This window comes from Protomyctophum parallelum (assembly GCF_964188405.1).
Source record: "Protomyctophum parallelum genome assembly, chromosome: 19".
NCBI lineage: Eukaryota > Metazoa > Chordata > Actinopteri > Myctophiformes > Myctophidae > Protomyctophum > Protomyctophum parallelum.
In genome coordinates, this window is record NC_139717.1 from 43,540,166 (window position 1) to 43,684,344 (window position 144,179).

Below are 144,179 nucleotides of genomic sequence, written 5' to 3' on the forward strand. Positions count from 1 at the left end.
AGATATTGTGAGACTGCTGGGTAAAAAATATGAATCTGTCAATCTTCTAATTCTATGATAATTCTTATAGGATTAACCCTATTATGCCAGGGTTGCCTTAGATTAGAATACTTGGTAATATTTGGAATTGATCAACATCACAATCACTTAGGGCTTAGGCCCTCTAGATTTAACATTGAGTTACTGCAGTTTCTTCCAGCGGTGAAATGTCCTTTTAAATTTAGTGGGGAAATTTGTATATTTACGTACCGTGATATGCCATAAAATAATAACAATTATGAGTAATGTAGACGTGCCGTGGATGAGAAAGTTATTATTTTTATGTTTTAACTGTACGTATGGAACCAAATGTACCCTTGCAGTTCGGTTTGTACACAAGGGTCTACCCATGGGGGTCCTTGGACTAGATGTGGAATTGGTAGCCTACTTAAGACTAAAAGTAACATGTTGAGTTAAATTTACAGAAGGACCTGCAGTATTAACAAATGAACAGCAGGGGGAGCCTGAGTGTTTTACATTGGAAATGATTGGAAATGGGTAAAGTAATGTAATGTTACAATTTTCTTTTAGTGGTTCAGCCACTATTGCCCAGCAATGTGTGTCCCTGGCTGGCTGGGTCCCTGGTTCTGTCAGAGCACGGAAATAGCATATTTTCCACCAAGTGTCAATGTTGTGCAACACATACGTACAGTACAGCGGGAACCGGTCTGATTTTGGTAGTTATATGGCGGTTGCGATGTGTGCTCATGCTTTTCAATGGGGAAAGTTGGGAAGCCATTTCAATTATATAGTATGTTTACTGTTGATCAAAATCGCACAGCATCATGGGTCAAATATTTGGCTGCACCTGTGTGATTGGATTCTAGCTGTGTGAATGAATGAATATATCACTGAATGAATAGCACCCATATCACTGATAAATAGTATAGTATATATTTGCAGCCCTAAGCCAATCGGATGCATGCACAAGAACTGAACATTCCAGTATCACATGCATCAGTTAAAGTAATGCAGGTAATTCACCCATATTCAACCTTGTGCTCTTCAAATAATTAGTCCCCTCCTCCTCACTAATGCTCATTTTAAGATGGCACCTTTTCTGTCTACTCACTCTTGTGTGTCATTGGTGGGTGGTGGAGTGTGGACTGTTCAGAAACCTGCCTACCAGTACCAGTGACATTGATGGGGATTTCCGAATAGAAACTACATTTCTTCTCTTATAGCTCTTCCTGGAAAGTCAGCATGCTGAAACAATAGGCGTTCTTGCATTTAAAAAATAAAATAATCACTAAACCTGCCAGCCTGTTTTTAAGTGGCATTTCTTTCTCGGCCTAGAGGGAATGTGCATGAAAACTTTCACAGAAATCGCACACTGTGTTCATGAGGCAAAACGGACGAATCCTACAAACCTTGGAAGGCAATCTTAGCCAATCGGCATGGACGGATGGACGGACGGGACAGGGTGCAAAACTAACATACTCTCTCCCCATGCCTTTGGCCTGGTGGAGACAAAGATGATGATGGCTTTCCTGGTCCTACTAACTTCAACTTAAGAAAAGAGAAAATAAACTAATTAGAAAAAGCCTAGGAAGGATATCGTTGCCATTCCAACATCAACCGACATCACAAAACTACTTACATTTTAAAATGTAAGACACCATTAAGCACATAAGCAAGGGATGTGCTCATGCTTTTCAATGTTGCTCACAATTGCACAGATTGAGCATCATGGGTCAAATACTTTTACTTTAGGCTGTGTCTGTATGAAATAATTCTGTGTGAATGAATGAATTACATACCCTGCTATCACTGATAAAAAACACCTCAACTACATAGCCTAGTACAGTGGTTTTCAACCCTTTTCATATCAAGGTCCATTATTTATTCAGCTGCATAACCACCACCGTTTGATGAGATTTTGCCTCTCAGACCCAAAACTAAGAATATTTTGTTGTTGGATAAGATTTTGTCCACAATTCCATGCTGTATTGATGTGGTACCATATAGGTCTCTCCTATATGGATAACAGGCAAACGATCAAAATAACAATTCTTATAAATTCTCTAGCCAAATTGTGTAGATTTCTTATGAGTTATGAGTCCATTTGGTTTCATTTTACGCTCTCAAGAGTGAGGACAACTTTAGTTTTTTTCAACCAAGGTTTTAGGTTGTCATTAGAGAAACTAAAAGGTGAGTGTTAATTTTCTTTCATTTGCTGCTTTCTTTCGTTTTAGGGATTTTAGCAGTTTTTGACAGGGGGGTGGGGGCATTCGAGCATGGGGCTAAATATGTATTTCTTTACAAAATGTGATAGCGATTTATTATTTTATTATTTACTATAGTCCTAATAAACCCCAAGAAATTACATCTGGCCACAGAAGATCACAGGATCTACTCAAACTGACATATTGAGCCTATTACACACAGTGTGGCTTCCCCCCAGTAGGCTACCTTCACATTCAGTAGATCCTGTGATCTTTTGTGGCCAGATGTAATTACAGTAATTCTTGCGGTCTAGTAGATATATAGTAAATAATAAAAAAATAAATCGCTATAAAGTTTTGTAAAAATAAATACATATTTTGCCCCATGTTCGAATGCCCCCGCCTCCCTGTCAAAAACAGCTACGATCCCTAAAACGAAAGAAAGCAGCAAATGAAAAAAGTTTAACACTCATATTTTACTTTCTCTAATAACAAACTAAAACATGAACCTTGGTTGGAAAGAACTACAGTTGTCCTTTAAACGATGCAATAAGGTTCTTGGTTACCAACTCTCCATCATTTAGCTGGGGGCCACCTGGAACACCCTCAAGCAGCCGCGTCACGTTCCTATAACGGCGGTGGGTGCCAAAAAAATAATAATAAAAAAAAGCCCAAACTGGTACACCCGATAGGCTACTATTTAATATTTCCCTTATTTTTGATACATTTTCTTATCACGTCTATGGTATGAAAACAATGCTAAGGAGTTGCTTCAATTAAATATAATTGCTTTAAGCTGAAAACGATATGTTTAATGATGTTTTTTAGCGTTGTTACATTTATCATGCATGCCAATTAATCCGACATGCGCAGCAATTGTAACACTGGAACAGCGTCCACGTTCGGTTTAATAACTCCCGACCTGTTTTATAAAAAAAATAACTTGAAGTGGTTTATGGTAGCTGACATGTGTAGGTCCGTTGCCTGAAAATATTACATGTGTAGATAAACGGATCTCTGAGTAAAAAAATGAAACGTGCAAAGTGTTACATCGTTGGCGGCTCTCCCCTACTTTATTTACAATTTGCTAATGAACACAGTGTTTCAGTTCACAACGAACACATTCAATTGTTTCAGTATTTTGTTTCAACATTTCAGCATGATCAATGATAAACAGCTAGCAGTCGCTTTCTGGCGGTCGCTTATTGACGTACCATTTAATGTACGTGATCCAGGTAAATGTCTCTTTCCAGTAGGGTTGATATTTTCGGGCATATTTTGCGGCTTTTGCTCGGCGGCTGGCTATTAGCTGCTCTTAAAAGAGCCGTTGTGTTGGCGCTGAAGATAGTGCTGTCAGCCTCGGCAGCTACTTGTAGAGTCGGTGTTCATCATCGTAGATTCGTAGTCAAATGGAAATGCATCCTGTACTGTAATGTATGTATGCGACATACTCTCTACCTGGCAGCAGAACAAAAGCCACCTTATTAGCATTTGAATGCCCATGGCGGCGACTCAACACCTATCTGGCCCGCGCCCGACGCTGCACAAGGTATGTGACTACGTGACATTTCATTCAGGACAGTCACGACAGTGGGTGCATATTCTGCTATTAAAACAGAATGCCAGTGGGTGCAGCTGCGCTTCTGCACCCCCGTAGATGACGCCGGTGCCCTCAAGGACCACTGGTTGAAAACCACTGACAGGGCCTACAGTATATCCTATGAACTGTAGCTTAGATGGTTTTATCGGTGACGTGTTGGACATAATGCATGCATTTAGATGGCTTTCTCACTATAGTGAATATCGTATGTCGAAAATACTGGTTATCATTCAGACTAGCAGATAGATGATCAGTTACACTTCTGGTCCATAAGTTATTACATTATTGATCCAGCAGTTCTGGATCAATAATCCAGACACTTCCCATTTGATTAAATAATTAAGATACCACCCTAAATACCACAATTTCAAAATTGAACACAATGAAGATACCGGTATGTGTGAATACATACTTGATTAAAGGGGAATACCACTCATTTTCAACATTGAACCCATATGTCATTACCTCCATTCTGTGTAGCCTAAGAACTGGAGGTTTAGAACTTGGGGTCATAGTGACATCACAATGGTGTACTCTTTGGCCTGCGACTGCGTGCACGCCTGGACTGGCCACTTAACGTACGAGACATACAGTATGTTCGGTGGGCTGACCCGTAGTGGATGGGCCTAGTTGTCTGTTTCGGTGTAGTTTGTAGTCTGTTGGTTGTGTATCATTTATGTTGTTCTGTAAAAGTGGTGGTATTAAAGGTATATTCAGTGATTTCACTTTATTCAAATATCACTTATTTTTTTGTTTTGTTGTGATAATCCTCCCTACTATAGAGTGTGCTGACCATATAAGGAGTTCCTCCCTGTCCCCAGTTAACCCCTGGGGGTCAAAAAACCTTAGGTTTCGTTTTTGACTCTCTATCCTGATTGGACGAAAGGCTGGGTCCCACAGCCAAAAACGAAACCTAAGGTTTTTTGAGTGAAATCACTGAATCTACCTTTAATTAAGGGCTTATGTATTTAAAGTACTAGAGCGGTGCCCGTTGGAGCCTCTACAACGGTGCCTGTTGGGCACTGGCCTACTTGGAACGATGTAAGTTGGAAATACATGCCCTACCCAGATATTATGTCTGTGTCCCTTTTATGCCCATATATGGAGTTCTTTGTCAGGCATGCCCAAATATGGAGTCTATGCTGACATCAGAATGACGTCAGAACAGGCCAGCTCCATATATGGACATATATGGACTGGGCAGGGGCCCTGTCGAGAGCGCGGGGAGAGGGACTTTTTGGATTACAGACGTACTGTACAGACTTACAGAGACTTGGTGCATTTATAGTTTTAGATTTGCATGTGCCTCGACCCAAAAAGTCGGTAGAATATAGGCTGTGTGCTGGTTGTGGTGGGCCAAATTCCACGAAAATGTCAGGGCCGGATTTTTGTCTCAGTCCAGCCCTGCCTGCGTGGCTGCGTACAATATATGTGTGTCAGACATTCTAGGGACGAGGCAGTAAGCAATGGGCAGGGACCCGGCGCCCATGGATCCATACCTGAGCTCTGCCTGGTCTCTGTGCACACAGGATGACTGACACACCCAGTATGCTGCCCCCTCCCACCCCTGTACCTCTGGTAAGTAGCCTGGTACTGTGGTTCCCAAACGGCATGGGGGTCAGGAGTCAGGACATATCATTTCGGGGTGTCCCCAGATGATTAATCAATGTGCAACATTGTTTTAATGTTTTCTCACTCAACAGTTAACAAACCTACAAACAGTACAGTACAAGTGTATAGGGTATGCACACATTTGTAAGGCTATAATGACCTTCAAGACCTTTTTAATAACGAATGGGCCAAATATTGCGTGAAAGAGGCAAACATTGTGGCCGATCTACAAGCTCACAACACCTCGCAGTGTGTGTGAGGCGTTGTGAGCTGTAGTAAGGTTATTTTTACTGTATTTATCTGTGGAACCGAGTCAAAGTAAATGTAATGCTCACTATAGCGGGTATGTGCGGGAACGCCTACTGAGTGGCAAAAAACTATTTTCTGGCCTGGACAGCCCATACATCCAAACAGAAAAGTCCTATCTGATTGCATTAAACAACATTAAACTCACTTTGCACTCACTTTAAGCATGACAGCGCTTCAGTTCAAATTTGATTATATTATTTTGGAGGGTCATGGCCTGAAAAGTGTGAGAACCCTTAGTACACCCTCCCTCCTAGCCCCTTAGGGCTGTATTTTGCGTGTCTTAAGTACCAGGTCTTATTCCCTAACTTGAGTAAACTAAAGACCTGGAGGCGTGGTCAATGCTCGCTGGCCACTCAGAATAGCCAAATGGCATTGATCACGCCTCCAGGTCTTTAGTTTACTCAAGTTAGGGAATAAGACCTGGTACTTAAGACACGCAAAATACAGCCCTATAATGTCTTACACCCTATACCTATGCCCAGCCCCTCATCTTCCCTTATTACACCATTCTCATCCTTGAGGGTGCGGAGAGTGAGACCCTCAAGGGTCCTTAAGCGGGTTCCAGGGAGTCCCTAGCTAAATTGACAATTTATAGGAACCAAACAGACACTTTGTCTGGGTTTGTAACCCAGAGGGTGTGAAATGGAAGGCCTGAGTCGGGTATGCCTAATTTATATCAAACTGGTCCAAACTGGAATCACCACGCCACCCTATACTTACCTCAAATCTCCATTCTGCTCGCACCCTGTCCATTGTCCAACCTCGCCCATATCTGTCCAGCCCGCCACCCTGTCCCTCTCTCACCTTAGCCAACCCCACCCCCACCCCACGACAGACCCCTCCAACCCTCAACCCCCTCCTGTCATATTCGCCCCCAGTGCCCACTTGGCCAGCCGGTGTCTGTCCGCATCTGTCACGCATGGACTGCACTCATGGCAGTGATACGTGTTCACTTCACACACACACACAAAATATGCTGTTCCTTCTAGGCACACCATAGTCCTGATGATTGTGGATCCAATCAAATTATAAAGGGTTAACAGTTAAAATACAGAAAGCCAGTAGGCCTATTGTGATTTTCCTTTCTTTTTTAATATATTTTATTTTTTAGACCAATGAGTAATGAAGGTGAGAAATGTACTTGTTTAGGCTGGTTTTGATTAATATAGACATTTCTCATGTATACATGATGTAGGCCGTAGAAACACGACTAGTCGTGTGAAAAGGTACACAAGTGTGTAAGACAATGATAATTATTTGCCTCCAATCATGCCCCAAACACAGCCTGCATGATGCTTATTAAAAGTATTAATGTATTGGTAACACCTATTTTTACCATTGCAGAGGACAGGTCTGTCAGATCTATTTGAGTGTATTATGTATAGAGCACCTGCTGTCATTACCATTATGGCAAGAGGCTATTATGTTTATTCAATATATATTATTTTGCCAGTTGCAACACAGTAAAATCCTCAGTGCTAATTTAACTCTGAAAGTTTGAAAATGTAATGGACACCACGTCCATTACATTTCCAAACTTTCCGAGTTACATTTCCCTGAGTGTGATACTGTGAATGACAGTCGAGTAAACAGAGCAGAGGCCAGTGGTGGAATAAGTGCTCACATTTAATACCGTTACAAGTGAAAGTCTGGAATTCCAAATGTACTTGAATAAAAGTACTAAAGTGTTGGCACCTAAATATACTTAGGCCTACCAAAAGTAAAAGTATAGGCCTAGTCATTGTGCAGAATTCATCTAACCTCCTTTTAATTTGAATGGTGTGCTCATTCTTGATAGTGCCTGGTAGGTCTGCGGACCCCAAGGGTTGCTTGAGGGTGTTCCAGGGGGGTTCTTTTCTGTGTTTACTGAAGAGCTGGAGAGACTGTTACTGAACAAACACTATAGCAATGATTACTATCACAACATAGTGCTATTTAAAGATGGGTGAAGTGTGATCTACATAGGTATTGCCATCCAGTGCCCTTTCCTGTTGTGCTGTGAGGGTCCATGTCTCGGCCCCATACAGCAGTACTGACTCCACTGTGAGGGTCCATGTCTCGGCCCCATACAGCAGTACTGACTCCACTGTGAGGGTCCATGTCTCGGCCCCATACAGCAGTACTGACTCCACTGTGAGGGTCCATGTCTCGGCCCCATACAGCAGTACTGACTCCACTGTGAGGGTCCATGTCTCTGCGCCATACAGCAGTACTGACTCCACTGTGAGGGTCCATGTCTCGGCCCCATACAGCAGTACTGACTCCACTGTGAGGGTCCATGTCTCGGCCCCATACAGCAGTACTGACTCCACTGTGAGCGTCCATGTCTCGGCCCCATACAGCAGTACTGACTCCACTGTGAGGGTCCATGTCTCGGCCCCATACAGCAGTACTGACTCCACTGTGAGGGTCCATGTCTCGGCGCCATACAGCAGTACTGACTCCACTGTAGCTACAAACAGCCGCCTCTCGAGGTCTCCTACCATGTCTGATTTCCACACTCCCCTCATCCCATGCAAGGCATCCCAGGAAAGTGCCCTCCGGACATTGGTCCTGTTCTGTTAAACCTTAATCAAACAGAGTAGCAGCACTTTAAACAAACATAGAGTACAATGTTGGTTTAAAGAAGTAAGGCACCTCTCACTTCAGACGAGTGATCTTTGAGGGCCGCTAGCCCCTCCAATGCAATGAATGGCTTTCATAGGCCAGCCAAGTCCATGGACTTTTAATGTTTGTCAAGAGCCTAATTATACATTTCCCGTCCCAGCCAAAGATTATGGACTTAATTTTGTTTGTATAGAGTAAATTATGATGTAATCTGTGCCAGCCAAGTCTATGGACTTTAATGAATGTTTAGGGTAAATCTAGTAATAAATGTATTTAATAAAATAAAATTGACATGACAACAACAACATGGCCCCCAAAATCTGGGCGCCCCTCACTTCACACGAGTGTGATTTCCCCTCCTATATCCAGCTTTTAGTGTATGTTCACAAACTTTCCTACACAAACATTAAATTCCCATTGACAATGATTGGAGAATTTTACGTCAGTGTCTGAGCAAATCGACAGTGTCTATTTTTGAGGATACAGGTTTAATGTTTGTCTTTGAAGGGAAATTTTACGTCATAATTTTTTGATTGATTGAAATATTTATTAACAGTTTGTAGAATTTACAGTACATTTTATGCACAAACTCAATACAAAGACTGTCAACTGTGAGTGGACGACCCAATTAAGCATTACACTTGTTTACAACAGGGTCCACATTGTTCAATTCATCAAAACATTTAAAGACATTCAAACATTTAGAGACATACAAATAGACATTTCTATGTAGCTAAAGAACAGAACAGGAATTCATCATATGGGAAGCAAAAAAGGGAAAAGATACAATATACAGTGAGGGAAAATGGGGTGGGGGGGTGGGGGGGATTCAGATTTTACAGAGGCCAGTTTCGAATTGCAGCCATCCGTAGGTGCCCTTTGAGAGCGGTTTTGAAGGAGTCAAGGGATTCACATGTCTTAATGACTGTTGGTAGGGCGTTCCACATTTTGGTGGCATAGGAGCGAAAATAATTTAGTCCCTTGTTTGTGCCGAATCTGGGTTGTACATGGTTTGTTGCACTCCCTCTGGTGTTGTGGGTGTGGACTTCGTTTACATTAAGGAAGTATTTAGACAGGTACATGGGTATCTTGGTGGTGTATCGAATCTTGTGGACCAGACCCATTGCAAGATGCTGTACTCTGTCGACGACCCTAAGCCATCCCAGCCTGTCAAAGTGGGCAGGGGTGAGGTGGGTTCGGGGGGTGAGGCCAAGTAGGAGCCTGACCAGTTTGTTTTGGGAGGTCTGGAGCCTTGTTTTAAGGGCCTTTGAGGTGCTGTGGTACCAAGAGGTGGATGCATAGTCAAAGAAACCTTGTACGAGGGCTCCTGTTAAGGTCTTCAAGGTGTTTTTGCTGACCAGTGAGGAGATCCTGTAAAGGAATCTTGTTCTTTGATTGACTTTTTTGATTACGTTGGTGGCCATTTTATCACCGGAAGGATTGGCCTCCAGGATGGAACCTAGGTAGGTAATTTGATCTTTTCGTGTGATAATATTGTCACCCACTCTAACCAAGAAGCCATCTGCCTTGCTGAGTTTACTATTTGATCCGAAGAGGATGGATTCAGTTTTTCCCAGGTGTAAGGATAGTTTGTTATCAGCGAGCCAGGTGCAGATTCTACCGAGTTCAGAGCTGAGGGTCTTTTCAACCTGCAGTTTGTTCCTGTCCGAGACCAGCAGTGCTGAGTCATCTGCGAACAGGAACAAGTTGCAGTCACAAGCTGAAGTCATGTCGTTAACATAAATTAGGAACAGTAAAGGCCCTAGTATGCTTCCTTGTGGGACGCCACAGCTCACTGGGAGGGGAGGGGACAGTGTTCCGTTCACCTCCACCATCTGTTCTCTCCCCTCCAGGTAGGATTGCATCCAGCTCACTGATGTGCTATCAAAACCAATAGCTTTAAGCTTGTTAACCCGTATGGAGTGGTTCACAGTGTCAAAAGCCTTTTGGAGGTCCAGCATGACCATGCCGCAGTATTTTCCAGCATCCACCTCGTTTTTGATGTGATCGCTCAAATAGAGGAGGCATGTGTCAGTGGAGTGGGATGTTCTGAAACCAGATTGGAACTCCTCTTTTTCCATCACTTTCGAGATGGAGCTTAGAATAGAAATAGGGCGGTAGTTGCCGGGTTCTAATTTACTCTCTTTTTTGTACAAGGGGGTTACTTTGGCCAGTTTAAAATCTTGGGGGACCTGTCCCTGTTTGATGGAGAGGTTAACTATGTGGGTGATGACTGGAGCTATGGAAAAGGCTCATTAATGTGCCTCATTACGTCATATTGTCTCTTTATTGTTAATGGCGTTTAACTTAAAATCATCTCAAACGGCCCGCGGGCCGTATGTTTGACATCACTTGTCCCCTCATGTCTCATGTTTGCCATTGACAATGAAAGGAGAAATTAGGTCATATGTAGACAAGCAAATTGGCTAACCAATCACATAAATTCAGTTTTTCATGAGATGATGTATAATGATAAGAGCGCCCCTCACTTCACACGGGTGTGATGTTGTTGTACTTTACTCACAATACCTACTCTTTCATACTTTCACAATTATGAACTTAATAAAGTAATTAAAACTTTAGAATGTTGAATGTAGGTGTAGTATAGTTTGTGAGTTTAGCCAGGGAGTAGGGACACAACCCTCTAGGTCAGTGGTTCCCAAACTGTGGTGCGTGCACCCCTTGTGGTGCGTGAGCGCCTTCTAGGGGGACATGCAAAGTCTAATGGTGGTGCTATGGTTTTATTTTAAATATATTAACATATTATGCCAATATATGGCAAGTAATGCAGAATATAGCCTATGCTGCATATACTGTATATTATGCCATATTCAGGTTCATATATGTGCATATATGTGGATAAAAAGGAAATATATCTCTATATAGCTTATGCAATTTATATTTCCATGTGGGAGGTGCGTCAGCTAGGTCGGGAGGTAAAAGGGGGTGCATGGCCAAAAAGGTTTGGGAACCGCTGCTATAGGTTATGACAAAACTGTCATTGGGCTCCTATGACGTAACTACTCAAAACCATACAGCATATAAGACACAGAGACAGAGAGATACCTCTTAGACAAGACTGAGAGCCCTGTCGGTTCTTCTACGTCCTTTCTGGTAAGCAACAGAGAAGCGTGGGTGCAGCACCCGGGGGACACAAAGACGTAACGGCGAACATGGAGGACTCTCTCACCGACTATGGTGGTTCGATAGAGCAAAACATGGAGCTAGGCGATATGGAAGAGAACGCGAGGGAGCGACAGAGGACGACGCAGCAGGAAAGGAAGGTGAAGGTTCCTCGTAGAATCATCCATTTTGTCAGTGGGGAGACGATGGAGGAGTACAGCACAGATGAGGAGGAGGAGTACCTGGAGCAGCCCGAGATCAAAGCGCCCCCGCCAAAGAACGTGGGCCCCTACGTCTGGTTCCACCTCTCCAAGGCCGCCTATTCCACGCTCTCTGCCTGCGACTACCTGGGAGAGAAGTTTGCCGACCTCCTCGGCATATCGTCGGCCAAGTATCAGTATGCCATCGATCAACATGACAGGCAGAAGAAGGAGGAGGAGGAGAGGAAGAAGAAGGAAGGCCAGTTGCCAGAGGAGTCGGAACGATACGTCATCGACCAATTGCGGCCCGAGGAGTATTGGGAGGAGCGAATCACTATCCCGGATGTGTCGGATGGCCCCGCTGCCCATGGTGATTTGACCTGTGATATTGCGAGTGAAGAACAGCTCCCGCCTGTCACCTTTGGAAGCCCTGCCACTGTCACGACAATCTAAAGCACTGGTTCTCAATGTCGGGTCTGGCGGCCACCAGCGGTCCAACTGGACCTTTACGGATCCGTAAGATCCCGTAAATGTAGACTGAATTCTACAGTGTAAGGGTCCATCCTGGTGGTTGCCAGACCCACATGTTGAGCACCAAGTGACCTATAAAAGCACAAAAAAGAATACATCATTCTTATGGATTCGGTGTCAAATCACTACCACGTGGGATCCTCCTGCGTGTTGCTGTATGCATTTGTATACAGACAGGGGGTACAAAAGAATGATGTGTAGAGAATACCAGAGGGGATTTTTTTTTTGTTGCTGTGGAGTGAGTTAATTAATTATTAAGGATGAAAAGACGTTGGCGGAAGAGAAATGAGGGGAACGTTTGCCTGTTTACCTGTGGTACCAACATCAATACAGCATGGAGATGTGGACATACTTTAGTTTTGGGTCTGCAAGGCTTAATGCATTTTTTTACAGCGTGGCATGACGGTTCAGCCGTTCAGTAGGCCTGAGCGATATGACTTCAAATCAATAGCCTAATTATTTCAAACTTCTGCCTCTATTACAATTAACTAATGATTCTACCACAGGTCGTTTCGAGGAAGCAATCTGATTGGTTGAAACAGCCGGTGGTTAAACCAGCACTGTTCACCACCTAATCAAAACAAAGAATTCAGCCGCTCTGTTCTCCCAGAGCGCTACCAAATTCGGTGGCTAGGCTAGCTAGTTTATTGGGACATTTGTGGTCGTAGTGACTACATCTGTCATTAAAAATATATATTCTTTCAGCGATTTTCTTAGTTTTAAGGGTAACTGTGGTAGAATTGCAATATTACACTTGAGGGTGTGGGTTAACGTGATTATTGCCACGACAGGGATGCGGTCAGGAATGAGACGGAGTCGAGTTCCGCAAGCATCACTGAATAACTCTTGTGTAATATTGCTTAATTATAGCCCTTATAGTTCTCTGACAATATCTGTACTTTACAGGCCCATAATATTTAGTATTGTATAAAGTACAATAGGCTAATAATATTAAGTGGTTAATCAATTTCACCAATTATTAGATTAAATAAAATATATGTCGTCGTGTTCATTCATTGATATTTATGGTAATAAATTAAAACTATATTTCAGTCAGATAACTTCTTGAATAGATTGAACAAATATTTATTATAGAATGAGAAATACAAGTGTGCATGTAAGATACATCTTTTCTCCCTGCTCGGCGCAATTATACAACAATCATTAACCATTAATATAAGAGCAGGGAGATTGATATCCAATAACAACCTGGGGAATAGAAATAGCAGCGCCCACTGGTGGCGGTGGGAGCAACCAACACTCACACTCGGTCACTGCATGGTGGTGAAATTGGTGACCTGCTGAAATAAATCACATAATGTCAGTGTCTGAATGTAAATCGTTGCAGTTTGTTTATTAGCAGAGTTAACTAGTAGTATTCAGGCGACATATTTAAATACTTCCATTTAAGTTGTCTGAAGTCCACAACTTCCACAAGATGGTCACATATTTCAGTAGGTCACCAGTTTCACCGCCATGCTGGAGTGAGATTGTGGTGCTGGATGCGTGAGATTTGTAAACTTTACATTTGCTTCTACAATACCAGTTAATTAACTCAGATTGACCATTAACCATTTATTGCAAAGCTATTGCAATAAATAAGCTATTCGCTCATATGATTGATATATCATACTACCTGTGTACCGAGACACAGCTCTGATATCAACAACAACCCCCAGAGCAGAGCATATGATAATAATACAACCCATAAAACCTGTTATAATCACTGATACCCATAACAGAACTAGATACCACATATCATCACATTATAATCACAGAATCACCCATTTCAGAACAAAATGCCACAGAGAGGAGGCCAGAGAGTTGGAGGTAATTTGAACGCTGACATCTGAACAAGCACCGAGTCAGCTTGGCATGTAGAGTGAACACAAAGTAGTGACTGCTTAAAAGGACCGCCTGATTCAATTGTGGCCATGAGTGAGGTAGCTTGCAGTGAAGGGAGTTGACATGGAGAGACAGCTGATTAAAGGGAGCAGAATTAATTACTGTTAGAGAATGAACCTTCTGACCATGTCTCAACTATCACTGCGCTGGATGTGTCGCAACATAACAATCAGAAAAGTATTGGCACAAAAATAAGTTTCAAAGAAAATCAGCAGCAAATTTGAACTGAACACACAATAGCCTACCTTATTATGCATTTGCGGTTGAAATCTGCTGCTGAGCCAATCAAATTATGTTGAGAAACTGAACCAGAAAAGGAAACGGGAATGCCACCTTCTGGAAACGGGAAACACAGAACGCTCATAAGCATGCAAACACATGCAAACGCATTAACTATTGCACTCTCACGCACCCACATTACTCCCTCTATCGTGCACACAGTCTAACAATCAGAACAGTTTTTGAGATGCAGGTAAACAAAACTATCAAAGAACAAAGGCATTGGTGTGTGTGTGTGTGTGTGTGTGTGTGTGTGTGTGTGTGTGTGTGTGTGTGTGTGTGTGTGTGTGTGTGCGTGTGCGTGTGCATGTGCGTGTGCGTGTGCGTGCGCTCGCTCAGGGGTCAGGGGTCAGGTCCCCCGAGGTGTCTGGTCCTTGCTTCCTTGCTTCCTCCAACTTAGCAAGAAACCACTTTGCTATCTCTGGAGTTTGGAAATGAATAATCTTGCCAAATCCATCCTCTTCGCGACCGATGACATCCTTATGATATTTGACTCTCTCTGCAGCCTCGATGCGAAGGAGTTGGCCATCGATTATATGAGGGTCTTTGGTGAACTCATCGAACAGATACTGCCACATACAGGTCATTTGGCCATATGGACGCTTCGTCACAAATAAGAGCCCGCTATTGGTAATGATGAGGAAGTTGTTGTCATTGATCTTGGCATGAGCAAAGTATCTACACTTTGCAAAACGTCTGTTCTCAATTACCTGAAGAATCTGCCTGCCGACAACCTCCGTACCCTTATATGGTTGTATGACCCCATTATCGTGGATGAAGCGAGGAGGACGCAGGGACTCAAGGTCCTGTGAGGTCTCTACCATCCTCTTTATCCCTTGGAAGGTACTTCTGAAAACATCGACAACGCCTCCTGTAGGTTTGGCCACCAATCCTACTAGACCCTTCACACAACCCTTACAGAAGCCTGTCACGCCACCTTTCTGAGCACCTTCTATGGGTTTGGTGAAAACACCTGTGACTCCACCAACAACACTTGACATCAGTGCGTTTCCGGTTCTGGATATCTGCTCTGCCCGGCTGATACGCTGTTGATCATTGATGTTCTCTTGTCTCTCCTGCTGGTACTCATCATCCATCGTTATGGCAGCAAGACCCTTTGCCACGGTACCCGTGACGCTGGTGAGTGACCCGGTGACGCCCACTACAGTACTGGTCAGTACTGCTTTTGTTCCAATAGCAATGCCTCCCGCAAGTTCCCCCTGGGTGGCTCCATGATAGGTCTCAAGGATGAAAGTCTCCACTCCTTCAGCCACAACCCTGATCAACCCAAAGGGATTTCCCAGCACATCAAGACCAAACACCAACACATACATTTGTTTAAGGGCCTGCTTGAAATAATGATTCTGAACTTCTACATTGAGCTGTTGAGTTGTGTACAACTGGGAGGTAAACTCCAGTTTGGCCAGTCTGAAGACAACGTCCTGTATGTCAGTGAGTGTAGCTCCTATACTCTTCAGAAGCAGTTTGAGGGACTCGATGGGAATGAGTTCTGTATTGCTCTTATCCTCTCCAAGTGCACTAAGAGTGAAACTCAGGCGCACCTTTATGTCTGAGATGTGGAAGTACTCATAGAGGCTGACAGGAGAGGTGTCAGTAGCCGAGATGTGGTCGAGTTCTGCCAATGTATACTGTATGTCATTGTCAAACTGCTGCACCTCCTGTTCTGAGGTTGTTATACTGGCGTTCTCAGGTGTGAACAGATCTACGATGGCATTGAGGAACCCCAGATCAAGCTTCAAACACATCTCCTGGATCAACACCTTGAAGAACTTGATGCGATGTCCTGCCGCTCTGGTAACAATGTAGATATCTGCCAGGGGTTTCGGCGTAGAATGCCCTGTGATGGACTTGGCCAGTTTGATGGGATAGAACACGTAGGGGAAGATGGCTCCTATCAGCTGATTCTGGATTTGTACACGGTTGATTCGGATGCGGTATGAGGTCTGTTGTGGGGAGGCACTGTACTGCACCTTAACCCCAGGCAAGAATTTCCTTCTGAGCCGAGCCTTGAATGGTTTAAGCACTTCCATATTGTGACCATTGGGAGTCAGAGAAACCTTGTATTTCTTCCCCAAACCAACTATGGTGTTATTTATGGGTTCACACTCTGTATACTCTCTGAAGGTTTTTTCCAGCAACTCGGCCGTTTTCCCAGTCAGTGACTTCCATCTTGACTTCGATCTCTCCATCTTGAACTCCCACACCACATCAGAACTTGTAATCCCGATGAAACAGACTTCCTGGCTGGTAGTGTTGTTTACCAGAGACACGCCTACATATTGCAGGGATATAACTATTTCTGTCTCGGCCAGCTGAGCTATCTCGGTCTTGCATAGTAACTCGTAGTGTTTCTCTGTTTCTGTAAAGAGCAACACCCGTTGGAGGCCTTCATAGAAGGAGATCACAAAAAGTTCCCCCTCATTTTCCATATTCTTACGTAGATCTCCCTCACTCTTCAGAGTGTCATGGTACTGGCCACATATCCAGTGTAGCTCTCTAGACCCAGTGGGCTCTGTCCACGTGTAATACACAGCTTTACCTGGCTCTAACTCTTCCTTCTTCCTCTCCTCCAGTGAGCTCTGGTAGAACTGTAGAACCTGGTCCTTGGTATGGTTGATGATGAGGAAGGGAGCAGCACCATCATGGTAGTCAGAGAAACAAATCACAGTCGAGTGCTCTGATAGGTTCACGTCGACCGTGATCCCACCCAGTGTCTTGTCCAGATGCAGCAATAAGCAGTTCTCTGGCCGTGTGAAGTCAATTGTCCGAGGAGGAGATTCACAACCTTCAACTTTGATCTTCAGGTACTTGCTGTCTCTCTCAGGCCAGAATGGAATGGCTGACTGTTCAGGCTGTACCTGGGTCCACTTATGCTGTCCCTGCTCACTGATGCAGATGGTGTGTTTGGTTCTGTTGACCAGAAGGTAGTATGGCATGATGGTCACGATGCATGTCAAACTGAAGCTACTGGTGTCGATCTTCACCCCAAGATGGTAATCCTTATATGTGCCTTTACATTGTATGTCTCCATAGCTACCGACAGTATCCAGAGAGAATTCCTTTGAAGGCTCACTGTCTGAGATCATCACACGCACCTTTTTGTTTTGCAGGAACATCCGTGGCTTGAAGGAGAAGAGCAGTGGTGTGCCATAGTCCAGTGGGTGTTTGAAATTTATATCATCGCCAGCCTTGTACTGCAGCAGCTGGCCTGTCTTGTTCTCCATCCAGTAAGGTGAATAGATGGACACTATGGTTTGTTTTGGGTCATATTTGACATGCATCGCTATGTTGAGTGATGCCCTCGTCCTCTTGTCATCCCTGTTGAACACAGTATAGGTGATCTCTTCCTGTTCACTGAGGATACTGTACTCAGCAGACCAATCCTGAGCCAAGTAGTTGAGGAGGCGGAGATTGAGAATGGACTGGTTGATAACGGCAGTTTGCAGTTGTGCAGAGTTGCCTGGTTTCAGAGTGGCCTCTGGGGCGATATTTCCCCTGTCCTGTAGTCTGTAGGTGATCATGTATGGCAGCAGATTACGCAGCAAGATGGATGGCCACAGGTGGAGGATGTAGGGCTCATCATAATTATCCTCGATGCTTCCTGCGTGTTTGGATGTTGTCACTGTGTCCTTCAGCGGTACAATATTGACAATCAGCATGCCGGCTTTTTCTCCACAGTGGTAACAGGTCTGCTGAAGACGTGTGTCAGGTTCCTGTCCAATGACGTCCTTGTAGTTGAAACCCTCTGAGCACTCAAACTCTATCTGACCACTTTCGCCTGCCTCTATTACTGGCTGCAGACTCAGCTCAGACCTGTAGTATTTCAGAGGCACACAGAATTCCTCATTCGGGAGAGACATACCCAGACATTGATGTGTTGATCCTTCAAACACGTTGAATGGGATAGAAAAGTGATTGATGATCAGAACAGGAGAGCGGATTTTTATGTACTTGTTGCCCTTCACATTGTAGATCTGACACACCAGGAAGCGAGTGAGTCCTGAAGCAATATGCTTCACACTGTACATCCCTTGGCCCACCTTGACCAGCTGCATGATACTGGACGACATGTGGCCCACTGGAGTGGACCTTATGTAGTAATTATTTCCACTTAGGGGGATTATAGTGGAGAATTCATCAGAGTCTGTGGTGGTTCTTGAATAGTCCATATTGAGGATCTCTCCATCCTGCAACTCCACTATACGGTTGTCACACTCTCCATCGGTGGGGCTGAACATCTCACTGTAGAGGACAGACACCGGCAGGCCTAGACAATTCTTCACTACAAATGGATGCTTTTGGAAGTACTCGTTTGTCTGCTCGCCTTCCTCTGCAAATGTCATCTGCAATTTACTGAGAATGCCCAGTCCACATTTTGAGAGGGTGATGTTGAGATAGTCTTTGCTGCTTATGCTGATAACTGTCTGATATTCTGGGGTTTTTCCTGTACGTTCCTTCTTCACCTTCAGGTCTAGAGCCCAGGGTCTTGAATCCTGCAATGGTTCCTCTAGTGGTTCCAGAAATGGCTCCCACACTTCCATCATCTCATTGTAGTAGTGAACTTCTAGACTAAGCTGACCTTTGAAGTTAATTAACGTGTTCCAGTTCTTGACATCTGCATGGAAGGAGGACTTTGCCAGAAGCATGGGGACAGTGTCATGCCCGATACCTCCCTCCACTGTCAGGCAGATAGAGTTGATGGCTACCTGTAGTGCCTCTCCCTGTGGTATCTTGATGGGTACCTGTAGTGTCTCTCCTTGTGGTATCAGTGGGGCCTTATCCACTTCCACTTCCAGGAACCACAACTTTAACTCCTTCCAGCTCTGCCGCTCCCATAACTTGGGGGGTATGGAGCTGCCTAGCTCATGTGGAGCTTCTGCAGCAGCCTTTGGCAAAGACTGGACGATGGTGCTCACTGTGTTAATGACTATAGGTGATACCATCATTGAGAGGTCACTGATGCTGAACTCCATAGCTTCAGGGAAGGTGGGCTTCTGGGTGCTTTTGAAGGAGACCTCACAGGGCTGTAGCACCATGGTTATGTTTCTCCTATTGCCCCTCAGGAAGGGGCATGCCACAACCTTGAGGTCCTTGATGATGGCAGTCGTCAGTGATTCCTCTGCATCATTCTTCATCACCAGGTCACACTGCATGACTTGCATCACCAGGGTGGGAGCGTCGGCACGTGTTAGGTCTGCCACAAAGACAATCTCTGGGTTCTTCAACAGAATGTTGTACTTGAATCCACTCGTTGGAGCCGGAGCTGGAGCCAGAACTGGAGCTGCAGCCGGAGCTGGAGCTGGAGCCGGAGCCGAAACTGGAGCTGGATCATAAATGGCATAGGCTTCCTGGCTGCCCTTGAGGAAGATGTTTGCAACATTGAGCAGGAACTCCACGTTGGCACACAGGTAGAAGTCCATATCTATGTCCATAGTGGTGAAATCGCGGCCCTCACAAAAGGCCACCTCCCTCATGAGGTTCAGTTCAGCAATCCGCATCATTCTGGGATGACAACTGGGATTCTTGTCATCCAGCAGGCAGTTGTTAAGTTTAACTAAGATCTTCATGGACCAGTCCGAGTACTGGAGGAGAGAGGTCGTGATGGTTTCCAGGGTAAACTTTGCCAGTTTCTGCTCCTCTTCCTGCACCTCGTTACCACTAGGGTTGTACAGGGTTAGAGTAATAGAGTCAAACTTTACGTCCAGTTTGAGTGTGTTTTTCACATTAGAGGGGGAGGGGGGAGAGGGGGGTGGCACAACTTCAGCTACATCCTCAGCTACCTCCCCCTCACTCATGGACAACAGTGTACACAGTAACGCCGTCACGTCAGTCTGCCTCTGCATCAGAGTCATGGGTTTGATGTGAGCTGCAATCTCCATGTCAGGTATTTCATAGTACCAGGTGGATGACATGTTTCTCGAGATAGACACCTCCATGTTAACTGGTTTGAGCAGCTGAGTTTCTCCTTGAAACTGATCTGCCTCAAATGTGGTTCTGTAAAGCCTGAGGTCACTCAGCTCCACTTCCATCATATCCACTATGGGGGGGATCTCTGTGTGGGTTGTGCTTGGCATCTTGACATAGTGGTTCTTAATGGATATCCGGCCCATGTGGGCTACGATGACATTCCTCCCCCAATCAGAAGATTGGGGAAGGAAGAAGAAAGGCATATTTATGTGGATGTCGAGAGCCATCCGTGCACTGCGTTCCGCCAGCTCCACTACACCAGCCTCCACTACGGCAGCCTTCTCTGCAGGCTGGACACCCGTGGCATCCTTCACTGCAGGTTGGTCATTTTGGAGGTTGTTTATGAAAGCCATTATGGAAGAGACAAACTTCTTGAGATACATGACTTGGATGCCTCCCACAGTCAGTGAGATGGAACTGTCAACTTTAGACATATCCAGATAGGAATCTCCCTCTGTGGCATCTGTATAGTTCACCATGTGGAATGCGATTGCCTCGTCTGCTGATGTATGGCCTGATGCTATGGACACCACTTTCTTGTAAACGGCATCTTTGTCACAGTCCAGGATGGAAATGTTCTTTATCTTGGCTCGAACCTCCATCTTCTTTTGCATCATCAGAACATCTGACACCAGACTTTCAATACTAATCTCAGAGATTCTGGCTTTCTCTCCTCTAAGGAAAATCTTCAGATTATTGAGCTCTGCTCCGATGTTCAGATTTACCACATCTTCAAACTTAGATGTCTTTGAAGTCTGTCTCTCGGCAATCACAGGTTCCACCTTATTATTCCTCATGCTATTGTCCTCCTCCGCCTCCTGCCCTCTCTCCTTTGACTTAGAAGGAGGGATGAGGTTGTTGAAGAAGTTCACGACATTGAGTAGAGCCTCAGTGTAGAGGTGCATGTCTAGTGATGAGAGGTTCACTTTAATTAGCTGTTCTGTATTTTTGTGTTGATACTTGAACTCAGGACCATACCTATCAGCCGAAATGTACTCCACAATGAGAAATACATCATTCTTTGTGTTGTCTAGAGTGGTGATGAGATGAACCTCCTTTCCATCGGAATCAATGTACTCAGGGCACTTGAGGCAGATGTTGTGGATTGAAATGGATGATAACATGTCAAAGGTGCACACTTTGAGTTCAGTTTTCAGTCCTTCCATGTCCAGTTGAAGGATGGTGACCGCCTGACTCTCTGATAGATGACACACTTGTATGGACACCTTAGTTATCCCAAAGTTTATAATGAAATCTGTCATGTTCTTCTGGTGAGGTTTCTTGGTGGGTTCTGTATTTATGGGTGTGTGGGAAGCAGTGCTTTGTGGGGCAGATCTGCTCTTAGGCAGGGGGATGCTGTCTATCAGCTCCATAATGCCACGAATCTTCTTGTCAAAGATCTGAAGGGATAGCAAAGGTATATCTCCGGATATTATAAACTTGGCCATGCGTGAGTCTGTGGCGACCATGGCCCTGCTGAACACCACCTTCAGATCCACCGGCTCTAGAATGTGCTGTGCCGACTTTTTCTGTTTACGAGCTTTCTTCCAATCCTCATCTGGTTTGCTGAAGATAAACTGCAGTCCGTTGAGCTGTATGTCAAAGATGTCGTACGCTCTGGACATGATGTCCCCAATTGTGCTGCTTTCCACTGACAGCTGGGGAAGGCCCTTCTTGCTCTGACTCGTCATCTTCAAGTCTCCCAAGTCCAGCACCATGATTTTCTGAGCAGAATGATAGAAGCCAGTCTGGGGAATGATGACATAGGACGCCAACAGTTTCACTTCCAGGTCTAGAGTGGTCTGTGTCTCAATTACATACATCAGACCCGAGGATGTACGGTCCCTGAACTGCTCCAGTTTCATCAGGGTAACATTGGTCAGCTGGTCTAACTGCTGGTTGTCAGGGGGCCTGAAGAACTCTAACATTCTGTTCACTGTTACAGCATCATATATGATTTCCAGGGGTTGTGACTCAATGTAAATCTTCTGGTCAACAGTTTCGTCCAGCGGGTTGGTCTCGAAGTTAATGCTTAGCAGCTGAGTTCCTTTTTCCATGGCAGCCTTCCTTGACGACACTAGGGTGGGGGTGACCCGTTTATCGGCCAAGCCTGTGACTTCAAACATATTGAGCTCAACTTCAAGTTTGATGGCTTTTGCTCCTGGTCTCTGTGTAAATTTGGCCCTGAGCTCTCCAACTGTAATCTTGATAATCTCATTCTGATCTGTGGTGTTGTCTTTAAAGGAAACAGAGAGCTTCTCCATGTGGAAATCAACCTTCATATCCACAAAGGCCTTTGGCATGTCATTGACAGCAACCTCACTGTATCCAATGGCAGTGTACAGCTTGGCTTTCTCAGCAGGGGTCATAACTTCATTAAAAGCTTCAGTTGTGACATCTTTATCAGGATCACCTGTGTTGGTAAACACCCATCCAAACCAACCTTTTTCCGTCTTCACTCCAGGACGATTGACATTGCTCGCCTCCATCTCAGCCTGCTGCCGGGCCAACGTGATGTTAAATATATCCAGCATCCTCTCAGTCTCATCCAGATCATTGAGTAGTTCCCCAACAGGTTTATTGCCAGTGATCTTATCCTTGTAGAGCTCCCGGTAGCGTTTCACCGACTCCCGGTGTCGGTGGATGTGCTGCCACGACCACATGTGGACACGGGGCTTCACATCCACCTCCAGTATTCCTGTGATCACATAACGCCACCATATGGGGGCATTGGTTTGAACATGAACCTCTGGTCTGTACTTTCTATAGGGCAGGTTCAGTGTCATCATAGACACTGAGTCCATCAGCTCCAGAATGCTGATATACTGTGGTCTATTGAGCTCAATGGCCACCACGGCTGGGAGCTCCACATCCAGGTCCACTTTAGGAGAGGAGAAGTCCACATCTGACCTTGGATTCATCCGGAGCTTAGCTTCCACTGTCATCAGACGAAATAAGTACAAGTTGTTGATCTCCATGTCGGCCTCTAGATGTTGCAAAATCTTATTTGGACTGTAATTAGAATAGATCTTGGAGTTAACATTCCAGTAGGCAAACAGGTTCTTAATCTGCACAAGCTTAAAGAAAAGCTTGGCATTCTCATCCAGAATGCAGGGTTCCCAATTCTCATCAGCAGTGTGGAAGCTAAGGTCTTTCAGCGTCACACCAAATGACAAAGGACAGCGGGGATTCGTCATGTCATCCTCATACCGGACATGGATGTTAGAAATTGTGACCTGTAGGTTCTTGATGATCTGAGTGATCAGCTTCTCCATAAACGTGTCCTGCTTCTCTATCTCAGGGTTATTTTGTTCGGCGGCCTTCTGCCTGTTCTCCTCTATCCTCTTCAGCTCACTCTGGCGAGCCTCTTGCAATTGTTTTTCTTCCTTCTCGGCATCATACTTTATACGGGCTGTCGGGACTATGAGCAGACTGATACCACTCAGTGTTACCTCCACTGACTGGGTGTAGAGTTGGGACCATGGGATCTTCAGCTCTAGATGTCCTATCTGTCCCGCTATAACTTTAAAAGGAATGTCAAGTTGACTCAATGCATTTTCCTTTATTTCAAGCTTTCGGAGAACAGCATTACCTCCCCATATGCCAAGCTGAACTTCTGAGCTGTCGAGCTGAACGTAATCCCCTAAAAATCTATTCAGGAGTTGTACAACCAGCGATTCTAACACCATTTTCACATCACTGGAGGTTGTAAGAGTCTCTCATTTCGTCCCTTTCCACCACTGTAAGAGCTTATATAAGTCTCTGGTCTGATGTCGTACACAGGACATACCTTTGCTCTTAACACGGCCAATTTGCGCAGCTATAAATTGTAAGTCATTCATGATTGTCCTGACATTGTTTGCACATGGCTTGCTCGCCGGCACAATTGGAAAATAATCTTTGCTTTTGTACATCACAAATGAAGAGTTTCATGTAATCCTCCTTCTACCCTCCTTAAAAGGAAAGGAAATAATGAGAAACAATGCTGGCAGTGAGTGGATTATGTATGTATTTAATCTGGTAATTAATGAGTTTATAAACTGACAGGTACATGTGACATCTGTGATTTAAGCTGGTGTTTATCTACTTGAACCCTAGGGAAATCACCGAAAATTACAAATCTTAAAGTGACATACGGTATTGTGAGCTTGTAGATTAGCTATTTTTCTTCAAACCAAGCCTGGTCAAATCACCTGGAATTTTTGATCCTGCACCATTTATATAAACTTGAATTGCCCCGATCCGATCACGTGATCCGAAATCGGGGCTGATCACGTCATTTTCAAATGATCGGAATTGGATCGGGATCAAGAAAACGTGATCGGGACATCGCCATTATCAATATTATATCCATATCATGATATTAGACTGGAAATGGTCTGTGATTTCAGATTTTGTACTATTGTGATATGGCACAAGTGTTCTATAATATATCATATCGGGAATAATCAGTATTGGCAGATACTCAAAATTAAATGATCGGAATCGGATCGGGAGCAAATAAACGTGAACGGGACAAACTAACCATTTGGACAGAACGAGAGCAGTGGAAACATACGAACAAAGGATAAGCAGACAGTTACTTTGTCAGTTTCGTACAAAACAAAAAATTAAATTTAAAATGGTGTGATGTCTCCTTTAGGTTTAACCTTGCATTAAAGTAAAGATTTGGGTATTGCATTATGTTTGAGCTTCTAGGTTTTTGTCAGGTTGATTTAGGTGGCTATAGGGGAAGTAGGATTTACCACCATGCCATGGGGCACAGAAAGTTCTTTCATTGGGTTTTGTTGAATATATTATCCCAGGTTGAATAATGGGAATGCATTATGAGATTATGTTGTGGGCGTCTAATGTAGTGTCATGGTGTTCAAGTTAATTTGGTAATCAATGTTGCTGTAGTAGGTTTTTTTTTGTAGTAGGGGGGGGGGGGGGGTCGTTTCTGGAGGCAGGGTCATTCTTTTTTAATTTTAGATTCATTTATTTTTTAATTTGGATCTATCAAGTAGTTTAGTTATTAGAGACAGGGGAGCTTTTTACCCCAGCAGTATGAAGTGAAATGTCTTCCCCCACTTTTTATACTAGAAATAGCATGTGTTACAACAATCTGACAAGCTTACTAGTTTGAATCGTGGCACAAAAAAGGTTCCATTGTAAATGAAAGGTAAATAGGTTTAATTGTAAATGTGTGTGTGTGGGTTTGTGTGTGTGTGTGTGTGTGTGTGTGTGTGTGTGTTTGTGCACACTTTTATTTTTCCATTCTGGTTTGTTGCTCATTTCTGTTACAGTCTGGATCTTGCTTCCTTGCCTCCTCCAATTTAGCAAGAACCCACTTTCCTATATCTGGAGTTTTTAATGTAATGATTTTGCAAGATCCACCCACTTTGGAATGTAAGCCTTTCTCCTCAGCCTCTATGCAAAGGCATTGGTCGTTGACTATACAAGGGTCCTTGGTGAACTCATCAAACCGATACTGCCACTCACAGGTAGGTTTATCACATGTGCCCTTTGTCACAAATAAGATACCCCTCTTGGTAATGATAAGGAAGTTGGAGTCGTCAATGTTGGCGTGAGCAAAGTATCTATAGTTTGCAAAACGTCCATTCACAATTTCCCGAAGCATTTGTCTGCCGATAGCCTCCCTCTCTTTGTATGGTCGTATGACCCCATCGTCATGGATAAAGCGAGGAGGACGCAGAGACTCAATGTCCTGTGCGGTCTCTGCCACCCTCTTGATCCCTTGGAAGGTACTTCCAAACATATCGATAATGCCTCCCGCGGGTTTGGCCACTGCTCCCACCAAACCCTTCACTACACCCTTAAAGAAGCCTGTTGCACCATTCTTCTGAGCACCTTCTATGGGTTTGCTGACAATCCCTGTCACCCCACTGACAATCCCTGTCACCCCAGACAACAGGGCATCGCCACCTCTGGACTGTCTCTCCTGCTGGTACTTTTCATCCATTGTCATGGCAGCAAGACCCTTTGCCGCGGCACCCGTGATCCTGGAGGCTGTCCCGGCTATCCTGGAGGCTGTCCCGGCTAGGCCCTCTACAGCACTGCCGACCAGTGCTTTTACTCCGAGAGCCATGCCTTCCACAAACTCTTCAGGCCCCTGAATGGCTCCCTGATATGGCTCATAGAATAAGGTCTTCACTCCTTTAGACAGCCCTCTGATTAGCCCAAAGGGATTTCCCAGCACATCAAGACCGAACACCAACACATACATTTGTTTAATGGCCTGCTTTTTATAATGACTTTGAACCTCCCTTTGGAGCTGTTGAGTTGTGCAGAACTGGAAGGTCATCTCAAAGGAGGCCAGTTTGAAGACAACGTCCTGTACATCAGTGAGTGTGGCTCCTATACTCTTCAGCAGCAGGTTGAGGGACTCAATAGGGAAGAGTTCTGTATTTCTCTTATTCAGACCGTCTTCTCCACCCGTACTCAGAGAGAAACTCAAGTGTAGCTTGATGGGGGAGATGTGAAAGTACTCATAGAGGCTGATAGGAGACGTGTCTGCAGCAGAGACATGGTTGAGTTCTGATAGTATATACTCTATGTCTTTTTCAAACAGCTCCACCTCCTGTTCTGATGTTGCAATGCTGCCGTTTTCTGGTGTGAGAAGATCTCGAATGGCATTTAGGAAACCCAGGTCCAGCTTCAAATCCATCTCCTGAATCAACACCTTGAAGTACTTGATGCGAGAGATATTAGAGTGTCCTGCCGCTCTGGTAACAATGCAGATGTCTGTTATGGGTTTAGGCCTAGAATCCTCTGTGACAGACTTGGGCAGTTTGACGGGTGAGAAGACATATGGGAATATGGCTCCTGGAAGTTGATTCTGGATCTGTATGCGGTTGATTTGGATGCGGTAGGAGCACTGTCGTGAGGAGACACTGTACTCCACTCTCACCCCAGGCAGAAAGGTCCTCCTGAGGTGAGCCTTGAATGGTTGAAGCAGCTTCATATCACTGCCATTGGGAGTCAGATAAACCTGGAAGTTTTTTCCCAATTCAACGATGGCATTTTCTAAGGGCTCACGGTCTATATAGTCTCTGTAGGTATTTTCCAGCATCTCTGCCGCTTTACCACCCAGGGCCTTCCATCTGGACTTATCCACCTCTTCATACTCCCACACCACATCAGAACTTGTGATCCCGATGAAACAGACCTCCTGGCTGGTAGTGTTGTTTACCAGAGACAGCCCTACATCTTGGAGGGACAGAATTATTTCCTTATCAGCCAACTTAGCTTTCTCACACTTGCAAATGTACTTGTAGATCTGACGCTCTTCTGTAAATAGCACCACCCGCTGGAGACCTTCATAGAAGGATATCAAGAAAAGTTTTCCCTCATCATTCATATTCTTACATAAGTCCCCCTCACTCTTAAGTGTGTGATGGTAACTGCCACATTTCCATCGTAGCTCTCTAGACCCACTGGGTTCAGTCCAGGTGTAGTACACAGCTTTACCTGGCTCCAACTCCTCCTTCTTCTTCTGCGAGCTCTGGTAGAACTGTAGAACCTGGTCCTTGGTATGGTTGATGATGAGGAAGGGAGCAGCACCATCATGGTAGTCAGAGAAACAAATCACAGTCGAGTGCTCTGATAGGTTCACATCGACTGTGATCCCACCCAGTGTCCTGTCCAGATGCAGCAATAAGCAGTTCTCTGCCCGTGTGAAGTCAATGGTCCGAGGAGGAGATTCACAACCTTCAACTTTGATCTTCAGGTACCTGCTGTCTCTCTCTGGCCAGAATGGAACGGCTGACTGTTCAGGCTGTACCTGGGTCCACTTATCCTGTCCTTGCTCACTGATGCAGATGGTGTGTTTGGTTCTGTTGACCAGCATGTAAAATGGCAGGAAAGTCACAAAGCGTGTAAGGCCGAAGCTACTCGCATCGATCTTCACCCCAACATGGTAATCTTTGTGTCTGCCTTTACATTTCATGTCTCCATAGCTACCAACAGTATCCAGAGAGAATTCTTGCGAGAGCTCACTGTCTGAGATCATCAGACGGACTTTGTTCTTTTCCATAAAGTGTTGGGGATTGAAGGAGAAGAGCAGTGGCATGTCATAGTCCAGTGGGTGTTTGAAAAATATATCATCAGCCTTGTACTGCAGCAGCCGGCCTGTCTTGTTCTCCATCCAATAAGGTGAATAGATGGTCACCACGGTTTGTCCCGGGTCATATTTGATGTGCACCGCTATGTTGAGCTCTGCCCTCTTGCTATTCGTCCCACCACTCTCTCCATTCTTATTGTCCTTGCCAAGAGACTTGAACACAGCGAAGGTAAACTCTTCCTGTTCACTGAGGAGACTGTATTCAGCAGACCAATCCCGAACCAAGTAGTCAAGGAGGCGGAGAGTGAGACTTGACTGATTGATGACAGCAGTGTGTAGCTGTGTAGAATGGCCTGGTTCCAGAGTGGCCTCAGGGGCGATGTCTCCACTGTTCTGCAGTTTGTAGGTGACCGTGTATGGCAGCAGATTACGCAGCAGAATAGAGGGCCACAGGTGGAGTATGTAGGGCTCGTCAAAATTCTCCCCTAGACATCCTGTGTGTTTGGATGTCACTGCATCCCTCAATGACACAATATTGATCATCAGAAAGCCTGCCTTTTCTCTACAACGGCAGCAAATCTGCTGAAGGTGTGTGCCAGGTTCCTGTTTGCTGACATCCTCGTAGCTGAAACCCTTGGAACACTCAAACCTTATCGCCTGACTGCCATCCCCTTCCTCTGTTAATGGCTGCAGGCTCAGCTCAGACCTATAAGAATCCAGAGGCACACAGAATTCCTCATTGGGGAGAGATATACCCAGACATGTTGACCCTTCAAACACTTTGAAAGGGATAGAAAAGTGATTGATAATCTGAAAGGGAGAGCGAATCTTAATGTACTTGTTTCCCTCCACAGAGTAGATTTGACACACCACAAAGCGAGTGACGCCCGACTTGCTGTGCATCACACTGTACATCCGCCGGCCTACCTTGATCAGTGGCATGACACTGGCTGATGTGTGGCCCAATGGAGTGGGCTGTATGTAATAATCCTTTTCGCTTAGGGAAATTATAGCAGACTTGTTGGCAGTACTTGAGTAGTCCATATTGAGGCTCTCTCCATCCTGCAACTCTACCTTACGGTTGTCGTGCTGTCCATTGGTGGGGCTGAACATCTCACTGTAGACGACAGACACCGGCAGGCCTAGACAGTTCTTCACCACAAATGGAGCCTCATCCTTTTTGAAGCATTCGGTTGTCTGCTTCGCAGCCTCCACAAATGCCATGTGCAAGTTACTGAGCATGCCCAGTCCACATTTTGAGAGGGTGATGTTGAGATGGTCCTTGCTGCTGATGTTGATGATTGTTTTATAATCTGGAACACTGAAATCAACCTCAGATGATATTCCTGTGTATTTCACTGGCATCTTATTCATCTTCAGTTGTAGAGTCCAGGGTCTTTCATCCTCTAATTGTTCCTCCAATGGTTCCAGGAATGGCTCCCACACTCCCATTATCTCATTGTAATAGTGAACTTCCAGATTGAGCTGACCGTGGAAGTTAATGAACGTGCTCCAGTTCCTGACATCTGCATGGAAGGAGGACTTGGCCAGAAGCATGGGAATGGTCCCATGCCCAACCCCTCCCTCCAGAGTCAGGCAGATAGAGTTTATGGCTACCTGTAGTGACTCTCCCTGTGGCATCAGTGGGGCCAGTGACTGTGCATCCTCATCCACTTCATCCTCCAGGAACCACAATTTAAGATCCTTCCAGCTTCGTTGCTCCCATAAGTCATGGGGTACAGGGCTATTTAGCTCCTGTGGAGTCTCTGCATTAAGTGTCAGCACTGAATGGACAATGGTGATCAATGTGTTGATGATGGTGGGAGATACTTTCACTGAGAGGGCATTGATGCAGACCTCCATAGCTGGAGGGGAGGTGGATGCTTGGTTCCCTTGGTAGAACACCTGACATGGCTGGAGCACCGTAGTTATGTTGTTTTTCCTCTTGTCCCATAGGAAGGGACATGCCACAACATTGAGGTCCTTGATGACAGCAGTCTGCAGCAATCCCTGTGCATCATTCTTCTGCACCAGTTCACATTGCGTCACTCGCACCACTAGGGCAGGGGAGTTGGCATGTGTTAAGTCTGCCACAAAGACAATCTCTGGGTTCCGCACAAGAATGTTGATGTTGGATGCTTTCACTATATCTGCAGAATTGCTTGAAGTGGGATTGTTTGTGGCCATGGGCTGTGAGGCTGGAGCAAAGCCTTGCTCGATGGCCTTGAGGAAGATGTCTGCAACTTTAAGCAGGAACTCCATGCTGGCACACAGGTAGAGGTCCTGAATAACTGAGTCCAGAGTGAAGCCATCGTGGCCCTCACTGTAGTTCACCTCCATCAACATGTTCTGCTCAGCACTGGTACGCATAGCCATCATCGTAGGAGTAGCCATCCTGGGATTTTTGTCATCCAGTAGGCAGTTGGCCAGTTTAAATGAGACCTTCGAGGAACTGTCAGAATACATGTGGAGGGAGGACGAGATGGTTTCTAAGGTAAACTCTGCCAGCTTCTGCTGCTCATCGTGGCACCCCAGGAGCTGCACTTCGTTTGCAATGGGGCTGTACAGGATCAGGGTCATGGAGTCAAACTTGAAGTCCAGCTTGAGTGTGCTTTTAAATGTATTGGGAGGAGTGGGCACTGTGTCCGATGTCCGCAAAAGGACTTCTCTAAGCGTAATTAGTAACAATGTCATGTCGGCCTGACTCTGCATCACAGTCATGGATTTGAGGTGACCTGTGATCTCTATGTCAGGTATGTCATGGTACCAGGTGGATGACAGGTTTCTCCATATTGACAAATCCATACTAACTGGTTTCAGCAGCTGAGTCTCCCCTTGAAACCGACCTGCCTCATGTGTGGTTCTGTACACCCTGAGGTCACTTAGTCCCACTGTCATCATATCAACTACTGGGGGGATTTTGGCATGGGTTTTGGATGTCATCTTGGCAAAGTGGTTCTTGACAGAGATCAGGCCCAGGTGAGCTACGATGACATTAGATGAGGAGGACCCGGGGAGGAAGATGACGGGTGTGTTGAACTGGACATTGAGAGCAATCCGTTTGATGTGCTCCGCAAGCTCCAACATACCTATGGCAGCCTTCTTTGCAGGCTTTACTTGTTGGAAATTGTTGATGAAAGCCAGTATGGAAGATATAAACTTGTTGAGGATGATGACTTGGATAGATCCCACCGTCAGTGTGATTGAAGTGTCTACTTTTGACATATCCAGATATGCATCTCCCACTGTGGCATCTGTATAGTTCACCATGTGGAAGGCAAACACCTCCTTATCTGCTATGGACACCACCTTCTTGTAAATAGCATCTTTGTCACAGTCCAGGACAACAATATTCTTCAGGTTGGCAAGAACCTCCATCTTATTGTCCCTCAGCAGAACCTCTGAACCCAAGCCTTCAATGCTGATGTCGGAGATCCTTGCTTTGTCTCCTTCGATGAAAACCTTCAGACAGTTGAGTTCTGTTCTGATATGCAGATGCACCACATCCTCAAACGTTGATTTATTTGAACTATGTCTATTGGCAACCACATATTCCTCATTCTTCCTCCCCCTGTCTTCCTCCTGTCCTCCTCCTTCCATCCCCCAAGAAAAAGGGGGGAGGTTCTTGAAGATGTTCATGATGTTGAGGAGAGGCTCAGTGTAAAGGTGCATGTCCAGTGATGAGAGGTTCACCTTTATTAGCTGTTCTGTGTTGTTGTGTCGAGACCTGAATTCAGGACCATTCCTATCAGCCTTGATGTACTCCAGAGTGAGCAAGTCATCCTCCGTGTTGTCTAGAGTGGTGATGAGATGAACCTCCTGTCCTTGAGAATCCATATACTCCGGGCACTTTAGGCAGATCTCACGCACAAACGTGTATGAGGACGTGTCGAAGGTTTGCAATTTAAATTCAGTTCCCACTCCTTCTATGTCCAGGTGTAGGATGGTGACCTCCCGACCCATTGATAGATGACATAGCTTTATGGACATCTCGTTGATCTCAAATGTCACAAGGAAATCGGTCATGTTCTTCTGAGGATCCTTCTTGACCAGATCTTCTCTTTTACTTGCAGGCCTGCATGGGGAAGGTTTTCTATTAGACCATGGGATGCTGTCTATCAGATCAAGAACACCTCGAACCCTATCATCAGAGATACAAAGAGATAGCAAAGGTAGCTCCCCAGAGATCTTAAACTTGGCCATGCGCGAGTCTGTGGTGACCATGGCCCTGCTGAACACCACCTTAAGATCCACCGGCTCTAGGATGTGGAGCACTGACTGCTTCTGCTTACGAGCCTTCTTCCAGTCCCCATCTGGTTTGCTGTAGAGAAACTGCAAACTGTTGAGCTGTACATCAAAGCTGTCGTATGCTCTGGACATGATGTCCACAATGGCACTGCTGCCCACTGACAGCTGGGGAAGGCCCTTCTTGCTCTGACTTGACACTTTTAAGTCTCCTAGGTCCAACACCATGATATTTTGAGTGGAGTCATAGAAGCCGGTCTGGGGAATGATGACATAGGATGCCAACAGTTTCACTTCCAGGTCTAGAGTGGTCTGTGTCTCAATTACATACATCAGACCTGAGGATGTACGGTCTCTGAACTGCTCCAGTTTCATCAGGGTAACATTGGTCAGTTGGTCTAACTGCTGGTTGTCAGGGGGCCTGAAGAACTCTAACATGCTGTTCACTGTTACAGCATCATATATGATTTCCAGGGGTTGTGACTCAACGTAAATCTTCTGGTCAACAGTCTCGTCCAGCGGGTTGGTCTCGAAGTTAATGCTTAGCAGCTGAGTTCCTTTTTCCATCGCAGCCTTCCTTGACGACACTAGGGTGGGGGTGACCCGTTTATCGGCCAAGCCTGTGACCTCAAACATATTGAGCTCAACTTCAAGTTTGATGGCTTTTGCTCCTGGTCTCTGTGTAAGAATGGCCCTGAGCTCTCCAACTGTAATCTTGATAATCTCATTCTGATCTGTGGTGTTATTTTTAAAGGACACAGAGAGATTCTCCATGTGGAAATCAACCTTCATATCCACAAAGGTCTTTGGCATGTTGTCATTGACAGCAATCTCACTGTATCCAATGGCGGTGTAAAGCTTGGCCTTCTCGGCCTGGGTCATCAAGTCATCCAAAGCTCCAGTTTTCACTTGTGCAACATGTTTATCTGGCTCTCCTCCCCATTTCCACACCCATCCAAACCATCCCTGTGACTGCTCTGCTTCCATCTTCATACCAGGACGATAGATACGCAGGCCTGCCTTGCTCACCTCCATCTCAGCCTGCTGCCTGGCCAACGTGATGTTAAATACATCCAGTGTCCTTTCAGTCCCCTCCAGCTCTTTCAGCAATTCCCAGACAGGTTTATTACTGGTGATCTTATCCTTGTAGAGCTCCCGGTAGCGTTTCACTGTCTTCCGGTGTCGGCGGATGTGCTGCCACGACCACATGTGGAAGCGGTGCTTCACATCCACCTCCAGGATGCTCGTGATCACATAGCGCCACCATATTGGGGCATTGGTGTGAATGTGGACCTCAGGCCGGTATTTCCTATACGGCAGTTTCTGTGCCATCATATACACAGAGTCCATAAACTCCAGAATGCTTATATACTGTGGTCTATTGAGCTCAATGGCCACAGATGGCAGATTTACTGCCAGGTCCACTTTCGGAGAGGAGAAGTCCACACCTGACCTTGGATTCATCCGGAGTTTGGCATCAGCTGTCATCAGATGAAATATGAAGTCATGACTGGAGTGAACGGAGTTGTGGAGACGTTGTATAGCTTCATCTGGACTGTGATTAGAGTAGAGCAACGAGTTGACATTCCAGTAGGCAAACACGTTGTTAAGCTGCACAAGCTTAAAGAAATGTTTGGTATTCTCATCCAGAAGGCAAGGTTCCCAGTTCTCATCAGCGGTGTGGAAGCTAAGGTCTTTCAGCGACACACCAAATGACAATGGACGACTGGGATTTGTCATGTCATCCTCATAGCGTACATGGATGTTGGAAATCTTGACCTGTAGGTTCTTGATGACCTGAGTGATCAGCTTCTCAATAAAGGTGTTTTGCTTCTCTAGCGTAGGATTGTCTTTTTCGGAGGCCTTCCGCTTTGTCTCCTCTATCCTCTTCAGTTCCCTCTGGCGAGTGTCTTGCAATTGTTTTTCTTCCTTCTCAGCATCATACTTTATATGGGTTGTCGGTACTAACAGCAGATAGACACCATCCAGTGTTGCCTCCACTGACTGGGTGTAGAGGTTTTTCCATGGGATCTTCAGCTCGAGACGTTTTATCTGTCCCACTTTAACTTTAAAGGGAATGCCAAGTTCACTCAAGCAACTTTCCTTGATTTCAAGCTCTCTGAGAACAGCATCACCTCCCCATATGCCAAGCTTCAGTTTAGAGCTGTCAAGGTTAATAACGTAGTCCCCTAAAAATGCATTGAGGAGTTCTACCACAACACTTTCAAAGACCATGCCGTTGATTCTAAAAAAACATCAATTGTCACTGTCTTTCTCAGTCTGTCTCTGTCACTTTCAGCAGTCTCTTTCTAGTTCTCTAGCTCTGTACAATCAAATTGTTTGATTCACTCTGACTCCATCCTTCCCTCTTTATAACACCTTATATAGGCCTGTGATGCGATGACACAAGCCGTTGCCAGACTTATCTAACCATGTCGATTTATGCAGACACAGGTTTCAGTTCGTCCATCAGTGACTAGAATTTGCCATCGTATGCCAAAAGCTTGCTGCATAGCACAGTGTTAAAAATCAACCAAGTTTCACGTAACCCTCCCACCAGTTTGTTATTTTAGCTGGTGTTTAAAACTGCTAACGGCAAGCTGAAATCCTTAAAAGTCATCCCATGTTCCATGCCTACCTGTAGTATTCCCCCCAATGTTTTCCATTGAAATGTGAGCAATAGTAAATGGTGCATTCATATAGCGCCTTTATCCAAGGCACTTTACATAGATTGTGCAGTACATTCACCCATTCAAACACACATTCATACACTGATGGCGGTGGAAACCATCCAAGGCACCAACCAGCACATCAGGAGCAATTAGGGGTTCAGAGTCTTGCTCAAGGACACTTCGACACTAACTCTGGGGGAGCCCAGGTTCGAACTGGCAACCTTGCGGTTACCATCCAGCCACTCTACCCCTGAACCACCGCGACATGAGAACATGTGTTCTGCAGCAGACCAATTGGCCGAGCTTTGCATAACGTTTGTGCTGCTGTACCTGTACAATTGAACTATATATGCTCTTGTACGTCATCAGCATGATGTCTGCAGTTCTTGACAGCATCAGGGATCCTCGTATCTCCATATTTAGCCCATCGGTCTTCTTGCGATATTGAGTTGCGATATTTAGGGGGCAGAAAACCCGGTCACGTGGGTCATGTACTCGCGCGAGCCCATATAGACCCCAATGCATTCCGTAAACTTCCGGTTATCCCCATGCTCAATATAAGTCTATGTAGAAGAGCCATCATTGGACTGGCCCCATGAAGTGAACGGATGGCCACGCATTCCCAACTTGCATCGCTCCCGACCTGTATCGTTTAGTAGGCCGGTGCGAGTGGTTACCAGCAAGTACCCCGACTACTGTAGGTACAACAGGTATTGTATAATTGGGTGGGGAATGAATTCCCAATGTGCATATTCCCCGATTTACATTATTCCTGACTTGCGTGGTCCCAGAGTAGGCCGGTGCCCTAGTTTTTAAATATAATTGATAACTACAGAGTTTGACTGCTTTTGGATTTTCTTTTCAGTCATATAGTAATGTGGTCATGTGACTATTTTTAGTAATGGGTAGCTATTTGTATTATGCAAGATAACATGAGTGTGACTCATGAAATGGTGTTGTTGTAGTCTTCTCACGGTTCTCATCTTCGTCACGGTGAAGCACAAAGAATAGATTTAGGAGTCACACCCAAGGACAAGGGAATACACACTAGACACGTGTCGTGCATAGTGGGCCTTTATGTTATATAGTATATATACAGTTAAGTATACAGTATTTATGGGGGACCTCTGACATAAAATACATACAGGAGTATGAGTATAACAATTACAGTATAGTTCCACCGTTCACTTCTTCACACAGGTGTGATTTCTTTCATATGAAGGCTCAGTGTTCTTGAACTAGCTATTGTTAAAATGTTAAAATCTTCAATGTTATTGCATTTAAAGTAAAGACAATACACTCTGTGGAGTTAAAATGTAATCACTGTGTTCATTTATTACATTTTTCATCCATTTTTATTTCATTCAAAACATTAGAGAGATCCACTGTTTGGCAAGACATATTATAGGCTACATATCTGCTGATTATATGACTTATTAGATACAGACAAGAGAAAATGCATACTGTATGAATAGCTGTAGTCTCTCCATCACAACGTAAGTTTAACCAGAATGCATAGCGTCACACCTTCGATAATAGGCCTAATTTTAATCCAAACCACTCCTTACACACACAGAAATCTGTGTTGATGTCAATTCTTATGAAGAACCAAAAACGCTATTTTAACATATAATAGACTAACATTTGTTTTATCCCCATTTTAATTGATACTTTCATTTGTCTACAACACTTCTGTCTCATACACACTTAATATTCAAATCAATTCTGATTTATTATACTTACTTAGACGTTTCATAATGATGCATACATTTGCCATTCCATCTTCATGTCCTATGCAATTTTCAACTCTCCTTACTGTAACTTTTCATCTCAACAGTATTCGCGATCAAGCATAATCTTAACCCATTCTGACCGGGCACCCATTTTGGTGTCAGCATCATGTTATGCTTTAGCTATTTAAAAATAGCAGATCTACAAGCTCATATCGCGCCACCGAGTGGCGCGATACGAGCTTGTAGGTCTGCTATTTTTGAAAAATCGAAGAGCGACTGACATTTTTAGAATCTGATCTCAGGTCAGAATGGGTTCATCAGACCCAGTGTTTGTCCGGCGGAAACCTCGTATGAATCTGATCTCAGGTCAGAATGTGTTAAAGCTTTGATACACATCTTTTAAAATGAGGCAATGAATACGTTTTTTTTTTCTTAGCCAGATGCCTCTAAATGTCTAGAAATCATACATATAAATAAATAATTGTATGCAACCTCTAAATGTGGAGTGAATTGATGGCCCTGCTGCTGTTATCTCTCGCCAACTAACCTTGCGTCACCAGACTTTCCACCTCAGAGGAAAGAAAGTCTTACAAAATTGCCATGTGATCTGGTCGGGAGTGGATGATATCGTTACGTCATGTTGTAGTCATTGTTTTGTAGTCATCAGGCCGGAACCATCAATCTGAAACTTTCTTTTCCTCAAACCAGAAGAATAACAATAAAAGCATGCCTGCTTCATTGAAGAGTAGGCTATATAGATTCAAGAATTCCAGTATGTGTGTAGAACAGGGTTTCTCAAAGTGGGTGCTGAGGCACCCTACGGTGCCGTGATGCGAGTCCAGGGGTGCAAGTCCAGAATGTCACTTCTGTTTTACCACTAATTACACCCCCTATATGCCTTAGTCAAATGGACCTGAGTTGCACTGTAGCCTACTTTTTTTTTTACAATAAATACATTTCCTGTGGGCGCTACGAAACAGTGTGCGGACAACTTCTCAGTATACACAGTATATGTATACAAATTTACTGGTATCACTATGAAACCACAATACAATACAATTTCTTAAGGTTATTCTTTTATGATAATGTTATAATTATCATTAAAATCTCATTGATTTCACCAATCATCATCATCATTTTTCGACCACGTTCAAGATCATGGATTTCACAACGCCACGCCAGACTTTCCGGTCCTTCATTGCCATCCCCAGTTCCTGCTAACTGATGCATGTGTCCCTAGCGATGACATCAGGGAACGACAGTTTTCTACCTCTGGTCTGCTTTTAGGCAGGACTCCAGAGAAGAAGGGAAGATATAACCTCATTGTCAGCTCTGTAGCAGTGGCAGGCAAACTGTGTTCTTCTGAATCGGACTAGTGAAGAAACACGGGGAAGGTTGCCGTATATTAGATTAGTCGATGGGTGGCTCTTCCAAGACAGATTTTGCGCTCTCATTATAAGGCAGGTGTAAGTGCCATCTAACCGTTTCTCTATTCTTTTTATGAAAGTGTCCATGTCTCCGAGCCACAGAGTAGAATCGGCTCAACGGTCGTCCTAAATATTTTTACTTAGATCTTATGCATGTCATTGCAGGCTGACCAGGCAATACCCTTCCTAGTTTGAAAGTCCTTTTGGGAAGAAGATATATATGAACCCAAATACTTGTAGTCATCAACCTGTTTCAGATGAGTGTTGTTAAGTGTTTTTATAATGTGGTTATTGTTGGATTTGCATATATTTACGTATTCAGTTTTCATCTCGTTGAGATAAAGACCAACACAGTTGGAGGCCTGCTCAAGAGACTGAAGGAGAGCCTGAGCGTATTCCAATGATTGACTGATAAGCGCGATGTCATCAGCGAAGTCAGTGTTGGTTAGGTATTTAGCAGGATGAGGAGAGCTTCTCCTAGGGTTTAGTTGGTAGCCCTCATATCATCATTATTATTATTATTATTATTATTTCGCCAATAATTTGGGGGCCCACTTGCAGTATCCTCCTCACGACTCACAGGTTGAGAATGGCTGCCGTAGACAGGCTGTTCTCGAAGGCCACTGACCACAGAGGACTAGTAGGGACCTCCATGTTGAGCTATCATCTTCACATAGTGCATAACGTTTCCTGGAAGATAAAGAGAATTCTTAATAGACAGTGAATGACAGTAAGGTTGCTGCTCATGCACACGCACGCACGCACACCAGGGGTCGACACTAAAAAAATGTTTTGATATTACTGCTCCAGATTCTGTCCAAAAATCCCACAAATCGTTACACACTATCTCTATAGTCATGTGTTCAAGACGGATCTGTCCGATATTTCATATTCCATCCTATTTGGCTAACATTGGCTTTCAAAGTTTGCAGGATTGGCCCGTTTTGAACAAAAAGCCTCAAATCAGGAACGCAGCCTGCAATTCACGTGAACTCTTTCACACACTTTCCTACTAGGCTGAGGAATATATCCCACCCTTTTCACATTAGCCTGTTATAGCGCCACCAACAGGTGGATTTTTGCAAAACACATTTTAGGAACAAAGTGCCTCAAATCATCCAATTCATCCTTCGTCAAGTCCCGCCCGTGGTTCTGCCCCTCTTTGCACCCATTGGTTGCCGTTTCGTGGTTGGACAAAAATCCTCTCTTTCCATCCACTACCACATTGAAATAACGTATGTGTTTTTCAGTTGCTTCGTATTGATATTCTGTGCATTCAATTCTTATTTTAAACCTGGAGTCAGTAAAAAGGAACATCACAGGTGCAGTATGGTGACGCGGAACCAGGGCGGAACAAGGCAGAAGAGCCTGCTGGTTAGTCAATCTGGGACCAATCAGAAGGCTGACAAAGGGTGAATTGCCATCAAAGGCATAAGAACAAATGGCACCCTTTTCACATTGGCCTATTATAGCGCCACCAGGAGGCCACAACCTGACCTGCCCTGGTGGAGACCTGTGGAGACACTTTTTCTAGTTACCGTTCATTTTAACTTGTATAATATATTAGTGTTTTTATTTATTTAAAAATGTATTAATAAAAACAGCACTATAACATGAAAGTAGCCTTACTACTGCATGCCGCATGGTAGGGAAACTTTGTCATGGCAAGGACCCCATAATGTACATTAGCCCATAGACCCTCATTTGAAAAGATAAGATGATTTCAAGGACCCCCAGTTTGACATGCACCACAGAAATTATGGACAGGTGCTCCCAAATTTATTTTTAAGTAGCACAGATTACATTTTAGGTGCATTTGCGACCAAAAATGTCGAAATTTTGAGCCCTAGTTTGAGAAAACTCATGGCTCTTGCAACCTGGTGATGTGAGCTTGTAGATTAGCTGTTTTCGCCGAAGCACGTGCCATAGCCACTTCACGCTCAGTGTGTGTGTGCGGGGGGGGGGGGGGGGGGGGGGAGGAGAACAACTTGGATAGGGAGGGATGCAGAGAGCTCTGACCACGTTCAACACTTATATCTCGTGTTGTGTTTATAGCGAACTAAAGACATTCGTAGCAAACTTCACCTGCCCGACCATTTTATTTTCCTGCCCCAGGAAACACACACGGAGTGCAAAACATACTCTCTCCCCATGCCTTAGACACTGACACCATGAACTGTGAGTGTTTGCACTGAGTCCAGTTTTATAGAGCGTCGCAGTCCCGCCCCCTTTCATGACGACGCCAGGCTCAGGAAATAATTCCCAATGCATTTTCCCCATATAATAGACATTTCAAAAAGTAATTATTTAAAGACCTTTTAAGCATCGTACAAAGCCAACTCGAGTTGTCACAAAGGGAACTGCCCAGATCCAAGATTAAGGTTGGCGAACATGCACTGGTCCCGTGCTTGCGGTTATATTTAGGTTAGGGTTAGAGATAGGGATAGTCATTTCGGAACAATTAACCTTCTGACTAATGACATGGCACCGTGACAAATCATGACAACTAACACAATATTTTGGACCAAAATAAATATTACAAAGAAGAAAAACAACAAAAAAACTTTCTAATTATTTGTTGTAAATGTCTTTAAATAAATACTTTTTGAAATGTCTATGAGGAAAATGAACGGGGAATAATTTCCTGGGCCCTGGCTGTGTTTCGACTGCACCCCTCCCCCTCATACAACAAAAATGTTGTGTCAAACCATGTGACTCCCATTGGAAATAAATTGCGAGCTTGCATCAGTCAACAAGTCTCATGCATCAGCTATACATCAATCTGTTGTGCACGTGTGAGTCAGGCCTAAGGCTTCACTCACACCTTTACATCTAGCATACAACATTGTTGGATGCTAGATGTAAACAAAGGGATGGGATATGGGAGTGGCCAGGGTGGAGTCACAGACTGAGGGAGAGACAAATTGTGACAGAAGGCTTCAACCATAGTGCCACGGAAATACTTATGTGATCCAACATACAATCATTGGCAGTTCAGTCAGTGGTTATGGCCTTGTTGCTTCACAGCAAGAAGGTATGATGGGTGTGTGGGGATCGGCCTCCCATGGGTGTGTGACTGTGAACCCCCTCTGTGTGGAGTTTGCATTGTTCTCCCATGTGTTTGTGTTGTGTTCGCAACAACACCATGCACCACACATGCACACGCACCACACATGCTAGCTAGTTATGTACTACTCAGTCAGTACTCACTGCTCCACGACCTGGTAGTTCTCACACTCAACGATAGTAGTGGGGTTCCGTCTCCATGTTAAATTTAGTTGTCATTTACAACTCATGTAAAAGTTTCACTTTCAGTACTAGTTTGAAGGTGAGGGTCTATAGAACCATTTTGGTTCGAGTGGCAATCACCAAAATAAAATAATTGGCCTATAGGGGGCGTAGTCACGTGCCAACCCCCATCAGCCCTACCAAAATTGTAAACTGTTGTAACTTTTGATTAAATTATCCAATCTGAACATATGATATATGTATGGATTCACAATCAGGAGTAGCAGTTGGTACTTAAACATTATTACACATATAATATTTGTTTCCACACAGTATTGGTGTATACTGTATATCCACAAAAATAGCAGGAAAGACGAGCTAAAAACTAGTAGTGGGGTCCCTAGACAGACCGTCATTTACAACTCAACAAAAGTTTAACTTTCACTTCTAATTTGTAGATAATGACCTATAGAACAAATTTAGTTCGAGTGGCAAGTCTACAAATTAAATAAATATATATTTTTGCCAAATTTCCAAAATGGCCAAAATCGGAATTATGTTTATTTGAAAAATGTCTTAATTTTCTTATATTGCTGTTTTTTCTTTGTTTTTCTTGCTATATCAAGTCAATCCTGTGTGACGAATCAACTGGATTTCAAATATTAATGTTTTGAATAATCTGATATAGAAACAAAATAAAGATGGCTGCCAATGTACATTGAATTACTACATTACGCCTAACTTCTATCCTGTTGAACCTAGAATGGTGATGTTGGTGCCTATGCCTATGTTATCATGAATGACTAATTGTATAAAAACAAAATACATATAATAGGACAATATATAATATTTCACACAAATGAGACAATGCAGTACATATGTGGGGAACTAAAGTTAGATATTGGAATATAATACACCACTCCTGTGTTATATTTGTTTCTTTTATTTTATTAGTTATACTATGTACTGCCACTATAGGTGGCAGAGTAGCAGGTGTGTCTTAATTGTTCAGACTTGGTAGCTTGTTAGTTATAAGACTAAGCATACTGCAGAAGAGCATGAGCTGCACTGATTGCTCTCTTGTGGTATTGATATTTTGGAAGGTAAGCAAAAAAGTTAAACATGTCATGAAGGATCCTAAAGTGTTTTTTATGAATATGGATAGTCATGGAGTGCCACGATACGGTCTTCTCCTAGCGCAACTGCCTTGTCGTTTATCTCTTGGGTGAGTTCTACCTTCTGGAATGAATGGTCTGCTGCATATGTTTCTTCACCACAAAATAGACATTTATTATGATTAACAGGTGCACCAGTCCGGCATGATCTTCTTGCCAATGCCACAGCACCTCCAGAATGCCTTTTTTTTGCACTGTCAAGTGCTGTTGCCCTATACAGATGCGGACAAGTTGTATGCCAGAATGCACGATTTCGCTTCATGGATTCTGCATCTGGAAGTTCTACGTCTGGGTGGGGAGAAGCGTCAATTGCTCTGAACTGACTTGCAAGGCTTATGATGTCTGTGTAGGCTCCTTCTCTACGACTGGCAACTGGATTTGCAAGAGGGCAAACAAGTCTTTCCTCAGTTTGCTTTTGGCACAAAATGCACAACTGCCATTTCGTTGTCCCAGCCATAACAGACAAATACTTTCAAATAAATCCAGGTTTAGTTTTCTGTTAGGGTCATATCATGAAAATATATAGAAAATATTATATTATTATATAACTTTTGTATTTAACAGTTTGCCTCAACATATTAATACAAGAAAACAGTCAGCAGTGCATATAGCTACATTCACATTTACCATTGTAATAATAATAATGAAAATAATGAAAACACAATTTCTTCCTCAGCATAATTGCTATACTGTAGCTAGCCTTTAGTTTTAGCCTGTGCTATAGCTACAGGCTACTTTGGTTAATGCTAGCTCATACTATTGGGATGTAGTACTTTGGCCACTTATCCCACACGACTATCCATATTCATAAAAAACACTTTAGGATCCTTCATGACATGTTTAACTTTTTTGCGTATACCTTCAAAATATCAATACCACAAGAGAGCAATCAGTGCAGCTCATGCTCTTCTGCAGTATGCTTAGTCTTATAACTAACAAGCTACCAAGTCTGAACAATTAAGACACACCTGCTACTCTGCCCCCTATAGTGTCAGTACATAGTATAACTAACTAAAATAAAATAAACAAATATAACACAGGAGTGGTGTATTATATTCCAATATCTATAACTTTAGTTCCCCACATATGTACTGCATTGTCTCATTTGTGTGAAATATTATATATTGTCCTATTATATGTATTTTGTTTTAATACAATTAGTCATTCATGATAACATAGGTATAGGCACCAACATCACCATTCTATAGGCCAATTATTTTATTTTGGTGATTGATTGCCACTCGAACCAAAATGGTTCTATAGACCCTCACCTTCAAATTAGTACTGAAAGTGAAACTTTTACATGAGTTGTAAATGACAACTAAATTTAACATGGAGACGGAACCCCACTAGCAGATTTACAAGGTCGGAGCGTGGCACGAAGTGAATAAAGTGATGCACTCTGAGCTTGTGGGTGCGTTTGGAAATGCGCACCGGGAATGTGGTCAGTTTGTTGAGTGTGCGGGCGGAGAGGTCACAGTGTGCCTTATTTACGAACGACCACAGCTGTGACGCATTCACACCACAGACACCGGGGAGAAATATTTTGGGGAGAAATATTGCAATTCCTTAATCAGTTATATATTTAGATGTGCACACATTTTCAAACAGAACGCAGCTCAAAGGAACTACTAAGTATGTTTCAAACCACCACCACACCATATCTGTGTACCATAGTAATTATTTGAAAAGCTTTCCTTTCTTAACTTTAACTTTTTGTTTTCAAACATGATGCTTTGTAGATCCTGTTAATTTTAACCTTCCAGTAATATTTGTAAAAATAAAATCATCTGTCCTTAGGAGGGAATTATTAAGTGTAGGCCATTTTAAATCTTGCAGATTATCAGTGATTGATATGCAGCTGCTTTGTATGTCCAGGAACAGTTGCTTTATCTGACCATGTGGGGGAGCTAGATGATTGGAAAAACAAGACCATCAAATGTAAACTTTATTCAAATCACTGTGAAATATCACTACTACAAACTCTAAAGTTTGGTTAAAATTATACTCTGATTGCTATATGTGAATCAGACAGACTGACAGATAGACAGACATTTTATTTATTATTTGCATAATATAGCCTATTTTTTAGAAGAGATTCCTGTCATGTCATGTGACAACATTCTTGACCCAGCACTGGATCTTAAGGCAGTGATTCCCAAAGTGTGGGTTCCAGGGGGTCCCCAGCTAAATGATAGTTAGGAACCAAACTGTAACTCAGTATACAAATGGAACCAAATAGATGGGTCTGTAACTCAGAGTGTACAAATGGAACCAAATGGACCCTTATGTTTCTGTAACTCAGAAACCCTAACGGGTCCATTTGGTTCCATTGTTTGTTTGTTTTTTGCCCAACGTTAAACACGTGTTAAAAAGGCGTTAAAGACGTTGTTGGCAGTCTGGGAGATTAAAAAATAAATAAAAAGTTAAATAAGTCCTTGGCGATGGATGAGTATTAAGGAGCTCAATTAATGACGTTTAAATTCATCATATCTCCAGGTGTAGTAGTTATCAATAGAAAGATGGGTAAAGAATTATGAAGGTTTCCTATTATTACATGCCGGTACTATAGGTAGGTATAGGCTAACTTTGGTTTTTAACAAAATGTTGTTGCAAGATCACACAAAACATCCGGGAAAAAAATGAATATATATAACAGACAATGCTGTACTTTGGAGATAAATGTTTATTTGACTATTTAGATTCCACAGCGTGTCTTCAATAAAATAATAACAATTACTTCCACAGCAGGAATCGTCTTTGGAAACCTCCATAGGAAATGGTGACATCATGTAAGGCCTCACTCACACCTTCGCAACAGACTGATGTATGCTTGTTGTATACAAAGGGTGTAATACATCTTGCCCCAATGCATTTCCAATGGGAGTCACATGGTCATGGCCACACTGCACGGACGGCAGTGGCGGAAAGTAACCAAGTACATTTACTCAAGTATTGTACTTAAGTACAATTGTGAGGAATTTGTATACTTTACTTGAGTACTTCCAATACTTCACTTCTACATCGCTACATTTTGGATCCAAATATTGTACTTTTACTCCACTACAATTATTTGAAAACTTTAGTTACTATAGTTACTTTGGAGATTTTAATTTTGATTAGAAAACATGCATTAACCACTTCAGCCCTATATAGCATCTCCTGAATGCTGCCTTCGGGTATGGCGTTGTGTTGGGCATGGGGGGGGGGGGGGGGGGGGATTTGCATTTATTTCACCATAGTACATGCAGTACACTTCAGCCCTATATACATTTCGGCCATTTGAAAATAGCAGATCTACAATATTTATACTTTTACTTAAAGTAAGACATTTGAGTCCTTTTTCCACCACTGATGTACGGTCACGGTATGACACGATGAAATACCAACATAAAGAACAGTGGTGAACAAAGTATTCAACTCTGAGTACTCTAGTCAAAGTATTCAAAGGTGCATGCTTATAGGGCTCAAGTGATTCATCATGCACTTTCCCCCCTGTCCTGGTACTACAGGAAAGTACTATACAGGTATCTGTCTTTTCAGATGTAGGTGAGTATCCAAATAAAGAAATACTGAACTTTAATACAAATACTCAAACAATGTTCACAAGTAATTACTCAAGTAAACGTACTTCGTTACCAAATGATCATATTTGAACTTGGGATGTCCCCCCCCCCTCCCAAATGATCATATGAACTGGAGACGTGACCCCCCTCCCAAATGACACACAAATCATGTGGCGACCCCGACCCACAGGTTGAGAAGCACTGATCTACAGCAAAGCCCCAGTGGTCCATCCAGACATTAAGCAGTGGTTCGGCAGTCACGTCAACACATGCAGAGATGCTTTATGAATCAGAAGTGGAAATGAAAAAAAAAAAAAACCTGAAAACAGGCACACAGCCTGCCTTTTATATAGAATATAAAAACTCTCTCTTTCGCCGTACAATATAATGCTGCATTCAAGTTCAGGAGAATTCGGGAAAAGGCAATTCTCCTGAATGCTGCCTTCGGGTATGGCGTTGTGTTGGGCATGGAGGGGGGGGGGGGGGGGTTTGCATTTATTTCACCATAGTACATGCTGCATTCATGGTCTGGAAAGGGCTTTTTTTTCAGACACGGGTAAAAAGGCAGAGGCTCAAGGCCCCTTTGATGTCTATGTGTGCACGTGCCTGCCACACACAGCCGTCGTTTTCCGCAGTTCAATTTTCATGGACTGGCCCTCAGCCCGTGATTCTACCCTTGTTAGTGTGGCGACACTCAGTGTGGCCTTATTGCCACCTGTTTTCATACCTTTGGACATAGGGATTCGTGAGCCTGCCGTCCGAGTTGACTGCACATCCGAGACGGGCTGGAAAAGATCACAAATGACGTAAGAAAATAATTGCCGAGAAGACATTTGCATCATAGTAATTCACTTAAAGTTAAGCCTTAAAAATATAATGTGAATTTTCTTTTCAAAACTGGTATATTTACAAACTTGCGATGTGTGACTGACGACCCATTGTGAGTTTGTAGATCGGGCTAATTTCAAATGTTTATTTTTAATGTTCACCTATCACAGGCCCAAAAAAGAGACGCCACGTTGAAAGAGGTTAAGTAGCATACTCTATGTGTCAAAAATAAGTGTCGTGACTTGCTTTTTACCCATGGTACTAGGCAGTGGGTGAGTGTGTCGAGTGAGAATTTCATGTAAATGAAAGACAAGCTCTATTTATTTTATACCAATTCACAAGGTATTGACAGTGGCTGGTAATTGGAGATTAAGTTTATTGAATTAAAATGGGGGGGATGTGTGAGTTGGTGCCAGCTAGGGGAAATGTGTGCATCAACTTAACCTGACCTTATGACAGGCCTGGGTTCAGTTGATAATGCAAGTCAAGTCACTCCATTTGTTAGTACGGTTTATATGCAAGAGACATGACTGTGCTATACCTGGAGAGAGTGCTATCTAGGGAGCACACACCACTCGATATGATTTTGTAACATTTCAGAAGCAACTGCAATGTAAAAGATTAGACATTGTTTCAGATATTTTTGTTTTGGAAGAGGAAAATGCCTCAAATCACTGATTATGAGGACATGTCAAAGATGAAAACAATAAAATAAATGCATAACACACATTTGTTTGCTTTGCCCAGCACATTTAGTTAATGACAGCATACTGTAGTATTGCTATACATATGTTGTGTTTAAAAATATGTGTCTTAAAGGACCACTTCACCACTTTTCAACCTATCTTCATATAATAGGTCCGACTCCTCACTAATAATCATGATAAAATGGCACGATTTTTTTCTACTCAGTCTGTGTCTCATAGGAGGCCTGTGGGCAGTTTAGAAACCGTCCTCCAAAAAATATTTTCATTATCGTGAGAACGATGGCTTCCATTTTCGCATTGCAACTTTTCAGGACTAGAAAGCCTGCAGTTTATATTTGCTTGGATTCCCCATCGATGATGTCACTGGAGGATGGTTTCTGAACTGCCCACAGCCCTCCTATGAGACACAGACCGAGGAGAAAGAAATTGCGCCATTTTTTCATGATTATTAGTGAGGACCTATTTTATGAAGATAGGTTGAAAGGTCACAGTGGTCCTTTAAAGGCCCCATGAAATGAAACCGTTTAAATTTGTTCATCACCCATGTCCTGCGATGAATTTCACCTATGTTATAGGTATGCATGTGACATCATCATCATACCTGCAGTTATGCGGGAACGCGGGAATGCGGGAATGCCTGGCAAAAAACTACTTTCTGGCCTTGACAGCCAGAATCTGATTGCATTAAACAACGTTAACAACGTTATAACAGGTATCTATGGTTTGCAGAAAAATACAATGACAATGTTTCTTTCCTCTGGTCACCAGGATGCAGCAGTAGACTAGGAGAAGGAGCAGGAAAACATCTACTGTAAGTTCTATAATATTTGTCAATTGACTATCACAAGATAATAACAACAACAATAATATAATAATTATCGTAGATGTACTGCGGCGCAACACAACACCGTAGACCTCGGCAACCTGATGTTGGATGGAGAGTGTGGAGGGCAGCGACCCAGGAGTCTTAGCTAGACCACACTCGCAGTAACTAACTAATATTATTACACGGCTTGATTGAATGCTTCATTCTGATTGGTCAATCGCCAAATTCAGCGGTCTGTTATTTCTGGATAATGACCACTCCGCTCTATAACAGACCGATGCCTAATCAAACCCTCTGAGCACCTGTCATGTTTCCAACATGACAGCGTTTACATGCACACACAAAACAAATCAATTACAGCTAAGCGTATGCTCTCAAAAATGTTTTTTAAAACATTTGAGCGAGGAATAGACAATGCAGTACCCGGAAATGGATTCTATTTGATCAACTCGCTTCCTTGTTTTACGACTGTGCTGCAGCTGGGCAGACGCTGGCCAAGGTATTTTCCTTACCAAGTAAGGAAATACCTTGTTTTGTTGTGTTTTGGGTCAATTTATTCATTTATGGTAGCTGTGTAATAAGCAGGATAATGTATGGCTGAGTGGTCATTATTTATAGATAAATCACCGACAGGCTGATTATTGATTAACCACCGAAACGAAGCGTCAAAATAAACCATCTTAGTTTGAATTTACAATTAGGCATGTGATTTCCATGTAAGTTAAAGTTTTTGGTTTTTTTAAACAGGTTCTGCTTAACTTGACAAGATGCCCCAGGCGCCACCCCCGAGATGAAACGACTTTTTACAGGAAACACGTAGATATGTGTAGCCTAAGGGAACTCTCTCTCTAGTCATTTCATGGGGCCTTCAACAAATTAGGCAAGCATACAACAATTAACCTTTTAGTGTAGGAAAGCAATTAACATTGAACAATCTGTAGATGTCTCACCACTGACTGCGTTGACCTGGAGTGTGCCGAGGTGATGGGTGTGATTGTTATGCTACTCGTCACTTTGCTAGGAGTCACCTTGCCCCCTGCAGTGGTGTTGGGTTGCCGCGGGGAGCGGAGTACAGTTCCCATTGTCTCCTTGCTCTCTGAGCCCGAACCAAGTGGCCGGAGTGTCACGACAGGAATGTTGCAGCTCTCCGTGGGCCTCTTGAACTGTGGGCCCAGTAGGTGTATGTGGATCTTATTGTCCTCTGTAGTGATTATGTTAGCATTGGAGTTGGAGTTCTTGATGGACACGGGGACCTTTTCCTTCTCTGGCGTCACCTTGAATACCGCACGGCCTGTGGTTGCTTCCTGGAGCCCGGGCGAGGAGGCGGCAGTTAACTCAGGTACAGGGGTGGTGCTAATTGTAATGATGGACAGCGGTGATGGGGCGCTGTCACAACTTGAGCCCCTGTTGCCTTGCTCTGGAGACTTTGCCCTGGAGATGGTGGTTATGGTGACCGGAGATTTCACTCTGTCAGGGACTGTCTCACCAGCTTTGGCCTTTGAGAACACTGTGGTGGGTTTGGGGACAATGGTGATCCTAGGTTTCTGCAGGCCCAGCGTAGGGATGATGGTCGTGCTGGAGAAGAAGTCTTCTGCTCGAGGGCTGGTGATCTCCAAAGTGGCCGTGCTGTTCTCAGGACTGGGGGTTACTCGTATATGCAGCGGCTGTCCTGGCTTTTGTGACATGGTCAGCTCGGCTGGCTGGCGGAAAGAGAAGTCCCCGTTGAGTTGAGGGTCCATCCGCTGTGGACCGGTCTGCGTGATGGTGATCGCTTCCTTCTTTCTCATCCATGGGATGCTGGATTTCCTCTCCCCGAGTTCTGATGCCGCCGGAGGGTAGCGCTCCAGAACGGTCGGTTTCTTGAGGCCCCTTTGTCTTAGGTTGCTCATAATGTGGTTCTCCTCCAAGACCGACTTTCTGATAAATACCGCCGGCGTTTCGTCCTCGTGGGGCTCACTGGCTGCGGCGTCGGTCTGCACTCCAGTGGAAGTGACGGGAACATCGATCATTCTGCGGCCATTCATGCTGGGCCTCAGCGCACGGCTGTAGCGCTTAGTGGCCTCCAGCTCTTTGGTGAGGTTGGCCACCTCCTGGGTTATGCTGTTTTTCTTTTCCTCTTCCTCGATGAACCTCTGTTTGAGGACCAAGTAGTCCACCTGCAGCTGGGAGAGCTGGTCCTCCTTGTTCATCAGTTCATGGATCTTCTCCTTCAGGGCTTGGACGTCGGTCTGCAGCTCTCTTGTTTTGGTCTCCTCGATTTTGCAGCGCATTCGCAGCTCCGCCTCAGAGTTTACCACCTCGCCCTTTTCTATGGCTTTGTTCCTGGCGATCTGGCACTTCATGTCCTCCAGCAGCTGAGACAGCATGTTTGCTTTGTCCTGCTCTGTCCTGAATTTCTTCTCCAGGAGGTCGTACTCGTCCTCTGTCTTCATCAGATCCCCCTCTACCACTTCAAGTTGTTTGAGACGCTTTTTCAGTCTCTCGATTTCCAGAGTGAGCTCTTTTACCTTGTTGTTGTCGTCATCAGGGATTCTGTTGCTGTCCACATTGGCTGGTCTTTTCAAGAATTCCCTCTCCACCTCCTCCAGTCCATCCATTCTCTTTTTCATCGCACCTACTTTGGTGGTTAACTCCCCACACTTTTCCTCCTCACTTGCAAGTTTAGTTTTGAGTTCATCTTTCTCCTTAGTGAGTGTCGTGAGTTTGACCTCCATTTCTGATTTGAGCTTAAAGAGTTTTTTGCTCTCCTCAATAAGCTTCTCTGTGACCTCCATGACCTTTCCCTGCTCAGCCTTGAACATCTTATTCAGATCGTCACTTTTTTGTTCCTCCTGTTTGAGTCTCTCAGCCATGTTTTTCCTTTCATCCACCAGCATTACTGTAAATGATTTCAGTTTCATAAGGTCGTCTTGCAGGACCAGTTCCGCCTTTTCAAACTTGGACTCTGAGCATTCCAGTTCTTTCATGCGGCTCTTCACAGTCTCCAGCTCTCCAGCCATGTCTTTCACTACATGTTTCTCCTTTTCTAGGTGCACGTGAAGCTGGGAACACTCTGTTTTGCTCCTGTTGAAAGCTACCTCCAGCTTCTCCAGTTCAACCATTCTCTTCTGTAGCTTGTCCACCTCTAGCCTCAACTCCTTGCTGTGATTCTCTTCATCTTGCAGCCTCTTTCTCAATTCCTTGCACTGTGCCTCTGCCTTAGTTATCTCCTCATCCTTGCCTTCCATCTCCAGCACTCGCTTCCTCAGGTTCTCCAGCTCAGCCATGAGAGTGGAGTTCCCACATTCACCCCGGCTCATCTTCTCCCTCAGATCTTGGAGGTCCTGCTCAGACTTCTGCAATGTCCCGTTGCTCTCCTCCAGCTCCTCGATTTGGTTTGCCAGACAAGCCAGCTTCAGCCTGAACTGACTACTCTGGGATTCCCGGTCGGCTAGTTTGGCGGCCATGTCGTCATGCTCCTGGGTGAACTTGGCAGCCCTCTGCTCCAGCTCCGCCTCAAGCTTCAGGACCTTCTGGCTGTCCTCCTTTGCCGCACTGCTGGCTGCCGCCAGCCGCTGCTCCTTCTCTTGGAGCTTCTGTGTGAGATCTTGAATCTTCTGACTCTGCTGGTCAATCTGATCCGCGTGCAGCTGCCGTTCGTCCACCAGCATCAGGGCAAAGGACTTGAGTTTGACCAGCTCTGCTCTCACCTTTTCCAACCGCCGGCTGTGCTCTTTGTCCTTACGAGCCTGGAAGGCCTTCTCCTGTTCCAGCAGCCTTTTTAGTCTGAGAAGACACAGAGGGAAAGGAAATGTGAGATAATGAGAATGATATAACCAAGTACTCATATTTCCACTCTTTTGTGTATGTTCCTCATTTATCAGAAGTTGAAGCTTACAGTATATTTAGGCTAAGAAATTAAAGGGTGGATATAGCAGCATAATTTTCCATACTTATTGTAACTGCATACTGTACACCAGTGGTTTCCAATCCTTTTCATATCAAGGTCCATTATTTATTTGACATTTGAGCCATTGACCACCATTTGATGAGATAGTCTCTCAGACTAATATTTTGTTTTCGTTCGATAAGGTTCTGTCCACCATTCCATGCTGTATTGATGTTTAGTGTACGTTAAGTTCCTATTTATTAGTATCACTATGAAAGCACAGTTTTCATGGGATAACAAGTAAGACGCGCAAACGCTGGAAGCGAACGCAGCTGTGCGTGTGTGTGTGTGGTTGTGTGTGTGTGTGTGTGTGTGTGTGTGTGTGTGTGTGCTACAGCTGCGCCCTCTGGGGTCGGGCGGGTGGTGTCACAGCGGGACAGACAGACAGACACACACACACACACACACAGACAGACAGACATGAGCTGCAGGGTCTCATAGTTAGTGCTCATTGCGTTCGCAATCACTGCGTTCGCAATAATACATACCGGTATATATTTAATATTAATGTTACATCATCGTTCAAATCTTAGTGTTTTGCCCACTTTCAATACCCTCACGGGTAGGGATAGAGCTCGAAACCCGAAAAGACCCGATAACAAGCTTATTGAGTACCCGGTATCAATACGCTTTGGGCTTATCAAGCCTCTTATCGAACATAGCGGACCATGACGTCAACAATCAATACATAAAATCTAATCACCCTCTGGCACAAACATCACGCTGGCACAAACATGTTGGACTAAAAGTGTACTATTGATACTTGCCAACCAGCGCTGCCCGGGTAAACAAAATTACGCTTTTACATGCCAGTTAATAGTTCCTACAAAATGATAGAAAATGCTCGATAGTGGGCTCGATAAGAACCCGGCATGATAAGCCTGATCGATAAGGTGCTCGTTATCAATAAAAAATGAACGAGGTCCATCCTTACTCACGGCCCACCAGTGGGCCCCCGGCCCACACTGGTTGGGAATGGAATCGCTGAAGTACATCCTCTCACGGCTTCTCCCTGGCTTATGAGACTGTCAAAGTTGAGTGCATTAGACCTCTGAGTCTGTGGGCCCGGATGAGTGTGCGAGTGAGCAGGATAAATGGTACGCAGCATGACAGATGACTGGGGGGGGGGGGGGGGGGGCACAGATTAGTGCCTGGATTCTCATGTGATTCTTCTCCCAGCCAGGGGCCAGCAAAGACACTGACACTGGCCAGCCATGCTAAGTAAAGTGCACATCGCTAACATCAACAACATTATTATAGACCAGTGGTGGGAGAAGTACTCACATTATTTTGTTTAAACTAAGTAACACAGCACAATGGAGGAAAAAAAAACACTCCGCTATAAGGTTAATGTATATTTTCTATTTATAATCTAAATCTGAAAAGTAACTAGTGAAAGCTGTCAAACAATTTCAATGAAGTGATGAAGTATATAGACGCAGCCGCTGAGACGCAGTAACCACAGTAACTGTGCTACTACCGACTAATTATGTACACACAAAGGCACATGCTGGAGGGGTTAGCACTGCTAAAGAAAACACAACTCACTTCAAGGGAAAGGCTTGCTCAACTCAAGAAGTTGACAGTCTGTGGGGGCTCAGGTGTATGCTGGGTGCAGATTCAGGGAATATGCACTCTCAGTAATAGTAATATGGGTTATTCCAATGACCAATCACATGTTTTTGCTCCCAATCTGATTCCGATCATCTGCCGAAACCAATTTGTCCCGATCCGATATTTATCTTTTTATCACAATAGTACTGTAGGCTATTACAATATCTGCACATGCACCGAAAGCTTTTAAAAAAGTGAGTACAAAATAATAAAAATGTAGTACTACTGCATAAACAGGTTTTGTACCGTTGCTGTCATGTCCGTGTCACTGTTATAGAGCTGCATGATTATGGCAAAACGTATTATTAAAGGTAATTAAAATAATTACCTTTTTTTTTTTTTTTTTTTAAGATATTTTTTTGCGGCTTACGCCTTTTATTGATTTTTGAAGGGACAGACAGTAGGCTGACAGGAAACGGGAGAGAGATGGGGGGATGACATGCAGTAAAGGCCGTGTCGGGTCCGGGAGTCGAACCCGCGGCACACTGCGACTGGATTACCAGTCCGGTGCCCAGACCGTTACGCTACGGCCTGGGCCTAATTACCTTTTTTAACAAACAAAATCTTATCTTAATGCAAGATTATTCTTATTTTGACTAAAAGCAAAAAAATAAATAAGGTTTTCCAATTCAAACACATAGCAGCCGATCTTTTCCCCCGATTCTGATCTTTTGAAAATCACGTGATCGGATCGGTACACCTCTAATAATAATAATAATAGAATAGTACAATTCTTGTTTAATATACCTGCAGTCAAACCAGACAGACGCAAATACCGACCCTGACGAAGGCCGGCGCGCCAAAACGCGTGTCGGAGTTGATAGTAAAACATCACTTGAGTCAGAGCAAAGACAACCACAGAGCTATACAAAACAAAGATTAACCTAATATTTAATCTACTGTAGGTAATGTCTACTGTGTGTTCAGTAGATGTTTAACCCAAACTCTGCGGGAGTCTCTCCGGACTTCTGCACAAACCCTTGTTGCAGGGAGTCTGACTCTGAAACAGCTATAGGTCCTGTTTTCATATGGAGCATGAATTGAACTGGCACCAAAAAGCCTAAATAGACATTTAAATGGTATTTGGTTGGACTGCATTACTCTGCATGGAAACAAATCGTGAAAAGCATTCTACCTAAAGACATTTCTCAAAAATGAACGTGATGTGCAAAGCAGTCACCAATAGCATTCTACATAATATACTGTTAGAAAAGTGTGTGACGTGCAAATATGCCAACTTGTAAAACTCGGCTAAACTTACCCACGAGTTAGGATGCAAGGCAGGTTGGTCCATATTATCTAATAATAAATGCGTTTTGGGGGATTCTTGCAGGAAGCTGGACTGGAAGCAGAGAAAGCCGGACTATGGCATTAAAGTCTGCATGTGAGCCCCCCTCAGCCCACCCTCGCTCCACTCCAATGGGGAATCAGATCCGTCACATTCCAAGCAGCATGTCATCAGCGGCAGGACAATGCAAGGTGAATGTTGTGTTTTAGGAGAGCGCCGCTCTTAGCTCCACACTGCTTGGTGATGTCATTTAGTCCATATATGGCACAGAATGGCACTTGCCCTCTTTTTGGTGGAAAAGGGAGGGAGGAGGAGGGGCTCTGCATCAGGCCAGGAAGGAGGGAGTCTGCATTTTCCCAGGGTGGGAGCAGGCAAACAAGGGCCAGCAGTGCAAGTGAAATAATCGCATTCGGCAGGTGTTAAATACACCAGTGGAACCGAAAGTGAGGTCTAAAGTGATAGTGTCACAATCATTTTAACCACTTTAACCATATTTTATACTTTGGCTGTTCAAAGATTGCAGATAGCCTATACAAGCACATACATCTTAATTCTTTATTTCTTTTGAAAGCGAACATTTTAAACTCAAATGTAACCTGGAGGTCCCAATAACATAATTGTGGGGGACCTTGACATGAAAACGTTTGAGGACTTTCGTTTGAGGACTCACTGAAATACAACATTTGCATATTTTGGTGTTGGATTTTCTTATCCAAACTGTTGCTCTATTCCGGCCTGTCTGTCTCGCCGGCCCGGCAGCGTTTCCATAGAAACGAGGTGACAATGCAAGAGGAGAGTCTTGTTGCGGGCCGTGACAATGGCAGACCCCTCGCTGCACATCCCCCTTCATTAGAATCTGGTGTGTCGCTCGCTGCAGAAAGAGTCATTGCAACCGCATGGATTTTCAGTAGCTGCGTCTATTCAACACATAGTAACTAATATCCAGGTTCAGTCAGATAACTCACGCATAGATTGAACAAATACTTATGATCGAATGAGAATACAAGTGTGCATATAACATTTTATCTTGGTGTTTGGCTCCGCTACATTTTCCTCCCTGCTCGGCACAATTATACAACCATCATTAACTATTATGAACATGGAGACAGATATACAATAACAACCCCCCCATGGGGAACATAAATAGCAGGGCCCACCGGTGGTGCTGGGGTGGCGGTGGGACCAAACAGTGTATAACAACACCAGGAACACATATGGAAGGAAGGAACGCAGGAAGAATCCAGATTTAGGTGACCTTAAATACCCCGCCCAATTGGTCAGCTGATTGCCAGGCCAGCGAATGACATGTGCCTGTGGCGGCGGGTCTTGCATAACACTGAATGAGCCTTGAGTATATCTGACTAAACTAACTCTGCAAGCTATACATATCATTCATTCGTTTGTTCTATCTATGAGAGTATGCAAATGTTATGGGTCCATTCAAATGCGTTTGTATACTCTCCGACTTAGGAATGGATCAATTTATGACCGAGCATTTTACTGTGTATGAGATCATGAATGTGGACTGACAGTGCAGCTTTTAGCAGCAAGTGATATGGATTTCTGCCACTGAAATACGGTATAGTAGTGCTGTGTGTGTGTGTGTGTGTGTGTGTGTGTGTGTGTGTGTGTGTGTGTGTGTGTGTGTGTGTGTGTGTGTGTGTGTATGTGCGCGTGCGTGCGTGCGTGCACACTGTGCATGCTGTTCACAATTCTAAATCATAGCTTAAATGCAATAATTACAGTAAAAAAATGCTTCATTAATAGCTTGCAACATGTGGGTCGCGCAAATTTCAGCGCTTGCATTACACAAGACCGTTTGACGGAAGCATTTCAAAATTGTGCAAGCCACATAATAGTCTGTCTCAACAGACTATAATGTGCACCATAACCATTCAGCTATAAGCGTTCATCCACCTATTTGATCTGATCTGCCCCGGCAATATTTACTAACACATAGTTTTCGCTGAATGTAAATATGCAATGTGATATGTAAAGATGACTGATATACTCGGCTGTTGTTAGCTACAGTGTATACAGTAATATAACTTCTAGCAGCTGGTGTTTCTCCTGAACGTCTGTCTGTCCCCCTGCCTACAGACCTATATTTATAGTGTCTGTCCCCCTGGCTACAGACCTATATTTATAGTGTCTGTCCCCCTGCCTACAGACCTATATTTATAGTGTCTGTCCCCCTGCCTATACAGACCTATATTCATAGTGTCTGTCCCCCTGCCTATACAGACCTATATTCATAGTGTCTGTCCCCCTGCCTATAGAGACCTATATTCATAGTGTCTGTCCCCCTGGCTACAGACCTATATTCATAGTGTCTGTCCCCCTGCCTACAGACCTATTCATAGTGTCTGTCCCCCTGCCTATACAGACCTATATTCATAGTGTCTGTCCCCCTGGCTACAGACCTATATTCATAGTGTCTGTCCCCCTGCCTACAGACCTATCATAGTGTCTGTCCCCCTGCCTATACAGACCTATATTCATAGTGTCTGTCCCCCTGCCTACAGACCTATATTCATAGTGTCTGTCCCCCTGCCTACAGACCTATTCATAGTGTCTGTCCCCCTGCCTATACAGACCTATATTCATAGTGTCTGTCCCCCTGCCTACAGACCTATATTCATAGTGTCTGTCCCCCTGCCTACAGACCTATTCATAGTGTCTGTCCCCCTGCCTATACGTACAGACCTATATTCATAGTGTCTGTCCCCCTGCCTATACGTACAGACCTATATTCATAGTGTATGTCCCCCTGCCTATACAGACCTATATTCATAGTGTCTGTCCCCCTGCCTACAGACCTATATTTGTATGTCCCCCTGCCTACAGACCTATTCATAGTGTCTGTCCCCCTGCCTACAGACCTATATTCATAGTGTCTGTCCCCCTGCCTACAGACAAACAGGCAAACCAATGTCCCGCAAGGGACAATAAAGCTAACCTTGAGACCTATTCATAGTGTCTGTCCTCCTGCCTACAGACCTATTCATAGTGTCTGTCCCCCTGCCTACAGACCTATTCATAGTGTCTGTCCCCCTGCCTACAGACCTATTCATAGTGTCTGTCCCCCTGCCTACAGACCTATTCATAGTGTCTGTCCCCCTGCCTATACAGACCTATATTCATAGTGTCTGTCCTGTCATCATGACATACACATTACACACTGTAGGCCAGTGGTTTTCAAATAGTGGTCCGGGGACCACCAGTGGTCCTTGAGGTGGTTCCAGGTGGTGAATCCATCCTCTTCGGATCAAATAGTAAACTCAGCAAGGCAGATGGCTTCTTGGTTAGAGTGGGTGACAATATTATCACACGAAAAGATCAAATTACCTACCTAGGTTCCATCCTGGAGGCTAATCTTTCCGGTGATAAAATGGCCACCAACGTAATCAAAAAAGTCAATCAAAGAACAAGATTCCTTTACAGGATCTCCTCACTGGTCAGCAAAAACACCTTGAAGACCTTAACAGGAGCCCTTGTACAAGGTTTCTTTGACTATGCATCCACCTCTTGGTACCACAGCACCTCAAAGGCCCTTAAAACAAGGCTCCAGACCTCCCAAAACAAACTGGTCAGGCTCCTACTTGGCCTCACCCCCCGAACCCACCTCTCACCCCTGCCCACTTTGACAGGCTGGGATGGCTTAGGGTCGTCGACAGAGTACAGCATCTTGCAATGGGTCTGGTCCACAAGATTCGATACACCACCAAGATACCCATGTACCTGTCTAAATACTTCCTTAATGTAAACGAAGTCCACACCCACAACACCAGAGGGAGTGCAACAAACCATGTACAACCCAGATTCGGCACAAACAAGGGACTAAATTCTTTTCGCTCCTATGCCACCAAAATGTGGAACGCCCTACCAACAGTCATTAAGACATGTGAATCCCTTGACTCCTTCAAAACCGCTCTCAAAGGGCACCTACGGATGGCTGCAATTCGAAACTGGCCTCTGTAAAATCTGAATCCCCCCCACCCCCCCCACCCCATTTCCCTCACTGTAGGCTATATTGTATATTTTCCAGTGCTTGTATATTTTCCCTTTTTTGCTTCCCATATGATGAATTCCTGTTCTGTTCTTTAGCTACATAGAAATGTCTATTTGTATGTCTCTAAATGGTTGTATGTCTTTAAATGTTTTGATGAATTGAACAATGTGGACCCTGTTGTAAACAAGTGTAATGCTTAATTGGGTCGTCCACTCACAGTTGACAGTCTTTGTATTGAGTTTGTGCTTAAAATGTACTGTAAATTCTACAAACTGTTAATAAATATTTCAATCAATCAATCAATCAGTCTCCAGCTAAATTATGGACAGTTGCTAACCAAATGAACCCTTGTAGATCTTTACATCTTGAGAGCGTAATTCTTCTTCTTTTTCTTTTTTTACACTCTCAAGAGTTAAATTCCTGTTAAACATCTGCAATACAGCATGGAACTGTGGATAAAATCTTATCCAACGATAACAAAATGTTTTTTTCGTTTTGGGTCTGAGAGGCCAAATGTCATCAAATGGTGGTCTGTAGCTCAAATGCTGAATAAATAATCGACCTTGATGTGAAAAGGGTTGATAGTGAAAGTCTTGTAGTGGACGAACATTCTTCGTCATAGTTTTAGTTGACGAAATGAACACTGGTGAGACTTAATCCTAGCTGAGCCCATCAGAGCAAACACAGCAGGCCTGGAGATGCGGATGTCATTTCTATCTTAAGTCACAGTTAACCATAACATTCTGCACCAATGAGGAATGCCCATTTGTTGTTTGAATTCTCTGGGTGAGTCACTCCAGTGTTGTGATTCATGAAAGGAACATAACTCTAATACTGTAATGCCTTAACAACCATCTAAGCCCTATTTTATACTTCTGTGTGCAGCTGTGTCATGTGGTGAAAATAGCTGATCTACAAGCTGCTCCTAATGCGTTATAACGCAACAAGTTGAGAGCTGCTGTATCGTTTACTTTTGGAAACTTTTGGAAAACATTTGCAAATTAGGGACATCGGGGTGACAGGTTAACTGTGGTTAAAATGTTCCTGCTCCCTGTTGAAAGTGTTGGTAAAGAGTTGTTTACTCCTGTGTGGCTACATTGACGCTAAAACGATAACGCAAAAAGCCAGGAGGCTTGTTTCCATTGTGGTCCTACGTATTCAATTAATTATGGGACAGTTAAGTTATAGGGATCACATGTGTAAGCGTGTTCACTTATTATTAGACAAAGCACAGAGCCTCAGATCGTTCTGGATTGCTTGTTTCTTAGAACAGTCAGTGGTTATCAAACAAAGTGGGGTCCGGGGGGACCCCCAGTTCTTGAGAGTGTTCCACAGGGTCCCCTAGCTAAATGATTGACCAAATGGATCCTTGCGAGTCTCTAACTTTGATAGTGTAGAAAACCCGTAAGCATTCCATTTGTAGCCTATACATTCTCAGAGTTTTGGGGGTCCGTATACGTGGTCCTAAACTGGGAGTCCTTGAAATTAAATTTATTTTGAGAACCACTGTCTTATAAATGATGTCATTCCCTTTGTGTGTTTAGGGCTGCTGTGATATCAGCTGTGGTACATTTCCCGTCCAGACTGACTCCGACATACAGGAATGTGTTATGATACAGCGGTGGCACTCCATAGGGGTGGGGGGGGGGGGGGGGGGGGGGGGGGGGGGGAGGAGTGCAGTGTCAAAGCTGTGATATCATTTCAAGGACCTCCGCTTGATATACATTGTATACAGTATATGGTCATGAACCCCCATTTGATACCATTCTTTATTTCTGGGACCCCAGTCCCACTGTTAATTTAACTCTGAGAGCGTACAAATGGATTTAGTTCCATTTGTCCTTTTGTACTGCCTTTTCTCCCAAAAGAGAAAGTTGTTTTTTTAGCATGGCTGCAAAAGGTACATGGAGGTGCAGTGTATTATGGCAGCTACACAGCTAAAGCCAATGTACTGTAAATGTAATGCTAAACATCATTATACAGTATAGTACTGTACCTTGTTGTACGGCAAATAACAAAAAAGCTTGTAGATTGGCTGTTTTCGCCAAATGCATGCCAATTTGTCAACTTTTTTTTTTTGCAGAATGTTCGCATTATGTGACATTTCCAGACTATACACTTCACTTCTTATTCTTATTCTTATTCTTCTTTTTGTTATTTGTTATAACAATTATTGTTGATTTATTTATTTTAGATGGTGGATTTCTCCCTTTAGAAAAATAGTTCATATGGTGGGAAGCATTCCTCAGACTTATCAAGTGAAGCGAGCCTCGCCAGGCAGCTCTATCCTGTTCAGCATCAGCATGTTGAATGGAGTCCTTTGATGCAATATTTCACAGAGTTGTCTGACGCACAGCGCCAGGTATTTGAAATTTCATGCTGTATGGACAGCAGATGCGAACACATTGGAGGTGCATTTATAATACAATTAAATTCTTGTCGTCCAGAAAACACATTGAACCATGTGCAAACGTCATTCTGCGCCAAGTCTCAAACACTTAAACCAGGTGTCTCCGACGTTTTTTCAGACCAAGGACCTCCTAGCTGAGAGAGAGATGAAGGCATGAAGCAGGGACCCACGATGAAGCAGGGATTCACTTGCAAGTTGAGACCCCATAAAAATCTCACATACTGTATGGGTCCTGACCCATTGCTTGGGAATTCAAACACTGTTGTGTTGTGTGTAGTTCTGTGTGGATCATATCTGTGTTGATGGAACCATCATCCATGGAGCGTTAGATAAGGCATTCACTATCACAGCAATCTGCTGAGGGCCTTATCTGAGGCTCCTAGCATGCAAAAAAACAACGTGCTAAACTTGTCGAGAAGACAGAGAAAAAAACGGTTCTCCATATGACAATTAAACCTTGCTTCAGTCAGATAACTCACAAATAGATTTAACCAATATTTATTATAGAATGAGAATAAAGTGAGCATATAAAATTATCTTGGCGTTCGGCACTGCTACATTTTTCTCTCCGCTCGGCACAATTAAACACCATTAAACATTAAGAGCAGCGAGATAGATATACAATAACAACCCCCCATGGGGAACATAAATAGCAGAGCCCACCGGTGGTACTGGGGTGGTGGTGGTGGGAAAAAACATCACATAAAAACCAGGAAACACATGCAGAAGGAAGGCAGGAAGAGCATGCAGTCTAGGGCATAGATATTCAGTATTCAAGTCCGACGTCATTTTGTAGTGCTACGTTACGTCCGGGTCCAAGTGGCACCAGCTCCCGTCCGCATCCCATTGTAAATAGAATATCTAAACGCGTGAATCTTTTTAAATTGACGTTATTTTTCAGAAAGGAAGCCATAGAGGGTTAAAATGGGTCTTAATGCTTCCAACTCGAGTAGACTGATTAATGTTTTGTACAAGTGTCCATGACAACAAAAATATATGATGTGGAGACAATAAAGACTATTATTAAGGGACCAAGAAGACACGCAGTGACTTTGGTCACTTCTTGTTTTTGTAGTTTTTTTTCTTCTTCTTCTCCTTCCGCCAAAAATAGCTGTTCTGACTGAACCGTGCAGTCGCTTTTCGTGAAACTCGGTAATCTGGTAGAGGGCCATGCCAAACGGTGACTATGTGAAGCCCATGACCATTGGCCAAATGGTGGCGCTATAGCACTGAAAATTGAAAATTAAGTTAAAATGCAAACTTTGAATGTGCATATCTCATGAACCGTTATACCGTTGCCAATGACACTTTGATTCACATATTTGTCTCCTCATGCCGAACAACTTCCATATGCTGACTTTTGACCTCTGACCTTTAGATTACCCACCATTTTGAATTATATGAAAACCATTTAAAATGTATCTCCTCCCAGAATCTTTGATCAAAATGCACAAAAACGTCTACACTTGAACTTTGGACTTATACGAACAAAAAATCGTAACAGATTTCTTTTAAGTGAAAAAATGAAGTTTTTATGACCCAATAATAAAATGTTGTCTTGTGAAACCTCTCATGCAACCAATACGTCTTCCAAATACGGTTGGCAGAGCTAATACCTATACTGCATGTTACTGTATAGAATGAGTCAACTGACAGAGTCTGCTTAGCTCAGTCGGTAGAGCTCTCACCTTTGGACCACAGGGTCACTGGTTCAAATCCAGGTAGTGACAACTCAGCCTGTGATTATTTGTGCATATTGTTCTCTCTCTCTCTGTCTATCTCTATATCTCTATCTCTCTATCTCTCTCTCTCTCTAATAGAGATACTAGTAACTGTAATAGAGTAATAAGTCTAATAGTGTAATAGTGTAATAAGTGTAATAGTAGTGCAATAGTGTAATAGTGAAATTGTGTATTAAGTCTAAATTTGTAATAGTGTAATAAGTGTATTTAGTGTAATAAGTGTAATAAGTGTATTTAGTGTAATAGTGTAATAGTAGTGTAATATAAGTGTAATAGTGTAATATTGTAATAAGTCTAATAGTGTAATAGTAGTGTCATAGTGTAATAAGTGTAATAGTGTAATAGTGTAATAAGTGTAATAGTGTAATAGTAGTGTAATAGTGTAATAAGTGTAATAGTGTAATAGTAGTGTAATAGTGTAATAAGTGTAATAGTGTAATAGTGTAATAAGTGTAATAGTGTAATAGTAGTGTAATAGTGTAATAAGTGTAATAGTGTAATAGTAGTGTAATAGTGTAATAAGTGTAATAGTGTAATAGTGTAATAAGTGTAATAGTGGTGTAATAGTGTAATAAGTGTATTCTGTCTTCTCTCTCTCTCTCTCTCTCTCTCTCTCTCTCTCTCTCTCTCTCCACCCCCCCTCTCTCTGTCTCTCTCTCTCCACCCCCCTCTCTCTCTCTCTCTGTCTCCACTCTCTCTCTCTGTCTCCACCCTCTCTCTCTGTCTCAACACTCTCTGTCTTCTCTCTGTCTCCACACTCTGTCCTCTCTCTCTGTCTCAACACTCTCTGTCTTCTCTCTGTCTCCACACTCTCTGTCCTCTCTCTGTCTCCACACTCTCTGTCCTCTCTCTGCCTCAACACTCTCTGTCCTCTCTCTGTCTCCACACTCTGTCCTCTCTCTGTCCTCTCTCTGTCCTCTCTGTCTCCACACTCTGTCCTCTCTCTGTCCTCTCTGTCTCCACACTCTGTCCTCTCTCTGTCTCCACACTCTCTGTCCTCTCTCTGTCTCCACACTCTCTGTCTCCACACTCTGTCCTCTCTCTGTCCTCTCTGTCTCCACACTCTGTCCTCTCTCTGTCTCCACACTCTCTGTCCTCTCTCTGTCTCCACACTCTCTGTCCTCTCTCTGTCTCCACACTCTCCTCTCACTGTCTCCACACTCTCTGTCCTCTCTCTGTCTCCACACTCTCCTCTCACTGTCTCCACACTCTCTGTCCTCTCTCTGTCTCCACACTCTCTGTCCTCTCTCTGTCTCCACACTCTCTGTCCTCTCTCTGTCTCCACACTCTCCTCTCACTGTCTCCACACTATCTGTCCTCTCTCTGTCTCCACACTCTCTGTCCTCTCTCTGTCCTCTCTCTGTCTCCACACTCTCTGTCCTCTCTCTGTCCTCTCTGTCTCCACACTCTCTGTCCTCTCACTGTCTCCACACTCTCCTCTCACTGTCTCCACACTCTCTGTCCTCTCTCTGTCTCCACACTCTCTGTCCCTGTGTCTCTCTGTCCCTGTCTCCACACTCTGTCCTCTCTGTCTCTCTCGCTCTCTCTCCACTCTCTCTCTGTCTCCACCCTCTCTCTTTGTCTCCACCCTCTCTCTCTCTCTCTCTCTCTCTCTCTCTCTCTCTGTCTCCACACTCTCTGTCCTCTCTCTGTCTCCACACTCTCTGTCCTCTCTCTGTCCTCTCTCTGTCTCCACACTCTCTGTCCTCTCTCTGTCCTCTCACTGTCTCCACACTCTCTGTCCTCTCTCTGTCTCCACACTCTGTCCTCTCTGTCTCTATCGCTCTCTCTCCACTCTCTCTCTGTCTCCACCCTATCTCTTTGTCTCCACCCTCTCTCTCTCTCTCTCTCTCTCTCTCTCTCTCCACACTCTCTGTCCTCTCTCTCTCTCTGTCTCTCTCTCTCTATCTCCTTGGTCCCGCCTTATCGCTGCTTGCAGCTATATTTAAGGGACCAAGAAGACACGCAGTGACTTTGGTCACTTCTTGTTTTTGTGTTTATTTTTCTTCTTCTCCTTCCGCCAAAAATAGCTGTTCTGACTGAACCGTGCAGTCGCTTTTCGTGAAACTCGGTAATCTGGTAGAGGGCCATGCCAAACGGTGACTATGTGAAGCCCATGACCATTGGCCAAATGGTGGCGCTATAGCACTGAAATTGAAAATTAAGTTGAAAATGCAAACTTTGAATGTACATATCTCATGAACCGTTTGACCGTTGGCAATGACACTTTGATACACATATGTGTCTCCTCATGCCGAACAACTTCCATATGCTGACTTTTGACCTCTGACCTTTAGATTACCCGCCATTTTGAATTATATGAAAACCATTAAAAATCTATCTTCTCCCAGGATCTTTGATCAAAATGCACAAAAACGTCTACACTTGAACTTTGAACTTATACGAACAAAAAATCGTAACAGATTTCTTTTAAGTGAAAAAATGAAGTTTTTATGAGCCAATAAAAAATATTCTGTCTTGTGAAACCTCTCATGCAACCAATACGTCTTCCAAATACGGTTGGCAGAGCTAATACCTATACTGCATGTTACTGTATAGAATGAGTCAACTGACAGAGTCTGCTTAGCTCAGTCGGTAGAGCTCTCACCTATGGACCACAAGGTCACTGGTTCAAATCCGGTTAGCGACATTCTTATTTGTGCATATTGCTCTCTCTCTCTCTCTCTCTCTCTCTCTCTCTCTCTCTCTCTATATCTATCTCTATATCTATCTCTCTCTCTAATAGAGATACTAGTAACTGTAATAGAGTAATAAGTCTAATAGTGTAATAAGTGTATTTAGTGTAATAGTGTAATAGTGTAATAAGTGTATTAGTGTAATAGTGCAATAAGTGTAATAGTAGTGTAATAAGTGTAATAGTGTAATATTGTAATAAGTCTAATAGTGTAATAGTGTAATAGTGTAATAGTGTAATAAGTGTAATAGTGTAATAGTGTAATAGTGTAATAGTAGTGTAATAGTGTAATAAGTGTAATAGTGTAATAGTAGTGTAATAGTGTAATAAGTCTAATAGTGTAATAGTGCAATAAGTGTAATAGTAGTGTAATAAGTGTAATAGTAGTGTAATAAGTGTAATAGTGTAATATTGTAATAAGTCTAATAGTGTAATAGTGTAATAGTGTAATAGTGTAATAAGTGTAATAGTGTAATAGTGTAATAGTGTAATAGTAGTGTAATAGTGTAATAAGTGTAATAGTGTAATAGTAGTGTAATAGTGTAATAAGTGTAATAGTGTAATAAGTGTAATAATAGTAATAGTGTAATAGTAGTGTAATAGTGTAATAAGTCTAATAGTGTAATAGTGTAATAGTAGTGTAATAGTGTAATAAGTCTAATAGTGTAATAGTGTAATAAGTGTAATTAGTGTAATAGTAGTGTAATAGTGTAATAAGTCTAATAGTGTAATAGTGTAATAAGTGTAATAAGTGTACTAAGTGTAATAGTAGTGTAATAGTGTAATAAGTGTAATAGTGTAATTAGTGTAATAGTAGTGTAATAGTGTAATGAGTCTAAATTTGTAATAGTGTACTATTAGTGTAATAGTAGTGTAATAGTGTAACATAAGTGTAATAGTGTAATATTGTTAAAAGTCTAATAGTGTAATAGTGTAATAGTAGTGTAATAGTGTAATAAGTCTAATAGTGTAATAGTGCAATAAGTGTAATAGTAGTGTAATAAGTGTAATAGTGTAATATTGTAATAAGTCTAATAGTGTAATAGTGTAATAGTGTAATAGTGTAATAAGTGTAATAGTGTAATAGTGTAATAGTGTAATAGTAGTGTAATAGTGTAATAAGTGTAATAGTGTAATAGTAGTGTAATAGTGTAATAAGTGTAATAGTGTAATAAGTGTAATAATAGTAATAGTGTAATAGTAGTGTAATAGTGTAATAAGTCTAATAGTGTAATAGTGTAATAGTAGTGTAATAGTGTAATAAGTCTAATAGTGTAATATTGTAATAGTAGTGTAATAGTGTAATAAGTGTAATAGTGTAATAAGTGTAATAATAGTAATAGTGTAATAGTAGTGTAATAGTGTAATAAGTCTAATAGTGTAATAGTGTAATAGTAGTGTAATAGTGTAATAAGTCTAATAGTGTAATAGTGTAATAGTAGTGTAATAGTGTAATAAGTGTATTTAGTGTAATAGTGTAATAGTGTAATAGTGTAATATTAGTGAATTAGTGTAATAGTAGTGTAATAGTAGTGTAATAGTGTAATAGTAGTGTAATAGTGTAATAAGTCTAATAGTGTAATAGTAGTGTAATAGTGTAATAAGTCTAATAGTGTAATAGTAGTGTAATAGTGTAATAAGTGTAATAGTGTAATAAGTGTATTCTGTCCTCTCTCTGTCTCCACTCTCTCTGTCCTCTCTCTGTCCTCTCACTGTCTCCACACTCTCTGTCCTCTCTCTGTCTCCACACTCTCTGTCCTCTCTCTGTCTCCACACTCTGTCCTCTCACTGTCTCCACACTCTGTCCTCTCTCTGTCTCCACACTCTGTCCTCTCACTGACTCCACACTCTGTCCTCTCTCTGTCTCCACACTCTGTCCTCTCACTGTCTCCACACTCTGTCCTCTCACTGTCTCCACACTCTGTCCTCTCACTGTCTCCACACTCTGTCCTCTCTCTGTCTCCACACTCTGTCCTCTCACTGTCTCCACACTCTGTCCTCTCACTGTCTCCACACTCTCTGTCCTCTCTCTGTCTCCACACTCTGTCCTCTCACTGTCTCCACACTCTCTGTCCTCTCTCTGTCTCCACACTCTGTCCTCTCACTGTCTCCACACTCTCTGTCCTCTCTCTGTCTCCACTCTCTGTCCTCTCACTGTCTCCACACTCTGTCCTCTCACTGTCTCCACTCTCTGTCCTCTCACTGTCTCCACACTCTGTCCTCTCACTGTCTCCACACTCTGTCCTCTCACTGTCTCCACACTCTGTCCTCTCTCTGTCTCCACACTCTCTGTCCTCTCTCTGTCTCCACACTCTGTCCTCTCACTGTCTCCACACTCTCTGTCCTCTCACTGTCTCCACACTCTCTGTCCACTCTCTGTCCTCTCACTGTCTCCACACTCTGTCCTCTCACTGTCTCCACACTCTGTCCTCTCACTGTCTCCACACTCTGTCCTCTCTCTGTCTCCACACTCTCTGTCCTCTCTCTGTCCTCTCTCTGTCTCCACACTCTGTCCTCTCACTGTCTCCACACTCTCTGTCCTCTCTCTGTCTCCACACTCTGTCCTCTCTCTGTCTCCACACTCTGTCCTCTCTCTGTCTCCACACTCTCTGTCCTCTCAATGTCTCCACACTCTGTCCTCTCTCTGTCTCCACACTCTGTCTTCTCTCTGTCTCCACACTCTGTCCTCTCACTGTCTCCACACTCTGTCCTCTCACTGTCTCCACACTCTGTCCTCTCTCTGTCTCCACACTCTGTCCTCTCTCTGTCTCCACACTCTGTCCTCTCACTGTCTCCACACTCTGTCCTCTCACTGTCTCCACACTCTGTCCTCTCTCTGTCTCCACACTCTCTGTCCTCTCTCTGTCTCCACACTCTGTCCTCTCACTGTCTCCACACTCTCTGTCCTCTCTCTGTCTCCACACTCTGTCCTCTCTCTGTCTCCACACTCTGTCCTCTCTCTGTCTCCACACTCTCTGTCCTCTCAATGTCTCCACACTCTGTCCTCTCTCTGTCTCCACACTCTGTCTTCTCTCTGTCTCCACACTCTGTCCTCTCTCTGTCTCCACACTCTGTCCTCTCACTGTCTCCACACTCTGTCCTCTCACTGTCTCCACTCTCTGTCCTCTCACTGTCTCCACACTCTGTCCTCTCACTGTCTCCACACTCTCTGTCCTCTCTCTGTCTCCACACTCTCTGTCCTCTCTCTGTCCTCTCACTGTCTCCACACTCTCTGTCCTCTCTCTGTCTCCACACTCTGTCCTCTCTGTCTCTATCGCTCTCTCTCCACTCTCTCTCTGTCTCCACCCTATCTCTTTGTCTCCACCCTCTCTCTCTCTCTCTCTCTCTCTCTCCACACTCTCTGTCCTCTCTCTCTCTCTGTCTCTCTCTCTCTATCTCCTTGGTCCCGCCTTATCGCTGCTTGCAGCTATATTAGGTATTTCTTTTACACCTCAAAAGAAACAGAAATAGCAGCTCTGGCTGAACCGTGCAGTCGGTTTTCACGAAACGCGGGATTCTGGTAGAGGACCATGCCAAACGATGACTATGCGAAGCCCATGACCATTGGCCAAAGGGTGGCGCTATAACATTCAATTGAAGATACAAACTTTGAACGTACATAGCTCATGAACTGTTTGACCGTCTGCAATTTAACTTTGATACACATATACGTCTCCTAATGCCGAACATCTTCCATATTCTGACTTTTGACCTCTGACCTTTAGATTACCCGCCATTTTGAATTATATGAAAACCATTAAAAATGTATCTTCTCCCAGGACCTTTGATCAAAATGCACAAAAACGTCTACACTTGAACTTTGGACTTATACGGACAAATAATCGTAACAGATTCCTTTTAAGTGAAAAAATGAAGTTTTTATGAGCCAATGAAAATTGCTGTTCTTCTTCTGCATCTAATACCTATATGAATACTGTATGATGTTACTGTTTAGAATGAACAAATTGACTGTGTCTGCTTAGCTCAGTTGGTAGAGTTCTCACCTCTGGACCGCAGGGTCACTGGTTCAAATCCGGGTAGCGACAACTTAGCCCGTGATTTTTATTTGTGCATATTGCTCTCTCTCTCTCTCTCTCTCTCTGTCTCTCTCTCTCTCTTTCTCTCTGTCTCTCTGTCAATCCACCCCCCCTCTCTCTCTCTCTTTCTCTCTCTCTATCTCTCTCTCTGTCTCTCTCCACCCCCCCCCTCTCTCGCTCTCTCTGTCTCTCTCTCTCTCCACACTCTTTGTCCTCTCAATGTCTCCACACTCTCTGTCCTCTCTCTCTCTCCACACTCTGTCATCTCTCTCTCTCCACACTCTCTGTCCTCTCTCTGTCTCCACACTCTATGTCCTCTCTCTGTCTCAACACTCTCTGTCCTCTCTCTGTCCTCTCTCTGTCTCCACACTCTCTGTCCTCTCTCTGTCCTCTCACTGTCTCCACACTCTCTGTCCTCTCTCTGTCCTCTCACTGTCTCCACACTCTCTGTCCTCTATCTCTCTCCACACTCTCTGTCCTCTCTCTCTCCACACTCTCTGTCCTCTCTCTTTCTCCACACTCTCTGTCCTCTCTCTGTCTCAACACTCTCTGTCCTCTCTCTGTCCTCTCTCTCTCTCCACACTCTCTGTCCTCTCTCTGTCTCCACACTCTCTGTCCTCTCTCTGTCTCCACACTCTCTGTCCTCTCTCTGTCCTCTCTCTGTCTCCACACTCTCTGTCCTCTCTCTGTCCTCTATCTGTCTCCACACTCTCTGTCCTCTCTCTGTCCTCTCTCTGTCTCCACCCTCTCTCTTTGTCTCCACCCTCTCTCTTTGTCTCCACCCTCTCTCTCTCTCTCTCTCTCTCTCTCCACACTCTCTGTCCTCTCTCTCTCTCTATCTCCTTGGTCCCGCCTTATCGCTGCTTGCAGCTATATTAGGTATTTCTTTTACACCTCAACAGAAACAGAAATAGCAGCTCTGGCTGAACCGTGCAGTCGGTTTTCACGAAATGCGGGATTCTGGTAGAGGACCATGCCAAACGATGACTATGCGAAGCCCATTACCATTGGCCAATGGGTGGCGCTATAACATTCAATTGAAAATACAAACTTTGAACGTACATAGCTCATGAACTGTTTGACCGTCTGCAATTTAACTTTGATACACATATGCATCTCCTAATGCCGAAAAACTTCCATATTCTGACTTTTGACCTCTGACCTTTAGATTACCCGCCATTTTGAATTATATGAAAACCATTAAAAATGTATCTTCTCCCAGGATCTTTGATCAAAATGCACAAGAACGTCTACACTTGAACTTTGGACTTATACGGACAAATAATCGTAACAGATTCCTTTTAAGTGAAAAAATGAAGTTTTTATGAGCCAATGAAAATTGCTGTTTTGTGAAACTTCTTCTGCATCTAATACCTATACTAATACTGTATGATGTTACTGTTTAGAATGAACAAATTGACTGTGTCTGCTTAGCTCAGTTGGTAGAGTTCTCACCTCTGGACCGCAGGGTCACTGGTTCAAATCCGGGTAGCGACAACTTAGCCCGTGATTTTATGTGCATATTGCTCTCTCTCTCTCTCTCTCTCTCTCTCTCTCTCTCTCTCTCTCTCTCTCTCTCTCTCTGTCAATCCACCCCCCCTCTCTCTCTCTCTATCTCTCTCTCTGTCTCTCTCCACCCCCCCCCTCTCTCGCTCTCTCTGTCTCTCTCTCTCTCCACACTCTTTGTCCTCTCAATGGGCCTGATTCTTCAACGTGTTTCCGCTGATATATTGCCGTGACGCTGGCGGAAAGGCATTTACGTGGATTTCCCACATTAATTTGGAATTCATGGAAATGGCCGTGAACTTGACGCTGTCTTTGGTTCGTCGGAAACTCCGCTAAATCCTCCGCCACCTCTTTAGGTGGCGGAGAAATTTGCGGAAGCATACACTTGCATATAGATTTATTCAGAAGGCTTTAGTCTTCATGCTGAATCAATAAATAGTCCCCAAATCTCAGATAAAATATGTAGGCATGTGCCCCCAACATATTGGTCGATCAGCACAAAAAATCAGCACAAAAAACGATATATATATATATATATATATATAAAAGCCGAGTGCACTTGCATGCATGCATTATAGGCAAGTTAGCCTATAGAGTCCCATAAGGAAACTGCCCCTGCAAGCCCCGACACCTTTTATTTTATTTATTAGGATATTTCTATAGCATGCCATGCGCGATTGCGCTGCTCACTTGACATGCAGCCTTCTCTAGGCTACTCGCAGTGCAACGCGTTGTGAGCTTGTAGATCGGCTCTCGCGGACTGCATGTTAAAAAACAAACTCACAATTATAATAAGAACATAGGCCTACACTTATCTGCATTTTGCACTGTACGAATCTAACGTTGTTTCGGTGTGTGTGTGTGTGTGTGTGTGTGTGTGTGTGGGGGGGGGGGGGCAGACAGCAGCGTGCTGCCGATCCGATTCACATTGGAAAATGAATAGGGCTAATTAGCCCTATATAAAAAATAGAAGACCACATTTATAGCCTAATGAATGCAGCGTGTTTGAAAGTCGGCCAGTCATATCAGTTTTAAACCAGCTCACCTCCACTCGTGAACATGACGGACAGACAGACAGAATTTATAATAATGTATATTGATACCTATTGATCACATGGATGCCACACACAGAATAGTTTAACTCACTGGATAAACTCACTGGATTATAATTTCTTCAGACAAGAGGATCCCAGGCCTATAATATATTTACTTATGAATGTATGGGCTACTGTTCTTTATCGCGCAACAGTGTCGAGGGCCCATGCAGCCCCCCTCCCTCTCTCGTCTCTCTCTCTCTCTCGCTCTCTCTGAAAAGACGACTTTTAATATCGGATATGTTTTACCTCTGCAAAGGTGTGAGTGAGCACCCGCCTTGGTCCCGAACTTAATTAAATAAATTATAATTATATTGCTTCAGCGGAGCACGCAACGTTGCAAGCTTGGATATAGCAGTGACCGCGGCTGTGATCTCAGACAAACTGCTGTCTGCTGAGTCATGCTTGAAGCCTTTTATGGTATGAAATTGGGCGTGGATCAATGCAGATGAGGTTGTCGGTTGCTTTTCCGATCACTTTGCACCCGCTGCTTTCAGTATGACATACACCTGCGATACGCCAGCGCACCTGTGGTACACACCACTCTCTGAATAACACGTCATCTCAACGTAGCTTGATCGGACGGATAAATACGATATCTGTTTCCGTCACCGTTACACTCTGGCGCATTTCGTTTTTGAAGAATCAGGACCAATGTCTCCACACTCTCTGTCCTCTCTCTCTCTCCACACTCTGTCCTCTATCTCTCTCCACACTCTCTGTCCTCTCTCTGTCTCCACACTCTCTGTCCTCTCTCTGTCTCAACACTCTGTCCTCTCTCTGTCCTCTCTCTGTCTCCACACTATCTGTCCTCTCTCTGTCCTCTCACTGTCTCCACACTCTCTGTCCTCTCTCTGTCCTCTCACTGTCTCCACACTCTATGTCCACTCTCTGTCCTCTCTCTCTCCACACTCTCTGTCCTCTCTCTGTCTCAACACTCTCTGTCCTCTCTCTGTCCTCTCTCTGTCTCCACACTCTCTGTCCTCTCTCTGTCTCCACACTCTCTGTCCTCTCTCTCTCTCCACACTCTCTGTCCTCTCTCTGTCTCCACACTCTCTGTCCTCTCTCTCTCTCTCCACACTCTCTGTCCTCTCTCTGTCTCCACACACTCTGTCCTCTCTCTGTCTCCACACTCTCTGTCCTCTCTCTGTCCTCTCTCTGTCTCCACACTCTCTGTCCTCTCTCTGTCTCCACCCTCTCTCTTTGTCTCCACCCTCTCTCTCTCTCTCTCTCTCTCTCTCTCTCTCTCTCTCTCTCTCTCTCCACACTCTCTGTCTTTCTCTCTCTCTCTGTCTCTCTCTCTCTCTCTCTATCTCCTTGGTCCCGCCTTATCGCTGCTTGCAGCTATATTTAAGGGACCAAGAAGACACGCAGTGACTTTGGTCACTTCTTGTTTTTGTGTTTATTTTTCTTCTTCTCCTTCCGCCAAAAATAGCTGTTCTGACTGAACCGTGCAGTCGCTTTTCGTGAAACTCGGTAATCTGGTAGAGGGCCATGCCAAACGGTGACTATGTGAAGCCCATGACCATTGGCCAAATGGTGGCGCTATAGCACTGAAATTGAAAATTAAGTTGAAAATGCAAACTTTGAATGTACATATCTCATGAACCGTTTGACCGTTGGCAATGACACTTTGATACACATATGTGTCTCCTCATGCCGAACAACTTCCATATGCTGACTTTTGACCTCTGACCTTTAGATTACCCGCCATTTTGAATTATATGAAAACCATTAAAAATCTATCTTCTCCCAGGATCTTTGATCAAAATGCACAAAAACGTCTACACTTGAACTTTGAACTTATACGAACAAAAAATCGTAACAGATTTCTTTTAAGTGAAAAAATGAAGTTTTTATGAGCCAATAAAAAATATTCTGTCTTGTGAAACCTCTCATGCAACCAATACGTCTTCCAAATACGGTTGGCAGAGCTAATACCTATACTGCATGTTACTGTATAGAATGAGTCAACTGACAGAGTCTGCTTAGCTCAGTCGGTAGAGCTCTCACCTATGGACCACAAGGTCACTGGTTCAAATCCGGTTAGCGACATTCTTATTTGTGCATATTGCTCTCTCTCTCTCTCTCTCTCTCTCTCTCTCTCTCTCTCTATCTCTATATCTATCTCTATATCTATCTCTCTCTCTAATAGAGATACTAGTAACTGTAATAGAGTAATAAGTCTAATAGTGTAATAAGTGTATTTAGTGTAATAGTGTAATAGTGTAATAAGTGTAATAGTGTAATAGTGCAATAAGTGTAATAGTAGTGTAATAAGTGTAATAGTGTAATATTGTAATAAGTCTAATAGTGTAATAGTGTAATAGTGTAATAGTGTAATAAGTGTAATAGTGTAATAGTGTAATAGTGTAATAGTAGTGTAATAGTGTAATAAGTGTAATAGTGTAATAGTAGTGTAATAGTGTAATAAGTCTAATAGTGTAATAGTGCAATAAGTGTAATAGTAGTGTAATAAGTGTAATAGTAGTGTAATAAGTGTAATAGTGTAATATTGTAATAAGTCTAATAGTGTAATAGTGTAATAGTGTAATAGTGTAATAAGTGTAATAGTGTAATAGTGTAATAGTGTAATAGTAGTGTAATAGTGTAATAAGTGTAATAGTGTAATAGTAGTGTAATAGTGTAATAAGTGTAATAGTGTAATAAGTGTAATAATAGTAATAGTGTAATAGTAGTGTAATAGTGTAATAAGTCTAATAGTGTAATAGTGTAATAGTAGTGTAATAGTGTAATAAGTCTAATAGTGTAATAGTGTAATAAGTGTAATTAGTGTAATAGTAGTGTAATAGTGTAATAAGTCTAATAGTGTAATAGTGTAATAAGTGTAATAAGTGTACTAAGTGTAATAGTAGTGTAATAGTGTAATAAGTGTAATAGTGTAATTAGTGTAATAGTAGTGTAATGAGTCTAAATTTGTAATAGTGTACTATTAGTGTAATAGTAGTGTAATAGTGTAACATAAGTGTAATAGTGTAATATTGTTAAAAGTCTAATAGTGTAATAGTGTAATAGTAGTGTAATAGTGTAATAAGTCTAATAGTGTAATAGTGCAATAAGTGTAATAGTAGTGTAATAAGTGTAATAGTGTAATATTGTAATAAGTCTAATAGTGTAATAGTGTAATAGTGTAATAGTGTAATAAGTGTAATAGTGTAATAGTGTAATAGTAGTGTAATAGTGTAATAAGTGTAATAGTGTAATAGTAGTGTAATAGTGTAATAAGTGTAATAGTGTAATAAGTGTAATAATAGTAATAGTGTAATAGTAGTGTAATAGTGTAATAAGTCTAATAGTGTAATAGTGTAATAGTAGTGTAATAGTGTAATAAGTCTAATAGTGTAATAGTGTAATAGTAGTGTAATAGTGTAATAAGTGTAATAGTGTAATAATAGTAATAGTGTAATAGTAGTGTAATAGTGTAATAAGTCTAATAGTGTAATAGTGTAATAGTAGTGTAATAGTGTAATAAGTCTAATAGTGTAATAGTGTAATAGTAGTGTAATAGTGTAATAAGTGTATTTAGTGTGTAATAGTGTAATATTAGTGAATTAGTGTAATAGTAGTGTAATAGTAGTGTAATAGTGTAATAGTAGTGTAATAGTGTAATAAGTCTAATAGTGTAATAGTAGTGTAATAGTGTAATAAGTCTAATAGTGTAATAGTAGTGTAATAGTGTAATAAGTGTAATAGTGTAATAAGTGTATTCTGTCCTCTCTCTGTCTCCACTCTCTCTGTCCTCTCTCTGTCCTCTCACTGTCTCCACACTCTCTGTCCTCTCTCTGTCTCCACACTCTCTGTCCTCTCTCTGTCTCCACACTCTGTCCTCTCACTGTCTCCACACTCTGTCCTCTCTCTGTCTCCACACTCTGTCCTCTCTCTGTCTCCACACTCTGTCCTCTCACTGTCTCCACACTCTGTCCTCTCACTGTCTCCACACTCTGTCCTCTCACTGTCTCCACACTCTGTCCTCTCTCTGTCTCCACACTCTGTCCTCTCACTGTCTCCACACTCTGTCCTCTCACTGTCTCCACACTCTCTGTCCTCTCTCTGTCTCCACACTCTGTCCTCTCACTGTCTCCACACTCTCTGTCCTCTCTCTGTCTCCACACTCTGTCCTCTCACTGTCTCCACACTCTCTGTCCTCTCTCTGTCTCCACTCTCTGTCCTCTCACTGTCTCCACACTCTGTCCTCTCACTGTCTCCACTCTCTGTCCTCTCACTGTCTCCACACTCTGTCCTCTCACTGTCTCCACACTCTGTCCTCTCACTGTCTCCACACTCTGTCCTCTCTCTGTCTCCACACTCTCTGTCCTCTCTCTGTCTCCACACTCTGTCCTCTCACTGTCTCCACACTCTCTGTCCTCTCACTGTCTCCACACTCTCTGTCCACTCTCTGTCCTCTCACTGTCTCCACACTCTGTCCTCTCACTGTCTCCACACTCTGTCCTCTCACTGTCTCCACACTCTGTCCTCTCTCTGTCTCCACACTCTCTGTCCTCTCTCTGTCCTCTCTCTGTCTCCACACTCTGTCCTCTCACTGTCTCCACACTCTCTGTCCTCTCTCTGTCTCCACACTCTGTCCTCTCTCTGTCTCCACACTCTGTCCTCTCTCTGTCTCCACACTCTCTGTCCTCTCAATGTCTCCACACTCTGTCCTCTCTCTGTCTCCACACTCTGTCTTCTCTCTGTCTCCACACTCTGTCCTCTCACTGTCTCCACACTCTGTCCTCTCACTGTCTCCACACTCTGTCCTCTCTCTGTCTCCACACTCTGTCCTCTCTCTGTCTCCACACTCTGTCCTCTCACTGTCTCCACACTCTGTCCTCTCACTGTCTCCACACTCTGTCCTCTCTCTGTCTCCACACTCTCTGTCCTCTCTCTGTCTCCACACTCTGTCCTCTCACTGTCTCCACACTCTCTGTCCTCTCTCTGTCTCCACACTCTGTCCTCTCTCTGTCTCCACACTCTGTCCTCTCTCTGTCTCCACACTCTCTGTCCTCTCAATGTCTCCACACTCTGTCCTCTCTCTGTCTCCACACTCTGTCTTCTCTCTGTCTCCACACTCTGTCCTCTCTCTGTCTCCACACTCTGTCCTCTCACTGTCTCCACACTCTGTCCTCTCACTGTCTCCACTCTCTGTCCTCTCACTGTCTCCACACTCTGTCCTCTCACTGTCTCCACACTCTCTGTCCTCTCTCTGTCCTCTCTCTGTCTCCACACTCTCTGTCCTCTCTCTGTCCTCTCACTGTCTCCACACTCTCTGTCCTCTCTCTGTCTCCACACTCTGTCCTCTCTGTCTCTATCGCTCTCTCTCCACTCTCTCTCTGTCTCCACCCTATCTCTTTGTCTCCACCCTCTCTCTCTCTCTCTCTCTCTCTCTCCACACTCTCTGTCCTCTCTCTCTCTCTGTCTCTCTCTCTCTATCTCCTTGGTCCCGCCTTATCGCTGCTTGCAGCTATATTAGGTATTTCTTTTACACCTCAAAAGAAACAGAAATAGCAGCTCTGGCTGAACCGTGGACCATGCCAAACGATGACTATGCGAAGCCCATGACCATTGGCCAAAGGGTGGCGCTATAACATTCAATTGAAGATACAAACTTTGAACGTACATAGCTCATGAACTGTTTGACCGTCTGCAATTTAACTTTGATACACATATACGTCTCCTAATGCCGAACATCTTCCATATTCTGACTTTTGACCTCTGACCTTTAGATTACACGCCATTTTGAATTATATGAAAACGATTTAAAATGTATCTTCTCCCAGGATCTTTGATCAAAATGCACAAAAACGTCCACACTTGAACTTTGGACTTATACGGACAAATAATCGTAACACATTTCTTTTAAGTGAAAAAATGAAGTTTTTATGAGCCAATGAAAATTGCTGTTTTGTGAAACTTCTCATGCACCTAATACCTATATGAATATTGCATGATGTTACTGTTTAGAATGAGTCAACTGACAGTGTCTGCTTGGCTCAGTCAGTAGAGCACTTGCCTTTGGACCACAAGGTTGTGTGTTCAAATCCTGGTAATGACAACAGCTGGATGTCTTTCTCTCCACCCCCCCCCCCTCTCTCTCTCTCTCTCTCTCTCTCAAATAATCAAATAGACAATAATTGTGGTACATTTTTGTTAAGTGAAAAAATGAAGTTTTTAAGAGCCAATAAATGTTGCTGTTTTGTGAAACTTCTCATGCACCTAATACCTATATGAATATTGCATGATGCTACTATATAGAATGAGTCAACTGACAGTGTCTGCTTAGCTCAGTTGGTAGAGTTCTTACCTCTTTACCGCAGGGTCACTGGTTCAAATCCGGGTAGCGACAACTTAGCCCGTGATTCTTATTTGTGCATATTGTTCTCTCTCTCTCTCTCTCTCTCTCTGTGTCTCTCTCTGTCTCTCTGTCTCTCTCTCTCTCCACCCCCCTCTCTCTCTCTCTCTCTTTCTCTCTCTCTCTGTCTCTCTCCACCCCCCCCTCTCTCGCTCTCTCTGTCTCTCTCTCTCTCTCTCCACACTCTTTGTCCTCTCAATGTCTCCACACTCTCTGTCCTCTCTCTCTCTCCACACTCTCTGTCCTCTCTCTGTCTCAACACTCTCTGTCCTCTCAATGTCTCCACACTCTGTCCTCTCTCTCTCTCCACACTCTGTCCTCTCTCTCTCTCCACACTATCTCTCCTCTCTCTGTCTCAACACTCTCTGTCCTCTCTCTGTCTCCACACTCTCTGTCATCTCTCTGTCCTCTCTCTGTCTCCACACTCTCTGTCCTCTCCCTGTCTCCACACTTTCTGTCCTCTCACTGTCTCCACACTCTCTGTCATCTCTCTGTCCTCTCTCTGTCTCCACACTCTCTGTCCTCTCTCTGTCTCCACACTCTCTGTCCTCTCCCTGTCTCCACACTTTCTGTCCTCTCACTCTCTCCACACTCTCTGTCCTCTCTCTCTCTGTCTCTCTCTCTCTCTCTCTCTATCTCCTTGGTCCCGCCTTATCGCTGCTTGCAGCTATATTTATCATTATTATTGAAGGTGGCAACATTTGCTCGGTAAAATATTTCGGGGGATATTTACAATGTGTGCAGGCTTGAGTATGTTGAATCTAGTTTGCATTAATGAGGATTTAGTTGACACAATCAAATAAAATGGCGATAGTATTCCATGTGGGGCAGACGGCCTGTCACAGCCAGATTTTGGAGAGCAGCGCAGCTTTGTTGTTGCGAGGAAAGCGGTAAAATGAGACTTTCGTGGTTGTTTTCGTCTCAGATTTAGTCCGACGGAGCGTCACAGTATAACTCCATGGGGACACAAAAGCGACACAAAAGTAGGACCCGGAAGTATCTCAGGAGGGGGCGCTCACGTCACAGCTAAAATACTGAATTAATAAATAGATGCCTCATTCGCCGCTGCCGTTCTTGGAGCGATGTGTGTTGAAGGCGGGGCGGAAGAATTTACACTGGGAGAGGAAGTACGCCGGAAGTGTGAAAGGCACGTTACGTCACGCTGCCACTCAAGTGATTACTGGCCAATCACAGCGTATCTTTTCCGGGAACAAGCGATCTGTGACGCATACGCTCATGCTTCCGCGGGGCTTCGCAAGGAATCTCGGGAATGTTTTGCACCTCCCTTGAGCACATACGCTCCAGAGCCGGAAAGGGCGTCTGCGTTTATATGTCTATGGTCTACGGGAGCTTAAATACCCTGCCCAATTGGTCAGCTGACTGCCACATCAGCGAATGACATGTGGGTCTTGCAAACACTGAATACACCCACATGGTAATGCAGCATATTAACCCCTTGAGTATATGTACTGTATGCACCCTTGAGCAGACCATGGAGCCGCTCGAGTATACCTGCCTGAACTAACTCAGCAAGCTATACGTATCATTTCTACATGGATTATTATTACACACTGTAGTAGAGGCTGTAACGTTCCCATTAAATGGATAAATAGCCATGTACTTTAAAGGGATTGTGACATTAAAAAAAAGGTTTTGGAATTGTTCTTGTTTTTTTTAGGTTTTCTAATCTCAATTGCACCCAAAAAACATGAACTTTTAACATTCAGTAGATTTTCTGTGATCTGGGGTTTTCTGGCTCAAACAGGTGCTCTGATTTGCCGGCAGTAAGTGACATCACTTACTGCAAATCCCATATATGTCAATGGGATTTGCCAGCAAATGTCACTGTTTCACTGTGTTGCCTGTTTTCATTGTAGCTCAAAAGGCCAAAAAAACCCCAAAGAAAACTTCAGACCACAGAAAATCCACTGAATGTTCAAAGTTCAGGTTTTTTGGGTGTAATTGAGGTCATAAAACCTAAAAGAAAAAAGAAAAAGAAAAAGAAATGAAAATGAATGTCATAAAACCTTTAAGTTATGATTGAGTCGTACAGTCCAACAAGATAACGTAATTTCCAAATGCCTTGAGGATCAGGAAACTCTCTGAACTTACAGTACACCTTTTCGTAGGAGCAATGGTTCTCAGCGTGGGGTGCATGCGAGGACCCCACGGGGGCCTTGAAGGGGTCCCAGGGGGTCCCCAGTGTTGGCCACATGAACCCCAGGATCCATTATTTTTTAAACGTTTACAAATGTATTTTGTAACAGACTACACGACTATAGTCTAAAAGTTAACAAAAACATTGTGATTAATGATGAAGTTATACAGATCAGGCCATATCACTGTCTCTTGGAACAAAGAATTGCCATACGTATAAACAATATTTTTATTGGTATGACCATGGCGGGCCGCAGATACATTAAGCAGGGGCTGCATGCGGCCCACGGGCCATGGGTTGAGTAGCACTGCCTTAAAGCCTAACCTTAAAACAACCATTTCTCTTTTGTGTGGACCAGGAAAATGGTCTATTTCAGGTACACACACACACACACACACACACACACACACACACACACACACACACACACACACACACACACACACACACACACACACACACACACACACACACACACACACCCCCCCTCACCTCTCCCTCTCCTGCTCCAGTAGATTGGTGAAGTCGTCGCTCTTGTTCATGAAGTCGGAGTGTGTGCGCTTCTCGTTGTCCAGCTCGCTCACCGTGCGGCGGTGCCACTTCTCAGCCACCAGCAGCTGCTCCAGCATCCTCCTGTACGTCTCCCTCTGCTTGTCCTCCAGTCTGTCCAGCTGGCAGGACGCACAGGCATACGGGGGACCAGAGGTGGAAAGTAACCAAGCACATTTTACTTAAAGGACCATTTCACCGCTTTTCAACCTATCTTCATATAATAGGTCCTCACTAATAATCATGAAATAATGGCGCAATTATTTTATACTTGGTCTGTGTCTCATAGGAGGGCTGTGGGCAGTTCAGAAACCGTCTTCCAGTGACATCATCGATGGGGAATACAAGCTAATAAAAACTGCAGGCTTTCTAGTCCTGAAAAGTTGCAATGCGAAAATGGAAGCCATTGTTCTCACGATAATGAAAATCTAAACATCTTTATAAAAAAATCTTGTTTAAAAAATAATCTGCCTAATGATGATGTCACTGGAAGACGGTTTCTAAACTGCCCACAGCCCTCCTATGAGACACAGACTGAGTAGAAAAAAATCGTGCCATTTTATCATGATTATTAGTGAGGACCTATTATATGAAGATATGTTGAAAAGTGGTGAAGTGGTCCTTTAAAGGTCTCATGACATTCATTTTCATTTATTTTTATTTTAGGTTTTTTTATGACTTTAAGACTTCCCTCAACAGTGATATTTGCTGGCAAATTGTTATGTCATATATGGGATTTGTGGACTTTTACGTCACAGTCCACAGGCAAATCAGAGCACTTGTTTTATTCAGAAAACTCCAGACCACAGACAATCTACAGAATGTTCAAACCTCAAAAATAAGAAATATTATTATTATTATTATTATTATTATTATTATTATTATTATTATTATTATTATTATTATTATTATTATTATTATTTTATGTTACCATACTACAGTACTGTAGTTAAGTACTCTACGCTATATACAGAGTGCATTAGTGCATCACTAACATTAGTCTGTATTTGTTTGTTTTATTTGTTGACGAAATTGTCAATATATCTATAGTCTTATAGTTTTTGTCATAACTGCTATATTTAGCTTTTGTTTAGTTTTCGTCAGTGAAAAAAGGTAGAACATTTTTCGTCATAGTTTTAGTCGACAAAATCTGACTGCACAGCTACATTTCGGGAGAAGAAAAACATGTCAGAGATCTGACCGGGCACCCATTTTGGTGTCGGCATCACGTTATGCTTTATCTATTGAAAAATAGCAGATCTACAAGCTCATATCGCGCCACCGAGTGGCGCGATACGAGCTTGTAGGTCTGCTATTTTTTTTTTTATCGAAGAACGACTGACATTTCTAGAATCCGATCTCAGGTCAGAATGGGTTCATCAGGACCAGTGTGTGTCCGGCGGAAACCTCGTATGAATCTGATCTCAGGTCAGAATGGGCTAGGGAATTCATGCAAGCAAATACAGTATGTTCTCTGTGTGACGTTCTCCATTCAAAGTGTCCCCTACAGTACCTCAGCCATGGGTGTTTGGTACAGTATGTTCTCTGTGTGAAGTTCTCCATTCAAAGTGTCCCCTCTACAGTACCTCAGCCATGGGTGTTTGGTACAGTATGTTCTCTGTGTGAAGTTCTCCATTCAAAGTGTCCCCTACAGTACCTCAGCCATGGGTGTTTGGTACAGTATGTTCTCTGTGTGAAGTTCTCCATTCAAAGTGTCCCCTACAGTACCTCAGCCATGGGTGTTTGGTACAGTATGTTCTCTGTGTGAAGTTCTCCATTCAAAGTGTCCCCTACAGTACCTCAGCCATGGGTGTTTGGTACACGTCGTCTGTGGGGGTCCGAGTGTTGGCGAGGAGCCGGTCCCTCTGCAGCGCCTGTAGGGGTCTGGCGGGCACGGCAGAGCCGTAGTGAGCCTCCAGCATCTCTGGACCCGTTCGCTCTGATCTCAGCATGCCGATAATGTCCTCTCTGGCCTGCATGCCGAGACATTAAAGGGACACTTCACCCTTTTTGCAAAAAAATATATGTTAACCCATTCTGACCTGAGATCAGATTCATACAAGGTTTCCGCCGGACACACACTGGTCTGATGAACCCATTCTGACCTGAGATCAGATTCTAAAAATGTCAGTCGTTCTTCGATTTTTCAAAAATAGCAGACCTACAAGCTCGTATCGCGCCACTCGGTGGCGCGATATGAGCTTGTAGATCTGCTATTTTTAAATAGCTAAAGAATAACATGGTGCTGACACCAAAATGGGTGCCCGTTCAGAATGGGTTAATGACGTTTAGAAGCTTTAGATCACTTTCCTGGGGGTATTTATGTGTGTAATATGTGGTTTTAGTTATTTTAGATTGTAGCAGTGAGCCTGTTGTCTCTGATGTCATGGACACTGGTCTCACTACCTTCCTGGACTACAATTCCCATAAATCTTTGGTGCACTGCTCCTCCTTGTGGATAGGGGGAGAGCTGTCTTACTGAGACAACATGTAGTCCAGGAAGGAAGTGAGCCCAGTGTCCATGACATCAGAGACAACAGGCTCACTGCTATAATCTAACATATCTAAAACCACATATTACACACATAAAGATCTCCAGGAAAGTGTTCTAAAGCTTCTAAACGTCATTAACATATATTTTTTTGCAAAAAGGGTGAAGTGTCCCTTTAACCACATTCATCCTCAAAAAGTCCTTTACTTTGGGCACATTTTTGTTACACTGATTGGCTGAAGGGGTTGTCTATCAACGCTGTAGCCTACTCCCGCAGACAACCATGCATTAGCAGACTCCACACAAGAAAATGCGATTTCAAGGGGAGTGTTTTTTTTTTTAACCAGGCTATGAAAATCTTGACTTTGACGTCGCCTTTTTGACATCAGAAAAGTGGATAGAGCAGATCATATATAATTCATTCATTGGGAGATCTGAAGGTCAGAGCCATTCTCACAACCCTCTACCATGTTGCCGAATTTCATGGAAAATGACAAAACTGCAAACAATAAAGGACAAATACAATAAGGGGTATTTGGTGTGTGTGTGTGTGTGTGTGTGTGTGTGTGTGTGTGTGTGTGTGTGTGTGTGTGTGTGTGTGTGTGTGTGTGTGTGTGTGCGCGCGCGCGTGTGCGTGCGTGCTGTGGCTGTGGCACAGTGCGTGTTTAACAGTAAATGCAGTAAATACAATCTCTCGCTAACCACAAGGTGGTGTCGGTTGAGTAAGTAGACAATGTTGATCAACCAGCAGAGTTCACCCACTAGAGGGTGCTGTTGTGTCCAGACCACCATTTGATGACATTTAGCCTGTCAGAGCCAAAACTAGAGAATATTTTGTTGTTGTTGGATATGATTTTGATGTGGTACCATAGTAGAGATAACAGGTTGATCAAAAAATATATAAAAATCTACATTCTCTAATAGTGTAGACATATTGTAAATTAAGTAATGCAGCTGTTTAACAATAATCAAACTCTTACAATTTACAATTTACAATTTAGGCATTTAGCAGACGCTCTTAATCCAGAGCGATTTACATTAAGCAAGAACAAAAGCATGGGAATACATCACATAAAAGCATTTATCATGAAACATGCGTAAGCTAAGAAAATAACAGTGGAATATCTATATAATGAAACTATACATATATACTACTATGCTATACATATGTACTATGGCGTGCTATGACTATATACAATGCAATTATAGTGCTGTCTACATAACATGCTATAAGTCTGTATCAAATGCTATCTAAGTCTACGGAAGTGCTATCTAAGGGGGTAGGGTAAGTGCTATGGGCCATGATGGAGTCTGAAAAGGTGGGTTTTCAGACTCTTGAGAGCGTACAATGAAAACAAATGGACCCGTAAGGGGCCATTTGGTTTCATTTTACACTCAAGTTAAAGATCTTTAAGGGTCCATTTGATCACCAACTCTCCATCATTTAGCTGGGGACCACCTGGAACCTTGAAAACGACTGAGCTAGCCCATTGTGTCTGATTTAATTGGCAGCTAAAGCGTTTCTCATTCTAGGCATTAGCATTCTATATGCTCACCTGGACCTCACCCTCCATCACCCCCAGGAGATGCACTAGGTCCTCCTTGGAGAGATCCACCGCGCCTAAAGGCTTTGTGCGCCGTTGCTGTGGTGCATTCTGGGCTTTCTTTATGATCCCGGTCCCCTCCTCGGGCTGCAGGACGTTGTTCTTCTTGCTCCTCTTGGTCAGCTTCATCATGGGCGTGTTCTCCTCCTCCTCCTCCTCTTCCTCCTGGATGAAGGTTTTCTCTGCGCAGGGCTTGGCGTGTCTCACCTGCAGTGTTGATTTTGTCGACTGTAAAAGTATGACGAAAAATGTTCGACAACTACCATTCGTTCAGTCACGAAAACTGAATGAAAACTAAGCTATACGATGACGATGATTAAACAAATAAAAACTAGACTGAAATGTTAGGAAGGGACTAGTGGACAAGAGATCCAGTATAAGTGAAAGACACAAGTCATTTTGTGCTTTGTTGCATGCTGAAAATAGCAGATCTACAAGCAACGCGTCACAGACTCACAGCGTGACATGTTACGAGCTTGTAGATCTGTAATATTTCAGCAAGTGTAAAATCAGCCATTACGACGCACGCCATCAAGGCCCGCCAAAATACATTTCAGTCAACTAAAACAACTGTAGATTTAGTCGACTAAAATCTTATGATATGTAGTCAACTAAAACTACACTACACACTAAAACATTCCAGGTGACTAAATTGTGACTGAAACTAAATGAAAACTCAAAAACAGTCAAAACAGTGCTCACCTGCTCCTCCGCCCCCTCCTCCTCTGGAGTGGGCTGGACGGTGCTGCTCCTCGATCTCATTGTCACCTGGAAGCAGTGGTGGAAAAAGTACTCAAGTAAATGTATCAATACTGCAATGTAGAACTACTCAGTTACAAGTAAAAGTCCGGAATTAAAAATGTACTTGAGTATAAGAGTACAAAAGTATTGGCATCAAAATGTACTTGGGAAAATAAATGCTAAACAAAGGGTATTTATTAAATGTAGAATATCATATAATTAAATATTCAAATATTTATTTTCACAGAATCAAAGGTTTTATGGTCATGATTCACCAGAATCCTGGATGGCTTGATTCTTGATATAAATATTTGTGTAAATCTCTGGGAAAAAATGAATGCCCGGTTTTTCAGTGGAATCAGAAAACCACGCCCACTGCTATACCCTATACATCATTGTACGGTGAATAGTAAAAATCACACCCATGTGAAGTGAGGGGCGCCCATATAGTTAGACTTTAATATTATTAAAGTCTAACTCGTGTTGATTAGGTGATGTAATGGTGATGTAAAACAAACAGTGCCAACACAAACATAAAATTATCTTTATTGTTAATGGCATTTAATGTTTGTGTTAGGGACGAGATGACATACATTCTTCATTGTCAATGGCATTTTAAAACAAACATTGAACTAAAAACAGGCAAAATGGGGGCGGGTCAAACCAGATGGCTATTTGGTCATGCACTCATCAGCACAAAAATATTTACTGTATGTGTGTATGCAGATGTTTGATTTGAATGTCAAGGTGAGCAGCAGCGCCAGCTCAGGTTGATAGAGGTTATGTTAAGGTTAGCCTGGCCCAGCCACATGTGTGATTTCTGGTCTAGAGAGGTGGTAGCCTGGTTAATAAACCAGACTAATATCGCACGGACCGCGGGATATTAGTCTGGGGAGGCTCAGCTTGGATTTAATTTCCAGGGGAGCGGGTTGAAACATTTTCTCTTTGACGCAATTGGTCAGAGCTACTGTCAGTCAAAGGTCTCAAGCATTGAAAGTCACTGTACCAAAGCCCGCCCATATTGCATACCGTGTCCTGATTGGCCGCCCCATTTCTCTGGTGTAGGAAATGGGCGTACAATTGAGCCTCTCCAGACCGTAATCCGCCGGCAGGCAATTTATTTTTGCCAACGGCTGATTCGGTCTGGTTTATTAACCAGTCTAGAGAGGTGGGTGCCGGTTGAAAACAGCCGGTGGATCCTATTCCTAATGGTTCACCGTGTCTATTTCCCCCCTCCCTATCTAAGTATTGGACAGTATTATGATGTTTATATTGATTTTGTATTCATCTTTAGGGCCCTAAATCATACCCTAGAAAGCACTAGTGTCTATTTAAAACACAGAGGTGTTTCAGCCCCCTCCCTGTCTAATTATTGGACTGTCTTAGGATGTTGATATTGGTGTTGTATTAATCTTTAGGTCCCCAAATCACACCTTAGAAATGGGTGTCTATTTCAAACACAAAGTGTTTTTTGACTGGGGGGGGGTCATATTTTGACAGCATAAACTGCCTGTCATAATTTGACCCCCCTCCCTAACTAAGTATTGGACAGTATTAGGATGTTTATATAGATTTTGTATTCTTTAGGAGTTTCTTTCACATTTAGACAGCAGAAAGGGGCAGAGTAGAGAGGGGCACTCTTTTCAACATACATCATAACATTCCGTGCAAACACACAGGCACACACACACACACACACACACACACACACACACACACACACACACACACACACACACACACACACACACTGGCCTAGCGGTCCAGGCGCATACCACATATAGGCACATGCCTGACTTTGCTGCGTGTCATTTCCAGTCTCTCTCTCCCTGTTTCCTGTCTATCTCACACTAAAACAAAACACACACACACACACACACACACACACACACACACACACACACACACACACACACACACACACACACACACACACACACACACACACACACACACACACACACACACACACAAAGCTTTGCATAATCTTTGCAAAGCTTTGCATAATCAAAAATGACAAAAACTAGAATTTCGCGGGCAAATAGGAAGAAGGCAATAGCGGGAGGGCAATGTAGTTTTCTTTTTTTTCTTTTACTTGGAAGAGCAAACATGGCAACCCAATAGTGTCCCTATTTTGTTTTTATTTGCGTATAAAAGCAAGCATGGCAAGTGTCAATGTTTCTATATACCTCACTCATTCTTGAGATGAGGGACAAAAGTGGAAAAAACATGTCCCACACATAAGAGCCTTATTATTGTTAAAAATAAATTAATTTAATAAAAATAAAAGCACTTGCAAAGTTAAATGTAATACAGTTGTGCATTATTATGCCATTAATTTCATTATAATTGTTTTCATATGCCATCTGAATTAGTTAAAAGCAGGCACTGTACCCAAAAACGCCTGTATTTAGCCTGTCCCCAGCAAGTGGTCATAATTTCAAACTGCTAAAAAAGTGTCTAATACTGTCACAATCACATAAATATACATACTAAATTAAAGTAGATTGTCAACAACATAGCAAACAATATACACAATAATTTTAATTTATATTTTCCATTAGATATCTCATATCAAATGTGTGTCCCACGTCTCCCGTCAACTCCGTCAGGTTTTTTAAAAGTCTTAAATTAATCAGAAAATATTGTCGACAGATTTAGCCTGAAGACTCCTTTTCCAAGTCCCGTTTGTATTTGTTGCAACAGTGGAGCACCTGGTCTGACAAGCATTCAATTGTTTGATATTTTAAACAAACAATGTTGATATCAGGGTGGTCACAGCTTTTACATGTCAACTCCGTCAGGACATTATTATGATCTTTGTTAAGAATTCCAAAATAATGTTTATTATAAAAGTTTAGGGTTAGGTTTAGCTAACAAATGAAGCAAAAACAAAATGGCTACATTGTACTACAGAGGGTTAAGATGAAAACAAATGACATTTTGTCAACTCCGTCAGACGTCAACTCCGTCAGGTTTTGTGTCTGACGGAGTTGACATGTATCTGACGGAGTTGACAAAAGTGTTCCTAAAACAATAAAATGATAGTTTTTGAATAATGGGACGTATTCTAATTTGGCACACAGTTAGAGCATGCCTTAAGGAACATTTTTGGCTATAGGGCCATCACAGATTTGTCTCGTGGTGACCATGGCAGCCATTTTCCAAAATTGCCGCCACCTGATGTTATTTTACAATAACTCAAGTTCTACACCACCTAGGATCTTGATTCTGGTGACTAAGACTACATTTTCAAGGATGAGGGATACATTGGTACTATTTAGATTTGTCCTGTGACCATGGCAGCCATTGTTTTTCAAAATGGCCGCCACCTGCTGTTATTTTACAATAACTTAAGTTTTAGACCACATAGGATCTTGATTCTGCCGACTAATAATACATTTTAAAAGATGAGGAATACAGTGGTACTATTTAGATTTGTCCTGTGACCATGGCAGCCATTGTTTTTCAAAGTGACCACCAACCTGCTGTTATTTTACCAATAACTTAAGTTTTAGACCACCAAGGATCTTGATTCTGGCGACTAATCATTACATTTTCAAGGATGAACTTTCTCTGGGAGGGGTCAGGGCTTATTTCAGGTGCAGGTTGAGTTGCTACTGACAGGACATTAAAAGGAGGTGGGCTTTTGGCCTTTGACTTGTCTCTTTCAGGTACAGACGCACAGTTTGACTTCACTGGCCACTGCAGTGTGGCGTTGTATCTTGGTGGCCTCCTGCCAGTGTTTCTCCATCCTTCTCATGAGCTCTGTGTTCTGGGGCTCTGTTATAGTCAACTTACATTGTCTTGGCTGGAGATTGCTTTCCTGCAGGGTCCAGCCCAGTCTTGTGCAGATGGCTGCTGGCCCACCTGGAGGCCCCAACCTCACTTGTTTGGTTGGTGTGATTAGGTGGGGTGGTCTTCCCCAATCAGGATGAAGGGTTTGACCCTTTCAAACGGCAGTCTGGCCAAGTGTCTGTATTTAGTTGTGAGGCTAGATACAGGATACGATTGCTCACCCAGCCCCAGGTGACTTGAGGTGAAGGCTCCTTTGATTTGGTAACATTGCTTTGGTTGACATGCTGGGGACACAGAACGACACTGATGCCTTCAGTGACTGCACATCCTGCCTGATAGTCCTGAAGGCAGATCTTCTGTCTTCAGTCTTTCGCTCACTGCTCACTGTTCACCTCAAGCAGGTCTTCAAGGTGTTTGCCTTTGCACAGGCTATATGGCTAGGACTCATGCTTCAACCACTCAGAGAACTCCAACAGGGTGTTGGTTGCTCCTGGGCCGCAGAGCATTGTGCGGCAGAATTCAGCTCTCATCTCTGGTGGCAGCTTGTTGAGGAGTCGTGCAACATGTGAGCCGCATCTAAGTTCTGTGTCTCCCTCTGGGCCTAGGGTAGACACTTGCTATTTTCCGTAACACTAATTGGTGGGGCTGTCCAAACTTGTTGTTTAGGTGTCAATCGGGTCTCTGTTTGTGAAGTCGGGTCTAGGTGGTCTAGAAGATGAGTTATTTAGTCAGGGGATATTAATACAATCTGGTAATAAATTCCTTATCAAGAATGTTCTTCACCAATGTGTTTGGAAGGGTGTCTACTAACATATCCCACATTGCTTTATATTCAACCACCCTAGGGGACCTTTTGACAGCTGCTGAAAGTTGGGGTACCATCAACAACCTATATAAGGCAAAATGTTCATTATGCTTTAAGTAGCATGTGACATGTCAAACTAGGGAGTTTTCATGATTCTGAATGCATTCCAAGCATTGGCTATGCACGAAGAACACTCCTTGGGCTGAAAACGGCCATAGCCATCATCACAAAATGAGGTCAGCACATTTGGGCAAGTGGATATATGGCCGAATTTAGCCCAAGGGGTTTGACCCCTAGTTTGGCCATAGACTCCCTAGTTTTGCCATAGCCACTTGGTATGGTACCCAACTTTCAGCAGCTGTCAAAAATGCCTCTAGGGTGGTTCAATAGAAACCAATGTGGGATATGTTAGTAGACACCTTTACAAACACATTGGTGAAAAAAATCTTGGTAAGAAATGTATTCACAGATTTGACATTATTCTGATAATAGGCCTATTCCCTGACTAAATTGGTAAAATAATAGCAGGTCCACCATTTTTTTAAATGGCTGCCATTGTCACGGGATAAATCTAAATACATAAAACTGTATTCCTCCTCATTGAAAATGTAGGATTAGTCATCAGAATCAAGATCCTAGGTGGTGTAGAACTTGAGTTATTGGGAAATAACAGAAAGTTGGCGGGCATTTTGAAAAATGTCTACCATGGTCACAGGACAAATCTAAATAGTACCAATGTATCCCACATCCTTGAAAATGTATGATTAGTCACCAGAATCAAGATCCTAGGTGATGTAGAACTTGAGTTATTGTAAGATAACAGCAGGTGGCTGCCATTTTGAAAATGGCTGCCATGGTCACAGGGCCAATATAAATAGTACCACTGTATTCCTCATCCTTGAAAATGTGGGATTAGTCACCAGAATCAAGATCCTAGGTGATCTAGAACCTAAATCAGTTAAACTTGTCAACTCCGTCAGATGTTCGTCAACTCCGTCAGATGTTCGTCCCGTGATGTTTTTGTTAATTTCCAAAGAAATAGAAAATGTGATGTTAAATATTTTGTGCATATGTATTGAAACACCAACTGAAATGATACGTAATGATGATTTTTTTTTTTTTTTACATGGTTTTCATGTTATAATATTGAAAATAGAGGTTGAAATGACGGATTTGAGAAATTGGATATTTCATAATAGTGTGATATTGGAAAAAAACAATATTAAAATAATTGTATTACTTAACTTGATTACTGAAAGCCATTATAAGAGAACTGAGGACTTTATATTATTGTTGAAATTATCAAATTCAATTAAAAGGTATTTTAGTGTGTCTGACGGAGTTGACATGAATCGGGTATTAAGTGCATAAATGTCCCATTTTAGAAAGAAATGTTATGCGAAAAACCTGTTCCTTCTCAATATTGGTAGTTGAGACCTGTGTCTACAAATACATCCATTTGATTTGAATGTATCTAAAAAAAAAAAAAAATCCAGTTTGAAAAAAGTTTTGTCCCTTATCTCAAGAATGGGTGACCTATATAAGTTGCTTGGATGTGGCAAATGTGGCAACCTAGCGGGAATACTGTACTGTACTGTACTGTACTGTACTGTACTGTACTGTACTGTACTGTACTGTACTGTACTGTACTGTACTGTACTGTACTGTACTGTACTGTACTGTACTGTACTGTACTGTAGTCATCTGCGGTCATTCGGGTGGCTTGCAGGATTTTTTTGTGCATGGAGAGATGTGTGCTAACGGAGTGTTTTGGTAGGAGAAGGAGAACGGATAAACGGCCATGTGCTTGTGTACCCCCTTTCCATTAGGGTAGAAGGATGTGTACCCCCTTTCCATTAGGGTAGAAGGATATGCGGCTATATAATGCACATAGCAACAAGAAACCCAAAAGGGGTTCCCGTCCTGATGGGGAAAACCCCAAAAGGGGTTCCCGTCCTGATTCTGAATGCGTTAAAGCCGCTGGTGATGAAAGCAGTACAGTGACTCAGGCACTGAGAATCCTGGCAGCGGATCGGCAGCAACCGTTCAGCAGCCGGTTGATATTATTAGTAACTGTGTGCGTGCGTCCGTGCATGTGTGCGTCCGTCCATGCGTGCGTGCGTCGGTGTCATTTTTATATGGAAGAAAACCCGGACTGGATACTAAAATCAACAGGAAGTTAACATTTTTATTAAAAAATAAAGAAAACTGAGGTTTGGTGATGCTCTATAGTCTATTATTGTCTGAATCAACTTTCTTGTGTGTGTTTACAAAGACTGACTTTGAGAGATGTTTCAGCGTCAATGAGGAGCGTATTTTGAATGATCCATTTCTAATCACTGGAACAATTATTTTAGATTTCTTGTCCACATTTGGAGTTACATGCAATGCAAGGTAACTAAATATTCTATATTCTTATTCATTTAGTTATTTAAGATTCTTTGAAAATAGCCAATGTATTAAGCCCTACACACACCGTCTGCGTCAAAACAGCCGCCTCCGTTATTTTCAATGAACCTATCCCACACCGGCGGCGTCCGACGCGCGCTGACGCTCCGATACACCACTGTTCTATTTTCCAGGCGTTGCCGCGCGGCAACGCCTGTGCCGCGTTGCTGCGCACCTGGTGTGTGTTGGTCTTTATAGTAGTTAAACACATTTTGATGCTATATTAACACATTTTGCGGCATTGGGAACCCCTGGAACTACTTCAAGGACCCCTGGTCCCCACTTTGAGAACTACTGCTCTACTGTGAATGAAATAGAAATATTGTCATCGTTTATACTGCTGATGACTTACAGTAATAATAATAACTAGAAAAAGTGCCCTTCTGGGCACAGGTCTCCACCAGGATAGGAATGTAGGACATTGCAGCTTGCCTTCATCTGGTGGTTGGATAAAAGGGCAACAAAAGTAAATAAAAACACTTTTCGGCCAGTTATAGCGCCACCTTGAGGCTGAGTTGAAATTGTTCATGTGGCATTTCGTCCTCGGCCTAGTGGGAATGTGGGTGCACAATTTCACGGAAATCACGCGATGTGTTCATGATTTGCAGCATTTTGTTTGAAACTGAGCACTCCTGTGAACTTTGGAAGCCAATCTTAACCAATCAGGATGGAGTCTGAGAAATCTTCAATTTTGTTGAATGGCTCTAGAGAGACTGTGTACCAATTTGTGTGATGTTTGGACAAAATCTGTAGGTGTACTGTGCAAAAACTTGTTTTGCACAAAGCGGCCTCCTGGTGGCGCTATAACAGGCCGTTCTGGAAAGTTTGGGGCAGAGGTTCATCGTTGGCATCCAGGGAGTGTGTGTGCAAAATTTGGCATCGACCGGGTTAACGGTGGCCGAGATTAGCTGCTCACGGACACACACACACACACGGACGGACGGACGGACGGACACACGGACGGACGGACGGAGTGCAAAACATACTCTCCCCCCATGCCTTCGGCCTGGTGGAGACAATAATAACTAAACACATAGTGATATCCCTGCAGCTACACCCTTATGGGTCATAATGAGACACTAAAAATACCCATTTAAAATCTCACCAGACAAACAGCTGCGCCTCAGATGCCAAGGACCATTGGGGCAAGCTTGAAGTGAATGGAGCAGTTGCTGCCGATAACCAAACAGCTATTAATAATTCTCAGCAGGTTGTTCAGATGCTTTGATATTCAAAGACACATGTCCCGTGTATAGCAGAAATGTGACGGGTATAATTATTATATTGAGCATCTCTTGACTGCAACACTTTTTTTAAACAGTGCCACTGCCAATACCTGTCAAATTACTTCTCTAGAGTGAGAACACCAGAAGGAGATCATATGACCTTGTTGCCACCAAAATGTGGAATGACCTATAAAAGACATAAAGGTTCTGCCTGAATTCAGAACTAAACTAAAATTATCACTACTGTCCTTGAAAGCCTTCATAGTATAATTGTATATATAATTGATTCTACTGAGCTTTATTTCAACATGTTTTGTATTGTATTTGTACTATTGTATGTATACTATTACTGATGAATTGAGTACAATGGACTGCAATGGAAACAAGCCCCCTGGGGCTTTTTGTGTTATCCTTAACCTTTGACTGTACTACGGTATACTTGTACTGTTAACAATCATTAACAAAGTATTCATTCAGTCAATCAATCAATCAATCAATCAATCAATCAATCAATCAATCAATCAATCAATCAATCAATCAATCAATCAATCAATCAATCAATCAATCAATCAATCAATCTAGGGCAGTGGTTCCCAAACCTTTTCATGTCAAGGACCCCCAAATTGACACCAATTATCCCACAGACCCCCATTTGAAAAGATATGCCAGGGACCCCCATAAGAGACGATTTTTATTCAATTACCCCTATTTAATGGCATTTCTATCTCTGGGACCCCCAATTTATATTGTAAAATCAATGTTAATTTAACTCTGAGAGTGTACAAATGGAACCAGTTAGGGTCCATTTGGTTCCATTTGTACACTCCCTGAGTTACAGACCCATAAGGGTCCATTTGGTTCATAATTATCATTTAGCCGGGGAACCCCTGGAACTCTCTCAAGGACCCCTAGGGGTCCCCGGACCCCACTTTGGGAACCACTGATCTAGGGAATAAACGTTTCCGTCACACAAACATGGTTTCATACTTTAATTGCGAATGCACTGAGCACTAACTATGAGACCCTGAAGATCATGTCTGTCTGTCTGTCAACAACCACACACACAGTAGAAAACTTAAAAAAATTACTAACTAAAAAGAAAAAAAAAGTATGTAATTTATTCTAATTGTTGTTATTGCAATTTACGAGCTGCGTTCGCTTCCCGCGTTTGCGCGTCTTACTTGTACTGTACACCAACTGGAACTTACCCATCAGCTTTCACTCACTGTACATAAATATACACAATGCATGTATACATACTGCAGTGGTTCTCAACCAGCGGTCCGGGGACAACCGGTTGTCTTTGAAGGGTTTCCAGGTGGTCCCCAGCTAAATGACCAAATGGACACTTATAGATCTTTAACTCTTGAGAGTGTAAAATGAAACCCATTTGATTTCATCAAGAGTTACATTGTTATTAAACATCTGCATTAGGCCTACTTAATTTACAAGAAGTCTACACAATTAGATAATGTAGAATCTTTGTTATTTTGATCGTACCACATCCATGCTGCATGGATGGAAACAAAATATTCTCCGAAGTAGAGTCCGGAGAGTCACAACATCTGGGAGTGCAGCTTTCAGAACAAAAATTCGGAAGAATGCGTTTCAGAAGTTGCGAGTGACGTCATGTTGTAGTTGTACCGGAGCTTTCCGACGAAAGGTTCGGTGGTCGGAGAGAGTATATGGACTGCCCTTAAGTCTTGCGTCTGAGAGGCTAAATCTCATCAAATCTGCCTAATGAATAATGGACCTTGAGATGAAACGTGTTGAAAACCACTAATATAATGTACTGTACACTTTGCCCAAGTTGGATAAGTAAGTCACGATTCAATCCCGAGTCGAGTCATGCCATTGACTATAAAACGATACCCAATACCTCCTTGCTTGGTACTCAGCATCAAAAGTTGGATTGGAATGGGGTTAAGTCCCTGTGACATACTAGCGCAGTGGTTCTCAAACAACAGTTTTGGCTCAATCAGGTCACCCCTGTAAATAACCTTTTAATCCACGGCACCCCTGAATTACATTGTTACTTAGCAGCACCTTCTGTCACATTAATGGTACGTATAGATACATCGTTCCCCCGAACGATGCCGTATGTCATGAGGAAAACTTGTTTCCATTTAGGACAGACAGACTGAAAATAACTTTTATACTTTCTGTTTAACCACTTATCCAACCACTAACCACTAACCCAACATTCCTATTCTGGGATGAACATTCACCAAAAGAGCAGATCTACAAGCTCACAGTGTGTCACAATGTTGTGTACACTATCAAAGTTACTACCATTTGGTTCCTAATTATCAATCATTTAGCTAGTGGACCCCCTGGAACCCTCTCCAGTTTGAGAAGCCCTGTACTAGCAGCATGTCCAGGGTGTGTACTTTACTACTTGTACATCTAGCTTTCTCATGCTACGAAAAGAGGAGATAGGCTCCTGACCTATGGGATAGGCTCCTGACCTATGGGATATGCTCCTGACCTATGGGCCTCATTCATGGCTCAGGAAAGTTTGGTTCACACGGCTACTTTATACTTACCGGTACCTCGGTACTTAATTACTCATATTCCAATAGCAATCATTGCTCTTTAGTAAACAGAATATACATTTTCAGGTCGGGAAAAAAGACGATCTACAAGCTCACTTTCCTTTTTTGAGGGGCGCTAGCCAGCTTTGATGGTATGTGTAAACACAAACATTGTGTTAACACCAACATTGAATGCCAATGACAATGAATGGCCAGCTTTAACATTGTCTAAACACAAACATTGAAGACGAAGGTGTGGACGCAAATTGTGATTGGTCGGGAATGAGATGATGTGTTCTGTATGCTGATGTTGACATATGATGATAAGAGCACCCCTCACTTCACACGGGTGTGATTTTTGAGGGGCACTAGCCCCTCCTATATACAGCTTTTGTCCACACACGTCTCAGTATTTGCCATTGACAATGAAAGGAGAAATTAGGTCAAATGTCTGCCAAATATGACGTAAATTTGTGGCAACACAAACATTAAATGCCATTGACAATGAAGGGGAAAATTAGGTAAATTATCTGCCAAATATGACGTACATCTTGTCACCACATGTCTCATATTTGCCATTGACAATGAAAGGAGAAATTAGGTCAAATGTCCGCCAAATATGACGTGAATTTGTACGATGACAAGAGCGCCCCTCACTTCACACGGGTGTGATTTCTTACATTTCTTTTAAGCGAAAATGAATGCTAATGTTCTCTGATTTTGCTTAGCATGCTGCTTCGACAAAATTCAGAGAATATCTCCCAGAGCGCGGAGCCTTTAACGCCAAGTTTAACTGTATTCCATTTGTCAATAAATTGTTAATCTACTTGAAAGGAAACGTGAGTGTTTCCTATCTGAAAGTATAAGGTTTTTATTTTGGTCATACAAGGTTTCTACCGGACAGTAACCATTTGTATCCTTACTAGTGAAGAATTTTGTTTTCCGCCATGCAGAGTCTGCAGACACTCTGGCATGCACACAGCCACACTCTCTGACATGACCAAATAAGGGAATGAAAGGGACGGAGGGATTATGAGGATGCTCCTGTCATTGTAACTCACACAAGCAGAGTGGGGTGTGCTGTACAGTGTACACTGTTGCCAATGCTAATACCAGTGACAAAAAGTTGAGTCTACAAGTTAGGGTTGCTCTGTCACATTTGTACTCGAGTTAACTTGATTTAAAAAATCACACCTGTGTGAAGTGAGGGGTGCTAATATATTAAAGTCTGACTCAGGTTATTTTCTTTCTTCCAGGAAATAAAACGTCTGGGTTTCCGAGGCTAAACTCATGTTGATTAGGTGATGTAATGGTGATGTAAAACAAACGGTGTCAAAAAAAACATTCAATTATCTTTATTGTTAATGGCATTTAATGTTTGTGTAAGTCAATGGTGTTTCTAAAACAAACATTGAACTAAAGACAAACATTAAACCTGAAACATTAGCCCCTCAAAAAAAGTATGGGGTCAATGTCATTTTTGTGAGCACCCCTTATTTACTGTAAGTTGCTTGACTCAGTATTTACTGTAGCCATTTGACTGAATAGAATCTGAACGGAATGTGCATGTTGATGTGATCGTTTCTGATCCACCCGTGGAGAAGCAACCATTCAACATTGTAGGGCGTAATGTACCGTACAGTACTTGACAGTTATCGGCATCAAGCACCCGTGCTTGAAATAGTGACACTTTAACGGTGAGGACCTTAATATCAGTTCGGTGTCCAGTTACCATCTTTAGCAAGGTCACGGATATAGCATAAATAGACAGATCATTATTGCCACTTGCTAGTGACAACTTGCAGCAGTGGCACGTGCTATACCGTATGACCACGTCACAAATGCTGCTATTTCTGTGCTGAGGTGGGTGATATTATCTGAACTATAGCCAGAAAGAGCAGGTTTAAGAATGCGCTATAAATGTTATGGGGTTATTAATTAAAGGTATATATTTCACCCAAACAATAATCTTTTTTTCTATCGATTACTCGTGCCATGGAGACTTGAATTCATGGATAATTAGTTTTTTGTTTTTGTCACATTCCTAAGCAAAGAATTATATGACCATATGTCATTTCCATTCACAATAAATATTTTAAAATATCTTTAGAGTCTTGGACATATATTTTGCGTGTCTTAAGTACCAGGTCTTATTCCCTAACTTGAGTAAACTAAAGACCTGGAGGCGTAATCAATGCTCTTTGGCCACTCAGAATTGCCAAATGGCATTGATCACGCCTCCAGGTCTTTAGTTTACTCAAGTTATGGAATAGAGCGGCGCAGTCCCTCCCCCTTTCAGAACAACGAACGGCCCAGGAAATGAAAACGCAATGCATTTCCCCATAGGCAGTTTTTATTTAATTTATTTAAAGACCTTTTAAGCGTCGTACGAAGCCAACTCTTTTTTTTTAAATATCTTTTTATTGGGTTTAAAAAAAAAAAAATCCCCTCCCATGTGGGGTCCTTATACATGTCACTGTCAGCATATACATTTGTTGATACAGTACGTACGTCTTAAGGCACCCCTCATTTTCCTTCCGTCCACCCACTGTGCCCACCCACTCTTCCCCAATGCAGAGACAATACAGCTGGAAAAGGGGGAAATTACAAAAATAAAATACAGAAAAAAGAAAAAAAAAAGAAGTAAATTAAATTAAAAAGGAGAAGGGGGAGGGGAAAGAGAAGAAAGGAGGAGAGGGGGGGGGGGGCACCTGTGTGTGCGCGCAGCCATCGGTTTGCACGACGCATATGCAATGCATAGGCATAATGCGTTCACCATTATATAGTTCAAATATTTCAAATATCGCTCATCTCTGGGACAACCGTCAGGGTTCTTACGTGGTCAACAAATGTTTGCTGGAAAGTTGTCATGGAACCATTAAGTGCGAATCTAATCTTTTCAAGTTTAAGATAGAATAGTACGTCCTTTATCCATCCGTTGTGTGTGGGTGGGGAAACTTGTTTCCATTTCAGGAGTATGAGACGTCTGGCTAAAAGAGAAGTAAAGGACATTATTCTTTTAAGGTGTAGGGGAATGTTAGTCCCTGGGGGAATACCAAACAAGGCCGTTAACGGGTTGGGTGGGATAGGTACACCCAATATGTCAGAGTATGATTGAAATATGGCTGTCCAAAAGTCCACCAGCCTAGGGCATGACCAAAACATGTGTGACAGGCTAGCAGCGGGTTGTCTGCACCGGTTACATGCATCATTAATGTCTGGAAATATCTGTGCTAATCTTGCATTTGTGTAATGAACCCGGTGAATGATCTTACATTGGATGAGATTATGTCTAGCATCAGATTGAGGAACTGTGAACCAGTCTCCGAGCTGTCTTCGCTGTCGGGTCGGGCAATTCTAGCCCCAGGTCCTGCTCCCATGCCGTCCTAAGATGGTTGGGAGTTTCTGGGTTTATTGAGTTGAGTTCATTATATATTGTTGAAATTAAGCCCTTTGTATTGGGGTTCAGAGAAAGTAAAGAATCCACTGCAGAATGGTTGGGTTGGTTTGAAAAAGTTTGGGAATTGTCTTTGTGCAAAGTGTCTGATCTGAAAGTAGCGAAATAGGTGAGAGCCAGGTAAATGGAATTGCTCTGTTAAGTATGAGAATGGTGCCATAGTCCCGTTGCTGTACAGATCTTTAATAGTTCTGATCCCCTTGTCAAACCAGTTTCGGAAGACAGGGTCCGAACATGAGGGCTCAAACAAATGATTACGGTATATTGGAGTTAGGTAAGATAAGCTTTTGAGACCGAAATGCCTCCTGAATTGTGTTCAAATTTTAATAGTGTGTATGACGGAAGGCATGGAGCTGATTACAGGGATAAGTGGAAGGCCTGAGCATATTAGTGAAGAAAGAGAGTGTTGACTGGAGGATATCTCCATTTGGGAAGCCAACTCTTGTCGTGACAAATCATGACAACACACACAATATTTTGGACCAAACAAATAATTACAAATTTCAACAAAAAAAGTGTTGTAACCTGCCGTTTCTTTCTACTTTCTAATTCTTTGTTTGGCCCGAAATATTGTGTGTGTTGTCATGATTTGTCACGACAAGAGTTGGCTTCGTACGACGCTTAAAAGGTCTTTAAATAAATTTAATAAAAACTGCTTATGGGGAAATGCATTGCGTTTTCATTTCCTGGGCCGTTCGTTGTTCTGAAAGGGGGAGGGACTGCGCCGCTCTATAAGACCTGGTACTTAAGACACGCAAAATACAGCCCATAGTGTGATGACTGCATGTGATCAATCCAGCCATGTACAATGTACATGGAGCCTGGAACTCCAAAATGTAATTTATTTTAATCAATACACAGACGTAAAGGGTGTTCAATAGCACCATGTGACCTGTCTGCATTTAGACAAAAAGTCTAAATGCAGACACTAAGACAGGTCACATGGAATCAGATTTTTACAAATGTGACTTGAGTCACATTCAGAGGTGATTTCAAATTGGATTCAAATCCGATTTGAGGAGATCTGTCTCAGTCTGAACTTGAGTTGAGTTTGAGTTGAGTTGTTAAACCAGTCTGAACACACAGATCGGATCTGGTCATTTGCAAACGGTAGTGTGAAAGGTCGGGCCATGAAGATCAGATTTGAGAAAAACAAAATCAGATTTGAATCGGATTTTACTTCATGTGACTGCAGTCTAAATGGGGTCCAAGTGTCCAGGGCTCTTCACACTCATGGCTCCCAAGCTGTGAAATGATAGCAGTGGCAAGCATTTGGAGGAATTCATTGGCATAATGACTGATTTGGGGAGAAAAAGGGGAGAGAAATATACTTTAAATGTAAAAAAGAAGAGCCATGACACTATCACAGGGGGCACATGTGTCACCTTTTTGTCCTCATGCCACTTTTATCCCAGAGCCTAATCAGTGGGAACGGGTCCAGAGCTATGACATCACCACTCCCACAGATGGGGGTTGTCAAACAGGCCGGCCAGACTTCACATTTGAACCAGCATGATGTCACTTCCCCCATAAAGGCTGACAAAAAGTGGTGTGATGTAAAGTAGCTATAAGTCCATTTACTCAAGTACTTATACTTAAACAAAGAGTGGTGTTTGGGGTGGGGGTGGGGGGTGATTGGTGGTGGGTCAAGGTAGGGAGCGGGAGAGGGAATAAGAGAACTGCAAGAGAAGGGGATAGATTGATGGACTGGAAGAAGAGAAAGGGCAAGAGAAGGGAGACAGGAAAACCAAGCCGCAGGTGTGGCAGGAAAGAGATAAGAGAGATGGAAACAGAGGCAGGTTTATGAGAGAGGATGGGAAGGATAGGAAAGGAAAATATCTCACATTTGCTGTCTGTTTTAGCTTAGTCAACAGTAGATATTTCAGGACTCACACTGAGTCGGACTGTTCTAATGTAATAGAAATTTATAGTAATTTGTAACCGCTTTAGGATTTGAGGTTAAATTCTCAGTTCACTGGCCGTCATTAAGCTGTCCTGGTGCACAATGTGTGACCTTTGTTATTGTCACCATTATGGACATTTCTGGAAAATCTTTGAATTGTTGGGGGTAATTGTCTAAATCTTAATCTAAATCTTAATACAGCAATGTGTGTTGATATAAAAAGAAAATGTACTTTGTAATTCATTCTACTTTAGTTTTTTTTTCGTATCTATACTTTGACCCAAGTAGGCTAGCAGGATTTGAGTATTTTGTCCACCACTGATGTTGTCAGCTGTATTTTTGTGCGATGTCACCGCAGTGTTTTGGTATGATTGTCCTTGTGTGACAGAAATTACACCCAAACGAACAATCCTGTGCTCAGCTTTCTGTTTTGATGGCATGGCAACAGTAGTTGTTATGAAACCAAACACGAGGGCAGACATTTCTGTCACCCGCACCCCCCAACCCCCTACCTTAATAGACACACACACACACACACACACACACACACACACACACACACACACACACACAGACAGACACACACACACACACACACACGACATGTCACGTATACACAGAGATTGCTGAGCTGAATTAGAAAAGTGATCTCATGTTTCCAAGTCTTATCACTTGGCCTTTGACTGCCGCTGGTAGAGGCATGACAGCAGCGTCATAATGAGGCAAATGATTTAACCCATTCTGAACGGGCATCCATTTTGGTGTTGGCATCATGTTATGCTTTAGCTATTGAAAAATAGCAGATCTACAAGCTCATAGCGCGCCACCGAGTGGCGCGCTACGAGCTTGTAGGTCTGCTATTTATTTTTTAAATCGAAGAACGACTGACATTTTTAGAATCTGATCTCAGGTCAGAATGGGTTAATCAGACCAGTGTGTGTCCAGTGGAAAACTCGTATGAATCTGATCTCAGGTCAGAATGATTTAAAGGAGTAAAAGGGGTGCATCACCCAGAAATGATCTGAATGCACATGGAGGCTGATGAATTCCCACGTTTTTCTGAGTCTAGTACACAGTGAGATCCTCAGTGTTTATTCAACTCTGAGAGATGTACGTACAACTGTAACCAAAATGTCAGAGCAAAGCAAATACCAGCTGTCACCCGTATAGTTCATGAATAATGATTTTTTTTTCTTTTTTCAAAGCAAATTCAAAAATAGTTGATCTAGGTTCACAATGCATCACATGACCCTGTACATTGAATAGTTTTGCTACAGTATATATATATATATTTTTTCAATGCTCAATTGATTGATTGAATAGTAAGCCAGAAATGTAACACGGCAACAGAGTACAGTCAATACACTTGGTCCAAAAGCACCAAACAAATGTCCTTGCGGTTTCCATTTAGGCCCTATGAAATTAATTCATAATTATATGTTAATTATATCAGGTTTGAAACAACAAATGCTATAAATAAGATATTTGCTCTTACAGTATATCAAATATTTGTATATTTCCAGAGTATGCAGCAAAAGAAAGAAGGGGAAAAAGAAAAGGATTTTCCCACTCACTGTCCAACTATTTTCCACTAACTGTATCTAAACAAAGGAAAGGTCTTCAAAACAACCTGCAATGAAAACAGAGGAAAAAGGTCTATTAATGAATTGTCCCTAGAGATGTCTGGGCCGGGCATCGCAAGCTGGCTGTGGTGGTGATATCCAGTGGTGGACAATAACAACAAAGTACATTTACTGTAACTTTCTTCACTCAACCGTAGAGTAACAGTAAAACTAATGAAGCTAAAATTCCTCTTCATAAAACCATGGCCATGATCATCAGGACTTGTGGTTCACTGTATTATTGCTGCATCACTGTTACTTCCCCTCGCATCTTGATGCTGCAACTATTATAGTGCTGCAGTTCATTCCCCAAGGGGGAAGCTTTCAAAGTACTCTGGTAAAAGATCTATTCAATTAATGCTTCCACTAATGCACCATTTCCTGAAACACAGACATTTACTGGCTGTGTAAGGGGTGCCTCGTCATAGCTCACTGACGCGGGTCCATTCATGACTCAAGTCTACATATAGGGCCAGACTCATACATCCATTTGGCCGATATGTCGGCCATTAGTTGACTTTTTTTTTAATGACATCTGTGTCTGGGCTTTTAACAGCTTTAACCTGGCGTCCCTATAATTTGGGCAAAAATGACATGACAGGAAAAATGTTTACATGTTTTGTTCATAAGTCAAATGTTCCATAACATGAAATAAAACTCAAAGTTTCTCAAATTGATTCGAACATGTTACACTGTTTGACAAACAATATCGGTCAAGAAAATCACTCCAAAATTGAGATTGTCAGCCAACCCAAAAATGTGGCATTGGGTCAGGCTCTGCTACGCCCACGTTCCTATGGATGCTTCTTCCAACGATTTATTATTTAATTTTTTAAGATTTAATTTTTTTAGGCTTTTCTGCCTTTATTGATAGTTACAATTGAAGATGGACAGGAAAGAGGCACAGAGAGGCGGGGAAAGACAAGCAGCAATAAGGTCGTCATGAATGCGACTCGAACACGTGACGCGCTGTCAGGCCAGAGAGCCTATATGATTATGTGGCATGCGGGGCCAACGATTACCCACCAATTCAGGGAGCATGTGGGCATGGAGGCACCTCAACCACTGTGCCACTGACTATGATTTAGTGGTTAAGCAGCACTTGTCATTGGCTTGAATAAGGTTGTAAAGTTAGTAAGACTGTTGTTAATATGATGAAGGGTAATGGTAGATCCGTATCCTGACAGTGTAAAAATTTAATCAAATGGATGTTGTTAATATGATGAAGGGTAATGGTAGATCCGTATCCTGACAGTGTAAAAATTTAATCAAATGGATGGAATGGAATTAATCAAAACAAGCATCATTGCCGAGTCTGCTGACTGAACAAAATAATGATATCCCCCTGATTTTTGTATTTTATTCTTTTATATGAGAGTTTGCCAACACAACAGAGCACATCAAGAGCTGTAGTTTAATCTATAGAACCCCTTAAAGAATAGTATATTTTCCCCACATGTAACCATTGCCTCTTTAGCTTAAATCCCTGAATGAATCATTCAATTTTAAAGTTTCTTATTATCAAGATCTTTGACTTGATCAGCACAGCTCACTTTTGCTCCACTTTCACAATGTCTTAAAGGGTGAGACCACTTTTGTAGAGGTCTGGGTTGTGTAGTTACCTTGCCATGATGTAACTCCAAATGTGGACAAGAAATCCAAAAACATTGCTCGTGATTAGAAATTGATAATTCAAAACATGCTCCTCATTGACTTACATTGTACGCTGAAACAGCTCTCAAAGTCACTCTTAGAACGTAAACGAACACAAACAAAGTTGATTCATACAGTGTACAATGTAAGTCAATGAGGAGAATATTTTGAATGATCAATTTCTAATAACTGGAGCAATTATTATTATTTTTTCTTTTTTTAGTTACATTATGGCAAGGTAACTACACAACCCTACAACCCTCTACAAAAGTGGTCTTACCCTTTAAGTACATTAATTCGTAAACATTGACTTACTGTAGCCTGTGATTGGAGCAGTGCTTCTCAAACTTTTCATATCAAGGACCCCCAAATTAACAAAATAATTGATGCCAGGGGACCCCCATAAAAGATTTGTGTTGTTAAAATATTCAAAATTTTTCTGTTTTGAAAATAAAAGAGCTTGTAGATGTTACATTTTCAAATAGCCGATGTATAGGTTTAAAGTCGTCAAACTGATTTTTGATGCTCATGCATGTTTTGCTGGAGACCTATTGCATCCCCTTCCCATCCCCAGACACCACTTTGGGAACCACTGAAGTTAGAGAAATTGTATGTCATTAAGGCAGGCAGTCTTACCTGGATTCTGCAGATGTACCAAGAAATGAGGTAGTGAAGTAAATTCCAGAATTTCAACCGTCCTATTCTGTAGCAGTGAATGTATGTGTTATGTCAGATTAGTAGCATGTAGAAGACGTCACACATTTTTGTTTGGTTTTCTTGTATTCATTAATCTTCTTTCTCCTTTAAATGAGCTCCTTCTCTGTCAGCATCCAAAGTCACAGTAGAGTATACTAGTCCTTCCCAACACAACTTTAGTTCTATCAGCGTTGTTTTTTTTCTTCTGAAATGTATAGTTTCTCCTTTTTTCCACCTAAACTGTTCTTTTTTTATTTTGCTCCTCTTTTTTCCTTCTGTTCCATCCAAGTCCAAAAGCACAGTAGAAGATTGATGTGGAGAAGAGCGGTGAGCCTCGTCTTGTCTCCTGAAGTTTGGTCTGACAGTCTGACAGCGCTCACTGAGAGGAGGTGTGTGTGCGAGAGAGAGAGAACCAGAGTGAGCAGGAGAGAGGGAGGAGGGGGTGTTCGAGACAGAAAGTGGTACAGCGAGAGAGCTACAGACAGTGTGAGGGATAGTTCAGACAAATCGTATTAGTCCTCTCTTCCTTCTAGTTGTCCGTTTCTGCTTTGAAGAAGTTGCTCATTCACTGATTTCACTCACATGCAGGTGTATACTTGTATGTGGTGCCTTCAGCAGCTCTGGAGAGGAGCACAAAGGGCCTCTTATAATCTGTCAGAAGGAAGGAGACACTTCTCTGCTTTTGTTGCTAGACAGAAGAATCTAGAGCCCAGTAGAGTCTGGATTGGGCTATATTTAACTGCTGCTCTAGTCTGCAGTCTCACTCTCTTTCAGCAGCAGCTGAGGATTCAGTCTGAGGGAGGCCTCCAGTCCACACCCCAACAAGCAAAACACACGCACGCGGCACACACGCACACACACACACACACACACACACACACACACACACACACACACACACACACACACACACACACACACACACACACACACACACACACACACACACACACACACACACTCTGTGTCTCTCTGGCTGAGCACACCTGTTACAAGAAGCTCTGGGCTTAGTTTAGTTTAGTTTCTGTAATACTTTTTCCATTACTCATTATTTTTGGTTTGGTAGGTTTTAGTTTCGTTTTATCCAGCGGGATGCAAATCAGGGGCGGCTCCAGGGACTGGCCTGGGGGGGGGCATGCATGTGATCAAAGATAGACTTGTTAATTGGGGAAAAATGTCATGCTCGTCCCAGCCAAAATTGTGTAGGCAAGTAGAAAGAATCAATATTTTTCACTTGCACATGATGTTGATATTTATATATTTTTTGTACTTTTTTTTTTTTTATCCCACGATTTTGTAACCCAGTTTTTCTTTTCACCCAGTGCCAATTATCTAAAGTAATCCTGGGCGCTACACTTCCTCTGCCAACCTGGGGGGGCAGCGGACTGACCTCATGCCTCCTTCTATGCATGAGGAGTCCAAGCTGCTTCTTTTCACCTGACAGATGGGAATTTCCCCAGCCGGACGTACCGCGTGGAAGGGACACGTTATTCCGACCAGTTCCTTTCCCCTCCATCAGGCGCCCCGGCTGGCCAGGGGGAGGTAGTTTTAGAGACCAGGATTACGGCATGTTTTTGTGAGGGTATCTACCCTAGGGGACACGGGGAGAACATGCAAACTCCACACAGAAAGGCCCTATCGCCAACCCCCGCCTCGGGTATGGGCACTGATGACGCGGAGGAGGGAACACGCCGCCAGATTTTTTACTTTTAAAGCCAAACCACACCAATGGGTCACCATGCAACTCCTTGCAACCAAAACAATGTATATAATATTCATACTATATAAAACTATAGGCTACCAAATTTCTCACTTCGCACCACCGGCTGCCAGACTATTTGTCTGTGTCTTTGAAGCATGTTTGATATAAACGCAGCCTATGACTGTACACAGCGTTAGTTGCACTCAATGCTGCTAAGAAATGATCTGTTATACATGTTTTGTTATTTTCTGCTGTCTTAAGTGCAATAAGGGTTTGTGCAATAACAGGAAGTCATGTGTTTTGTTGTTTCATAGTTTTAGCTTTATGTTGTTTTGTGATATGATGCACTGGTTGGCACTTTTAATTTCATTGTACATGTTACAATGACAATAAAGATCTATCTATCTATAAATACATATTGTGTAATGTGTGTTTTAATTGGAATAAATTGTATTGATTTTTTTTTTGTTCTGATAAAGTTTCTAATTGCAGTTCATACAGTTTATACACTATATTACAACATAGAATTTCAATGATAAGCCTGTTTTAAAATTTCTGTCAATAATAGGCTAAATATCTAGATTTAACGGAACAAAAACAGATTGGAAATGCTACGCAGCACAAAATCCACAGATGTAATTGTATTGCAGTATTTACTATTATCACCTATTAGTAGTTACTGATTTTCTTCTTCTAACTAACTAGTATTACTATTAACAGTAGTACCAAGTAATATAAAATACTGTTGTATTATTAGCAGGAGGTGATACAATTACACGCCAGTAGGTGTCGTAGCAGTGTGCACCTTAAAGCATTGCAACACGCCATTTTTTATGGTTGTAAAAGAAGAAGAAGATGGCATGCCAGTAAAAGCAAAAGCCGAGGATACATTTCTTTCATAGAAGCAGACAGAACAGTGTACAGTTTACATTATGTGTTTGAAGGACATGTCCAGTGTCTCATCAGTCAGCTGTGGAACGGGTTAAAAAGATCAACAAGCTACAGGTGACTGTATGTAAAAGTTTAGCATCAAGATCAACATCAACATCAACCTGCATGACGAACAGTTTGCAGAATTACAGTACATTTCAAGCACAAACTCAATACAAACTAAGACTGTTAACTGTGAGTGGACCCAATTAAGCATTACACTTGTTTACAAGAGGGTCCACCATGTTCAATTCATCAAAACATTTAGAGGCGTACAAATAGACACTTCTATATATAGGGCTGCGAATCTTTAGGTGTCCCACGATTCGATTCGATTCGATTTTTCCGATTCTCGATTCAAAAAAGATTGTTTTTCGATTCTAAAGCAGTTTTTTTACTTTGATTAAAAACAATTAAATTGAATTTTAGCATGATCTACTCCAGTCTTCTGGCATGAAAGCAGAGTACATTTAGTAAAAAGCTTGTATAATTGTAAAGGTTTTATCAACTGAATGATTTAAACACACAAAGGTTAAATCCAAGAGTAAGAACATGTCTCATTTATTTAGCTTGCACAAATTTGAACCAGTAGGCCTACAAAAGTTACAAAATCTCTTCTCACTCAATACCAGAACAATACATTAGTATTAAAACAGGTGTAAAATAAATACAATTGGCAGGCTTAGCTTAGCTGGTAGTAAATGCACTATGCAGAAACCCAGGCCTGCATTATGGCCTTTTTTTTTTTTTTTTTCTTGCACAAATTTTGATTTTTGGAAAATGAGAATCGATTCTGAATCGGACGGCATTAGAATCGCGATTCTAACTCGAATCGATTTTTTTTGACAGGCCTACTTCTATATAGTCAAAGAACAGAACAGGAATTCATCATAAAGGAGGTAAAAAGGGAAAAGAAACATACAGTGAGGGGAAAAAGGGAGGGGTGGTGGGGGGGGATTCAGATTTTACGGGGGCCAGTTTCGAATTGAAACCGTCCGTAGGTGCCCTTTTAGAGCGGTTTTGAAGGAGTCAAGGGATTCACATGTCTTAATGACTGTTGGTAGGACGGTCCACATTTTGGTGGCATAGGAGCGAAATTAATTTAGGCTTGTTTGTGCCGAATCTGGGTTGTACATGGTTTGTTGCACTCCCTCTGGGGTTGTGGGTGTGGACTTCGTTAACATTAAGGAAGTATTTAGACAGGTACATGGGTATCTTGGTGGTGTATCGAATCTTGTGGACCAGACCCATTGCAAGATGCTGTACTCTGTCGTCGACCCTAAGCCATTCCAGCCTGTCAAAGTGGGAAGGGGTGAGGTGGGTTCGGGGGGTGAAGCCAAGTAGGAGCCTGACCAGTTTGTTTTGGGAGGTCTGGAGCTTGGCCTGGCTGGGGAGGAACGGCGGGTATGCAAACATTTAGGATTAGGAAGGAATACTACGATTTTGTAACGTTTATTGATTTTATAGTTGCACATGTTACAGTAGCCTAGCTAATGTTACAGCTGTGAATTAAAGTAATGGAGGATTGTGTTTATGTAGGGTTTGGCAACGGCTGCGATGTGCAACTGTTGGTGGTATGTTCAATGGACCAGAGTAGCAGCTATGCACACGCCAACAACATGTATATAGTAATTCTAATATTAGTCTTGTTAGAATCTATCTATATTATTATGGTATCTTATTGAAACTGATATTTAACTTTACAGATAGCTGAGGTGTTGTGTCTGACACTGACTGCCCTTATACTGTTAATTGTATTTTGTGTCTGGCTGTTTCCCACATCACTGTTCAGTTTATGATCACTGAAAGGATATTCATTAAGCTGCCTTGGTTTTGTGTAGCCCCATATGTGCCCTCTCCCTACTCATGAGCGTAGTGCTGAGGGAACATATAGGGCTAGGTTTTGTGTAGTACTATTAGTCCATGGGCCGAATGAGATGTCGGTACCACTAAAAGGGACAAGACATGTGTGGTATAATTTTGTTCGTCTGACATCCAGGAGTGAGAAAATGTGTGATAGCAGTTTCAGAAGGGCAACTGAATACCATTTTAGTGGTATACTGTGATTATGCAAAACCTGAAAACCACATAATTCATTGTTCATACTCCAAAAGTATTCAAATGTATTCACAATTCTGATGTTTGTACCATGGATGGACATGACCAACATCATAATATGCTAACAGACATGCTGAATTATACTTCTAGTAGCCATACCGGGAAAATCCACAATGGCTGCCTTACTGAAACAAGGTACATCTAAAACATAATAGAATCATGAGTGATACCTCTTTTTATGAGGATGTAGGAAGTTAACTGACTCTTCAAAGAGTTACACAACTCAACTCCGGAAATCATGTAATGTAAATGAGGATTACACAACTAATCCTAGTTTAGAGATCACACACACACACACACACACACACACACACACACACACACACACACACACACACACACACACACACACACACACACACACATTTCGATTTCTTTATTCATTTATAAAATACATTATCAAGGGCGCAAATATTTTCAGTTGCTTCTGCACTCAAAACATCACGTGTCTCAGTGCTTGAGTCCAAACAAGCCCTAAATGTACAGAATATAGGCAACACATGAACTTATTCACAGCCAACATTGGTCACTTCAGTCTGTCATATTACCAACACCGAAAGTAAATCATGGGTACAAAAAGCACCTTCTCCTCTTCTTCTTCTGTCGTATGTTCTTAGACTTTCAGCTCCGTTGCAGCAAGCCAGTCCAGTGTGTCATTGTCTAGGTCGATTAGCCCACGGTCGCCATTCGGTGGCCGGTATATAGGGCAGCTGGTCAGTACATGTTCATCAGTCTGTAATGGGTCCCCACATTCGCAGTGGGCACTGTCTGTGAGACCCCACTTCTGCATGGATGCACCAAAGCGTCCCACACCCGTTCTCAGACGGTTGAGGGTTGTCCACTCCTTGCGGGGGAGCTGCTGGCCAGGAACATCTGTGGGATCCTCGATGTAGTGGTGAAGCCTGGATGGTTCTGCTGCCTTCCACTGGTCCCTCCATCTTGCCTTCACCCAGGAGGCCTTGGAGGTGTCGGCTGGTGTTGTACGGAGCAGTTCCTGGGCCTGTGTGGCAAAGGGCCGCCGGGACTTAAGACGCATGCGCTGTGGTGTCTCTGTGACGGCCTTGTGGAGGAGGTGGGCTTCGCTCAGCTGAGCCTTGCGAGCAAGGGCCAGTGTGGCTGCTTCTCGCCTGACCTCTGCGGGGGCGATTCCAGCAAGGACTGGCAGTTGGTTGGTTGGAGTGGCTCGTAAGCATCCAGAGACAGTCCGTAGGGCACTGTTGAGGGCAGCGTCCAGTCTTTGGACATGAGGGCTACGGCTCCAGACTGGGGCACAGTACTCGGCGGTGGGGAACACCAGGGCCTCGGTGGAGATGCGCAGCGTCTTCGTGGACGCTCCCCATGTTGTGCCAGCTAGACGCCTTATCAGTGCTGCACGGGCGGTGGTCTTTCCCTTGACGCTGTCCAGGTGTTGCTTAAAGGACAGAGTTCTGTCGAGCTTCACTCCAAGGTATGTCGGGGAGGACTGGGGCTTTAGCCGGGCGTTGTCAACCATGATGTTGATTTCACGGGTTGCTTCCCTGTTGTAGAGGTGGAACATTGTTGCCACAGTCTTCTCAACACTGAGCTTCAGGCGCCAGTCCTTCAGGTATGAAGACAGGATGTTCATGTCCTCAGAGAGGCCTTCCTCTATTGCTTCCCAGGTTGGTTTGCTGAGCAAAATTGCCAGGTCATCTGCATAGCCATACTTCCTTGATGTTGTTAGGGGTAGGTCGTGGATGTAGATGTTGAATAACATCGGTGCCAGCACCGAGCCCTGCGGGACGCCGTTCCTGAGCCTTCTCACCCTACTGCTTTGGCCGTTGCTGGTGTGGAGCCGAAAGCTGCGGTTGCTCAGCATCTCCATGATGAAGCTCACCATGTGCTTGTCTGGGATGGTCTCCAGAAGCTTCATGTGTAGCCCACGCAGCCAGACAGTGTCGTAGGCTGCTGTGAGGTCCAAGAAGACGGCACCAGCCTTCTCTCCTGCCTGGAAGCTTTCTTCTATGTCGTGACACAGAAGGGTCACCTGGTCTGTTGTTGACATACCGCTTCGGAAGCCAGCTTGTTCTTTGGGGAGCTGGGGGTCGATCACTGGGGTGAGGCGTGCCAGGATGAGGCGTTCCAGCAGCTTGAAGGGTACGCACAGGAGGGAGATGGGCCGGTATCCCTTCGGGTCGTCGCTTGGCTTGTTTGGCTTCGGCAGGGCAATCACCTTGGCACGGCGCCAGGTCTTGGGCAGCTTTGAGCATTGGAGGCATGCAGAGAGGAAGGAACGGAGCCAGTCAGTTGCCTTCTTGCCTTGGTGTTTCATGTACTCCGGGTGGATGTCGTCTATGCCTGGTGCCTTACCAGTCTTGAGACGTTTTATGGCCAGATCTATTTCTTGCGTAGTGAAGTTGATGGATAGGTTGGAGTCGCACCCTGGGGCCCTGAGCAGCTCGTGGACTCTTGCTGATGTTGTTCGAGTAAAGTCCTTGTCTGCGTTGGGGAAGCGGCCATTGCTCAGCAGAAGCGACGCGATGGAGTTAGCAGTGATGGGGCACTGTGCAGGAGGTGTTGACCTTCCTGTCAGCTTGTTCAGGGTCTGCCACCCCCGTCGACTGGAGTGTGTAAAGTCAATTGACTCCACTGTCTCAGTCCAACGTTGCCTGCGTTTCTCGTTTAACCTGAGAAATAGTTGGTCTGCTGCTTCGTCCCTGTCTTCGCTGGTTTGTGCTTCAGCGTGGGAGCGAAGTAGGTGTTCACATTCGGCATCCCAGCAGGGAACATAGGCTTTACGCACACCACGAGGGATGTTGTTCTTGGCGGCGGAAAGCAGCATCTTGCAGTACGCTTCGTAGGCATCGTTCAGTTTGTTGGAACACGGGTGTGGTAGAGCAGTGACTGCCTTGTTCACTTGTTTAGTGAAGCCTGCCCAGTTCGCTTTCCGAAAGTTCCACCTCTTGACATCCCTCCCTTGCACAGGCTGGACCAAAGATGGGATGGTGATGAGCGACGGTCGATGGTGAGACCGGGGAAACATGTCCAGGATGCGTCTTACAGGGAGAGACTGGTTGTTGTGCCATTTTGCGAATGCCAGGTCTGGATTGGTGGTGCTGTTCCATCGTGCAGAGTAGAATGTGCGTGGCTCCTTTGGGTCGTATAGGAGTGAAGCATCGACAGTAGAGGCCCAGTCTACCAGGAATTCACCATCGGCGTTGGAGCTGCTGTAACCCCAGTCTGTATGGTGGCTATTGAAGTCGCCAGCGTACACGGCAGGGGCTGGGACATCTGGCAGGGACGAGGGGACCAGTCTGCTGGGTGGTGGTTTGTAGATATTGACGATGGTAGTGTCTTGCACTTTGGTGTTAATCCATTCTATCTCTGCGCCTTCTGGAGACTGTCCGGCGGCTGACCAGGCCATGTCTTTGCGGACAAATGTGGCCATGCCATGATGTTTACTGGCGATGTGGCCGGCCAAGGTGTACCCAGGGACCATCAGAATGTTCTTGTTCTCCTGGTGGGTCTCCTGCAGGGTGATCACTGTCACGTTGTTTTTGCTGACTATTTGCTCAAGGATGTTGATCTTGGCAGTGGTGAGACCTTCGACGTTGAGCTGGAGGAGCGCTAGCTCTGGGGCTGTGGTCGGTGAACGTTGTAAAGACATTTGTTTCGCTTAAGGGCATGCAACCTTGCAACTACTCTTTAGCTACTTGTGGGGGAGGCCACGTGGAGGCTGTCTTCATCTCCAAATAGACCGACTGCCTATAATGGAGGAGATTGAACAGTATGTTGCAAGCTGCTTTGCCTTACACTTGGACAACCCTATAATCCTCAAGCCTCTGATCACTAGCCTGTGGACATGGCCCAGGCTGCCAAATATAAAAACAATGAGCTGAAACGTATAGCCCAGTTGTATAATGGCCTGTACTAATGGCTGCCTTCTCCTCCAAATAGACCGACTGCCTATAATGGAGGAGATTGAACATTATGTTGCAAGCTGCTTTGCCTTACACTTGGACAACCCTATAATCCTCAAGCCTCTGACCACTAGCCTGTGGACATGGCCCAGGCTGCCAAATATAAAAACAATGAGCTGAAACGTACAGCCCAGTTGTATAATGGCCTGTACTAATGGTTGATATTTTACTTGTTTAGTAAGGAAAGTTTCCTCTAAACTTGAATCAAAAGCACAACCAACTTCCAATAGAAAAACCTCTCTGCTGTTGACATCTGGTGTATTTGCAGTTATATTTGCAAACACGGTTGGGTCATTGCATTGAAACATTTCTGGTTTCACACAGGAATTTTTGTGAAACACAACGGAGGAATGAAACATAGGTGACACATCTTTGGCAATAATGTTCACAATTCTGTCATGCCTGGCTATATACAGTGTTAGATCAAATGGGTCTTCTGTTTACAAACTAATGTCCAGTGGTCCATGTCCCATATTCTCCTGAACTTTGACCCAGGCGGGATCATTCATATTGTCACCTTATGCTCCAGATCATCATGTTACTCTTAACCTACTGCCTGTTTACACAGCGTTGTTCCTTATCATCCTAAATGTCATGTCATTCATGTTTATTGGCTATAATATGGTTTCATCTGTCCCATTTAATATCTTGTTGACTCCTTATTCAGTCACCATGTTCCTTATTCAGTCTCCATGTTGTCTGCCATCAGCTACAAACTTTCAATGTAGGCGCTGTTTTTAATTCAACATGCAGCTGCTGTGTTATCAGTCTAGTTTGACCTTGGCCTAGTAACTTGGTGCAGGGAAAGAAGTCATCTACAGGTTGCCTGGCAACGCCTAGGCGCAATGGGCATCCCTGTGCGGGACAGAGGACATGAGCGCCATCCTCATCATCTAGGCGTTGGACTAATGAGGGAGCGCCAACACTGGTCTTGTCATCTGACATGGCGGACATGAAACATCTCCAGCCAATGAACTTTATATCAACAAATCTGATGTTATCTGCAGTATTTAGCCTGGAACAATACTGTGAAGAGGAGTTCAGTTCAGTTCCGGAGTTCAGCTTCGGTGATTCATTTGGAATCAACAATTGATTATTCTAAATTATGATGTAAATACTATCATCTGAACCATGTAGCACATTATCTATGTAAATTGACTTTATACCGACTAAAATAATTGTTAAACCTTAAGCTCTCTCCGAACTTTATTTCATCCTGCCTCCAAATCATTTTTTAAGGTATGTTTCTATTCTTGGTACAGTGATGGTCCTTTAAAGGGCTACTCACTCATTTTTAAGGTAAATACAGCACAGTATTTAATTGGTAACTATGCTGAGTTATTGAAGTTATAGATTTACATGTATGTCTTTCCAAAATTATACAGTCCTTTCAAACCTATCATTATTAAAAGATGGATCCTATTTTTTATATCCATCATACAATCCTTTGTAAATATTACAGCCGTTTAACCCATTCTGAACGGGCACCCATTTTGGTGTTAGCATCATGTTATGCTTTAGCTATTTAAAAATAGCAGATCTACAAGCTCATATCGCGCCACCGAGTGGCGCGATACGAGCTTGTAGGTCTGCTATTTTTGAAAAATCGAAGAACGACTGACATTTTTTTAATCTGATCTCAGGTCAGAATGGGTTTAATCAGACCAGTGTGTGTCCGGTGGAAACCTCGTGTGAATCTGATCTCAGGTCAGAATGGGTTAATATATGAGACATATAGACTCTATGGTCTGATGCTCTCCATGGTGTAGACAGTGAGGGTCATGATTATTGGGATACCAGATGGATAGATTCAGTTTGGTTGGCAACACTTGAAGGCGTGCCTTTACTGTGAAGATGAGAATGTCCTCATCAATCGCCAGTGATGGGCAAGCTACTTGGAAAATGTAGTAAGCTACACTACCAGTTACTCTCTATTAAATATAGCTCAACTACAACGAAGCTATCCCCAGATAATTGTAGCAAGCTACACTATATAATAAGCTACATGGCAAAAGTAGCTAGCTACATGGACACTACTTTCTTTTTAAATATTTTTTATCAACTTAATGATCAAGTTTCCACCGAACAAATAGCCTAATGGGCAGGCAAAAATGCTGAGTTTGATTGTTTATTAAAAAACAAACTGCCATGATAGCTTCGTTGTAGTTGAGCTATATTTAATAGAGAGTAACTGGTAGTGTAGCTTACTACATTTTTCAAGTAGCTTGCCCATCACTGTTAATTAGTTCTATTAATCTATTAGAGAGAGAAATTGTTCCAGACTCCAGAGCCAACGTTTTGGATTTTTACTCTAAATGTCACCAACAATGTTTTATAATCAGAATTATATTCAACATGTTTAACATCAAGTATTCTTTTATTATAGTTTTCTTTTCTTTTTTTCCCTTCATAGTAAAAACTGAGAAATGGCCAAATGGAATATTAATATGCATAATGAGATATTGTGTGTATTCCTGCATTGAGTGATCTTGATACATAGAAATTGATTCATTGGAGAGTCTGACTTTCAATTTGACATACATTTTGTTTTGATTGTATTGTTCCACCATTTGCTTTGGGAATGTAAATGTATGTTTTCCCATGCCAATAAAGCCTTTTGATTTGAACTGAGTATACTTTTAATGTGGGTACTTTAAGTACATTTTGATACCAGACCATTGATACTTTTGTAGGTTATACTTTTACTCAAGTTTTGAATTCCAGACATGTACTTGTAACAGAGTATGTTAATGTAGAATTTATACTTTTACCAAAAACAACAACATGCGAGAGATATGTTAATTGTGCTTACTGCAGGGCACACTTCAACAGTCTATTAGATATATTGTTATGTCAGTAAATGTATTATTTGTGTTCCCCTGATTTGCATAAAGGGGCATGTGAAATTGTTGACTATTGCAGTGGTTTGGTTCTCGTCACAGATGACAGTGGAGTGACAATTTAAGGCCTTTTGAGACCTTTTCAAGGCCTCAAAAAAATAAAGAGAGAAAAGGAAAAAAATACCATTACTGCATCAAATTTAATCAACCAAACTACACTATAAAAACGGGTCAAACTTTGGCCAAATAGTCAAATGATATAACGGGTGCAGTACTTAGTTTAGACAGTTTTTGGTTTAGACTAGTCATTGATTAGACCAGTCATTAGTCCTACAACTACAACCTATCTCAAACCCTCACCCTAAACCTATAACCTCCCACGGGGCAGCACACCTAAACCTAACCTTAACCCATGTCTAACCAATGACTAGTCTAAACTAAGTATGCACCCCAGGGAAACATCGTGAACATATCCGATCTACAAGCTCACAATGCTTTTTATTTACACTCTCAACCTTTCTGTGGAAGTAATTTATTCATGAGTCATATCACAATTATGTACAATAAAGTATAGCTATGTGAAGAAGACGCATGACACTTAAATACCATCAACATAATGGTCATAATCTGTGTGTACAGAACACCTATTTACAATTTACAATTTAGGCATTTAGCAGACGCTCTTAATCCAGAGCGATTTACATTTAAGCAAGAACAAAAGCATGGGAATACATCACATAAAAGCATTTATCATGAAACATGCGTAAGCTAAGAAGGTAACAGTGGAATATCTATATGATGAAACTATACATACACTATACATAATAAACTATACATATTCACTATTATGCTATACATATGTACTATGGCGTGCTATGACTATATACAATACAATTATAGTGCTGTCTACATAACATGCTATAAGTCTGTGTCAAATGCTATCTAAGCCAACAGAAATGCTATCTAAGGGGTTAGGGTAAGTGCTATGGGCCATGATGGAGTCTGAAAAGGTGGGTTTTCAGGCTACGGCGGAAGATTGGGAGTGATGCTGCAGTTCTGACTGCAATGGGAAGTGCATTCCACAGTTTTGGAGCCAGAAGGGAGAAGAGTTTGGGACGTGTGGAGCGTTGTCCCGGCGTTTTTAGTGAGGGTACTTCCAGTTTCCCTGCGTTGGCTGATCTGAGTGCGCGGGAGGGTTTGTAGGGTTCAATCATACTTGTAAGATATGGGGGAGCCATACCTTTGGTTGCTTTGAATGCCAGCATCAGAGTTTTGTATTCTGTGCGGGCAGCGACCGGGAGCCAGTGGAGGGAGCGGAGCAGGGGGGAGACATGTGAGAATTTTGGCTGGTTGAAGACCAAGCGAGCTGCTGCATTTTGGATCAGCTGGAGAGGCTTAACACCTGGACCCTGTTTAGAGTTTGTGCTTGAAATGTACTGTAATTCTACAAACTGTTAATACATATTTCAATCAATGAATCAATCGATCAGAGACACCTTCATCTACAAGTTGGACAACAATTCACCGGCAAACTAGACAGAAAGGACAACTGAAAACATTGACTTTGTTTCATTGGCTGTTAAATTAGGCAAAAACAAAAAAACAACATACTTGTAAACGCCGTGTAATGAATCACTATAAATAGTCACTCCTACACAGAATTATGAGTTTCCAGTTTCAACTGTCAAGCATCAATCTACGCCCAAAGAGAACACAAACTAGAAGCAGCAGTGCCACCTACAGTCCATAAACATTATCGTACCATCTGCATAATTATACATTATATATTATTGTCTCCTCCATACTTGTTTTGTCTCTTTTATAAATAAGAACTGAACATGAATTGGGGGGGGGGGACTGATGGAAAAAATACTCGACTGTCAGAATCGATAGAATAAATGTATGACAGTCTTGATCCAACTCCAGGTTTCCTTATAGCCTGCACGAATGTTCAAACAATCTTTGGTTTATATTTGCGTCTTGTGAAGTTGTGGTCCTATGTGTAGCAGCATTGTGCAGAAAACGGGGATTGAAACCAGGCCTTCATACCAAATGCCATTAAGGCACTCAATGATACCATGTCTCGCTAGATTTGTTTGTTTTCCAATGTATCTGCCACTGTTGTCCTGCACTTTTTGCCATGAGAAAATAATTGTGTTAAGTGTTGTTGCTGTTGTTGTAACCGTTAGTTTTTTTACTGTTTGAGACCGAAGACGAATTTCCACACGTGGACAATAAATGAAACTAATTAACTAACTAACTTCCACTCGCCAGACCCCGATTGGCAGGGTCTTGCCTGGGGGCTACAGCCTACATATGCAAATATATTTTAAATATATTTTAGAAACAGAATAGAAACATGTTTTCCCATACTCTATCTAACCTAGATAAATTACTCAAATATAATTCCATACTTTTCCTTTTCCGAACGTATGAACCCTGCTAACTTAACTAGAGCTTCACAGTTTACAGATATTGATTACACTTTTCTGGTTGGATTATTCATTCACCACAAACCAAGCATCTGCATGAATGTCAAGGTTCCACAGGGTAATTGATAGAAGTCAAGTCAGTTTGAGTTGAAATATTCCTTTAATCCATTTGTTGTTGTGGATACTTTATACTTTTAGTTATACTTTAACTATTGAAAAATAGCAGATCTACAAGCTCATATCGCGGCACTCAGCTTGTAGATCTGCTATTTTTGAAAAGTCATGAAAATGTGGCACAAATTTCTGTCTGTGTTTTATGGTTTTCGGGGGATTCAGATTTTACGGGGGCCAGTTTCGAATTGCAGCCATCCGTAGGTGCCCTTTGAGCGCGGTTTTGAAGGAGTCAAGGGATTTGCATGTCTTAATTACTGTTGGTAGGGCGTTCCACATTTTGGTGGCATAGGAGCGAAAATAATGTAGTCCCTTGTTTGTGCCGAATCTGGGCTGTACATGGTTCGTTGAACTCCCTCTGGAGTTGTGGGTGTGGTCTTCGTTAACATTAAGGAAGTATCTAGACAGGTACATTTCCTGTGGAGTTTTACCGTGTTCTTGCTGTCTGAGAACTCCAGTAAGTTTGTGTGTGGATTTTGGTAGAAGATTTTGGTACAAGATGTTTAGATACAATACAAAATCCAATTGGAGTAATGTGATGTTGTTGTGAAAAGTGTACACGTTTTGGATAACTTTATAATGTTTATTTTTGTCAAACAGGTTTTGTTTTTTTGTTTTTCTGTGTTCAGCCTGCCCTAATGCAGGATAACTGTATTCATGTCATGCTGCTAAAAGGGAAACAGTACTTAATTCGACAGTACTTCTATCTGCAGTAAAAAATTAAAATAATAATTGCAGTTACAGTTCATAAGTTAGGGTAAACAGATAATAATGTATAAGTTTTATATATATATATATATATATATATATATAAGTTAAATGTATAAGTTCATAAGTTAGGGTAAATAATGTAATGGATACATTACATTTAATTTATTTATTTCATTCATTTAAATAATGTTTGGAAAAGGTGAGTATGTTTTAATTTGGTTTTGCCAATTAATAGCCTACTGCTGGTTAAGTCGGCTAGACTTGAGACATATATGGAGCACAAAGTGTGAACAGTAGCCTATTCATATTTGAACTCCATGAGTAATGGGTTTAAAATGAGTAACTGATTTGATTTGATTGACAATAAAGAAGTTAATATGGTACCAAATGGAAGAGAAATATTAAGCGAAAAAGAGTGTTATAAATTGATTGATTCTATCTATTCTGTACGGCTATGTGCAGATTGGTTTTTGAGATCCTGGTGAACGTCTGGTTTCAAACCATGCCGATTATGATGGCGAGCTTGTCCCAGTGAGCAACAGTCTGCAGAGGGAGCGTTTGGATGCAGTGTGGCTTTGGTTTCTCAGTCTGCAGAGGGAGTGTTTGGATGCAGTGTGGTCAGCTGCATTGGTTCCTCAGTCTGCAGAGGGAGTGTTTGGATGCAGTGTGGTCAGCTGCATTGGTTCCTCAGTCTGCAGAGGGAGTGTTTGGATGCAGTGTGGTCAGCTGCATTGGTTCCTCAGTCTGCAGAGGGAGCGTTTGGATGCAGTGTGGTCAGCTGCATTGGTTCCTCAGTCTGCAGAGGGAGTGTTTGGATGCAGTGTGGTCAGCTGCATTGGTTCCTCAGTCTGCAGAGGGAGCGTTTGGATGCAGTGTGGTCAGCTGCATTAATTGGTTCCTCAGTCTGCAGAGGGAGCGTTTGGATGCAGTGTGGTCAGCTGCATTGGTTTCTCAGTCTGCAGAGTGACTGACGGAACTGATTTCACAGAGTATTAAACTGACAAATTAGGATTTAAGGATTCTCACTCAGGATTCTTTTTTTTTAATTTTTTATCCCACGATTTTGTAACCCATTTTTCACCCCTGTGTCAATCATCTAATGTGATCCTGGGCTCTACACACCCTCCACCAACCTAGTCCCCATATATGGGGGACAAGGGGAGAGCAACGGACTTGAACTCATGCTTCCTTCATGCCTGAGTGTCCAAGTTGCTCCTTTACACCTGACAGGGGGGAGTTTCCCTGGTTGGACGTAGCGCGTGGAAGGAACACGTTATTCTGACAGGGGGGAGTTTCCCTGGTTGGACGTAGCGCGTGGGAGGAACACGAACACGTTATTCCAACCAGTTCCTTTCCCCTCCATCAGGCGCCCCGGCTGGCCAGGGGGAGACAGTATAGAGACCAGGATAACTGCATGTTTTTTGTGAAGGTACCTACCCTAGGGGACACGGGGAGAACATGCAAACTCCACACAGGATTATTAGAGAACACTCAACTCAACACTCGAGTGTTTTTTATTCACTACCCGGGTAGAACTTTTTTTGAAGGACAATTCAAAAGGTCAATTCTTCAATTCTTTTAGTTTAGTCCATTTTTTATATTTTTTCCAACCCAATTAAGAGCTCTATATTTTATTTTATTTTATTTTATTTTTGCATATATTTTATTTATGAACACAAGGCTGCTGTACTTTATACCTCATACTTTAAATGCTTAGTATGAGATACAAAGTACAGCAGCCTTGTGTTCATAAAACAGAAAGATTGGGTATTGGGTAAGACTGACGTTATGTATCTTTCAGGGCCTTTCACTGCTTCGTCTCAACCATTACTCAATGGTTCTGGTCTCAGACACCACGGTGGATATTTTGACACTTTTTTATTTTTAAATGTTGCCACTACTGGTTCATCTCGATGTTCTGGGCATCTTTGTAATGTTAGTGTTTAGTAAAAAGCAGGTAAAAGAGTAACGTTTGAGGCAGACTAAACATCAGTTACTCTGCCGTTCACTTGAGTCTCGAAGAAGAGATGCGCCTGGTGAGGGTCTAAACCCCGCAGCTACGTCGAGTCTGCCTACAGGAAATACGTAAACGTGACCATGAGACCCGCTCCTGGATTCGTCTAGGCCCTTTCTGAAACCAGTCCCTTGACTTGAAGTGCTCTTGGGAGGTTCCCTTTCAGGAAGTGCCCCTCCAGCTGAATCAAGTTCCCTTGATTAGGGTGCTGGGTATAAAAAACTGTTTGGAAATACACTCGCCCTCCTTGTGCAGAAACAGGAAACAGACACCATTCGTTGCCATGGTTATGCAATTGTGTTACCTGATATTTTGTTTGTACAGTTATATTGCATTGCATTGTGTATTGTGTGACATGGATTTCATTAATATAGAAAAAGGAAATAAAGCGTGACTGTCAACAATGACATGTCATAGGCCTATACATCCACGGTGTTTATAAATCATTGTGTTAAAAGTTGTTTTGTTTGTGTGGTTTCATTTATAGTTTTTGTGAACATCAGTTGGAGCGTTGTCTATTCTGCATCAGATGAAGATTGTTTAGGAGGAGTTCATTTATCAATTATTTGTGGTGGTACAGTACTTCCATTTGTAGGTGGCGGTTTCCATGCGGACAGAGAGCAGGGCTGCACAAGGCAATGGAGTCTAGATCGGCACAGACTCGCTCTTGAGGGCTTTATAATTAAGCCACTTCCACTCAAGGCTGCTTTGGTTTCGGACGACACTTAATATGGCGCAGCCTCGCGTGAACGCGCATATCGAGAGCAAGTGTGTAGGGCGAGTGGCGAGGAGCTGGTTTCAGAAAGGGGGGTAGGTATCACCTTGCTGGCAAGATGGCCGCCGTGTGCATATCATCAATGTTCTGCCACTCAGTCTAGATGAGGGGCGTGTCCCGGTGGAACAGTACTCTCTATTGCTAACGTAACTTTTGTCAAAACATCACTAAACCCGGGTGTATTTTACCCAATGTAATATATTACATTATATTACACTAAACCCGGGTGTATTTTACCCAATGTAATATATTACATTATATTACACTAAACCCGGGTGTATTTTACCCAATGTAATATATTACATTATATTACACTAAACCCGGGTGTATTTTACCCAATGTAATATATTACATTATATTACACTAAACCCGGGTGTATTTTACCCAATGTAATATATTACATTATATTACACTAAACCCGGGTGTATTTCACCCAATGTAATATATTACATTATATTACACTAAACCCGTGTGTATTTCACCCAATGTAATATATTACATTATATTACACTAAACCCGGGTGTATTTTACCCAATGTAATATATTACATTATATTACACTAAACCTGGGTGTATTTTACCCAATGTAATATATTATTCCATGAAATAAAATCTCATCAAAATATATTGAAGTAAATACATGGCAACTTGAGGTAGGCCTACTCTTCTTTAATATCATGACTTTTCACAAAAATCTGCTAAATTGATATCATGGGGGGCCCTATTCAAGGTTATAATAGTTGACTAAAACTAACTAAAAAACGAAAACATTTTAGTTAACTGAAACTAATAAAAACTAAAAATAAATTAAAAACGATAACTAAACTGAAACTGTATTGTGTGTCCTCAAAACTAACTGAAATTATAGACAAAATACACTTAGTTTTAGTTTTTATCAATATGCCTTTTGGATATTTATAATATAATCCTTCTAAATTCATTTGATTAATTTCCTCATTTCTCCAACAAGTTTTATGGCAGTTTTCAGCACCGTACGGCAGCATGTAGCCACGCTAACCCTAACCCACAAATATACCAAGTACGAAAAAAACTAAAACTAAACTGTAACGGCTCCTATCCAGCAGATAGGAGCCCCAACTGATATCTCAAGGGCTTTTTATTTTCCCATTCGACACCGTGAAAAACTGCAACACAAAACATAACAATATTCTCTTAAACACAATGAAATATGAACTATGAATGTCCTTGTTGTCGGTCAATCATGACTTCCGTATTATATGTAAACAAACACAATGAGACGTACACAAACAATTAAACGATCGACGGAACTACAACATGTAACATACCCTGTTTACAAACAAAGAAAACAACAACATGTAACATACCGTGTGCGTCTTCTGCAGATTATTTTAGGAGAGCTACTTTATCTTCTCTTAAGTTTTCTATTTAAGGACACTCTTTTTTGACGTGAGAAGAGCTCCTCGCACCCCTGAAACTCAGCTTGTTCTGCCTGAGCTCAGCTCACACCGGTGCCATTAATGCTGCCTCACTCTAATCACAGGGCTCTTCCTGCATGCCCTCACCAGGTCATAATGAACAGCATTAGAGCCCAGGCACCACAATACAATGTGTACCCAAATAAACATACCTATAATAAGGGCCGGCGGTGGCTCAGGGGTAGAGTGCCTGGATGGTAACCGCAAGGTTGCCAGTTCGAACCCGGGCTCCCCCAGAGTTACTGTTGAAGTGTCCTTGAGCAAGACACTGGCTCCCGATATGCTGGTTGGTGCCTTGCATGGTTTCCGCTGCCATCGGTGTATGAATGTGTGTGTGAATGGGCGAATGTAATGCACAATCTCTGGATAAAGGCGCTATATAAATGCACCATTTACCATATAATGTTCACATATTGTATTTTCCGAAAGGTAAGCAATAGAATAGAATAGAAAATAGAAATAGAAAATGACAAAATACCCATTGCTGGGACAGTTACATAAACTATAACTAAACTAAAACTAAGCATTTCACCAAAATAAAAACTAAATAAAAACCAGCAAACCCGCTCTAAAAACAAACTAAAACTAACTGAATTAGAAAAGAATATGTCAAAACTAACTAAAACTAAAGTATAATGAAAAAAACAAAACTATTGTAACCTTGGCCCTATCATAGGGCCCTATTATATGGCGGCAAAATCGGTGAAAAATGTATTTTAATAATATTCCTAAACTAACAATAATGGAGCTGGGGACATGCAGCCATTCCTGGGACATGTGAGAATGGTCCAGTGAAAAAAATAAATAGCCTACATTTAACCCATTTTGGTGTTGTAGAATCTGATCTCAGGTCAGAAGTGGGTGTATGGGATCACTGGTCACAGGGAAACAAACCTATACCGTCTATGATTCACTGAGCATCACACTTCAGACATTATGAAAATTTAATATAATTGGCCGGGTGAAAATCACCCGTATTTATAGTGTTCTAGGGTTAATGATCTTTGTGGAGTTCTCTCTCGTGATTGGTTGAGATTTCTATGGGCAAATGGCGTCCGGGGAGCCCCCTACTGCAATGTACATGTTCCCCCCTACTGCAATGTACATGTTCCCCCCTACTGCAATGTACATGTTCCCCCTACTGCAATGTACATGTCCCCCCCTACTGCAATGTACATGTTCCCCCCTACTGCAATGTACATGTTCCCCCTACTGCAATGTACATGTTCCCCCCTACTGCAATGTACATGTTCCCCCTACTGCAATGTACATGTTCCCCCTACTGCAATGTACATGTTCCCCCTACTGCAATGTACATGTTCCCCCTACTGCAATGTACATGTCCCCCCTACTGCAATGTACATGTTCCCCCTACTGCAATGTACATGTTCCCCCTACTGCAATGTACATGTTCCCCCTACTGCAATGTACATGTTCCCCCCTACTGCAATGTACATGTTCCCCCCTACTGCAATGTACATGTTCCCCCTACTGCAATGTACATGTTCCCCCTACTGCAATGTACATGTTCCCCCTACTGCAATGTACATGTTCCCCCTACTGCAATGTACATGTTCCCCCCTACTGCAATGTACATGTTCCCCCCTACTGCAATGTACATGTTCCCCCTACTGCAATGTACATGTTCCCCCTACTGCAATGTACATGTTCCCCCCTACTGCAATGTACATGTTCCCCCCTACTGCAATGTACATGTCCCCCCTACTGCAATGTACATGTTCCCCCTACTGCAATGTACATGTCCCCCCCTACTGCAATGTACATGTCCCCCCTACTGCAATGTACATGTCCCCCCCTACTGCAATATACATGTTCCCCCTACTGCAATGTACATGTTCCCCCTACTTCAATGTACATGTTCCCCCCTACTGCAATGTACATGTTCCCCCCTACTGCAATGTACATGTTCCCCCCTACTGCAATGTACATGTTCCCCCTACTGCAATGTACATGTTCCCCCTACTGCAATGTACATGTCCCCCCCTACTGCAATGTACATGTTCCCCCCTACTGCAATGTACATGTTCCCCCTACTGCAATGTACATGTTCCCCCTACTGCAATGTACATGTTCCCCCCTACTGCAATGTACATGTCCCCCCCTACTGCATTGTACATGTTCCCCCCTACTGCAATGTACATGTTCCCCCTACTGCATTGTACATGTTCCCCCCTACTGCAATGTACATGTTCCCCCTACTGCAATATACATGTTCCCCCCTACTGCAATGTACATGTTCCCCCCTACTGCAATGTACATGTTCCCCCTACTGCAATGTACATGTTCCCCCTACTGCAATGTACATGTTCCCCCCTACTGCAATGTACATGTTCCCCCTACTGCAATGTACATGTCCCCCCCTACTGCAATGTACATGTTCCCCCTACTGCAATGTACATGTTCCCCCCTACTGCAATGTACATGTTCCCCCTACTGCAATGTACATGTTCCCCCCTACTGCAATGTACATGTTCCCCCTACTGCAATGTACATGTCCCCCCCTACTGCAATGTACATGTTCCCCCCTACTGCAATGTACATGTTCCCCCCTACTGCAATGTACATGTTTCCCCTACTGCAATGTACATGTTCCCCCTACTGCAATGTACATGTTCCCCCTACTGCAATGTACATGTTCCCCCTACTGCAATGTACATGTTCCCCCTACTGCAATGTACATGTTCCCCCCTACTGCAATGTACATGTTCCCCCCTACTGCATTGTACATGTTCCCCCTACTGCAATGTACATGTTCCCCCTACTGCAATGTACATGTTCCCCCTACTGCAATGTACATGTTCACCCCTACTGCAATGTACATGTTCCCCCTACTGCAATGTACATGTCCCCCCCTACTGCAATGTACATGTTCCCCCTACTGCAATGTACATCTCCCCCCCTACTGCAATGTACATGTTCGCCCTACTGCAATGTACATGTTCCCCCTACTGCAATGTACATGTCCCCCCTACTGCAATGTACATGTCCCCCCCTACTGCAATGTACATGTTCCCCCTACTGCAATGTACATGTCCCCCCTACTGCAATGTACATGTCCCCCCCTACTGCAATGTACATGTTCCCCCTACTGCAATGTACATCTCCCCCCCTACTGCAATGTACATGTTCCCCCTACTGCAATGTACATGTCCCCCCTACTGCAATGTACATGTCCCCCCCTACTGCAATGTACATGTTCCCCCCTACTGCAATGTACATGTCCCCCCCTACTGCAATGTACATGTTCCCCCCTACTGCAATGTACATGTTCCCCCCTACTGCAATGTACATGTTCCCCCTACTGCAATGTACATGTTCCCCCTACTGCAATGTACATGTTCCCCCCTACTGCAATGTACATGTCCCCCCCTACTGCAATGTACATGTTCCCCCTACTGCAATGTACATGTTCCCCCCTACTGCATTGTACATGTTCCCCCTACTGCAATGTACATGTTCCCCCCTACTGCAATGTACATGTTCCCCCCTACTGCAATGTACATGTTCCCCCCTACTGCAATGTACATGTTCCCCCCTACTGCAATGTACATGTTCCCCCTACTGCAATGTACATGTTCCCCCCTACTGCAATGTACATGTTCCCCCTACTGCAATGTACATGTTCCCCCCTACTGCAATGTACATGTTCACCCTACTGCAATGTACATGTCCCCCCCTACTGCAATGTACATGTTCACCCTACTGCAATGTACATGTTCCCCCCTACTGCAATGTACATGTTCCCCCCTACTGCAATGTACATGTTCACCCTACTGCAATGTACATGTTCCCCCCTACTGCAATGTACGTGTTCACCCTACTGCAATGTACATGTTCCCCCCTACTGCAATGTACATGTTCCCCCCTACTGCAATGTACATGTTCACCCTACTGCAATGTACATGTTCCCCCTACTGCAATGTACATGTCCCCCCTACTGCAATGTACATGTTCACCCTACTGCAATGTACATGTTCCCCCCTACTGCAATGTACGTGTTCACCCTACTGCAATGTACATGTTCCCCCCTACTGCAATGTACATGTTCCCCCCTACTGCAATGTACATGTTCACCCTACTGCAATGTACATGTTCCCCCTACTGCAATGTACATGTTCCCCCCTACTGCAATGTACATGTTCACCCTACTGCAATGTACATGTTCCCCCCTACTGCAATGTACATGTTCCCCCCTACTGCAATGTACATGTTCCCCCCTACTGCAATGTACATGTTCCCCCCTACTGCAATGTACGTGTTCCCCCTACTGCAATGTACATGTTCCCCCCTACTGCAATGTACATGTCCCCCCCTACTGCAATGTACATGTTCCCCCTACTGCAATGTACATGTTCCCCCTACTGCAATGTACATGTTCCCCCCTACTGCAATGTACATGTTCCCCCCTACTGCAATGTACATGTTCCCCCCTACTGCAATGTACATGTTCCCCCTACTGCAATGTACATGTCCCCCCCTACTGCAATGTACATGTTCCCCCCTACTGCAATGTACATGTTCCCCCCTACTGCAATGTACATGTTCCCCCCTACTGCAATGTACATGTTCCCCCTACTGCAATGTACATGTTCCCCCTACTGCAATGTACATGTTCCCCCCTACTGCAATGTACATGTTCCCCCTACTGCAATGTACATGTCCCCCCTACTGCAATGTACATGTTCCCCCCTACTGCAATGTACATGTTCCCCCCTACTGCAATGTACATGTTCCCCCTACTGCAATGTACATGTTCCCCCTACTGCAATGTACATGTTCCCCCCTACTGCAATGTACATGTTCCCCCTACTGCAATGTACATGTCCCCCCCTACTGCAATGTACATGTTCCCCCCTACTGCAATGTACATGTTCCCCCTACTGCAATGTACATGTCCCCCTACTGCAATGTACATGTTCCCCCTACTGCAATGTACATGTTCACCCTACTGCAATGTACATGTCCCCCTACTGCAATGTACATGTTCCCCCTACTGCAATGTACATGTTCCCCCTACTGCAATGTACATGTTCCCCCTACTGCAATGTACATGTTCCCCCTACTGCAATGTACATGTCCCCCTACTGCAATGTACATGTTCCCCTACTGCAATGTACATGTTCACCCTACTGCAATGTACATGTTCCCCCCTACTGCAATGTACATGTCCCCCCCTACTGCAATGTACATGTTCACCCTACTGTTTAGTTTAGTTTAGTTTAGTTTAGTTTAGTTTAGTTTAGTTTAGTTTAGTTTAGTTTAGTTTATTTGATCATCTTCACAGTTACAAAACAGCTTAGTTGTTAACACATGGTTACATAACAAAAAAGGAACTGGAGGTGATCAAAAGGAATAGGCTGAAGCTGAAAGCTTATAAATGCCTATCCTATAAACATCAAAATAAAACAATATATAATCCAAACAATTTAATACCACCATCAAGGAGGTTCACACCAAATGGCGAGAGCCAACCCGATACTCCACCCACCCCCGTGTCACCATAGAGATCCACCAGGATCCCTATAAATTAAATTAAATACCAATCATCATCATCATCATAGGTCAAATATGTTATATCATATTATTATATATATACTATATATTACATACCACATATTATATTATATAATATATATGTCAAATATACAAATCATTTTACGATGCACTGTATTTAGCCATGAGGATGTGTTTAAATAGTATCTTGAATCGAGAGATGTGTCTGCTGTGTTTCACCTCCTCGGTCAGGCCATTCCATATTTTTACCCCACAGACAGAAATACACATGCTCTTCCGGGTGGTGCTAACACAGGGTTGTTGGAAGTTTAGGTCCCATCTTAACTCGTAGCGTCCCTCCCTATCCTTGAACAATTGTAGAACCTTTACAGGAAGTAGTTTATTCCTTACCTTGTACATAATTTGTGCCGATTTGAATTCAACTAAATCTAAGAACTTCAGTGTGGAGGACCTTAAGAACAGTTCATTTGTAGGATTATAGTAGCCTACCTTATGTACTATTCTTAATGCTCTTTTTTGCATTATAATTAGAGGCTGTAGGTTGCTTATATAGGTGTTTCCCCACACCTCCACGCAATATGTCAGATATGGTAATATTAGTGTGTTATATAGTGTAATCAATGATTTATAATTTAGTATATGTCTGGTTTTGCCTAGTACACCAACACTTCTAGCTAATTTTGAACGAATATATTTTATATGTGGTTTCCAACTGAATTTGTCATCTATAATCACTCCTAAAAATATGTTCTCATTAACTCTTTCTATGTTTACATTGTCGATCTTTAGCTCAACTAGTGAGTTTGGTTGTATTGATTTATTTCCAAAGATCATGAATTTTGTTTTTTTCAGGTTGAGTGATAGTTTATTTGTATCAAACCATAGTTTTAGTTTGCCCAGTTCAAATGAGACCTCCTTCAACAATTGCTGAAGGTTCACCCCAGCACAGAAGATGTTGGTGTCATCAGCAAAGACAACATACTTCAAGATACTTGAAACTTTACATATGTCGTTTATGTATAATATAAATAATTTGGGACCTAAAATTGAACCCTGCGGTACCCCACAGTTAATGGGTGAGCAACTAGATTTATGCTCCCCCATCTGTACGTATTGTTGTCTGTTTTTGATGTAGCTCTTAACCCAACTAAGCCCTACCCCTCTAATCCCATATTTTTCAATTTTTTCCAGTAATATGTCATGATCTATTGTGTCAAATGCCTTTTTTAAGTCAATAAAGATACCAAGGGCGTATTTATTACTGTCGATAGATGTAGTTAGTTCTTCAATTAGCTCAATTAGTGCCATTGTAGTTGACCGGCCAGATCTAAATCCATATTGACTCTCCATAAGAATATTATGTTTATCTATAAAACTGTCCAGCCTTGCAGAAAATATTTTTTCCAGAACTTTTGAAAATTGAGACAGCAGGGATATGGGCCTGTAGTTTGTGAAGCAATGTTTATCACCAGCTTTGTAAACTGGGATAACCTTGGCAGTTTTCATTTGGGTGGGGAAGAAACCTGTTTTGAGTGATAGATTGCAGATATGTGCTAATGGGTCTGCCACAGCACAAATAACCTTCTTCAAAACTGCCATGCTAATACCATCTCCATCTGTGGATGTTTTATTGTTTAACTTGTGGACAATATCTAGTATTTCCTGTTTATCTGTGTTATGTAGGAAGATTGAGGCAGGATTACTTTCATCAGGCAGTTGAGTAACACCACCTCCTAGGGGTGGTTTTATTTCGGCAGCCAGATTTGGACCCACATTCACAAAGAAATTATTAAACTTCTCCACCACCTCATTCATGTTGTTGATTATTATATCATTGTCAGTAAAGTGATCTGTATAGTTGGGGTTTGATCTATTTTTAATAATTGAATTTAATATATTCCATGTACCCTTAATGTTATTTTTATTCTTTTCAAATAGTTTGTTATAGTACTCTTTCTTACCTCTTCTAATAATATCCATTAATTTATTTTTATATATTTTATATTTAGTTTCTTTATCTATGGTTCTATGTTTCATAAAGTCTCTATACAGTTTATTCTTTTTTTTACAAGCATTAGCTAATCCCCTAGTCATCCACGGCTTGTCGACAGTTTTACAATTTTTTTTATATTCGTGTATTGGGCAATTTCTATCATATAATAATAGGAACTTTTCTAGAAAATTGTTATAAGATACATCGACATCCTCAGCTTCATACACATGTTTCCAGTCTTGGGTTGCTAAGTCTCTCTGGAATGTATTTAGAGCTTCCTCTGTTCTTACTCTTTTATATGACGTTGTAATGTGTTCTTTCGTCTTCATGTTGTGGTCACAGTTTAAGATTGCAAAGATCGGCAGATGGTCACTAATGTCGTTTATTAGTATGCCGCTCACTATATTGTTGTCCATGTTATTAGTGAATATATTATCTAATATAGTAGCTGAGTGTGTGGTTATTCTAGTTGGTTTTGTTATAATGGGATATAAACTCATACTATACATCGCAGCCATGAATTCATCAATTAGTGAATTATGTTTAGGGTTCAAAAGGTCAAGGTTAAAATCTCCACAGATATAGGCAACCTTGTGCTCGATCTTTGCAAACGTCCCCTCCATAAAGCATTTGAAGGCCTCAACGCTATTATCTGGAGCTCTGTAAACACAGCTGACAATGATGTTTCTCTTTTTTCTCAAGGAGATCTCTACAGTGACACATTCACATACATCATCAACAGCAGCAGTCATGCCATCTACAATATTATATGTTAATCTATTGTCTACATATAGAGCAGTCCCCCCTCCAACTTTATTTGATCGGTAAAATTGAGGTTGTAGCCCTCCATCTCAAAGTCCACCCCCCTCTCCAGGCTGAGCCAAGTTTCAGAAATAGCAATTATATTGAAGGGTGTGCTAAACTGTCTCAGATATTCTTTAATATTGTTAAAGTTAGCATAAAGACTCCTACTGTTGAAGTGTATGACTGATATACCATGATCACATTTTATGTTGTTATTAAACTGAGTCTCTGAGAAGTAACAGCAGTTGTCGTTTACATTCATAAAGAAGTTACTCTCAGGATCAATGTCTCGGTTCATATCATGCATGATGAAACGTTAGGGCAAGCAGAGTCATATAGTGCCAGCCCAGTGGCGGCATGTAATGTGCACGCGTCGGCGCGCACAGCATTGCAATGCGCACACACACACACACACACACCCACACTGCACAGCCACGCACGCATACACACAGAGAGACAGAGAGAGAGAAAGAGAGAGAGAGAGAGAGAGAGAGAGCGCAGCACGGCATTAGTTCGAGCAGTCTTTCACGAAAAAAGGGGGAAATAATGGTGATGGAGAACCAAAAAAAGCGTTCCATAGCGCCGGGAGTAAACCCAACAGTCCGATGCAAGAGCACGGTTCCAAAAAGGGAAAATAATTCTTTGCTTATATGTACTGTCAACAAAAAGAACAACACGTGAACAGAGATTCCTATGGCGGGCAGCTTCAGCCATGCAAAGATCACAGTGCATAAGACAAAATAAATGGTTAAGTTGGGAGAAAAAAGTAGAGAAGTTCCAACTTTCCTTCTGACCAGGAAAATAAACTGTGGCCATGCCATGCCCAAATAGATAATCCAAAGAAGAATCCAAAAAATTATCAATAGTAGTAGCGCTAGCTTCTTTGCTACATATCTATTTCTAGCCCACCGGGCCGAGGAGGCAGCAGCATCACTTGTATTCATCAAGGTCTTTCAGTTCTCTTACCATCACTGTCTTCTCTTCCTCAGGAGTGGATCCATTTAGCCGTATGAGCACTTTACAGTTCCTGGTCCACGTTGATTTTATGTTGCCCTTCTTCTTCAGGGAGCGAGCCTCTCGTGCAATTTCGGCATTCTTCCTGGTAAGGTGCTCGTTCAGGTAAACCTGGGTCCCCTCCAGTTTCTTCCACTGCTTCAGTAGGTCAGTATTCTTTTTGCGGTTCACAAATCGAACAATGATGGCAGGTTTAGCCTTCTCACCGTTCTGATCCTTCCGAGGAAGCGTGTGGCAAGCGGAGATAGCGTTTGCATCCACTTGGATTTCCTTGCTCTCGAGAAATTTCAAAAGTTGCATCTCCAGCGTTTGTTGGTCACGATCCGCAGCGTCCTCGCTGACTTCTCCACCCCCCGCTGCAGCTCTTGCATATGAGCGGGGTTTGATGTTAAATCCCGAGATAATAACATCATCCATTCGCGTGTATTGTTCCAGGTCTTGTACACGTCTTTCCAGCTGATCGATGGTTTTGTTTTTGTCTTTGATCATATCCTTAAGTTGCCTGACTTCGGATACGAGTTCTGTCAGCGTCTTCAGCTGTTTCGTCACTTTGGTCATCTCCGATGACATGAAGTCTACTGACTTACGGATCTCTTCAATGTCATCGTCTTTTTCTTCCATCTCTTGGGCACGTTGCTTCTTTGGTGGCATGATTTCCTTTCTTTTCTCGTTCTTCCTTCTTTATGTTATAAAGTTTAGGTTCCTTGTTGTTTGCAGTGAATAGCGTTCACTGACAGCTGTCAAACCGGCGTCTGACGTCACCGGTGCAGGCAGTGTACTGCAATGTACATGTATGTTCCCCCCTACCCCTACTGCAATGTACATGTTCCCCCCTACTGCAATGTACATGTTCCCCCCTACTGCAATGCACATGTTCCCCCCTACTGCAATGTACATGTTCCCCCCTACTGCAATGTACATGTTCCCCCTACTGCAATGTACATGTCCCCCCTACTGCAATGTACATGTCCCCCCTACTGCAATGTACATGTTCCCCCCTACTGCAATGTACATGTTCCCCCTACTGCAATGTACATGTTCCCCCTACTGCAATGTACATGTCCCCCTACTGCAATGTACATGTTTCCCCTACTGCAATGTACATGTTCCCCCTACTGCAATGTACATGTTCCCCCCTACTGCAATGTACATGTTCCCCCCTACTGCAATGTACATGTTCCCCCCTACTGCAATGTACATGTTCCCCCTACTGCAATGTACATGTTCCCCCTACTGCAATGTACATGTTCCCCTACTGCAATGTACATGTTCACCCTACTGCAATGTACATGTTCCCCCCTACTGCAATGTACATGTTCCCCTACTGCAATGTACATGTTCACCCTACTGCAATGTACATGTTCCCCCTACTGCAATGTACATGTTCCCCTACTGCAATGTACGTGTTCCCCCCTACTGCAATGTACATGTTCCCCCCTACTGCAATGTACATGTTCCCCCTACTGCAATGTACATGTTCCCCCCTACTGCAATGTACATGTTCCCCCTACTGCAATGTACATGTTCCCCCCTACTGCAATGTACATGTTCCCCCCTACTGCAATGTACATGTTCCCCCCTACTGCAATGTACATGTTCCCCCCTACTGCAATGTACATGTTCCCCCCTACTGCAATGTACATGTTCCCCCCTACTGCAATGTACATGTTCCCCCCTACTGCAATGTACATGTCCCCCCCTACTGCAATGTACATGTTCCCCCTACTGCAATGTACATGTTCCCCCTACTGCAATGTACATGTTCCCCCTACTGCAATGTACATGTTCCCCCCTACGGCAATGTACATGTACCCCCTACTGCAATGTACATGTTCCCCCTACTGCAATGTACATGTTCCCCCCTACTGCAATGTACATTTTCCCCCTACTGCAATGTACATGTTCCCCCCTACTGCAATGTACATGTTCCCCCTACTGCAATGTACATGTTCCCCCTACTGCAATGTACATGTTCCCCCTACTGCAATGTACATGTTCCCCCCTACTGCAATGTACATGTCCCCCCCTACTGCAATGTACATGTTCCCCCTACTGCAATGTACATGTTCCCCCTACTGCAATGTACATGTTCCCCCCTACTGCAATGTACATTTTCCCCCTACTGCAATGTACATGTTCCCCCCTACTGCAATGTACATGTTCCCCCTACTGCAATGTACATGTTCCCCCTACTGCAATGTACATGTTCCCCCCTACTGCAATGTACATGTTCCCCCTACTGCAATGTACATGTTCCCCCTACTGCAATGTACATGTTCCCCCTACTGCAATGTACATGTTCCCCCCTACTGCAATGTACATGTTCCCCCCTACTGCAATGTACATGTTCCCCCCTACTGCAATGTACATGTTCCCCCCTACTGCAATGTACATGTTCCCCCCTACTGCAATGTACATGTTCCCCCTACTGCAATGTACATGTTCCCCCTACTGCAATGTACATGTTCCCCCTACTGCAATGTACATGTTCCCCCCTACTGCAATGTACATGTTCCCCTACTGCAATGTACATGTTCCCCCCTACTGCAATGTACATGTTCCCCCCTACTGCAATGTACATGTTCCCCCTACTGCAATGTACATGTTCCCCCTACTGCAATGTACATGTTCCCCCCTACTGCAATGTACATGTTCCCCCCTACTGCAATGTACATGTTCACCCCTACTGCAATGTACATGTTCCCCCCTACTGCAATGTACATGTTCCCCCTACTGCAATGTACATGTTCCCCCTACTGCAATGTACATGTTCCCCCTACTGCAATGTACATGTTCCCCCTACTGCAATGTACATGTTCCCCCCTACTGCAATGTACATGTTCCCCCCTACTGCATTGTACATGTTCCCCCTACTGCAATGTACATGTTCCCCCCTACTGCAATGTACATGTTCCACCCTACTGCAATGTACATGTTCCCCCCTACTGCAATGTACATGTTCCCCCCTACTGCAATGTACATGTTCCCCCGTACTGCAATGTACATGTTCCCCTACTGCAATGTACATGTTCCCCCCTACTGCAATGTACATGTTCCCCCTACTGCAATGTACATGTTCCCCCTACTGCAATGTACATGTTCCCCCTACTGCAATGTACATGTTCCCCTACTGCAATGTACATGTTCCCCCCTACTGCATTGTACATGTTCCCCCCTACTGCAATGTACATGTTCCCCCTACTGCAATGTACATGTTCCCCCTACTGCAATGTACATGTTCCCCCTACTGCAATGTACATGTTCCCCTACTGCAATGTACATGATATTCCCCCCTACTGCAATGTACATGTTCACCCCTACTGCAATGTACATGTTCGCCCCTACTGCAATGTACATGTTCCCCCCTACTGCAATGTACATGTTCCCCCCTACTGCAATGTACATGTTCCCCCTACTGCAATGTACATGTTCACCCTACTGCAATGTACATGTTCCCCCCTACTGCAATGTACATGTTCCCCCCTACTGCAATGTACATGTTCCCCCCTACTGCAATGTACATGTTCCCCCCTACTGCAATGTACATGTTCCCCCTACTGCAATGTACATGTTCACCCTACTGCAATGTACATGTTCCCCCCTACTGCAATGTACATGTTCCCCCTACTGCAATGTACATGTCCCCCTACTGCAATGTACATGTCCCCCCCTACTGCAATGTACATGTTCCCCCCTACTGCAATGTACATGTCCCCCCTACTGCAATGTACATGTTCCCCCCTACTGCAATGTACATGTTCCCCCCTACTGCAATGTACATGTTCCCCCCTACTGCAATGTACATGTTCCCCCCTACTGCAATGTACATGTCCCCCCTACTGCAATGTACATGTCCCCCCCTACTGCAATGTACATGTCCCCCCCTACTGCAATGTACATGTCCCCCCCTACTGCAATGTACATGTCCCCCCCTACTGCAATGTACATGTTCCCCCCTACTGCAATGTACGTGGCCCAAACATTCTCAGCTGTGCCGATTCCAGACAACGTAAGTTTGGCAAGAATTAAATAGTGCTTGAATGGTTATTTTCACTATTAAATAGTGCTTGAATGGTTATTTTCACTATAGTGCTTGAATGCACTGCGTGAAAAGAGGAGTTGAGGGGCAATTATGGGCACTGCATTTTGCCCGTAAAAACCTCAAGTTTAGCAGCATTTAGTTAATATACGGTAACATATGTGATAATAATAATATGTGATGGTACAATTCGGGAGTTTATGGGAGTTTGTTGGAACGTTTAACGGGAGTTTCCTGTAATATACACACCCGTATTCCAAGCTTTTTGCGCAGTGATGGTTGTGACCTATATATGCAGTTATTTATGCTAATATTATTCGTTTTACCAATTTTTATTTTGTAAAAGTTGTTGCATGAGGAAAGGTCTCAGCTGAATGAATGTACGTTTGGGAACATAAACCTTGAACCAACTGCTTGAACAGGAATCAGCCTGATGGTCCTGAACTGAAGAAAGAAGACGTTGGCTTATAACCAAAAGTCTTTTTTTTGTTTGTTTAATTTGATTAATTAACAACACAAAGATTAATAAGGAGCAGCTTATATAATGCAATGTCATCATTATGCCATAACAAGAGGAAAACATTGCTGAAAACCAATTCAATGTCTTGATAATGTCTTAATTGAGACAGGCTTTATTTAATGTTATACCAGTATTTAGTGAAGAATCAATAAATGAAGACATTTATAATTACAATATAAACAGTATAGTTAAAAAAACATGATATACAACAGTAACAATCTACTTATATATCATTTAATCAAATCAACTGTATAAGCAGGCTTGTTCACCAAATGTCATTGACGGTTGGTGACAGTCGTTGCTCTTTGCTGCCATCTAGTGTATTACTTAGTATAGGCCTACAAGAGAAACGCTATCCTCAACCCATAAGGTTCACCAGTACACACCATGACCACTGGGGGCAGTCCACGCACTCTAAGGCGAGACACCCCAGGTGAATAGGGAAAAAAAAGTTAAATGATAGCTATAACAATGAAACTTCTCTAGTTGATTACTTATATTAAAACTAAGATTTTTTTGTATTACAAGTTTTCTGAAATTATATGTTTAAATATGCAAATTAGGCATTACAGTATATGCGCTAATTTTCATACATTTCCGGACGATAAATCTGAAAATCGGATAAAGCCAGGTTCAAAATTATCATTTCTTTTTGTTGACACATTAGAGACAAAGAAAATTACAGATGGGATTTTTGATATCTCTAATTATCACTCACACACAAATCAGAAAATAGTGTCAACAGGCATAACAAACCCAATTTTCGGCATGTTTTTAGGTATAAAATGTGATGTAAATCAGGCTGTGAATGATATATCAACAACTCCATCTGTAAATGTCTGCGGAATATAGTTATGAACTAGAAAAAGTGCCCTTCTGGGCACAGGTCTCCACCAGGATTTCTTCCTCAACCTAGTGTGAATATGCGTGCACAGTTTCATCGCAATGGGGCGCTGCGTTGAGGAGTTGTGGCGATTTGTACAAAGCGGGCTACTCCTGAAAACTGTAGGAGCCAATCGTGGCAAATCAGGATGGAATATGATAAATCAAACAAACCTGTCTTGATCACATGACTATGGAGATCATGTGTAGCGATTTGCGTGAAATTTGGATAAAATCTGAAGGAGTAATAATAGAAAATGTGTTTTACATATGTCGGGCTCATGGTGGCGCTATAAAGAGCAGATGTGAAAAATTCCAGGCAAAGGTTTTTCCTTGGCCTCTAGGGAGTTGGCATACAAAGTTATCCACAGATCCGTGCAGTTAGAGGTAAAAACACTTTTCGGCCAGTTATAGCGCCACCTTGAGGCTGAGTTGAAATTGTTCATGTGGCATTTCGTCCTCGGCCTAGTGGGAATGTGGGTGCACAATTTCACGGAAATGACGCGATGTGTTCATGATTTGCAGCATTTTGTTTGAAACTGAGCACTCCTGTGAACTTTGGAAGCCAATCTTAACCAATCAGGATGGAGTCTGATAAATCTGAAAGACCCGTTTCGTTGAATGGCTCTAGAGAGACTGTGTACCAATTTGCGTGATGTTTGGACAAAATCTGTAGGTGTACTGTGCAAAAACTTGTTTTGCACAAAGCGGCCTCCTGGTGGCGCTATAACAGGCTGTTGTGGAAAGTTTGGGGCAGAGGTTCATCGTTGGCATCCAGGGAGTGTGTGTGCAAAATATGGCATCGACCGGGTTAAAATCTGTAGGTGTACTGTGCAAAAACTTGTTTTGCACAAAGCGGCCTCCTGGTGGCGCTATAACAGGCTGTTGTGGAAAGTTTGGGGCAGAGGTTCATCGTTGGCATCCAGGGAGTGTGTGTGCAAAATATGGCATCGACCGGGTTAACGGTGGCCGAGATTAGCTGTTCACGGACACACGGACACACACACGGACACACACACGGACGGACGGACACGCGGACGGACGGAGTGCAAAACATACTCTCCCCACATGCCTTCGGCCTGGTGGAGACAATAAGACTGGAACGTTTGGTGTATGTGAGTTCAACTGAAGTGGAGATTCTTTGTCCCAGGTATGAGGAGAACCTATTTTGAGAAAACGGCCTTTTGTATTGAGATGAGATGAGATGAGATGAGATATTTTGAGACAAAATATCTCATCCAAACCTTGGCAACAACATATAATGGCATATCATTAGAAAGGTCTGGACCTCGAGCTGACTGTGGTCTGATCCAAATATGGTCACTTCCTTTGTACCAACAACCAATCATGAAAATAGAGATGGTGGATTTTCACCCAGAAAAACGAGCTGTCATTGGCTAAAATAAACTATCAAAATAAACATCTAAATCTGTATTTTTAATGTGTATTTTGCTTTAGTTTGAAAGAAAACATGTTTAGGAAGCAAAATAGCAAAAAAAGAAGAAAAATCATTATTTCACCTGTAGTGTCTCGGGAAGACAAAATAAGCATTTCATGTATATTTGTCGCATTGATTAAGTTCCAGTGCTTGTGAAAGCATTTAGGTTTTTTGTGGTGAAAAAGGACATTCCCTTAATTGAAATAGTGCTCTGTCTTGCTGTGAGGTTTTTGTCTGTTCGTAGTTTATTGGTTTGATTGATTGATTGTTTGTTTGTTTTTGCAGATTCATGATAACCTGCATTTCCATCCTTGGTCGTGTTCTGCCAGTGGTGTTTTGAGTGTTCCACGGGCCCCGAGGCGAGATCGACAGCCTTCCTTTGGGTTGGTGTCGGTTTCTTCTTGGATGTTGTCGGGAACTGTTTGCTGCGTGGGGGGTTCTAACCCAAGTTCCTTTGAGAGGTACGGGTCCATTTCACACAGAAATGATATCATGAGAGAACTAGCATCAGGACCTTTTCTCTTCACTGTGTCGATGACGAAACGTGCCTTTTCATTTCTCAACTGCAAAGAATATCCCTTCTCTGTCTCAGCATCATTTAACACCCTCTTCTCTAAAAGTCTGTGCAGGACACCATTAACAACAGGTTTGGAGACTCTTTCGATGAAGCTCTTCCTCACAGAAAACAATATGTCTTCTGCTGTATTCTTCAGTATGTGCTGAACTTTGAACTGGTGTCTAACTGGTGTTAGATCAGGAGCTGGAAAGTTTACAAAGCAATCCCATGCACAGGCAGAGGTGATACTGTCGCTTAGAAGCAGCTTCACACCCTCAAACATCCCCTTCAAAGTGATCTTGAATGTTGAGATATAATTGTGATATTCATCAATTTCAAATGTTGCCCTACGACCAATTGAACCAACAATTGTGATAGAATCATCTGGAGGGTCAGTGGAGAGGGTGTATTCTTTGTTTGGGATTAGTTTACAGTGAGGCATTTCAATGTAAAACTCTTCTCCGTTTCTCTCCCTCCTTTCATTTATCACTTCACTCAACACAACGTTGCCAGGTAGCAGCAATACGTTCAGGGTCGATATGGGACCATTAGCATCAATTGGTGGTGTATAAAACAGTGACACCAACGCACGTTTAGGATTGAGGCTGTTGACTTCACTGACAACACCATAGGCAGAGCATCCAGTCACATTTATGACTACATGAGATTCTGTGATCTCACGGGGGGCGATAAGATCACTCTCCTCGTCCATAACATGGGCAACAGACAAGGACTTGGCTCCACCCGGGGAGATGCAGATCTCACAGTGGGGAAGGTGTAACTGACACAGAGAACCCTGAAGACATTTGATGTCAAACAGTGGTCCTGCAGGCCTCTTGCCAAGCTGGGCTACAAGCCTTTGGTTCCAGGGGACTGTAGAGTAAATGACAGATCCCTCTGCCTTCATCTTAAACACCAGGCCGGTCACTTTGCATTTGAACAGTCCCGCGTGGCTGCAGTGTAACCAGTAGCTTTCCTTGTTACCTTCAACAAAGATGTCAGGTGTATAACACACAACATTCTCTTTACATGGAATTTGGCTCAGTGAGTGTAAACTGTGAGAATGACGCTGGGTTGCGTCCAACCAGAGTGGATGTGTACAACAGA

General features: G+C 42.9%; 4 protein-coding genes across 10 annotated transcripts; all 4 read right to left on the minus strand.

Annotated features, from left to right (window-relative positions):
• Positions 1 to 14,704: 14,704 nt before the first annotated feature.
• On the minus strand, positions 14,705 to 24,046 carry LOC310877001 (intermembrane lipid transfer protein VPS13A-like; the record flags this gene model as incomplete). The annotated part of the gene is made up of 1 exon (XM_083790647.1): positions 14,705 to 24,046. One exon carries the CDS (start codon positions 24,044 to 24,046, stop codon positions 14,705 to 14,707), a length of 9,342 nt encoding a protein of 3,113 aa, XP_083646773.1.
• A 1,556-nt stretch (positions 24,047 to 25,602) lies between these two features.
• Positions 25,603 to 34,899, minus strand: LOC310877002 (intermembrane lipid transfer protein VPS13A-like; the record flags this gene model as incomplete). The annotated part of the gene is made up of 1 exon (XM_083790648.1): positions 25,603 to 34,899. One exon carries the CDS (start codon positions 34,897 to 34,899, stop codon positions 25,603 to 25,605), a length of 9,297 nt encoding a protein of 3,098 aa, XP_083646774.1.
• Positions 34,900 to 39,051: 4,152 nt separating this feature from the next.
• On the minus strand, positions 39,052 to 107,813 carry filip1b (filamin A interacting protein 1b). Of its 7 annotated transcripts, XM_083790827.1 has the most exons (9): positions 107,145 to 107,813; positions 87,024 to 87,089; positions 86,274 to 86,549; positions 84,026 to 84,199; positions 82,170 to 82,348; positions 49,777 to 52,591; positions 47,835 to 47,899; positions 47,193 to 47,250; positions 39,052 to 39,186 (listed from the first exon to the last, which is right to left on the minus strand). In XM_083790827.1, exons 2-9 carry the CDS (start codon positions 87,081 to 87,083, stop codon positions 39,166 to 39,168), a joined length of 3,648 nt encoding a protein of 1,215 aa, XP_083646953.1. In that variant the 5' UTR covers positions 87,084 to 87,089; positions 107,145 to 107,813; the 3' UTR covers positions 39,052 to 39,165. The 7 variants fall into 7 exon arrangements, with proteins under 7 accessions (XP_083646953.1, XP_083646954.1, XP_083646952.1 ...); XM_083790828.1 differs by lacking the exon at positions 47,835 to 47,899; XM_083790826.1 differs by lacking the exons at positions 39,052 to 39,186; positions 47,835 to 47,899 and having other exon boundaries at positions 46,726 to 47,250; positions 86,274 to 86,528.
• A 4,754-nt stretch (positions 107,814 to 112,567) lies between these two features.
• Positions 112,568 to 115,579, minus strand: LOC310877003 (putative RNA-directed DNA polymerase from transposon BS; the record flags this gene model as incomplete). The annotated part of the gene is made up of 1 exon (XM_083790649.1): positions 112,568 to 115,579. One exon carries the CDS (start codon positions 115,577 to 115,579, stop codon positions 112,568 to 112,570), a length of 3,012 nt encoding a protein of 1,003 aa, XP_083646775.1.
• Positions 115,580 to 144,179: the final 28,600 nt, after the last annotated feature.

Bases quoted from the DNA above. Each gene is read 5' to 3' on its own strand.
- filip1b (XM_083790825.1), bottom strand. From the start codon at position 87,083: ATGAGATCGAGGAGCAGCACCGTCCAGCCCACTCCAGAGGAGGAGGGG. The intron at 86,550-87,023 runs GTGAGCACTGTT...ATACTTTTACAG, and splicing joins AGGAGGGGGCGGAGGAGCAG to TCGACAAAATCAACACTGCA. The intron at 52,592-82,169 runs GTGAGGGGGGGT...GTGTCTTCTCAG, and splicing joins CTGGAGCAGGAGAGGGAGAG to ACTAAAAAGGCTGCTGGAAC.